The 144,179-nt window shown below is 38.6% G+C and overlaps 1 protein-coding gene and 1 pseudogene across 2 annotated transcripts; one reads left to right on the plus strand and one right to left on the minus strand.

Moving 5' to 3' along the window:
• Positions 1 to 62,292: 62,292 nt before the first annotated feature.
• On the minus strand, positions 62,293 to 110,844 carry Trhr (thyrotropin releasing hormone receptor). Of its 2 annotated transcripts, XM_060389484.1 has the most exons (4): positions 110,587 to 110,844; positions 109,179 to 110,051; positions 68,591 to 68,977; positions 62,293 to 64,530 (listed from the first exon to the last, which is right to left on the minus strand). In XM_060389484.1, exons 2-4 carry the CDS (start codon positions 109,965 to 109,967, stop codon positions 64,525 to 64,527), a joined length of 1,182 nt encoding a protein of 393 aa, XP_060245467.1. In that variant the 5' UTR covers positions 109,968 to 110,051; positions 110,587 to 110,844; the 3' UTR covers positions 62,293 to 64,524. The 2 variants fall into 2 exon arrangements, with proteins under 2 accessions (XP_060245467.1, XP_060245466.1); XM_060389483.1 differs by lacking the exon at positions 62,293 to 64,530 and having other exon boundaries at positions 68,576 to 68,977.
• On the plus strand, positions 74,308 to 74,714 carry LOC110566826 (histone H3.3A-like; annotated as a pseudogene).
• Positions 110,845 to 144,179: the final 33,335 nt, after the last annotated feature.

The raw sequence follows: 144,179 nt of genomic DNA on the forward strand, positions 1-144,179 counted from the left end.
TTACCTCCCCCCACCCCCAAGGGAGGTACAGCCTTGCCAGGCCACAGAGGAGGACATTGCAGCCAGTACTGAAGATACCTGATCAGCTAGGGTTAGATGGAAGGGGAGGAAGACCTCCCCTAGCAGTGGAGTTGGAAAGGGACAGGGAGATGAGAGAGGGAGGGTGGGATTGGGAGGGATGAGGGAGGGTGCTACAGCTGGGATACAAAGTAAATAACCTGTGATTAATATTAAAAAAAATAAAAATTAAAGAAAAAAAACCTCTTCAGCAAAATTCAACTAGCATGCTCGTGGTACCCAAGGATTATCAGAAGTAAACCTTGGATCTCAGCAGCTTCATGCCCATTCACTTATAGTTTTATTTTTCTACAAGATACAACAGTTAAATAAAGACTTTGGGTTTCCTTTGTGCTCTTTTTCTCCAATGGTTAAAGGCAAAATGTCTCTAAACTGTTGGTCATACCCTCTGCGCTGAGATTCTGAGCATTTCTGTTGTTTGTTTATGGTCCTTTTCAGAAGTCTCATCACTTCGGTATCAGTGTCTTGAATTCTTCACTCAATTATTTTACTTATTTTTGATATCTGCTATGGGAGTTCTTCAAAGACTGGTAAGATCATATACTGTTGGTATTGCATTATTTACTAAGCTGTCCTGTAAGGCCTTTTTCATTGCTCTCAAAATTACATTTTAAGGATTTTTTTAAAAAGTAAAAAAGCTCATCATTCCTTGGTCCTGGTACTCCACAGAATTTATAGTTCTGCAGAGGGCAGAGAGAGGTCTCAAAGCACATAGCAATGTCAATTTGTTGATCATGTGCTTTATTTTCTAAGTCTGTTCTAGTATAAATCTTTACCCACTTCTCGTATCCGACAGGGCCCATGCTCTTCCACACATATCTGAGAGCTGTGGTATCATCGCCCATCCTCCAGCAGACCCAGTACAAGTACTTTGCTAATGATTAAACAAAGACATCCAAGCATGCTGTTCATGACTACAGTCACAGAAACCCAGAGCCTGAAGTAGACAGGAGGAATGCTGTGAGTCTGACATCAAGGAGAGTCACTACTAAGAGTTGGCTTAGTAGTGAAAAGCACTGGTTGTTCTTCCAAAAGATCTGAGTTCAGTTCCCAGCACCCATATCACAGCTTACACAGTTTTGATAACTCCAATCTCAAGGGGGTTGACACCCTTTTTTTATTTCCATGGGCATTGGGCATGCATGAGGCTTACAGGCACACATGTAGACATAACACCAACACACATAAAATAAACAAAATAAAAGAAAGATATAGAGATACAGAGAGGTAGAAGTTAGATCAGCATTTATTAAGATCACGACACTTCTTCCATTAATCTATGTATGTGTTGACTATTCTTGGTTGTCAACTGACTACATCTGGAATTAACTAAAATCCAAAAATGGAGGGCACACCTGTGAAGGATATTTGCTGAATTTGAAGTAGGTAGATCCACTTTACCTACTTCAATAATCTGGAGCTTTGAGCTAGGATGCTTTTAATACAAATCTCGAGGAGGGAAGACACACCTTTAATCAGGGCCACACAGTTTGCTGGAAGGACATGGAATATAAGGACATGGAAAAAGGAAGTTTTGCTCTTTGCCTCACTAGCTGGTCCATTCCCTGGCATTAGAGTCTACTTCTTCAGGATTCCATCATATACTGAAGATCCGCTGAGAGAACCAGCGCTGTGGAGTGAGCAACTGCTGTGGAAGGAGTGAAAAATCTTGGCTTTTTCATTCACAGCCAGTCATTGCTGGACTATCAGGACAGCAGCCTGTACATCATTCTAATATATGTCCTTTCTATAATATAGAACGAGCTTCATTCTATAAGTTCTGTTATTCGAGAGCACACTGACTAATGCAATGAGATTCTGATTGAATATACATACTTACCACTTGGGAAAGATGCAGATGTTTCAGCATCAACCCATGTAGGTTGGAATCATAGAATAAAATGGATTTTATTCTGGTGATAAGTAGATAAGAATAGAATTCATTTAATTATTTGAATATTTTTTGGGTGATACGCCAAGCATTTCAAAGTCAGCTTTAATGATCTATTAGCTAACCTCTTCTATTAGGTCAATCATCATTTGGTTGAGAGCCAAAATTGAAAATAAATTCACTTGCAAAGATTTCCTAGTCATTACTGGAGTCATTTATTGTCTCAGATGCAGGGAGTTGTACCAAAAATACCTTCTAGGGGCCCTTCAAGCTACTATTAATTATTTCTGTTATTTTTGCACTTACAATCATATAGTTTTAATGCAGTGCACTTAGGAAGAATAAGACTTGAACCAGGAATAATTTTAAAATAACTTCGCTAGGACAGCTTTATAAAATGATGCATCTCCTCTTTTCTATATGTTTTAAATATATTTTGTCAAAACTTGGTGCTTTAGGCCTTTCATTAAAGGAACAGAAAATCTGCTTCCCCCAAACTGTTCCTTCCTTAGCAGCTATCAGTTGACAATAGCCCCTTAGCTAGAGGTGGGGTCCCTCCCCCATCCATGCTGAAACTTGTATTGGCTTGAATGTGTGTAGGTTTTGTGCACAGAACCACATCTGTTATGAATTGATGTGTGAATCATCCTTGTGATGTCCAGGAGTCTGAATTTCACAGCTCTCAGCCCAGGGCTCAGGCTCTTACATTCTTTCTGCCTACTCTTCCACAATGTTCCCAAAAACTTTCATTCAGGGAGATTGATGTCACTAACCCATCTACGGCTGACCTTTCAAGGTCACTTATTCTCAGCACAATGACAAGTAATCAATCTCTTCTGTACAGTTTGGTTTATATTTTCATATAAATTTACCATGGAGTTAAAACACATCTTCCTAGGCAGCTCAATAATTAGTTTTTGTCTGAAAAAAGTTTATAATAATTAAAATGAAAAATAGACTATCAAGGAAGGCTGTCATTCCTTTCCCCTAAAAGGTATTGAATAATTGCTAAGAGGGAGTTTACATTTATGAGTGAAAGTTCACTGAGAAACAACAAATCAGGACCAAAGAAAAGCCTACAAACAGAAAAGGAGGGTAAGGCAGAAGAAAGGAGGAGTACACATGAGATGGAAAGGGTCATTAGATTTCTATTTGGACTTTATTCATTTGTACATTCATTTTAACAGATGCTAATAAAGTACTTTTGATGTGGCAGATCCTGTGTTCAGTGTTGGAATACAATGATGTGAGCAAAACTGACAATCTTTTCCTTAAATATCTTAGCATTTAAGGAAGAACAAAAGCATTAAAATAAATATATTTTAATACTACTGTGTATAGAAAGAACTCAATGTCATCATTTCTGTCTTCACAAGTGGTATTGCCACAGGACATGGTGCTATGCTCAAATCTAGAAAGCAAGATCGATCTGGACAGTCATGCTGAGATCTGCTTACTTGGTGGAGACTGGAAATATGTCAGCATAAATCATAATGCATTGCAAATCTCCAAGGAGTCCCTTAAGGGCAGAAAGAAACCTAAGGAATCAAGCTCTACTACAGTGCATAAAACAGCCTCGTTAAAGAAAAAAAATGGAGAAAAAAATGATGAACTAAGTAAAATTGCAGATGAGTGTAAAACAATGAGCTAAAGGCCAAAAAAAAAAAAATGTACACATAAGCACTGCATTGTACTCTAGTTGATAAAGTGTGAGTCAGTGATTTGGTGTCCCTATCCAAGCATACTGTGATCAAATAATTTAGTATGGAAGATGAATGGAGATAGCCAGATTTTTCACTGTTTGAGTCAGAGGTTAATGAGCATTTGGAGAATGTATCTAGAATGAATAAATTAAGGTGTGATGTTTTAGTACAAACTCATGTTCAGTACAGCATAAATGACTACCTTTATATCTCTATATGCTAATATGTATGTATATATAATATTGATATATTCTATATAATATATAATAAATAGATCATAATGAATTATATATAAATTATGTGTAAAATAAAAAATACAATGTATCATATAATACTGATATATTCTATAATCTATATAATATGTAATAAATACATCATAATATAATATAATATATCATATGATATATAACTATTAGGTATATTAATACATTATATTATATCAGTTTTTCTCATACCATTGTATTCAAACATTAAGAACAGTTTTGTTCCATCAAAGGTAGTTTATAAACATCAGTTAAAATAAGTGGACAAATGAATTATACACACACACACACACACACACACACACACATATATATGTACATAGTTTTTTTCCTTTTTACACAGAGGACATAGAAATAAGACATCAATATATCTAGCATCCAGAGATTTTAAAATTTCTTTTTCTTTTTTTTTTTTTTTTTCAATGCAGTTTATTCAGGAACATTGAACAATCCTCGGACCCCGGGGAAAGCCAGCCCACAGCTTAAATAGCCTCTGGGTAGCCAACCCAGGCGTGCCACGGGGGCAATGCAGATAGGTCCACATACATGGAAGCAAGCCAGATCCTTGGCCTTAGCCAAATGTGGAGTTGTTCGTGACAGAGAGCACTCACCATCGGGAAGGTGGAAGGCAGAAACCAGCTCCATCTTTAAGGCATAGCATTCCGCAGCTCTCTACAGTTCCCCCTTTTTGTTTTAGATGCATCAGGCAAGAGTAGAGGTCTGATCTCTGATATTAGAAATAAATTGGGACTTTGTACAGATGTTCATTTAGGTGTCATCCACCCAAAGAGCATCAGACCCGTCCAATACCTTTTTCTCAGAGGCGGGACCTGGGGCATCAACCCGCATGCAATCAGACATGCTCTTCTCTGGGTCCAAAGTGGCTGACCCTGAGTGCAGTGCTTAGCCTCGCATCCTGAGCGTATCATTTTAGCTTTTTATGGTATCCAACCATGCTTGGGGAGAATGTCCTGCTTCAATGGCTGTAAAGGCCTGAATGATCATGGCTGCATCACACTGTTGTGAGACTCTAATCTTGCATATATACCACAGGCAAACCAAGGAGACCAACACCAGAAGGCCTGCTAACACTCCCATGCCCGCCCATTCCTTCAGATGATTCATGGCTGCAGCAATCCATGTTGATAATCCTGTGGCTAGTCCTGCGTCCACTCCGGTAGAATTTACTGTGACAATAGCCACTCTCAGCTGCTCCATTGTAGTATCGAATTCTCCAGTCCAATTACCTAAAATATAGCTCGACAATTGTTTAGACAGATCAATTGGCATGGAGCACGTCTCGCCCCTGGGGGCAATGGTCTCCTAAACCTACTCAGACCTCGGACACCACCACTGCTAGTTCTAGAACTGACGCAGGATGTTCCAACGAGGGGTTAAGGCTTCTCATAATATTTCCTATAAGCCCACACCTGTTTGTCTATATCCCCCATTTTTATTTATTATTAGCCAGATAGAGCCAAGTAATTGTGGTAATGATACTTGCTTTTTTGCCCAATGCTGGAATGCTAGTAAAGTTAGGTATGCCCTGGTTACTCGCATGCCTCACTGGGTGCCTATGCCCATTGATGCCCCTCACGCTATGACTCTCTTCAGACAGAAAAGGGATCTTGGAACTACAGCCACCATTGTTACTACCATCTCATTGACGGCTGTTGGAGCTACCACCAGGGCATTAGCCATGAGTCATACTGGGCAGACTGCTCAGACCCTGAATAATCATTTAGCCAATGTAGCTCATGCCTTAGTTGTACATAAAGGAATTAATGCTCAACTAAAAGGAAGCTTGATGGTGTTCAATCAGAGGATTGACCTCTTGCAGGAGCAAATTGATACCCTATGGCAAATCGCTCAACCTGGCTGTCAATGAAAGTATGCTGGACTTTGTGTCACTAGCATACAACATGAGAATTTTTCCTGCGCTGCAAATCTGTCTAAACAATTGTCGAGATTTTAAAATTTCAATGACAAGGCCCACTTTGCTTTCCTCGGACATGCCTGAGACATCTTGTATGGACAGAAATAATGAAGTGTTTAAAATAAAACAAGCCCCTTCTCAACAAGCAATGTTGAGGGTAATTTTTAGGAGTTAGAGAGGCCTATGAAAGAGCTATTGAAAGAAAGGTTAGGTTAAAACAAGCTCAGCAATGACATAAAAGATTTTATTATACCTTCTGATGGTACTGACAGGATAATGAGATAAAGGATCATATCATGGGACCTGGTCATATTCAGGCATAAGTAAGTCAGAAAGCATAAATAGCAGAGGTAATCTATACATCTTTACAATCTCTCTGTTGCAGATATAAGCATGTTTTTGTTTTTCTTCCAGGTGTGGGATGTGGAACTGATTCAGATGGTCCACAGCAGCAGACTCTGCCTCATGTGGGCTCTGAGAGGAGCTCTTTGCCAGCTGCAGATAATTTAAATCTGAAAACTCTGGAAAGATAATAAATGCTAGAGCCTACAGAGTGAGGAGAAAGAATAAGGCTGCTGTTTCTTCCCTCCTTTGTCTCCTGTTGCTGTTGTTGCAGTGAGACAAGAATCTGCAGATTTCCTAAACAAGGATTGGACTGGCTCCAAGGAACACAACAACCCTAACTAGCAGGAAGCAGCTAATAGAACTGTGTCTCCTCTCCCACTAACCTTTTTCTCTCCTACCTGGTGTAGGGGTGTTGGAAGGGATTAGGTTGGAGTAGGGAGAAAAAGATAAGAGAAATACAAATAAAAGGGTTTTTTAAGAAGTACGCCAACATCTCTCCCCTGTGAACTACCATGTCATGATGGATCCACAATCTCCTACAACAGCACTGTCATTCCCAGCTATAAGGGAAGGTTGTGATGTCCTGTAAGATAAGGAGTTTAGAGAGGATTGATTACCTCATAATAGAGTATGTAAATTGAGGACTCTAGAAAAAGTAACTAACAATTGACGAAAGAAAATATGAAGGAAAAGAACATTTCAAGCAAGGAAAACTGTGTATGTAAAAACCTACTAGATAGAAAGAAACTGAGGGAGGAAGAAGGGAATCCAGTTTGAAAGGAAGAGATGTGGCTGTGAGATGGAGTGGGCTGAAGAGGCACACTTAAAGGAGATCAGGGAGAATCTGGCCTTTATGTCAAATATTCTCGGTCATTTGTCCCTGAGCAGTGAAAGTCATTCTGAAGTTTTAGCTAAGGAGCTAATGTCATCTTTAGTGAAGAACTTTGGATAAAGTCTAGAATGTAAATTAAAGAAGGCAAATGTGAATATGTGGGCCATAGTAGTGAAGAGGTAACAGTCATGGTTCAGGTCAGAGATGATGGGGTTTATCCCAGAAAGAGAGAGTGCTTGAGAGAGGGGATTCAAATAGTGTCCTGGTTCCATTCAACTGTTGTCTAAACATGAGTAAGCCACAGACATTTCTTGTTCCATTAAATCTCTTCTTTCGGATGATATTCAGGGAAGAATCCACTTAGTATTCACCTCTTAAAAACATTAGTTGTCTTACAGATTAGCAGTGTTTGTGGGTTGTTTAAAAACATTATCACTTATGGCATAAAATTGAAGTGATTTTCCTACTTAGAACATTCTGTGCTCCACTGATCGTCACATTTTAAAAAACGATTTTAGCACTGAGAATCAAAAAACAGATCTTAAAACAGGACAATGAGGGAAGGTTAAATGAGTTGACATAATTTACCTTACATGCACAAATGTTAAGTGAAGATTTGATGGCTGATCTTCAGGGAAAGCTAAAGTCATAGGAAATGGTGCAAGCAATTATTTCTGTCTTTTCAAGGTTCCTTTAATGCTAAAAAATGGCTTAAGTCTCTAGGAAGAAGGTACAAAATATGAATAAACAGCATCATGTACAAAAGTCTTCTGCCTAAGTCTCCAAAACTACATCAGACAATAGTTTACCTTGTGCCTGCCTTTTTTTTTTTTTTTTCATAAGGGCAGGTGGTGGCTCAGAAGGCTCCTGGTGGTCTTAGTCAACCCTTTCATATCTTGAGAGAAATCTTGAGAGGATTTGTGTCTACAGATTCTTGGTGACAGCTGCCTTCGTTTTGTTTCTTAATTCTTACCTTAATGGATGAAGAGCTCCTCCTCTAAAGCTATCTCCAGACTTTAGAAGGCCCAGCTTTCTGGATGTGAAGGGAGTAACAACCAGGCTCCCAAACTACTTGCAAATCTTTTTTTATGAACTGCCCTTAAAATCTAGATTCAAGGCAGAAAGATAAAACTTCCTCCTTTGTGCTTGGTGGTGAAATTCAGTTTGCCAGCTTAGAGCTCAGACTCCTCAACTATGTCCCTCCTCCCATTCCACCCTCTTGTGTTCTTGTTGAACATCTGAGGTTGGGGGAAGTTATAGTATATGTGACCCCAAGAAATGACCTAGGAAGGGATTCTATGGTTGCTTTCTGGCATTGGTTGACTGCCCGCATGGTTGTCCTGTCAGATCTGGTATGTCTGCTGATGTACCTCCCTCTACCTTGAGTCATCTGTGTACCCCAGACTGCATTGCTGTCATTTCTACCCCAGCTTTCTTCTGGTGCAGTGCTGGTTTTTATGATGCTCTTGGATATCAGTGTCTAAATGTCTAACTTTGTAGATGCTTTGCCATGTGGCTGGAGATCTTGAGACTTGAGGCAAATGTATCAGCTCGCTTTCTCCCTACCACTCCCTGTTTTTCCATGTTATGGTGTTGTGTGGTTCAGGGACTTTTCTTCCAGGGCTATGAAGTCTTTTTGAACTTTTTGAGTAGAAGGAATGTTTGTCTGCCCAGTACCTGCTAAGTAACCTGCTGCTGAGAACAGAATTAATTACAGGAGGGCTGGTGAGATAGTCCAGTGTGTAAAGATGCTTGGTATCAAGTCTCATGACCTGAGTTTGAAACCCAGGACCTCCACAGGTTGCAAGGAAAGAGTTGCTTCCATTGAGTTGTCATCTTCCCTCCATTGTGCCCTTCCTCTTCCCTTGTGCTCTGTGGCACATGCAAATTTTCATCAACAAATTTGATTAATTGACTGACTGATTGCTTGATTGATTGACTTAAAGATTGAGTCTAGGAATGTAGTGGAGGCTGAGTACTTCAAATTCATCCATTATTTTTTGATCTTTTTGAGCTCTTGCCATATTCTCCCCCCTCCACATGCATACATACTCACACACAGTCTGAAAACTTTCTTGCTGTAAGTGGATGTGTTTTTGCAGTCACACATTCTTTTCTACAGTTGGTGCTGTTTCTTTATGCTACTTTATTTTGGTTTCTTAGACTTCTGCCTCCCTTCTTCACCCCATTACCTTCCAGCATGCCAACAGCAGGTAGATGGAACAGAAGGTTAGAGGGAAAAGGGGGTTCAGGTCTCTTTAGACCTGCTTCTTGCTGTGTGGGGTCATCAGGCTCCTTGGGGAAAGTTCAGTCTTTGTAGCCATGACATCTCCAACTTTTCATCCAACTGCAACAACAGCAACCATGAGCAGAATTCCTCTTCTTCTTCTTCTTCTTCTTCTTCTTCTTCTTCTTCTTCTTCTTCTTCTTCTTCTTCTTCTTCTTCTTCTTCTTCTTCTTCTTCCCCTGTCCCTCTCTGGGTGCTGGCATTTATACCCTCTCAGAGTCTCTAGAATTAAACTATCTGCAGCTGGCAAAGATCATGCCCCTACTAGTGTATAAGACAATCATAGTTCATGGCTGTGGGCAAACTGAAGCAGCCTCATATCCCAGACCTGGGGTTAAAACAAAAACACCATCACAGAACATAACATTTTCTTTTTTTTTTTCTTTTTTAAACTTTTATTAATTACACTTTATTCACTTTGTATCCCCCATAAAACCATCCCTCTTCCCCTCTTAATCTCACTTTCCTTCCCCCTTCTCCATGCATACCCTTCCCCAAGTCTACTGGTAGGGGATGTCCCCCTCTATCAGATCTCATCAGGAGTGGCTGCATTGTAAACCAAAATTCTCACTATCCTCTACTACATGTTTTGAAATTTTCAAACTTTTCTCTCTATCAGTGAACCCAAACCACTTACAACTCACCAGAATATTCTCAAACAAAAACCAGGCAAACACAAACTATTATATCTTTCAAATGCCTGGCTACTGCTGTCAAGAGTATGTGGAAATTAAACCTCAATTTTGACATTTATTTCCTCATTAATTTGCTTTGTGTTTACTTTTCTAGGCATGGAAAACTCAGGTATACTTTTGATTTTGTTTTCAGTAATGATATTGAAATGTAACATATACACAGAAGAACACAGAAAGAAAAAATAAAGGGTACTTGCAGTATTTGGTTATAAAGATCAATGAGCCAATATCCTCACCAGGAAACAGAACACTACCAGTACCTCAGGAACTCAGGAGTTGTTTCCCTCCCAGATTTCACTTTACTTTGAAAGAAACTATTCTTTCAAAATGAATGGAGACTTACATAAATGAAAGCGTAGAGAATACATTATTTGTGTCTGGATTGCTTAGTGCAATTTTGCAACTGTGAGAATTATACCCATTGTTTTTGTACCAGCAGTTTGTTCATTTCCAACATGGGTTATTGCAGGTAATACTAAACTCATTCTTCTAAATTTGGTTTGATATTCAGTATATGCATGTCCACTGACGGGGTAAACTTTTAGGGCAAAAACCCAACATTTTAATTGTTTCATTAATATTTTTATATTTATGACTTTAAAAGATTTCTGCTGTATGTCTTGCCTTTCTTTAATATCTTCTCCATACTGTCCAGGATGTTGTTTCCAAAAATCCTACCTAATCCTGTCACTTTTATTCAAAAACCATTTCAACTGTGTCACATCGCTTTGGGAATGAATTACAAACTACTTCCATGGTCCACAGAGCCTTCTGTAACTTGGCATCGGCTTATTTCATCTTTCACGTTTTGTTTAAGCCAAACCTGTTCACTTACGACAAGGCTCCCTCACAAACCACTTCCTCTATCATAAGCACAGTTTTCTGTCATTTTGTGCTCTTCTCTCTTTGTATGTCTCATCATCATTTTACCTGACTATTTCCATCTGACTCTTCCAGTCAAAGTTTCTCATTGCTGAAATAACACAGAAATAGGAATCATGAGCTTGAGAGCATATTGAAAATAAGGGCATTCAAGTGAAATGTGGGAAAAATAATTTAAGCATATTAGGATACATGGTGGAACCTGTAAGGGTCAAAGGGATGCCTTAGGATATTATTTTCCCAATAGGCACCATTTCCATCATGGATTGGATTGTGTGTGTGTGTGTGTGTCTGTGATTTTTAGTGAAGTATGTGCTATAGATTTAAATTTTCAGGTTTTTCTTCTAATAATAAACAACACATCAAAGAAAAGAATCTTCCCACAGAAAAGGCCAATGGGTAGTTCATTATTGTATTTGCACAGAGACTGAAAGTGGCCTGTCTTCCTAGAGATTTATTTCGGAGACTTTTTTTCCTCTTTTAAGGGTAAATCATAGGAAGACCTATTGTTAATTCCTCCCTTTCCCACTTTCTCATACACGCACTGCTGACCTTTTTAATCAGGGCAGGCATTCTTTCTGTGTTTTGCTCATATTCTCCTCCATACCATAGGTTCCATAAAAATGATGTCTATACATTTTACCTATGATTGTGCACCGAGGCTAGCACCTAGCTTGTGATATTTTTTTAAAGATTTATTTTTATTTTTATTAATTACACTTTATTCACTTTGTATCCCCCCATAAGCCCCTCCCTCCTCTCCTCCCGGTCCCACCCTCCTTTCCCCTTCTTCATGCATGCCCCTCCCCAAGTCCATTGATAAGGGAGGTCCTCCTCTCCTTCTTTCTGATCCTAGTCTATCAGATCACATCAGGAGTGGCTGCATTGTCTTCCTCTGTGGCCTGGTAAGGCTGCTCTCCCCTCGTGATCAAAGAGCAGGCCAATCAGATTATGTCAGAGGCAGTAAAGAGCAACAGTGTTTGCGAATTGCTGGGCTGCTCAACTCTATCAGTTCCCATAAACAGCTGTCATTTGTTTATTGTCTGTAAGCAGGCACACTGCTCTCAGAGTTTGCTGAAGAAAGCTGAGATGTAGTTAAGACTGATTAATGATTTTTATTTAGCATAGGAGAAAGAAAAAGATTCATGGGTTTCTTGTACAAATCTTATCATAATAATTAAATTTCATGTTTTTATCAAATATAAGGCATAATATATGTCTTTGCCCTTTGCAGAGATGTTTTATTTGTTGCCAGGCACATTTCTGCTGATTCATTTTTCCTGTTTCATTGCTCCCTTCTTTCTGTCAGTTACTCAGAGTTGTACTTGTTTATTACAATTTGTTCATTTTATTTATTTTATACATTGGTTTCTATCCACATCTGCTTATTGTTTGTAGTCTTTATATTAAAAATGTATTTTGTTCATTAGTTTTTGCCACTCACAGAGAGAATTTAAAAAAGATTGAAGCCACAGAGGAAGACAATGCAGCCAGTCCTAATGAGACCTGACAGGGCGGGATTGGGAGGAGATGAGGGAGGGATACAAAATGAATAAATTGTAATAAATAATAATAATTAAAATAAAAAACAAGAAACTACGTTTCTTGTTACCATAACAATTAGAAGTTTACTGTCAACATTGTCCTACATGGCTGAACTCCAGTTACCTAGGAGGTTGTCTGATAATTTATAGATAATATATAAAAATTAAGGTCTACTAACACTGATAAGATTATTGAGCTTGGAAGTTTTAAAAAATTGCCAAAACAGTGCAAATAAGAAGGAATGTATCTACTCACCCATGTTTCAAACACTACCTCACTGAAATGCAATTCTTAGAATCAATGACATCTAAATTAATGCGAGAACTCGTATTTTCCCCAAGCTAAATCACTATTTATCAACAGAATATGGTACTTTGTATTTCCGTTTGACACATTTTGATTGAGATTTTCCGTTGCTTTCTGCAGCTATGGATGGATAGCGCCGATCTTTCCCTGCATCATGCTTTGGATTCCAATTAGTGCCACGTCTCTACTAGCTGCTAAATTCAGTCATATTTATGATCTAATTAGATTCTCCCCAAATAGGAATTCTTAATTTATTTAATCAGTCTTCCTCTAGTCTTAGCACACTGTCTAGTTTTCAATAGCAGAAACTAAAGGAACGTGTAATTTTGATTATAAGTGCAATATATACACTGAAATTATATGAAAATAATGTGCTCATTTAGATGCTTTAGCATAAACTATTAATTTTGTATAATTATCATGATAAAAGTATTCAAATTAAATTATTTTATAGAGAACACCCAGGTCTTTGATGCTGCTTTTTGGATTCTCAGGTGGTGACACCAAATAGTTTGAGAAATAGAACAACAGTGATTCCCAAATTCTGACCCCTGACTAAAAACACGCGTATCACTGGAGAACATAGAAATACATCTTGAGCTATGGGGATGGCTCAGTGGTAGACCATTTATAAACCATGAGTGAGGTCCTGCTCTCTCTTCTACACTTTAACAAAAAGAGAGTTGGTTGATTGAACCAAAAACTTCAAAAACAGAGCTTAGCTTTAGTTTCAGTTTTCTCCATGATCCAAGTATATCTCGAGACAATTCCTTGGACTATAAAGAAAGTTACTTTCTTTAGCTGTGTTTTTAGGATATGCCTATGACTTAGTGTTTATATTATCAATCATTAAAAGACTCTTTTAAAAACTATAAACCGTTTAACACTGCAAAGTTCTTATAAACCATGCTTTAAGGAAGTTACGTGGAAGGTCAGAATCAGGCTATTCAAACACTGGAATGTGAGAGCCATGACTGGTCCCTACACGTTACCTGTGAAGATCGGTTGAGCCGTGAGAAAGTGTGTGTAAGAGTGAAGATAGTGTGTCCTCAAGAAAACATGTGAAAAGTAAGGATCAGGGGTTAATGATCAGTATTCATGAACAAAGCAAGCCTGAATTCTGAACCAGGTGGAGACAATAAGTTTTTGCTTTTCTGTTGCCATGGAAACTTATTTATGTGGGCTAGATCAGGCCTGTGATTGTGAGAGGACAAATTGCTACTATTCTTTAAATTTCAGTGTCCTGATAATTATGGTTTAGAGTGTTATATGAGGGCTATTTTCTGACATTGTATTAGAGAAAATATCAGCATCTAAAGACTGTAGCCATCTGGTTCTCAACTAATCATTCAGGGGTCAGAAAAAGTTTAACTTTTCTATGGATGTTTGTCTGACCCTATAAGGATGCAGAAAAGATTTCTCCTGTTGCTGCAGAGCATCCAGGATTATTATACATTTTTCATCACCTACTATAACATAAGGGCCTGCTAGTTCATGTCTTCTCTAGTATGTTATAAATTCATGAGGTACTGCTTTGGGAAAGCCCAAAATGCCTTATAAGATTTTCTAGAAAGGTCCACAGGACCCTTTATGTAGATGTCTAATACTTACTGTGACTATATGGTAAATTACATACACAGATCAGAAGATTCTACAAGACTCCGTGTTGTCCATCATGTTCTTTCCAGTCCACAAAGAGACACAAAACAAATTCTTCTCCATAAATACAAATGCTACTTGGTTCAAGCAATGTTTCTGCATAGACAAGCCCATTGGAGAGAATGCCTACAGCTATTGATGGTAGCTGGTCAAAGTCCATTCTCTACATAGAAAGTGACAAAATTCCACCTTTCAGATGGAAGGCAGACACACAGCATAAACTGTAGCTGTAGATTAGCCACACTCTACTTTATTAGTTAAAAGTTTGCTGATAATAACAAAAGAGCCAAATTTGCATATGACAGGCAAGGCTAACTTTTCAAGCAGATCCTTCTAAGAATTGCAGTGTTGGGACAAGGACCATAAGAGTGGGTGGCCCTATTATCCCCAGTGATTCTCAAGAAACTTGAGACTCAAAAAATCACCAGGAAGTAATTGGTAAGTGGATTTCCTAGGGTATGATGGCTATTCTTGGTTGTCATCTTGACTATTTCTGGAATTAAGTACAACCCAGAAATTGAGGGCACACCTGTGATCTGCATCTTGAGGTGGGAAGACACATGCTTTTGATCTGGATCTTGAAGTGGCATGGCACTTGCCTCGAAGCCAGGTCTTGAGGTACTCCTTTAATCTGGGTCATACCTTTTGCTTGAAGCCTATATAAGGACAATAGAGGAAGAAAGAGTTCCTTTTTTCTTTGCATGTTTGCACTTGCTTTGCCAGCACATCCACCGGAACCTACTTCTTCAGGATTCCAGCTTATACAGAAGACCAGATGAGACACCCAGTCTGGTGGAACTGAGCAACTATTAAATTCTTGGACTTTGCATTCACAGCTGGCCATTATCGGATTAATTGGACTTCAGACTGTAAGTTATTCTAATAAATTCCATTTACACACCATATCACACACACATACACACATCACATACCTGTATATATGTGTATATATTCATTCTATAAGTTCTGTGACTCTAGAGAACCATGACTAATAAGGCAAACCTGGAAGACCAGTACCAAAAAACAGTACTATCCTAAAGTCTTTAGCTTGGTCATGTCTGTGCATGCATGAACATGCACGTGTGTGTGCGCACACGCACACACACACACACACACACCTCAAAAACCTAAAAAAAAAAATAGTAGTTACTGAGAGACACAAAGCTCTGCAAATGTGTTATTTGTTTGAAGGCTCAGGTTCCTGACTCACTGAAACTCTCATATGTGAATGTCAGAAACCTAATAGTTGCTTCAAGCCTCAGAGTTTCCTTTAGTTTTGCCCTAGTTGGGATAGATGCACAAAAACTAGAGTGCAAGTCAATCTCTTCCAACACATTTTTATTAAAGACAGCAAATTGCTTTCTCTTTCCTTTTCCACCACAACCACCTTTTCCTAGTAGTGTACTCTTCAGTCATATATTTCACACAGGCATGACCCAGACACCAAGTCCAGTGGTCACCTTCTCCTGGGAGAAAAGAAGTCTTTGTACTCACAGCTAAGCACTAGGGAAGCCAGAAATGCAGGGTTGTCTCTCAAAGAAAGACGTATAAGCTGTTTTCTGCCCAGGAAGCTGGTAACAGAGGTGGTTTATAGCCTAGCTGACATCTTCACTATCTAGATGACCTACCATCATCTGGTGGTGGTCCTTGGCTGGAGAATCAGTCTCAGAAAAGACCCCTGTGCTTCACATGGAATAACAATGATTATTCCATGGTAACACCCTAAAGGGCCTCCTTTAGGCCCTTAAGATGACACATGTGTCCTTTCTATAGAACCCAACTCCCCTTGAGAGAGTTTCAAGGTTAGTATGCTCATTGTGCACATGGGATTGTACTATGCCAGAATTTTTTTTTTCAAATTACGCTGCACTTAAATATGCCTAAAACAAACTGTTCTATGTCAGTCTCTAAAAGTTTGACCAAATATCAGCTACTGAGTTGTGTTGAACCGATTTCCTTCTTGCCTCATGTGGATCAACACTTTTCTGGCTGTGGTGTTTGCAGAGACTCCAACAACCTTCCTCTTCCCCATGGGACACATAATCCCTTTGCATCCAGTAAATACAACAGGTTTTACTTATATGTTTGTATCCACCATGAGCTAAAGCTATCTTCATTCACCAGAGAAATTACAGCAGCAATAGTTTCCTTTCTATTGCCATCTTTGCATCACTTTAATATGAGAAATATGCTGTCAGTGCCAGCGACAAATGACTTATAGCACATAGTGTAGTGTAGACACTTGAAAAATTCATTTATAAATATGCTGTATTTCAGTGGTGTGTGTGTGCATGTGAAATTAAAAAAGAAAACTAAGCACCAATATTTGCCTCCACTAATCTTTCTTACATTAGTTATAAGACAGTGAGACATCCAAAGAGCTGAGCTATCCTTACTTGGAGAACAGCCAACATACTCTGTATTATAGAATTTATTTATTTATTTATCTATCTATCTATCCATCTATCTCTCTATTTATTACAATTTATTTACTTGTATCCCCACTGTAGTCCCCTCCCTTGTCTCTTCCCAGTCCCATCCACCCTCCCTCTTCTCCCCCTATACACCTTCCCTAGTCCACTGATAGGGGAGGACCACCTCTTCTTATTAGGGAACCCACACAGAACCTGAGCAGCTTATGGGCTTCCTCTGTGTAGGGGTTTTAGGTCCTATCTATGCATGGTCCTCTTACTAGGGAACCCACACAGAACCTGAGCAGCTTATGAGTTTCCTCTTTATAGGGGTTTTAGTTCCTATTCATGCATGGTCCTTGGTTGGAGTATTAGTCTCTGCAGGCCCTCTGGGCCCAGGTTATTTGGCTCTGTTGATCTCCTTGTGGAGTTCCTATCCCCTCGAGGTGTTTTTATCTCTCCGTTCTTCCATAAGATTTCCAGAACTCTGCCCAAAGTTTGGCTATGAGTCTCAGCATCTCCTTTGGTGGATAGAGTCTTTCAGAGTCTCCCTGTGGAAGGCTCCTGTCCCATTCCCTGCCTTCTCCTACTTCTGATGTCTCTCCTGTTTGCCCTTTTGAATGAGATTTCAGCCTCTTCTCTAGGGTCTTCCTTGTTGTTTAGCCTCTTTAGGATTATAAATTTTATTATGTTTATACTATATTGTATGTCTAATATCCACTCTTAAATGAGTATATACCATATGTGTTTTTCTGCTTCTGGGTTACCTCACTCAGGGTGATCTTTCCTAGTTCCAACTATTTGCCTGAAAAAGTCAAGATTTTCTTGTTTTTTAAATTGCTGAGTAGTATTCCTTTGTATAAATGTACCACAATTTCTGTATCCATTCCTACATTGAGGGACATCTAAGATCTTCTGGCGATATCTCCATCCCTGATCTCAAGCAGTACTATAGAGTAACAATAACATAAATGGCATGGTACTGGCATAGAAACAGACTGGCAGATCAATGGAATCAAACTGAAGACCAGAAGTGAACCTATGGACACTTGATTTTTTATAAAGAAGCCAAAACCAGATAGCATCTTCAACAAATGATTGATCTAACTGGATGTCTACATGTGGAAAAATGTAAATAGACCCATATCTGTCACTCTGCACAGAAGTAAAGTCCAAGTGGATCAAAGACCTCAACATAAAACCAGACACACTAAATCATTTTAATTACTTTATTTTAATTAATTACAGCTTATTCACTTTGTATCACCCCTGTACCTCCTTCCTCTCCCACGAATCCAATCCTCTCTCCCTCTTTCCCACCTGTGCCCCTCTCCCAGTCCACTGATAAGGGAGGTCTTCCTTTCCTTCCCTATGATCCTAGTCTATCAGGTCTCATTAGGAGTGGCTGCATTGTCTTCCTCTGTGGCCTGGTAAGGCTGCTTCCCCCGACCCCTTCAGGGGGAGGTGATCAAAAACAGTCTTTTTCCCCATTACTATGGAACCCACTTGGACACTGAACTGCCATGGGCTACCTTTGTGTAGGAGTTCCAGGCCATCTCCATGAGTGGTCCTTGGCTGGAGAATCAGTCTCAGAAAAGACCCCTGTGCTTCAAATGGAATAACAAGAAACCCAGAATTGTTAAAACAATCCTCTACAATAAAAGATCTTCTGAGGGTATCTTCATACCTGATCTCAAGCTGTACTATAGAGCAACAGTAATAAAAACTGCATGGTACTGGCATAGAAACAGAATGGTGGATCAATGGAATTGTATACAAGACAGACCCAGAAATAAACCCACAAACCTATGGATACTTAATTTTTAACAAAGAATCCAAACCCATACAAAGGAAAAAAGATAGCATCTTCAACAAATGGTGCTGGTCTAACTGGATGTCTACATGTAGAAAAATGCAAATATATCCATACTTATCACCTTGCACAAAACTTAAGTCTAAGTGGATCAAAGACCTCAATATAAAACGAGACACACTAAACCTGTAAGAAGAAAAAGTGGGGAACAGCCTAGAACTCATTGGCACAGGAGACAACTTCCTGAACAAAACACCAATAACACAGGCTCTAAGAGCAACAATCAATAAATGGGACCTCATGAAACTGAAAAGCTTCTGTAAAGCAAAGGACACTGTCGTCAGAACAAAATGACAGCCTACAGATTGGGAAAGGATCTTCACCAACCCTATATCTGACAGAGGGCTAATATCCAGTATATATAAAGAACTCAAGAAGTTAAACAGCAACAAATCAAGTAATCCAATTAAAAAATGTGGTACAGAGCTAAACAGAGAATTCTCAATAGAAAAATATTGAATGGCAGAGAAACACTTAAAGAAATGTTCAACATCCTTAGTCATCAAGGAAATGCAAATCAAAACGACTCTGAGATTTTACCTTACACCCATGAATGGCTAAGATAAAAAACTCAAGTGAACACATGCTGGAGAGGACGTGGAGAAAGGGGAACCCACCTCCACTGCTGGTGGGAATGTAAACTTGTACAACAACTTTGGAAATCAATCTGATGCTTTTTCAAACACTAAATCTTTTAGGAGAAAAAAATGGTGAAGAACCTTGACCTCATTGACACAGGAGAAAACTTCCTGAACAGAACACCAACAGCACGGGCTCTAAGAGCAACAATTAATAAATGGGACCTCATGAAACTGAAAAGCTTCTGTAAAGCAAAGTGCACTCTCAACAGAACAAAATGACAGCCAACAGAGACTAGGAAAAGAACTTCACCAATTCTACATGTGACAGAGGGCTAATATTCAGAATATATAAAGAACTGAAGAAGCTAAACACCAAAAAACCTAAGTAATCCAAATTAAAAATGGGGCTGGGATCAGATGTAAGGAAAGAAGACCTCCTTTATCAGTGGAATGGGGGAGGGCCATGGAGGAGAACAGGGAGGAAAAGTGGGAATTGGGAGAGGCTGAGGGATAGGACTTCAGCTAGACTACAAAGTGAATAAATTGTAATTAAAAAAAAAATTTAAAGAGAAAAAATGGAGAACTGAGCTAAACAAATTCTCAGTAAAGGAATATCAAATGGCAGAGAAACACTTAAAGAAATGCTCAATATCTTTAGTCATCAGGGAGATGCAAATCAAAACGGCCCTGAGATTTTACCTGACACCCATCAGAATGGCCAAGATCAAAAACTCAAGTGAACACATGCTGGAGAGGATGTGGAGAAAGGGGAACCCTCCTCCACTGCTGGTGGGATTGTAAACTTGTACAACCACTTTGGAAATCAATCTGGTGCTTTCTCAGAAAATTAGGAATAGTGCTTCCCCAAGATCCAGCAATACCACTCCGAGGAATAAATTCAAAATATGCTCAACTATATAACAAGGACATTTGCTCAACCATGTTTGTAGCAGCTTTATTTGTAATAGCCAGAAGCTGGAAACAACCCAGATGCCCCTCAACTGAAGAATGGATACAGAAATTGTGATACATCTACATAACAGAATATTACTCAGCAATAAAAAAAGGAAATCATGAAATTTGCAGGTAAATGGTGGGAACCGGAAAAGATCATCTGAGTGAGGTATCCCAGAATCAGAGAGACACACAGGGTATATACTCACTCATAAGTGGATATTAGACATATAATGTAGGATAAACCTACTAAAATCTGTACACCTAAGGAAACTAATTAAGGGGGAGGACTCTGGCTAAAATGCTCCATCCCCATTCAGAAAGGCAAAGAGGATGGTCATCAGAAGAAGGAGAAAACAGGGAACAGGAGAGGAGCCTGCCACAGAGGGCCTGTGAAAGGCTCTACCCTACAGGGTATCAAAGCAGATGCTGAGACGTATGGGCAACCTTTGGGCAGAGTGCAGGGAACCTTATGAAAGAAGTGGGAAACAGGAAGACCTCCATTGCTTTTTGGGATTGTAAACTTGTACAACCACTTTGGAAATCAATTTGGTGCTTTCTCAGAAAATTAGGAATAGTGCTACCTCAAGATACAGTTATACCACTCCTGGGCATATATCTAAAAGATGCTCAACCATACAACAAGGACATTTGTTCAACTATGTTCACCAGAGTCTGTATTATAGAAGTTAACTAGTCAGTTATGGAAAGAAGAACAAAAGGTACATTAAGAACGGCATGTGCAAGTTTGCTCTCCTGCCAGCAATGAAGGAGCATTCCCCTTTCTCCACCAGCAATGGAGGATCGCTCCTCTTTCTCCATTATATATTGACTGCAAAATAAGGAGTGATTTAGAACTCACAAAGGCACATAAGTGAACATTAGTGAAATGCCCAATGTGATACACAACATGGTTACAGAAACCAGTTCTTAAAAGTAGAGTAAAGAATAAAGTCTTTGAAGCCTTCTTGTATTTCAGAAGACTGAATGAGTCTCATAAGTAGCTCTGTTGGAAAAATATTCATTTTTGTTTACATTTGTTACCACTTCAAACCTTGAAACCTGGGTATATGCCAGAAGCTATGTCAAAAAGAATAGGTACAGAAATGACTTGAACTTGGTCTCCATACTTCTGAAGTGTGTGGTCCAGAATGAGAGGCTTTCATGTAACCACTGACTCCAAGATGGTAAGATAACTAGAATGAGACACAATATTATCACAACACAGCCAGATGCAGGAAGTGTGAAAGAAAGAAATATTATTTTTTCTTTCTCTCTCTATTTCTCTCTATGTTTGTTTCTCTATCTTTCTCTTTCTGTGTGTGTTTGTCTCTCTCTCTGTCTTTATGTATATATGTAAGAAGCTCTAAGTACTGAACTATTAACAAGTTTATTTAAGCAAAATAGTGCTACACTGATGTCTCCCAGTACTACAGTAAATGTACCAATGTATTGATTTCTGGGTCAACCGTTAGTTCATTCCCAGAATTTTCCCTTCTTTTTTAGAGTAGATATATCAAGACACTGAATGAAGCTATTCTGATTTGAGGCAACTCTTTGCAGTCTATAAGCACTATCAACTTCAGAGAGTAGTTTGATGTGGAAAAGATGAATAAGATTTAACTTTGGGGGTGATGAGTATCTTTCTGATATTTACCAGTGAAATTTCATCCAAGGTGCATTCCTAGCTACCTAACAACACCCACATCCACACACACACAAATTATTTCTACAATATGTGTCATATTATAGCAAAATAAAGTTAGAAACCAGACAAAGAAAACATCCAGATGTATCAAAAAATAGATGAAATCATTAACATTTGACTGAAATGTTTCATTCATGTTGTCCTGTCTCCATTCATGTTTTCCTGTTTGCAGCAGGCCTGGAACTTGAGATGTTTTCTCAAGATGTTGTGTACACGGTAGTAATTATACGTGGAGGATTTAGGATCTGTGAATCCTAGAATTCAGTCAGGGCCACTGACTTCTCAGGAACACAGTACTGAACCTAGAAAAGCCCGTTTTATTTATCGTGGGGGGAGGGTCTGAAAAACAGAGAAGTTGAAAATTTTTCTTCACAAAGATATTAATTACCTAGGTGCTTTTTAAGTAACTTGATGCATGCAAACATGAGGAAATGCTACCCAAGCTTCAGGAGTGAGATTATACAATATTGGGAGGAGAAACACTTCTGTTATGAGTTTATAAGTACAGGAGAAACAATGCATGTTCTGTCACTTTGCAACTCATTAGGTTGCATGCATTTGCAATGCCATGGACATGACGTTATGACTGGCTTTGGGCTCAGATCTTAGGAAATGAATTCTCCTTATTCAGTAATATGAGGCTTGAAATAATATTTATTTTAGATGATTCTTGGGTGAATTAAATGATTTGATACACATTACGACCAGCCAGACACATATGTGTTCCACAAATGGGTACTTTTGTGAACATTTCGATTCCTATAGAGAAACTCTTTATTTAATTGACTATTAAGATTATCTTTTGATGATTTAAAATACTCTTGTCACAGGAACAACAAGGAGTTTATTAAAAGGTTATGCGTAGCTGTTCTTCAAATTGTAGATGTATAGAGGAGATTTAGTTAAAAGAAGAAATCTAGAGCCTTGACACAAGAAATACCATGGCATAAAGGAAAATTGTGAATAATTTACACTTCCTGCCAACCTGTCAAATTTTTGGAGATTTTTCCAAAACACCATCTGACCTGGTTTCTCAGATCCTCCTCTTTAAAAGAAGGCACAGCTAATTGGGAGAAAACCTATCCTCACGCCTCGGGTTCTGAGAACATCAAAATACGCCATCTGTCTCTGTCACTGCTCGCCATCACCGCCAACAGAATATCAGCACCATCAACTAGAGTACTTGCACTTGTATCTTACTCATTATTTTTTTCGGCTTATTCTGATGTCCCTTATTTGTACTAAAAAAAAAATAATAATAACAATGTTGAAATAGTTCACTTTGTTCAGACCTTTGAACACTGTCACATTGGAACTGATAGTTTTTAATCCTAAGAAGAGGATAAGAATAAAAGAAAATATAGATATTGCTTTAAGGACTGTTTATGCTTAAAATTTGCAGTTTCAAATTTTAATTTTCTATTTCTCTCCACAGAGAAATTACCTACTAGCATTTTGCTAATACCACAGGGAAAGAAATTAGGAATGACTTTTAGTCAAGAATTACAAAGATCTGTATAAACACAAATTTAATTAGAATTTAACAAGAGAGCCCAAAGCAGAAATTTTCTGCCTGACACCTGGTTGACACATCTGCTTGGCATGGTCCTTCTCAGACTGGCAGTATTTCAGGATGACTTGAGAAGTTCAAATAAAATCACCCAGAGTCCTTAGCCCCACTCATAAGCCATCAAACTTCATCTGTGAAGACAGGATCTGAGAGTTTTTAAAAAGCTATCTTTCAGGTTGGTTCTAATACATATGAGAGATGAAAAATATGGCACTCACAATAGAAATGATAGGGATTCACATAATACCCTCAGGTCTATATGCTTAAAAGGTTTAAGAATTATTATGTGGTGGGAGGATTTTCTTTTCTGGTCTAATTTACTGGGTGTTCTGTAGGCCTCTTGTATTCTTATAAGCCTCCCCTTTAAGTTGGAGAAATTTTCTTCAATGATTTTGTTGAAAATATTTTCTGGTCCTTGGAGGAGGGAATCGTCTTTTTCCTCTATTCCTATTATTCTTAGGTTTTGTCTTTTTACGTTGTCTTGGATTTCTTGGATGGTTTGTGGCAGGAATTTTTTAGAATTATTATTTTCTTTGACAGATACATCGATTTCTTCCATTGTATCTTCCACACCTGAGATTCTTTCTTCCATCTCTTGTAGTCTGTTGGTTATGCTTACCTCTGTAGTTCCTGTTTTCTTTCCTAGGTTCTCCCTCTCCATGATTTCCTCCATTTGTGTTTTCTTTAATTCGTCCAATTCTATCTTCAGATCTTGAACTGTTTTGTTGATTTCCTTCACCTGTCTGACTGTATTTTCCTTCAATTCCTTCAGCTGTTTGTTTGAACATTCCTCTGTTCCTTTTATTTCTTTCAGTGATTTAATCATTTCTTCTCTGAATGCCACAGACTGTTTGGCTGCATCTTCCTGTATTTCTTTATGGATGATTATAATCTGTTTTATTATATCTTCCCCTAATTCTTTACACATTTTATTTGCCTCCATTAACCTCTTCATAAGCATAAATGTAAGGTTATCTTCTTGAATTTCACTTATGTTAGTTATCCAGGGCTACTTGCCCCTGGATAACTGGGTTCTGGGGATGCCATGTTGCTTTGCCTTTTGTTGGTTGTGCTTTTTCACTGGCCTCTACCCATCTCTCTGTCTCAGGTGTTGTCTGTTAATTTCTGGTGCCTGCTGGGTCCTGGGTGAGGAGAATCCACTTGGCAGGGTTCTGAAGTTCTACTCTGCTTTTTGGGTATGGTCAACTGAATGGTGACACTTCTCAGGAATTGTCACAGTTTACTTCAGGCATATGGACCTGTGCAGTAACCGTGGTGTTCAGGAAGGCTCTCCTATCATCAGGAGAAGTCCTGGAGATGGCTGCCCTGCTACTGGGTTTCTTGCTCTGAATTTAGTGAGTAGCAGCTGTTGCTCTTAAGGTGTAATTGTTGGGTATAGCCCTCTTGAAGAACCGGGGATTCCCACAGTTTTGTCAGTTTAACTAGGGATAACTGGTTGATTCTTGGAGCAGTATCTGAGGGCTTCTGTAATGGCTCTCTGGCTTTTGTAGGTCTGAGGGTGCAGCTGTGTGCCTCAGTGCCCTAGTGGTATTCAATAATGGCAGAGAGCACAGCGCTCATGCCTGCAGTAGAAGGCTAGAGCCTAGAGTCTGCGTGGATACAGAAAGTCTTTTGGAGGTAAGTGTCCTGAGCTTTGGACCTGATGATTCCCCCGCTGTGAGGTTTCCTCCTTACAGGGACACCCAGTCTTTGCTTTGGGGACAGCAGTTCTGTTTGTGATGACCAGTAGAACCAGCAGGCACAGACTTTCATGGTTCTGCCTTTCTTCCTTTCTGGGGATTGGATGCCTGGGCATCTGGTGAAACTGGGTAATTTTTCTGGAGACCTTTTCAGGGTGGTGGTATCAGCTAAGTGCTATGATATCAGACCAGCTCTTCCCCTCCCTGTGGGTTTGCACCTGACAGAGAAACTCAGTCTCTGGTGCCCTGGGGTCCACAATTCTATCTGGGGCAGCGAGTCAGGCACACAGGCAGGACTCTGTGCTCTGGGCTGGCTCCTGGGAGCCCTCAGAACCCTGAGTCTTTTCCAGGGAATGTCTGCATGACCTAAGGCAGGTCCCAATCATATCCTGCGACGTGGGGTTATCTCTCACCTGGAAATATCAGTCTCTGATGTTGTGGTGCCCACAGTTCAGTCTGGGACGGTGATCAGAGCACACTGGCATGTGTCTCTGGGCTGGCGACCAAGCGCCTGGTGGAACCGGGATCTCTTCAGCGGTTTAGCTGGGTGAGTTAAAGCTGATTGAATCCCCCACCATGGGGTATCCTCTCACCTGGGAAACACAATCACTTGTGTTTTAGAGCCGCTAGTTCTGACTGCTGGTTACTGTGCCAATCCTGCTGTGCTGCTGGTCAGAAGGAGAGTTGTCCTGCACTGCCATCTGGAGAGGTTGTGGAGAGAGGGGAACCCTCCTCCACTGCTGGTGGGAATGTAAACTTGTACAACCACTCTGGAAATCAATCTGGTGCTTTCTCAGACAACTAGGAATAGCGCTTCCTCAAGATCCAGCTATACCACTACTAGGCGTATACCCAAAGCAGTCTCAAGTACACAATAAGGACATTTGCTCAACCATGTTTGTAGCAGCCTTATTTGTAATAGCCAGAAGCTGGAAATAGCCCAGATGTCCCTCAGTGGAGGAATGGATGCACAAATTGTGTTATATCTACACAATGGAATATTACTCAGCAATAAAAAAAAACAAGGAAATCATGAAATTTGCAGGTAAATGGTGGGATCTGGAAAAGATCATCCTGAGTGAGCTATCCCAGAAGCAGAAAGATACACATGGTATATACTCACTCATATAGACATATAATATAGGATAAACCTACTAAAATCTGTATACCTAAAGAAACTAATGAAGAGGGAGAACTCTGGCTAAAATGCTCAATTCCTATACAGAAAGGCAAAGAGGATGGACATCAGAAGGAGAAAAGAGGGAACAAGTCAGGAGCCTGACACAGAGGACCTCTGAAAGGCTCTGCCCTGCAGACTATCAAGGCAGATGCTAAGACTTATGGGCAACCTTTGGGCAGAGTGCAGGGAATCTCATGAAAGAAGGGGGGAAACAGTAAGATCTGGAGAGGACAGGAACTCCATAAGGAGAGCAACAGAACCAAAAAAATCTGAGCACAGGGGTCTTTCCTGAGACTGATACTCCAATCAAGGACTATGCCTGAAGATAACCTAAGACCCCTGCACAGATGTAGCCCATGTCAGTTCAGTATCCAAGTAGGTTCCATTACAATAGGAACAGGGACTGTCTCTGACATGAACTGATTGGCCTGCTCTTTAATTACCTCCCCCTGAGGGGGAAGCAGCATTACCAGGCCACAGAAGAAGACAATTCAGTCACTCCTGATGAGACCTAATTAACTAGGATCGGAAGGAAAGAAAAGAAGGCCTTCCCTATCAGTGGACCTGGGGAGGGGCATGCATGCAGAGGGGGGAGGAAGGGAGGGATTGGGACAGGAGGAGGGAGGGATCCACAGGGGGGATACAAAGTAAATAAACTGTAATTAATAAAGAATTAAAAAAATTTAAAGCATAATAAAAAGGTTTAAGGAAACACAACTGTTATACAGGATGGTTTTAGTTATTCTGTTTTTTTTTTTTTTTAATTCCATATGAAGCTAAGAATTGTTTTTTCATGGTTTATAAAGAATTGTGTTGGTATTTTGATTGGAATTGCATCGAATATGTAGATTAATTTTGGTAAGATGGTCATTTTTACTATAAACTTCTGGAGGTATCTCCATCTCTGATCTCAAGCTGTACTATAGAGCAGCAGTAATAAAAATGGCATGGTACTGGCATCAAAACAGACCGGAGGATCAATGGAATTGAATCAAAGACAGAAATAAACCCACACACCCAAGGACACCTGATTTTTGACAAAGAATCCAAGATCATGCAATAGAAAAAAGACAGCATCTTCAACAAATGGTGCTGGTCTAACTGGATATCTCCTTGTAGAAAAATGCAAATAAATCCATATTTATCACCCTGCACAAAAGTAAAGTATTTTACTGATTATTTTTGCATCAATGTTCATATGCGAGATTGGTCTCAAGTTCTTTCTTTGTTGGGTCTTCATGAAGTTCAGGTTTCAAGGTGACTGTGTCCTCATAGAATAAGGTTGGGAATGTTCCTTCTGTTTATATTTTGTGGAATAGTTTGAAGACTATTGTTGTTAGCTCTTCTTTGAAGGTCTGGTAGAATTCTGTGCTGAAACCATCTGGCCCTGGGCTTTTTTTGGATGGGAGACTTTTGATGACAGCTTCTGTACTTCTTAGGGGATATGGGATTATTTAATTTATTTACCTGATATTGATTCAGCTTTGGTAAATGGAATTGATCAAGATAATTTTCCATTTCACTTAGCTTTTCAAATTTTGTTGAGTATAGGCTTTTGAAGTAGGACCTAATGATTGTTTGGATTTCCACAGTGTCTGTTGTTATGCCTCCCTTTTAATTTTGTTGATTTGAGTAGTGTCTTTCTGCCTTTTAATTAGTTTGGCCAAGGGTTTTTTTTTTTTTATTTTGCTGTTTTCCCCCAAAGAACCAACTCTTGGTTTTATTGATTCTTTGAATTGTTTTCTTGACTTCTAATTTATTGGGAAAAAAAGATGAGAGTCACATGAGAGCAAGAGAGAAAAAGAGAGGTCTTATTTGGCACATGACTATACTTACAGTGTTTAGACTGGGGACTCTTAAATCTAAAATGACGTCAAGTAAAGTTTTAGGCCATGTTAGAATATCACTGAAATGACACTCCTTGGCAGAGATATTGCTCCACAACACTGGGAACAGCTGTCCAGCATTTATGTTTGAATATATCCATGGTAGCAGGTAAGCCACAGCTGGGCAGAGACTCATTTTCTCCCATATTTTCCCCGAGCACCCAAAGTAACACAGGGCTCTCACCTCTGCTCAATAGGTGTTTGTTGAGTGAATATGCAAAATTGTATGCAGAATATGCAAAATTTCCATGATTCTCAACCCAATCTTTTTTATCACAATTTTTAAATTTCTTTTTTATTTAATTATTTTTTCAACCCAATCTTTAACTCAAAATTCAACCTTGATATCACCCTTTTCTTCATGTTACATCAAATTATATAAATTCATGTGTAATCTGTCCCATTTTTGCTGATGAAATCTGTCTAGTTCTGTGGCATTTACTGTGGGTTTAAATTTTTACTTTCCTGATTATTATAATTGTCACTGACCAGATCTCCCTATAAGAATTTAGTTTGGTTCTAAACCATTCTTTCAGACTGCAACAAGAATGTAGGTTATTTTAGGGTGTATCTGATAATATCTTAAAAGGAAACTTGTTAAAGATTTCCAGTTGTATTCAGGGTAAAATATAAAATTATTAAGGAGGCTGACATATACTGACTGACTGGGCCCTGATTTCTTCTTCTTGCTAAAGTCTAGCCTCCAGGTATGCTGACTAAACTCTTTCTTAACTCTGAAACAAAAGGGTGAGAGAGATTCCTGTTACTGGAAGAAAAACTTTGATCTTTCTTCCCCATTCATGTGGCTGTCCCCCACCATTCTCCCTCCTCCACCTTCAAGACTGGATTCTGTGCCTTGTTGACATATTTTCTGCAAACACACGGATCAGTTTTTATCTGATTTGGAGATAAAGGCAGTGTCTATAAAGTTCACTACAGTATTGCCAGCACCAAATACAAACCCTGGCACACGGATGGATGGAGTGACTGTTTCTTGTATTAAACCCTGGCACACGGATGGATGGAGTGACTGTTTCTATTAAACCCTGGCACACGGATGGATGGAGTGACTGTTTCTTGTATTAAACCTTGTTTAGGTTTAATACACAGGTTATACGGCACCATCTAGACCATGTTGCGTGGCTCAGCTTTGAACATCTGTCACATAAATACTATATCTCACAACTATTAGGGTTTTTTTTTTTTTTAATGGAAACGTATTTTCCTGGGATTTAATACTTCACATGACATTTTGGACATACTTAGAAAATGTGAACTGCATACCACATACATCATCACTGAAATATTTTCAGATACAATCTTGCTCATTTATGGCAAAAAGCCCAGATGGCGGCATGAATGAGAGTTTCGACAAGGAGGAAAAATTAAAATAATTCTATTTGTGTCAGTATAGACAATTTCTGACTAACTAGTAGAAATTAAGAAATTATTACCAGTTTTACCAAACTTCCCTTTTTGTGTATTTCATTTGTTATTAAGAGACACATATTGATAATATGAATATAAACATGATAGGTACAGATCAACACATATGAGATACATACATACTAACAATTCTACAGTTAAATGAAGGTATGTGGTAGTAACAAGAACCTGAGTTTAAGCATTTAGACACATTTATTTATAGTTTGATGTAGTTTTATTTATAGTTTGACCTGGCTAAATATGTAAACTTGGCTGAGTCATAGTCTCTGAATTGCTCATTTATTTACTTGTAGCTCAAGAATAACTATACTCAAGTTTTTAGAGTGAGCCAAATTCTGTATGTAGAACTTGGCCTACACAAAACACAAAATTGTAACAATAGTGTCTGATATTGTTACTATTATGAGTATTTAAATATATTCCAGTCATCTTTCATGTAATTGAATTGTTGTTGAACAGTAGTTGATCCTAAGCTCCAATACATCCCTTGAACTATCTATTCACCTACTCATTGACTTTGACTTGCCTTAATACCAAATTGCAACAAGTTTAAGATTTTAAGAAGATAAATATGAATAAATGAATTCCAAAATTTTTAACCATAAGAACTTCTGGTATGAAAATAACAAAGATTATGCACTTTTGAAAAAGAACACTGTTTCAATGTTGGGAGCTTAATGGTGTGAGCTTTCCTGTTTCCATATAATCCATACCACACTAAAACTTGTTTTCAGGTGATCCAACAGAAGTCTTGTGAACTCTGTACTACAAGATAAATGCTTAGAACTGACACACACATATAATACGCATATATATGTATTATAATATATGTGCATAATAATAATGGACCATTCCAGAAAAAAAAAACACACATGAGAAGTTTTCACATAAAGCATAATACTGGTGAGCGAGCAGAAACTACAGATATCCTGCCTCAAACAAGGTGGAAGGGGACAGATGCCCGGGTTGCTCTTTAACCTCCACAGGCACATTGTAGCAAGCATACTTAGACATGAATGCACACACACATACACTATATAAATATATATTATAAATACTTACATACACACATACATATACACAGAAATAAATTATGCACATATCCAAACACATTCAATTGCATACATCAAGTGTTTACCAAACTATTTTTTGTAAGTCATTCTTCAACAGGATTGCTTAAAAAGGATTCTTACCAATTTGAAAAAAAAATTTTAGATTTTCTGAAGTTAGCAAGAGATCAAGGGGCTTGACATCCCAAAGGCTTTCTCTAAGTTTCAAGTAATGAATCATTTACAAGGAACATCTGTTGCATCCAGAAGTGAACTATTGGGAGCTGAAAACACTCTTTGCAAAACAGAAAGTCTAAACCCATGTCACAGACAGTTTTACAAATAGTTTCCAAGATTAAAATAAAAAACAGAATTAGAATCAGTTTTCAAGACTACCAACCACGTTTCATGGCAATGTGCCAACTGTACTGTTTTGTTCAATAATGAAATCTGATCTTCAGAGAGTCAATCAAAATGGAATTTCGAGTCCTATTTTACTTTGATTACAAGGCACTCTAACTCTTCTCTAAACTTGGTGCATGCATTTTTTTTTTCTGTACATTAGTTTCACTGAAAATTAAAAGTCCCTCCCCCAATGACTCTTGCCTCCAATCCCAGCCTGGGGTCACATGATGACGTGAGGGCATCATCACGTGACAGAAAGGTAGGAAGCCTGCAATCAGGCTTAATTTGAATCTTATGTCTGCTGCAGAGGAGCTGTAGGAGTTCATATAACTTAGATGATTAACTTCTATTCAGCAGCATGGACTTGCCTAATATATCACACCAGGACTGTCACATCTATCTCGCACAACTCCTGTACTGAATATTTGACATTCTCATCATCCCTTCTGTCTTTATAAACTCTATGTCAACTATAATGAAATCTTCTGATAACTCTGGAAGACAGGAAAAAGGCAGAAAGCATCATCAGTGGGAAGCATTATTGCAGTGGCCCTTTGATCACCCAGATGGGTTGTGCCAAATTAATGGCTCTATTATAGCTTAGAAAACAAACATCCTCAGGGTAGGATGTTCAGATGCTGAGACTCATAGCCAAACTTTGGGCAAGTGCAGGGAATCTTATGAAAGAAGGGGGAAATAGAAGGACCTTAGGGGACAGGAGTTCCACAAGGAAAGCAACAGAACCAAAAAATTCTGAGTCCAGGGGTCTTTTCTGAGACTGATACTCCAATCAAAGACCATGCATAGAGTTAACTTAGAACCCCTGCACAGACGTAGCCCATGGCAGCTCAGTGTCTAAGTGGGTTCTCTAGTAATGGGAACAGGGACTGTCTCTGGCATGAACTCAGTGGCTGGCTCTTTGATCACTTCCCCCTGAGTGGGGAACAGCCTTGCTAGGCCACCAAGGAAGACAATACAGCCAGTCCTGATGAGACCTGATAGGTTACGATCAAAGGGAAGGGGTGGAGGTTCTCCCCTATCAGTTGACTGGGAGAGGTGCATGGGAGGAGATAAGGGAGGGCAGGTGGGATTGGGAGGGGCCGAGGGAGGGGGATACAGCAGGGATACAAAGTGAATAAACTATAAATAACAAAAATATAAATAAATTTTAAAAAATTAGAAAAGAAAACAAACATCCTTTTAGCATTTTGTTTAGCTTTCAATTGTTCTTAACAATTAAATATTTAAACAGTACTATGACAGATATCTGTTGACTGACTCGTATGTGTGTGTGTGTGTTCACATATGTATGTATGTGGAGCCAAAGGCTGATGTCAAACAACTTTGTCAATTGTTCCACATCTTACTTGTTGAGATAGAGTCTCTCACTGAACCTGGTCTCACTGATTTACCTGTGATGGCTGGCCAGCAAGTCCCAAGCAGCTACCTTTCTTTACCACCCCAGTGCTGGGGTTACAGGTGTGTATAGCTGTGCCTGGCTTTTAAGTGTCTTCCAAGGATATGAACCTAAGTCCTCATAATTTCACACCAAACACTTTACTGACTTTACTACCTCTGTAGGCACTATGTATGCCTTACTTAGATTTTATTCCTTCTTTTAGAAATAAGTAGGTCAGAGTCACTCGATAGTTTTGAACAATGTTTGCTATTCGTTACTTTGTGTATGTAACCTTCTTCCTCCAGCTCCCTAAAAAATTATTCATTTATGTACACCGAGTATGATTTATATCTAATTACTTTATGGTATGGTAACAATTATATAAATCATTTTAATTAGGTTAGCTTTAACTTTTCTTTTGAGCACAACTCAAACTTTTTGCATTTTCAGTAATAATAATTAGCTGTTCCTGTAAGGTATCTGTTGGTGTGGTTTCAATCACAGTAGCAGAAGCAGTGAACCATCCTGATAGAAACAAGAAAGGACTTTATTATGCTGCATCCCAATTGTGCAATTATCATCTGCAAGAAGATTTGATTCACTGGCTCTGATTTAAACTCCAGAAGCCCAGAATGTTTGTCTTTCTGTTCTACTCTTTAGAGTGTCCTAAGGTCTTGTTCATTATTGCCATTAGATGGCTGCATGCAGCAGCAACTGAAGCAACATGGTTCTTGTGCACATCAAGACTGTGAGAGAGAAACGACTGAGTAGAGGCCTTTCCTAGTAGTATGACGAAGGATCGAAACACAGGCGCCCATTCCTGTCTCACAACAGTTGCAGGGGGTGCCATGTGCTTAGGATTTCTGTGTGCCAGTTACCACCACTGATACTTGGGAATACATCAATCTCCTCTTAATCTAGGAGAAGCTGTGTAGGGATTGGCACCCAGAAAAACACAAGATTTGGGTGAAGGAAGGAAAAAAAGGATGAATGTTAAGTAACTAAAAGTGCCTGGCTTAATAATCATGCAGAGAGATTAATTTTATTTTTTTTTCTGTATCATTATTAGTTATTAGAGTTTGTTCATTTTGTATCCTGGCTTTACACCCTACCTCCTCCCCTTCCCCATGGCTCTCCCCTAGTCCACTTAAAATTTAAATCACAATACCAGTTCCTCAGAAAGATAATCTCTCAGGATCCAGACAGTCCTGATGAGACCTGACAGATTATTTTTCTGAGGAACTGGTATTGTGATTTGAATTCTGAATTGGCCTCAGAGGCCTATTTTTAAATGGCAGGTCCGCAGGGTGAAGTTCAATTTTGAAGAGCGTAGAAACTTAGGAATGTGGGGCCTGACTGGCAGGAGACATGGAGTCAATCTTGGACAGTTTTACTTATCCCTGCTTCTGGCCTTTGGACATATGATCAAGCGGTGTCTAGACCTGTTTCCAGCAATGTGGTTGGAAGCTACTCCTCTTGCCATGCCATTCCTGTCATGATGGACTGAAATATGTCTGAAATCATGTGACAAAATATCTTTTGTGTCCTTTAAGTGGTTTCTAACAAGTACTTTGGTCATGGTGACACAAATGTTCCTAATGGCTTAGGAGGACAATGGACCAGTAATTATCACACAGTGCTTCCCATGTATAAGATTGGGCAGGAATACTTTACATAGGTATACATTTTGAACAATTTAGAATTGAAACTTTCTAAATACCTAAACTATTTCTGTCATTGGTAATCAAGTAGTGTTCAAATGAAAATGATCATATAGATAATGAAATTGATTCCAATAGCAATGGGCCAAATGGTACATGCTTGAAAAATTCAAAATACTCACTTATACTCCCTCTAAAATTTCATTCACTAAGATTTCATTCATTAAAATGACTTTCATTCCACGTGAGCTATCACAATGTGGCTTTTAGTTATCTCATGAATATCAGTTATTTTTTACTCTATTCTGTCATCACCCCTCAGACACATTGCACATGTCTGAACCCTCTAGATTCATTCAGTCCACATTGTAGGTTTCACTCACGCATCTCTCAGTGCTGGCAGCCTCTAGCACTAAAAGCCAAATTTCATTTGAAAGATTAAACAGCTTTCATATAAGTAAACCCAAGCTATGTTCCCTGAAGAATTGAAAAAATGATTTGTTCAAGCTAAAATCCATTTCTTCAAATGGAAGAATTGATGTCATCCAATTAAATCCTGTTGGTCTCTAGAAGCCAGATTTTTATCAAACTTTGTGATATAGGACAATGACTTGAGTTTGTAAATCCTTTAGATGGCAGTTGCCTCTGTGCTTTACTTTGGATTAATTTAGTTATCTTATATTATGCGTTCTTCAATTCATAAATCCATAGACATTGGAGCCAGTAGGTAAATTCATATGAAAGCTCATTGGTTAAGTAATAATTTTCAGTCACATGCAATGTTCCAGCTAGGGTGCTAGGTCAAGGCCACCCTTTTCTCAGTTTTGAATTGATACATAATCAATGAAATCCATTTTGACACAGAAATCTGTAAAGTTCAGTGTACAGGCTCAGTGGTAAATTCTATCTGAGGATGTCAGGGTGGCCTTTACAGAGAAACTAACATGCAAGCAAGGATTTTGAAATTGATAAAATCTCAAGACAGAATTGAGCTGAAAATTCATTTTCAAGAAGAGAGTCTCATGATCAAGGCAAAAGAAAAAAAAAGAATGCTGAAAAAGTATGATAATGCCCACTAATGTCAATGGACAGAAAATTATTATTATGGTTTCTGGAAAAGAATTAAAGAAAGTGTCAGACACATCATATTGAAATGTGTAGGTAGAAGGATTGAAATGTGAGAGATATGAGGGTGAATCCTTATTCTACCACTAACTATATGGAACTGTCTTCACCTATAAAATATACATGTTAATTTGCCACAAAGTGTGTCTTGACGTGACCCCTAACTATAATGTGGCTTGATCACCAATATGACCCTCTGAATCCCAACTGTGGCTCCTAAGAAGGTCTTTGGTGGGACCAGACCAGTCTTCCTGCCAGTTCTTATGCAAGTCATTGGTACACAAGTCTGTATCAACCCATAACTGTAGTACTAGTACTCTGCAGAGGTAAGGGCTGAAACATTTTTGGAAGTGTTGATGAGTAAAAAATTAAAATAGGAAAGGCAATATTTGGTTGCCTTCCAGATAGACTTGGCAGAAAATAGATATGAAGAACATATCTATTAGTTTAGCTGAGAAACTTTAAATAGACTCTGGAGTTGATTGTTGCTATAGTATGCATCAATATTAAACTGTCATTATTTGAGACAATATCTATATTTGGGTAATCCATGATGACAAACATTTATTCCTCCTTTGGTTATCTCTTCCACTTTTCCCAGTTGCAGTCACCTAGAGTCACTATTAAGTAGAAAAGTTTAAAAATGGTTACTTTTATAATTGCCCTGTGATATTATTAACTATTGTTTTTAGTCTCTTTCTGTGACTAATTTATAAATTCAACTTTATCAAAGGTATTTACCTACTAAAAAAAAAACATAACACATACAAAATGTGATATCATTCCATTGGCAGTTGTCCTAGTTAGTGTTGACTGCCAACTTGGCACAGCCTAGAATCATCTGAAAGGAAGTCTCCATTAAATGATTGTCTGGCTGCAATGTCCTCCTCTGTGGCCTAGCTAGGCTGCTCCTCCCACAGGGGCTGGGGAGTCAAAGAGCTGGCCATAGAGTTCACGGCAGAGCAAGTCCCTTTTCACTTTACTAGGAAGCCACTTGGATACTGAGTTTCCATGGGCTACATCTGAGCAGGGATTCTATCCATACATGGTCCCTGGTTGGAGAATCAGTCTCAGACAAGCCCCTGTGCCCAGATATATCTGGTCCTTCTGGAGCTCCTGTTCTCTCCAGATCTTACTAACTCTTTCTTCTTTCAAATGATTCCCTGAACTCTGCCCAAAGTTGGGCTATGAGTCTCAGCATCTGCTTTGATACACTGCCATGTAGAGTCTTTCAGAGGCCCTCTGTGGTAGGCTCCTATCCTGCTTCTCATTTTCTCCTACTTCCACTGTCCATCCTATTTGTCTTTCTAAGTAAGGATTGATCTTCTTACCCTGGGTCCTACTTCTTGTGAGACCTGATAAGCTAGGAACAGATGGAAGGGGAGGAGGACCTCCCCTATAAGTGGACTTAGAGAGAGGCAAGGAGGAGATGAGAGAGGGAGGGTGGGAATGGGGGAATGATGGAAGGAGCAACAGCTCGGACACAAAGTAAATAAACTGTAATTAATATGAACAAATAAAAAAATTATATCAAAAAAAGATTGTAACTTACTATTTTTATTCTCTCTCCAAAAAAAAAGATATTGTTTGGATCAGGTTGGTCTGTGGGCATGCTTATGAGGTATGGTTTAAAAAAATTATTATTGTTATTATTAATTCAATTCATTCACTTTGTATCCTGCTCTAGCTCCCTCCCTCATTTCCTCCTGGTCTCACCCTCCCTGCCTCTTCCCCCCATCATGCCTCTTCCCCTAATAGGGAAGGATCTCCTCTCCTACTATCTAACCCTAGCCCATCAGGCCTTATCAGGACTATCTGGATCCTCTTTTTCTGTGGCTTAGTAAGGCCATCTCTCTAGGGGGGAAGTGATTAAAGAGCAGCAACCTAGTCCATGCCAGAGACAGCCCCTACTCCCCATGGAGAATGAGATGCCCATGTTCTACATCTGAGCAGGGAGTCCACATTCTCTCCATGCATGGTTCTTGGTTGATTCTTCAGCCTCTGCTGTTCCCTATCGTCCAGCTCTGTTGGTCTCCTTGTAGTGCTCCTGTCCACTCCAGGTTTTTCTATCTCCTCCTTCTCCCATAAGAATCTCTGCACTGGGGGGAGAGGGGGCAAGATGGCTACCAGCATGCACAGTTTCTGAGTCGAGGAAGAGCTGAACACCTGAGTTGATGAGTGGAAGGACTTCTGAAGCCAGGAAAATGATGGTGGGGCTTTCTAAACAACAGGGAACATCGCACAAGGTGAAAACTTTGGACTAGGGTCACCTGTGGACTCGTTTGCAGAAGGAGAGAAATGATCCTTTGATCTCCCGGCACTCCCCTTTCTCAGACCTCCCTCCTCCTTGGCATAGCCAGCTCACCGAGATTCTCAGCTTAGAGCTCACTGCCTGGGGTCTGCAGTGGCTGAGGCAGAGCTCCTAGCCTCTTAGCGGCAACTTCCAGTTGTACCTGTCTTGGAGTACCAGATCTGTAGCACCATACTCCCAGGGTCCCAGGTCTGCTAGTTGCCATACTGGCTCTGTAGGGTCTTTTAGCCACTGACTGAATAGCCTGCCCAAACCATCAGTGACAGGTAATATGCTATATACCAACCAAAGCCCAGCAGACCCGCCATACAAGGTAGGCACACCAGGAGCTGGGGCTCCCAGGCCTGGAGAGCAAAATGGAGGGCCCCCAGGACTTCCCAGAAGTCAGCTGGACCAGCATCCCAGTCTCCAGCTGTAGCTGGACTTCCTAACCTGGCAGCTGCAGTAGTACTGAGCTGGCAGAGCATGTCAGTCCTCCTGCATAAGACTAAGCAGGGCCAAACCAGAGAGTAGAGAGCCCAGATACCCCGATCCTTGCCTATGTGACCTGCTTGAGAGTGAGTGCGCCCTTGAGTGTCTGTAGAGCCCCAGATCCAGGGTCCTTCTAAACTCTGTTTCCCACATACCCACTGTGGGAAACAGAGGGTCACGGGGGACATTGAAGCCCCTACTCTGCCAGTCCAACTGAGACGTTAAGGCGGATAACACCGGAAATTGTGCTGCGACTATCAATAGCTCCTGCTACATATACAGTGCACGCACTAGTAACCACCTAGAAGCCTGCAAGGCAGAGCCCCTCCCACATACTCAAGGGTTCAACATTCTCTATCGCTCTGTCCCTCGAGACACACTTCCATGCACACTTACACAAACACACACACGCATACACACCTGCATTTGCCCTTGTGCGCACACCTACTTTCCTCCAAAACAGACCATATAGTTGGTCACAAAGTAAGCCTCAACAGATACGAGAAGATTGAAATAATCCCCTGTATTCTATCTGACCACCATGGACTAAAGCTGGACCGCAACAACAATGGAATTAGAAAAAAGCCTACAAGCATATGGAAACTGAACAACTTGCTGCTCAATGACAGCTGGGTTAAGGAAGAAATGAAGAAAGAAATTGAAGACTTCCTAGAATTCAATGAAAATGAAGGTAAAACATACCCTAATTTATGGGACACAATGAAAGCAGTGCTCAAAGGAAAATTTATAGCACTAAGTGTCTTTAAGAAGAAATTTGTGACACATCATACAAGCAACTTAATGGCCCAACTGAAAGCCCTAGGAAAAAAAAAAAAAAAAAGAAGGAAATACACCCAAGAGGAGCAGACAGCTGGAAATATTCAAACTCAGGGCTGAAATCAATCAATTAGAAACAAATAAAACTATCCAAAGAATCAATGAAACCAAGAGCTGGTTCTTTGAGAAAATCAACAAGATAGACAAACCTTTAGCCAAACTAACTAAAAGGCAGAGAGAAACTAGCCAAATCAGCAAAATCAGAAATGAAAAGGGGGACATAACTACAGACACTGAGGAAATCCAAACAATCATTAGGTCTTACTACAAAAGCCTATATGCCACAAAATTCGAAAATCTAAAAGAAATGGACAATTTTCTTGATAGTTTCCATCTACCAAAATTAAGTCAAGATCAGGTAGAAAGATTGAATAGTCCTATATTCCCCAAGGAAATAGAAGTAGTCATCAACAGTCTCCCTTCTCAAAAAAGCCCTGGGCCAGATGGATTTAGTGCAGAATTCTACCAGACCTTCAAAAAAGTGCTAACTCCAATTCTCTCCAAACTATTCCACAAATTAGAAACAGAAATATCATTACCAAACACATGCTATGACACCTTCATACCTGCACCACACAAAGACCCAACAAAAAAGACTTCAGACCTATCTCTCTTATGAACATTGATGCAAAAATACTCAATAAAATACTTGCAAATCAAATCTAAGAACACATCAAAGATATCATCCACCATGGCCAAGTAGGCTTCATCCCAGGCATTCAAGGGTGGTTCAACATACGGAAATCCATCCATGTAATCTACCACATAAACAAACTGAAGGAGAAAAAGCACATGATCATCTCCTTAGATGCCGAAAAAGCATTTGACAAAGTCCAACACCCATTCATGTTTAAAGTCTTGGAGAGAGCAGGGATACAAGGCACATATCTAAACATAGTAAGGCAAGGGGGCTGGAGAGATGGCTCAGAGGTTAAGAGCACTGCTTGCTCTTCCAGAGGTCTTGAGTTCAAATCCCAGCAACCACATGGTGGCTTACAGCCATCTATAATGAAATCTGGTGCCTCTTCTGGCATTCAGGTGTACATGCAGACAGAACACTGTACACATAATAAAAATAAATAAATATGTTTAAAAAAAACATAGTAAGGCAATATACAGCAAGCCTATAGCCAACATCAAACCCAATGGAGAGAAACTTAAATCAACCCCACTGAAATCAGGGACAAGGCAAGGCTGCCCACTGTCTCCATATCTCTTCAACATACTACTTGAAGTCCTAGCTAAAGCAATAAGACAACTAAAGGAGGTCAAGGGGATATAAATCATAAAGGAAGAGTTCAAAGTGTCCCTATTGGCAGATGATATGATAGTATACATGAGTGACCCCAAAAATTAAACCAGAGACCTCCTTCAGCTGATAATCACCTTCAGCAAAGTGGCTGGATACAAAATCAACCCAAAAAAATCAGAAGCCCTCCTATATACCAAAGACAAAAGGGCTGAGAAAGAAATCAGGGAAACAACACCCTGATGGCCATTCTACAGATTCAACACAATTCCCATCAAAATAACAACTCAATTCTTTACAGACCTTGAAAGAAAGAGTCTCAGCTTCATATGGAGAAACAAAAAAATCCAGAATCTTCAAAACGAACCTGTACAACAACAAATCATCTGGAGGTATCTCCATCCCTGATCTCAAGCTGTACTACAGAGTAAAAGTAATAAAAACGGATCAAAGTAATAAAAACGGATCAATGGAACCAAACAGAAGACCCAGAAATAAACCCACACATCTATGAATACTCAATTTTTGACAAAGAAGCCAAAACCTTTCAATGGATAAAAGACAACATCTTCAACAAATGGTGCTGGTCAACTGGATGTCTACATGCAGAAAAAATGAAAATAGACCCATATTTATCACCCTGCTCAAAATTAAAGTTCAAGTCAATCAAAGACCTCAACATAAACTCTAAATCGGTTAGAAGAAAAAGTGGGGAAGAGCCTAGAACTCATTGGCACAGAAGACAATTTCCTGAACAGAACACCAACAGCACAAGCTCTAAGAGCAACAATCAGTAAATGGGACCTCATGAAACTGAAAAGCTTCTGTAAAGCAAAAGACACTGTTGTCAGAACAAAACGACAACCTAAAGACTGGGAAAGGATCTTCACCAACCCTATATCTGACAGAGGGCTGATATCCAGAATATATAAATAACTAAAGAAGTTAAAAAGCAGTAAATCAAGCAATCCAATTAAAAAATGGGATAAGGAGCTAAACAGAGAATTCTCTGTAGATTAATATAGAATGTCAGAGAAACACTTAGAGATGTTCATCATCCTTAGCCATCAGAGAGATGCAAATCAAAATGACCCTGAGATTTACCTTAAACCCATCAAAATGGCTAAAATAAAAAACTCAAATGACAAGACATGCTGGAGAGGTTGTGAAGAAAGGGGAACCCTCCTCTGTTACTGGTGGGAATGTAAACTGGTACAACCACTTTGGAAATCAATCTGGTGCTTTCTCAGACAATTAGGAATAGTGCTTCCTCAGGTCCCAGCTATCCCACTCCTAGGCATATACCCAAAATTTGCTCAAGTACACAACAGGGACATTTGCTCAACCATGTTTGTAGCAGCTTTATTTGTAATATCCAGAACCTGGAAACAACCCAGATGTCCACCAATAGAGGAATGGATACAGAAATTGTGGTATTTTTACACAATGGAATACTACTTAGCAATCAAAAACAAGAAAGTCATGAAATTTGCAGCCAAATGGTGGGATCTAGAAAAGATCATTCTGAATGAGGTATCCCAGGAGAAAGACACACATGGTATATATTCACTTATATAGACCTATAATATATGATAAACATAAGGAAATCTACACACCTAAAGAAGATAAACAAGAAAGAGGACCCGGGGTAAATGATAAATCCTCACTTAGAAAGACAAATGGGATGGACATTGGATGTAGGAGAAAACAAGTAACAGGACAGGAGCCTACTGCAGAGGGGCTCTGAAAGACTCTACCTAGCAGTGTATCAAAGCAGATACTAAGAATCATAACCAAACCTTCAGCAGAGAGCAGAGAATCATATGAAAGAAGGGGGAGTTAGTATGATGTGGAGAGGATAGGAGCTCCACAAGGGACAAATATATCTGGGCACAGGGGTCTTTTCTGAGACTGATACTCCACCAAGGACCATACATGAATATAACCTAGAACCTCTGCTAGGATGAAGCCCGTGGTAGCTCAGTAACCAAGTGAGTTTCCCTAGTAAGGGAAACAAGGACTATTTCTGATCTGAACTCAATGCAGGCTCTTTGACCTCTCCACCCCCCAAGGGAGAAGCAGTCCTGCTAGGCCATGGAGGAGGACTTTGCAGCCAGTACTTTGCTACCAGTTCTGAAGATACCTGATAAAACAGGGTCAGATGAAAGGGAAGGAGGTCCTCCCTAATCAGTGGACTTGGAAAGGGGCAGGAAGGAGATGAGGGGGTGAGGGTGGGATTGAGAGGGAATGAGGGCGCGGGATACAGCTGGGACACAGAGTTAATAAAATGTAACTAATAATGAAAACAAAGAATTAAAAAAAAAAGAATCTCTGCATCTGCCTAAAGTTTGGTTATGAGTCTCAGCATCTGCTTCAATACGCTGCTGGGTAGAGTCTTTCAGAATCCCTCTGTGGTAGGCTCCTGTCTGTTCTCCTACTTCTGATGTCTACCCTATTTGCCCTTCTGAATGAGAATTAAGCAAGTTCTCCAGGATCTTGCTTGTTTTTAGTTTCTTTAGGAGTATAGATTAGGTATAGTGTTATCTCAAGATCCATGAACACCACTCCAGGGTATGTATCTGAAAGATGTTAAACCATACAGCAAGAACATTTGCTTAACTATTTTCCTAGCAGCTTTATTTATAACAGCCAGAATCTAGAAACAACCAAGATGTTCTCAACTGAGGAATGGATACAGAAATCATGATACATCTACACAATGGAATACTACTCAGCACACCAAATATTCACCTTGAAAAATATACATACAATTAACATTACACAGATTGAGAAGGTTATATTTAGAAATGTATGTGTGTGTATATATATATGTATATGTATATATATTTATGCATGTGTGCGTGCATATGTGTTTGTGGTGTGTGTGTGTGTGTGTGTGTGTGTGTGTGTGTGTGTGCCTGAAAAATTTGAAAGAGAGCAAGTAAGGGTATATGAGAGGTTTTGGAGGGGGAAAAAGGAAGAGAGAAATGATGTAATTGTATTATAATTTCAAAAATAGAAAAAATAAAGAAAGAAATAGAATACAAACAAAATACAACGAACAAAAAACGTCTTTTCTGCCACAGCAGCACATAGCATGAGGCCAGTAACTTACTGAATGAATATTTTAGAGCAAGCTAGGGTTGCAAGTCACACTTTACAAAGCTTACAAAGAACGCTTGGTTTGTTATGCCTATAATTCCGAGTACCTGGCTTTAGAACTCTGTAATAAACAATTCATTGTGCATTGTGCTGATATATTTCGTTTAAGTATGACTTGGCCTGCTTCTTTAGTCCTTTGAATTTCACCTCCAAGTAAATTTGAAGATCAAAACAAAGCTGGAATAATAGACTTTAAATTTTTGTTGAAATTACTATTTTCTTGAACAATTTATCATTTAATTTTTTCTTTTATTTTTTTGCAATCACAATATATTTGCATAATTTCCTCTGTCCTTTTCCTCTTTCCAGACCCTACATTATACCTTTCAGTTATTTTAATATTTAAAGATAAGCAGCTTAGAAATTCATTCTTATATTAAATATAAATGAAACCATCCAGAACATAGTAAATACACATGAAATTATCACTAATGTAGCAATTTCACACATACCCTAAAGATAACCATTAGCAACAACTTAATATGTGTTTTTACATTATCTTCTATATATTTAGCAAAGGGAGAATGAAATACATAGTTTGAGTTCATGGCCTTAAAGAATTTGTACTAATTGGTTAGTTCTGTAACTTGAATTTTTTTTTTCACCTAAGATAAATTTGTCAATTCTTGTAGATGTTCTTCATGCTAGCCTAGGGATCAATAATTAAGAGTTCCTCTGCCTAGGGATCAATAGATCAGAGTCCCTGTGGCAAGGTGTGTATATCACTCAAGCTGGAGAATGCCACTCAGTAGCACATTGTTTACTCTCTATACATGCCATGAGTAAGTTACTTATGTTGTTAGTCATCATCAGTGATGTTGTCCAAAGAATCTCTTATCCCAGGCAGGTTTTCAATAGCATAATTTTAAAGAGGGTTTATGCACATGTCCCAGGAATCCCATGAAATACCTGCTTTACAAGGTGAATTTCTGAGTCAGACTTCTGTGCACTTTAAAGTTTCTTATGTGCTAATCTGACCTCCCCAAACTCTGTGCACATTCAAAGACCTACTAGCAATACATGAGAGTGTGCATTTTTTGTTTTCAACTATTGTAACCATTATTATTTTTAAGCTTTCTTAACTGTGTGTTTAAAAATCACATTTTAAAACTGAGTTTCCTTACTACTAACAATCCGGTCCCACTCTCCCCTCTCTTTACATGGATTCTTTGATTTTGTAATTTGCTCTTTCATGTTCTTTGTCTATTTTGACAATTTCTGGAATTTTACTGATTTAATTCTCTATGGAAACTCTTTAGATACTTATCTTCAGTATATTTATAAAACTGTTTTTGCCCATTTAGCTATTTATTTTTAACATGCTTTATGGTGTGTTTCATTTGCAAAATTAATTAATTTTTCATGTATAAAACATATATAATATGTGTGTATTATTATTTCTATTTCCTTTGCATTTTTCTTTTGCCAAATATTTTAAGCATGTTCCTCTACATGTAGAACTTAGAATACAAATATCAATTTCCATGAAAACTCCTGCTGTAATTTTAATTGAGAATAAATTAAGTTATGAATTGGTTTGGGAAATTTTACAACACTGAATCGCTCCAATCAGAAATATGATAAGATTTTCCTTTGTTCTATCTTTTGGCAAATAGTATCGTTTACTTCAGACAAAAAAACAAAACAAAACAAAACACCAAAAAATCAAACAAAAAACCATGAGAGTGTAGCTGAGTGGCAGAGAAGGTGCTCAATATAAACAAAGTTCAGGGTTCAATCTGTGGCAACAAAGGAGGGCTGATAAAAGTTAAACTTTTGGAGGATAGATCTAAGGTCTCACTGCGTACATCTGGCTGTCATGTAATTGTAGTGTAGAGCACGCTGGCTGAAACTCAACGAAAGCTGTCCGTCTCAGCCTTCAAGTGCTGGGATTAAAGACGATTAAAAGCTTGCACTACCATGCCTGACCAAACATTTTTGTTTTCTAAGAAATGTGTGTTCTAAGAAAGATTTCATTGTTGCTCTAAATTAAGTTTTGTTTTGTTTTCACATTAGCTTCTTCAATTGGTGAGTACAGCTGTGAAGAGAATTTGTATGCTGGCAGCACTTAGATCATTGAATTTTGCCTCTAAATCCTAGCAAGTATATCTTGTGTTATCTGTTATTTTTCCCCTTAGGGGATGATTATAATCTTTAAAATTTTTGTGTATGTATGTAAGTATGTATATATGTATGTATGTATTATGTAATCTCTGCATGGCTTCCAGGGATCAAACTCAAATCATCAGCCAGTTCAGTGTTCTTTTATCCCCTGAACCATATCACTTGTGGCTTTTCTAATCTCATCATCCTCAAATAAATCAAACTCATGTCTTTTGAATTTTGTCTTCTTAGAGACTCTTGATGTGTGTTCCTGTTATGGTTGTTTATTTACTCTTCAGTAAATAGTATTAAGATATTAGCAACAGCTTAAATAATCTCATATGCTATACTTACTTTGTATGACCTCACTAAATTAGCTCTCCAGGTGATAATTACATGATCAGTAAGTGTCTAATCAAACACAAAGGAACAAAAGTCTAGAGCCAAATGGAGAATGGGTAATTTCTCTATTTTTAAAATTTGTAATTTTTTTTTATTAATTACAGTTTATTCACAATTCCACCTATGCCCCTCCCCAAGTGCACCGATAGGAGAAGTCCTCCTCCCCTTCCATCTGACTTTAGCCTATCAGGTCTCATCAGGATTAGCTGCATTGTCTTCCTCTGTGGCGTGGCAAGGCTATTTCTCTCTCAGGGGGAGGTGATAAAAGAGCCAGCCAGTCAGTTCATGTCAGAGACAGTCCCTGTTCCCATTACTAGGGAACCCACTTGGAAACTGAGGTGCAATGTGCTACATCTATAATTTCTCAACAAGAAAAAGAAAATTCCTTTTAAATAATATCCTGAGTTCATAGTTTTATATCAGTTTTCTTTTATTGCACTGGCTAGTTTTATGCAACTTGACATAAGCTAGAGTCACCAAAGAGGAGGGAACCTCAGTTTAGAAAAAGACTCCATAAAATCCAGCTGCAAGGCATTTTGCTAATTAGGGATCAATGAGGATGGGAACAGCCAATTGTAGGTGGTGCCACACTGGGCTAATGGTCCTAGGCTCTATAAGAAAGCTGCCTGAGCAACCGTGGGGAACAAGGTGGTATGCCTTGATGTCTTTGGCCATGACATCAGCTCCTGCCCCAGATCCTCTCTTGCATGAGCTCCTGTCCTCATTGATTTGATGATGAACTGTTCTATGGAACTGTGAGCAAAATAAAGCCTTTACATCCCAAGTTGCTTCTGACTGTGATGTTTCATCACAGCAATAGTAACCCTAACCAAGACAATTATTCATAAAGAAAAACATTTGTGTCCTTTTCAATAACACCCTTTGGACAGAAGTACGGATGTCCACAGTAATCATTTTTATGAGACTTCATTTCACTTCATTGCAATGAGATGATAGATGTTTGTCTTTCATTCTTTTCCATTCTACGATTCTATTTCTGGCTTTATCTAGAATTCCAAGTTTACTTTCCAACTGTTTATTAAGTATGTTATAAACAATGAAATGTCTTTTCAATTGTTTCCAAATGACAGAAAATAAGAAAAAAAAATCTGTTTTTAGAAAAAGAAAAGGCACAAAGAGCTGCCAATCGACTTGCCAAATGCTACTTCTTTCATTTACAATAAGCACATATAAATCTGTAGGGCTTTTCACTCTCTATGTGACATATACATGCTCTAACAATGGAAGACACACGGATAAGCTGTTGTTCCAGAAAGCTGAGTAGCTCAGCAATGTATGTTCCTGTTGTATGGTACGAAGATTCAGGGCTACAGGTATTAAAAGGTCAAACTAGAAAGAAGCATCATTTATCTTCGCATTATTTTACTGTCTTCCCCTAATTGTTTCTCCTCAATGTTCCATCTCTTTATTAGTCATTCAAAGGCTTCTTTACCACAGACACCCACCTAAGTTAGTTCTTCAGGTCCACCTTTGCTTCTCCCTCTGAATAAATAAAAATAGCAATTTCCTTAGGTTGATAAGCTGAAGTGTAAAGATCAGCTCTGCTCTTGAATATTTAGTCCGTACTTCCCAGCAAGAGTTTAACAAATGTTCACAAACCTAATATTCTAGATTCTATCTTCTTTTTAATAAATGGGAGTTACTCCTTGGACCATAGAGTCAAACCCTCTAGTTATAGTTTATTCTATGAGGATTAATCCTAACAGGATTCAACAACACCTCAGCACAAAGAGGTAAAACTTTAATATAGGCTATTAAAATGTGAAAATAATTAAAGGATCTCATTGATGTCCTTTAACTAACACAATAAAGGGAACTACATGCTTTTCCTTATAATATACCGCATGCTAAATTCAGCCATTAGTATTTTGTTCGTATCATGTAAAGCTGCCATTGTTTTGAAGGTATCCCTCTCTGGACTGGCATACTTCAACACCTATAAGCTTGTACACATGGAGCTTTTTATATGTATGTATTATATAATGTGCGTATTATATTTAGTAGACTAGCATGACAAAATTAAAGAGGAAAAGTGGGAGAGAGGGAGATGAGAAGAAAGGGGAAGAAAAAGAGAACTTGGTGGTATATACCTTTGTCCTACCCCTAAAAAGGCAGAGGCAGAAATACCAGAGCTTAAAGGGTAACCCTGGTTATACCCTGGATAATGCCAGCCTCAAATAAAATAGATAAAAACAAAAAATATGAGCCTGGATAATGTGGACATAAATTTTTAAAAATTGTTTGTTTAAATTTAAAGTTGCTTTATTAAGATATGGGTGACAGACAAAATCTATAGGTATTTAACAACTATTTTCAAGTAACAAATAACGATATATTTGCATTAAAAAGAATTCAGAAAGAAATAAAAGACAAGGAATGATGATGCCAGTAACTCCATTTGCCAGGTCTCAAGTTCCAGGTTAGCTCAGACTATAGATTAAAAAACCAATATCAAAGGGGACTGTGTATCAGTTCATATGAAAAAATATAATTGGCGTTATCTTATATGGGGAGTATATTCATCCAGAAGCTATAAGTTGCCAAATAAAATGCCTGGTGCTGAGTATGGGCTAGCTGTCCTAAAAGTTGTTGCTCCCAGGTGTCCTAGAGACAGCTCAAATAACACAGGCCACTGCCATTGCTCTTCGTTGCCCATCAGAACTTGATGGTAAGATCTTATTTAGAGAGACCACAAATATTGCTCACATAAATATTGTTACTGACCAGAAAGCTTCCTACCTGATGTACTAGAAGGTGCTATGTAGGCTACCGGAGGGGAAAGAAGGACATCAAGAAGGTCATAGTCTTACTAGCAATAAATGACTGTTGAGGCAAGATATGCTAATGAGTGCAATAGTGGCATAAGTGCTATGAGACAACCAACTACTTCCTGGTTGTATTTGAAGCTCGTTTTTCAAGAGGAAATTCATGCCTTTACTGAAAATCTGTTAATGGTTTGGGAGCTCACTGGGCCTAGGGGTTGTGCCTGTTACTATTATTTTGCCAAATGGACCCAGTATCAAGCTGCCCTCTGAACTTATAGTTCTCTACCAATAGAATAGTGCAGCTCTTAGACCTCACCAGAAAAGTTACATCATGCGGCATACAGTGACTTACTCAGAAACTCACAACTGGTCAAAGTATAGAGATACATATAGAGAACACTTGGCTGTGGAATGCTTAGCCTCAAGTGCAACATGTGTATCACACCTCCACCCAAGGCTCAGGGACTACTGTAGAGGAAGAGGCATAAAGATGGTACGAGCCAGAGGTGAGGGAGGACTGTCTTCTGGACTGGATAGGACTGGTGCACTTATTAACTGACTGCCGCTGTGATCATATGCAGAAACCCTGCACCAAATCAGACACACTAACATTCTAGCATGGAATGGAAAGTGTGGTTCAGGAGTTCTAAACCCTAACTGAGGAAGTGTGACAGTTCATGGCTCCACATCCTGAGTATATTAACAACACAAACTTGAGTGCATGGGTTATTAAAAGAAAAGGAGGACATGAAGTAAGGGAGGGGGTATGCATGTAGGTGCAGATCTGGGCGAAGTTAAGGTGAATAAAATTTAAAATAAGTTGTAAAAATTAGCAAAAATTAATAAAAATATTTTTTTAATTTGAAAACTTAAACACATTTTTTCCCCCAGAGTAAATTTCTTTCTTGTGCCCCACTGTATTTTTTGCTCATAAAATCTGATTACAGTAAATCCCAAAAGCTTCCTTGTGGTATCCTTAAATTCTCATTTCAGGCAATGGTGTAGAGCTTGCATTGCTCTGTATCTCAGTTGTGCTGGAGTCCAGAAAACTTCTGAGATCATGATATAGTTACATCACAAAAAGTTTAGTGTTGTAACCAAAGTATGTATCTTCCTACACTGGAACAGTTAAAGGGCTTCTCTAGCAATTCTTTCCTTATTGACGATACAGGGTTTAAATTTTATGTACAGTATCACACACACAAACACACATTTACATTCAGTCATTTATCTTTTATATTGCATAAGACTATTATGAAACTACTATTATAGTTTTTGTAACCAGACTGTGATATTAGATCTATACATATGTTATAGTCACTTTTCTAACTTGAACTTTTTAGTTCTTTATATGTTTCTAGTGGTATCTTAAAAGACCTTCTCAAGCTGACATACTGTACTCATGAGACACTGAGACTACTGTGAAAGGGATTTGGCCACTGGTTTGAAATGTGTCACTGAGTCTCACAGAGAATGTGTGAACTAGAACCAGAAGGCTCTTCCTTTTCAGTGCACACGATGTCCAAGCAATAGGCTATTTTCTTCTTTTACTGTTCATTTTGCTCCTGGTATGTTGGCTTCTATTTGCCTCCTAAGTCCTAAGTCTAGTTCTTAGTATCTAGTGTTTCCTCATTGCTTTGTCAAAGACACCCCCTGGGGAAGGTCTTGCATCATCTCTGATGAGTAGACTCTTCTGAGAACCATAATTAGTGCCTCTTTGCGTTTTTCATCATGGCTTCAGAACCTGCATTCGACAACTGTCCAGCTCTTCGGTAAAGCATGGACAGGTGAGAACAAAAGCATCTTACAGTGATAGGAGAGTAGATCCTGGGCAGGCTGAAGAGCTGTGTTTCCCTAAGGAAGTTGACAGCTTAGGGAAATGCGTTTTGGCAACATAGTTTGCACACTTCCCAAGCCATCTCCGGCTATGATATTCTGCCAAATTTTCTCTCTTGATCCTGGATAATGTTTAAGCAACTGCATCTGAGCTGCATGTATTGATATCTTCTATTTTGCAAACAGCCAGGCCCCTGTCTTTACTGAGAAACACTGGCACGTGACCCCACTTCTCCTGCTAAGTCACCTTGAATCTTCTGAAGAACTTGGTGCCTTTCCTTCATCTGCCTGCTAAGCATTGAAGAGACCACATCACTAGGTCATTTATTCACTCATCAGTATTCACAGGAAACCATAAAAATAATTTTCTTAATTACAGTACTTGCTGCTGCTGTGCGTCTCCCGATTTCTGTGCATGATTTTGTCTGTGTAGCAGGCACTCTGCGTGAATTCAACACCTCTAATTGATGAGGAACTTTCCCTAGGAGAGGTGATAGGCAAAAGGGAAATCAGCTTCTAGGATTCCATTTAAAGAATGCTTATTTGCCTCTGCTCTTACTGGGTTTGGGGAATCGCACTGAGCAGTGCATTGTGATTTATCTGTACAAATGGAGGTGCTTCTTTGAGGCACTGCTTATTTGCTAATAAAAATGCAGGAGAAGTTCTAGTTCTCACTGTTCCCTATGCCCCTGTGAAAGGACAGAAAGGGTTATCTGATGGTTTTTAAAGCATGAAGAGAGCAATGTCACAGCCTTTCAAGGTGCAATTTAATTTTATGAACCTATCAGCTTGTGACTGAGGAAGTAGAGTGTGAACTCCATCTCCTCCCTCCAAGTGCACTGACAAAGTTCAGCAGTTTTAGGTTTCTTGGGCAGAATGCTGCATAATCTCAGTCCAGTCTCTAAGACTTGGAAAGAGGAGCTGAAAAGCAGGATAAATTTGACTGAATTTATTGCCTTTAAAATAATAGCAACTCCAGGAGCCTGATACAGAGGACCTCTGAAAGGCTCTGCCCTGCAGACTTTCAATGCAGATGCTGAGACTTATGGGCAACTTTTGGGCAGAGTGCAGGGAATCTTATGAAAGAAGTGGGAAACAGTAAGATCTGGAGAGGACAGGAACTCCACAAGGAGAGCAACAGAACCAAAAATTCTGAGCACAGGGGTCTTCCCAGAGACTCATACTCCAACCAAGTACCAGTCATGGAGATATCCTAGAACGCCTGCACAGATGTAGTCCCTGACAGTTTAGTGTCTAAGTGGGTTACATAGTAATGGGAAGAGGGACTGCCTCTGACATAAACTGATTGGCCTGCTCTTTGATCACCTCCCCCTGAGGGGAGAGCAGCCTTACCAGGCCACAGGAGAAGTCAATGCATCCACTCCTGATGAGACCTAATTAACTAGGATCAGAAGGAAGGAAAATAAGACCTCCCCTATCAGTGGACTTGGGGAGGGGCATACGTGCAGAGGGAGGAGAAAGGGAGGGATTGAGATGGGAGGAGGGAGGAAACCACAGGGGTTACAAAGTGAATAAAGTATAATTAATAAAGAATTGAAAAAATAGTAGCAACTAAATGTACCAGAATTCCACCTTACCACTGTCTAATGTCAGTTGCTTGCAATATGTGCATTTTTTCCCCTTTCCGGTCATTTATAGACTGAAGATAATCAAATATGTATCATTCTTGTTTCTTCCTCCTTACACCAAACCCCACAGACTAGCTGACACCATTGGTGATGAAAAGGAAGTTTGAAGCCTTTACTGATGATGTCTAAGGTTGTATTAGTGCTTCTTTTATGAGCTAGGTTGTACCCACATTAAAATAAATAGGGGTCTTGTTAGGTTTTCTTTATCTTAAGCTTTATTCATTCAACTCCCCACAGAAAATAAATAAAATAATTCATTCATTTACTCAACTTTTAAATATCTATTGTCAATACAACAGTAAATCAGTAAATTTTTTCATGAATTCCTTCCTTCTTTCTTTGCTCTTTCTCCCCCTCTTTCCTCTTCTCTTGTTTCTTCTTCTTTCTTTTCCTCCTTCTCCCCTCTCTTTTTTTTTCCTTGGTTTTAAGAATAGATATTTTGGAGTATTGGATTCTGCAGGGCCCCCTGGACCTAGGTTTTTTTTTTTTTTTTTTTTTTTTTTGGCTCTCCTTGTGGAGTTGGTCTCCTTGTGGAGTTCCTGTTCCCACCAGGTCTTTCTATCTCCCTCTTCTTTCATGAGGTTTCCAGCACTTTGCCCAAAGTTTGGCTATGAGTCTCAGTATCTCCTTTGATACCCTGATGGGTAGAGTCTTTCAGAGGTCTCCAGTGGAAGGCTCCTGTCCTATTCCTTGTCTTCTTCTACTTCTGATATCTATCTCGTTTGCTCTTCTGAGTGAGGTTTCAGTCTCTTCCCTAGGGTTCTCCTTGTTGTTTAGCTTCTTTAGGACTATAGATTTTAGTATGTCTATTCTATTTTATGTCTAATATCCACTCTTAAGTGAGTATATACCATGTGTGTTTTTCTGCTTCTGGGTTACCTCACTCAGGATGCTCTTTTCTAGTTCCCACCATTTGCCTGCAAATTTCATGATTTCCTTGTTTTTAATTGCTGAGTTGTGTAAATTGTGTAATTGTGTAAATGTACCACAGTTTTTATATCTATTTCTCTGTTGAGGAACATCTAATATGTTTACAGATTCTGGCTGCCAAGGACCATGCATGCATGAGAGAACCTAAACCCCCTGCACAGAAGAAGCCCATAGGTGGCTCAGTTTCCAAATGAGTTTCCTAGTAAGAGGGGCAGGGGCTGTCTCTGACATGAACTCAGTGGCCTCCTCTTTGATCACCTCCCCCTGGGGGGGTGCAGCCTTTCCAAGCCATAGAGGAAGATGATGCAGCCAGCCTTGATGAAACAAAAATGCTAGGGTCAGATAGAAGGGAAGAAGATCCTCCCCTATCAGGGGACTTGGGAAAGGGCACATGGGGAGAAGAGGGAAGGAGGGTGGGACTGGGAGGAGAAGAAGAAGGGGCCCATAGCTGGGATACAAAATGAATAAATTATAATAAAGAAATAAAAATAAATATATATTTAAAAAAGAATAAATATTTTATTTTGACATGTACAGATCTATTTCTACACAAATATTGCTAATGAAGCTCAAAATTCCATGTCAAAATAAACTCAGTTGGTTTTAATATCTGCTGTAATTTTTAAAATTCTAAAATTTTTGTTATGTTTATTTTTTTGGGACTCTCATACATGAGTACACTGTATATCATTTCTACTATCCCCTTTGACTTCTCCCATTCCCAATACTCTTGAATTTCTTGAAGGACTTCTTATTCTGTAAGTATTATTGTTATATTACGGACAAATACAAACACACACACACACATGCACACCATGCACAAAACCAACCGAATTTAATAACTGTTGATTTTAGGGCTCACCATTTAAGATTGAGGAACATTAAGTGGCTTTTGTTTTTGCTTAATCCTGATGACTGAAGTCAGGATCCTCTGAATGACCTCCCTTTACATTTAAAAGCCTAACTAATCTGAGCAAGCAGGCCTTAAATGTGTAATCCTCTTGTTGCAGCTTCCTGAGTAGCTGAGGTTACAGGCCTGATCCTCCCTCCACCCCAGCTTGTAATTTTCACTGCTGTCATTTATTAGACCTGTTATACCCAGTTCGTGAGCCCCCAAAAGATCTCCAGGAATCCACTCCGCTGCAAAACACATGAGGGTCTTTTTATTGAAAATTACAAGCTGCAGCTTGGGCTACACAGCCCCACTGCCAAAGCAGTGGGAGCTGAGCGCCCCGCGCCCAGGTTAGTGGGGTGATTTATAGATTCTGGTCCATCCCAGCATGCCCAAGGCAGGGGCAATTCCTGCCTTGCAAGCATCTATTGGTCAAAATGCTACATTTTGAATTGATTGGCTATAGGAAGGTCCCCAGACCATAATGACCTGGTGTCCCTCCCTAGAGGGATGGGCCAGTTTCCTAACAACTGTTATCTCTAGTAGGTGGGGAAAGAATGCAATAAGGTGGTCCTTCCCCTCAGGGCATCACCAGACTTCTCCACTCACATAGCTCAGGCCTCAATAGTTGCTAATTTTTAATCTTTTTGGTCTCTCAGACCAATCTGCTTTTCGGATAGTTCAGGGCCTTCTGTTACTTACATTCATAGGTTGGCTTTTGTCAAAAGAAAAAAAAATACATAATACAGGTGAGAATTAAATGACAGAGAATTAGAAAAGATGGAAGAGAATGGGTCCAGCCTAGATTCCATCTTCTAACAAGAGAGCGATTGTTGGTGGAAACAGAGCCCGCTTGCTTTCACAGGTATCATTGTTCCACACAGTATGTAAAATAGTGTTATTTACAGCTGCAGGTATTTGAGGGGTTTCCAGGTATTTGTGTCCCTGAACAAAGAATCAAACACTCAGAGGGACACTCAGTTACAGCAGAAACAGAATTTTCCAGGAAACGCTTTTCTTCTAGGCAGCAGAGCAGAGCAAAGAGCAAAGTTAGGAACTCAGCAATATTATAGAGAGGATGGAGACGTTCAGAGCATACAAGGCGGGCATTTTGGAGTCCTTTGTATGGTAAAGGCTTTCTCGCACACGTTGTTTGTTTCGTGTAGTGTGTAATGTCACAAGCTACTTTCTGATTTCCCAGAGTGCCACTGCACCTGCCCTGAAGCCTAGGGTCTCCAGCTTTACTCTTTGCCAGGAGGCTTTTCTCATATACCAGTCTCCTGCCTCAGTATATACGAACAAGCCCACGACACAGATAGAAAGTAGTAGGAGGTCTAGGATACATAGAAAAGAGCAATGCTTGCACTTCCTTTTGGCAATAGGGAACTTTACATTTTTGAGGTCAGAAAAGATTCCTCGATCAAAATTGAACCTAACTGTTTGGGGAAGGAACCAGAAGCCAGGAGACTGGAAAGTGCTCTTACTGGTCAATTTTGCATGAGTGTTTTATGCTGTGGTATTTTTAAAAGTACATGCTAATAATGCCTATTATTTGTCTTATAATTAATTTGGCAGTATATCTAACCCAATATCACAATCAATAAAAGACACAGACACAGGTTAGATTTTAGATTTACCTCATTTCACCTTGGGCTGGGCAGAGAACTGCACCTACACTATTTCAATATCTCCCATCCCCATCCCTTGTCATCTGCTTTAACCATTTCTATCTGAACAATTTTCCATCTATAAGCCCCACATTCTTGCTCATATTCTTCATCCTGGTTGTTCCTTTCTACGCCATTCTTGTAGTGGAAAGGAGGACCATGTGATTCTTTTCCATCCCATGGCAATTCCTTTCTCCTCCACCATTTTCCTCCTTCCCACCATCTGCTCTCAGTCAGAACCTGAGAACCTTAGCTCTGAGCACCTCCCTTTTACCCTACCTGGGTGTAGGAAGTTTTATTTAGCCAATCAAGAGGCAAGGTCACATAAACATCATTTTGGGGTACCTTGAGGGATTGTTCACAGAACAGTAAGAATCACGGGAGGGACGAGATAATTAACAATTTATACACAGCATCAGGCCATGCCACTACAGTTTTATTTCTAGGGCATGGAAGGAACAGATAAAGTGCATTGGCTAGGAAGGTTATTGGCTTACTGGTGACAGTGTCCATGAATAGTAATGTGACTTATTTAGTATTTACAGGCTGGTGAAAGTCAAAGGATACGAAATTTCAATTGCTGCTAGCTCAGACAATTCAAATGCATAATTTGGGCCTTAGGCTTCGTTCACTTGGAAAGAGAAGCATTGCTCCTTTTTCCTGAGGAACCTATGAGTTAATATCAAATTACTGACAAATAAGACCTTATTTGTTTTATTTCTACTATTTCATATTTGCACCTGACTATTCTAAAATCTAATGAGAAAAAGTTCCTCTTTCTTTTAGAATGTTTCAGAAACGAAAGCCTCCAAAAAATGTGTTCCCCTAGGGGTGTAAAAAAATGAAAATCCTACTTCTTGGGCGGGACAGTGCTCTGAATAAATTGGTTTATTTAAAGAGGGGTGATAATGGATGATGAAGAGTGTTGGAAAAGTAACAGATACAAGGTTGAGGAGCCTGCTAGAAAATGAAGTAGTAGTAATGCCAGCAGGAGGAAGTCTGCCAAGAGTAACTCTACACACATTAAAAGGAAGCATTTAAACACACAGTGCAGATCCTCAATTGTTTGCTGTTTGTCTGTGTGGCACGTTTTAACTCAATCTGAAGAAGAAAGATCTTAAATAATAAATTGTTTTCCATTATTTATCAAGTCTTTAAAATAAACATTCTTGTCTTGACTTGGAATTTCATAAGTTGAATGTTGGGCATGAGAATGGGTTTAGGGTGCTTGGGTGTGAAATTTAAGGCTGACAAGATTGAGACACTAGCCACTCGCCACCACGTGTAGACAAAGCACACGAACCAGGAAAAAAAGTAATTTGCTAATCTCAATTCAGTCCATTGTTCTAAGCAAAGATAATGTTCACTCTTATAAAGATAATGTTCCATCTCAAAAATAATAAATGCTGTTTTGTCAGGAAGAGAATCATCTGATAGCTGTACTTGTGTGAGTGGGTTTATTAAGTATATGGCAGCAAAATAAAAGAATAAACAGAGACTAACAGAAAGAAACATCAGATAGATAACAAAATGTCATCAAATAAAGAACTTCACATCCATCAGAGATTACTGGAGTAGCCCAATTTACAGAGAGGAAAGGCTAGCATTAGCAAGCCAAACATTCATCGGATATCAGCCAGGGAAGCCCAGATGAAACAGCCATGCTGGAGTTCCTAGTTGAGAGGTCCAAATAGAACACAGCAATCTCTCCACAGATGAGATCCCACATTCTTCTTCCCACTGTAGGCATTTTTATATTACAAGGTTAACAATAGTACTCTCGTTGGAATACTTTGAACTATTATTATGAACATAATTTTTACTCAAGCTGTTTTTCAAAGGTTTTATTTATTTTTATTTGTCTGTATACATGTCTGTTGTATATTTACATGTGTAGTTTCCAAGGAGGTGTCTGATCCCCTGGAACTAGAATTACTGCTAGTTGTGAGCTGCCATGTGGGTGCTGGGCCTCGAACCTTTTCTTTTGAAAAGCAGCTAGTGCTCTTACCTGCCGAGTCATTTCTCTAGCTTCCTCTTGTGCTGTTTTGTTGTTCTTCAGGGTGGCAGCCAATTTGCAGACAAGGGGTGTTGCAGGACGCTTGAAACAAACATTCTAGAGTATGGGATAGGAGAACCCCACTTACTCTCAACATCTGCTTTCAACAAGCTTAATAAACACATGACAGTTTGCCAATATAATGTACATTACAAAGCCATTACCTCACAAGGCTGGATTTTCCCTCTGCTACCAAAGCTAAATTATTCTTCATGTCATCTTTCTTCTCAGGGCTTGCTTCCTGCAGGTGGCAGTGTTGATATGGCACCTCAGTCTTTCAGTCTTCATTACATTACTCTGTTTGACTATAGAATGCCAATCATAAGACAAAGCAGTATTGCTTTCTATAATACTTCCAATCTTATCTCTGAGACAGGCTGGAGACCTATGACAAAGTAGACTTCTGGGAGGCAAGGGGGGTGACCAGCTGAGACCCCTACTGGGGGGGGATATGTAGACTGAAGAGGCCACACTCTAACCAGGAGGACTCATAGTAGAGGAAGGAGAACACCAACCCACCCACAAGAACTTTGACCCAAAATTTACTCTGCCTACAAGATGTGCAGGGATAAAGATAGAGCAGAGATTGAGAATTATCCAACCAATGCCTCGGCACACCATGGGATAGAGCCAAACCCTGACACTATTAAGGACACTCTGCTAGCTTGCCTAGCAGAGCTGTCCTCTGAGAGGAGCTGCCCAGCAAGGGATGGAAACAGATGCTGAGACTCTCAGACAAACATTGGGCAGAGGGCAGGGAGGCTTGTGGAAGAGTGAGAGGAAGGATGGAAGGACTCGGAGGAAGCAGGAGCTCTATAAGAGGACCAACATAACTTTTAACCTGGGTCCAGGTTGCAGAGAGGGTAGCTTGCAGAAAGTGAAAAGCCAACCAAGGACTGGACCTAGGCCCCTAGGATGAATAGGGGATGGACAGCTTTGTCTTCATGTGGATTCTCTAGTAATGGAAATGGTGGTTGTCTCTGTCAAGGACTCTCTTGCATGCTTTGTGATCACTTTCCCCTAGCTGGGCTGCCTTGCCAGGCCACCTTGGTAAAGGATACGTTGTGCTGGGATGGGTAGGTGGTGGAGAGGTTCTCCTATTCGGAGGGGGAGGAAAATGGGGATTTGGGGAATAGAGAAAGATAGTGGGACAAGGAGGAGAGCAGAGAAGAGGCTATGATTGGGATGTAAAGTGAATAAAAAATGAATAAATAAATAAACTTCTGAAAACGTATGTAACTGATATAAAAAAACAAGTATAGTAATTCATAGTAACCATCTTCATTGGCATCTCATGTCAGCAAATATAGGAAGAACTAAGAGCTATAGCTCACAGGTGATCAATAGGCCAGAAAGCTCAGCAACTCCTTCCTGAGTGGTAGCTTACCATTTGTCTATAGAAAAATTCTTCTTCCTTTTTTTTTTTTACAGCTTTACATTAAGGAGAACATGTTTGGCATTCTAAGTGAAGATGCCGATACTTTCAGTCATCTCAATTATTTTGGGTGGCGAATGGGATTCATTCTAGAGAAAATGATTGATTGTGAGTTGTGAGTAACGTGAAAGGCTAATACTGAATGCTAAAACCCTTCCTCTTATTCAGTAAATCCAAGATGGAATACATGATTTGGAAGCATTTTCACTGATTCTTGTTTCTAAAATAATTCTTATTTTTCTTGCCTTCATCTACCCCATTAGGGTTAACATTTCTAGATATTCCTGTACAACTCTGTTCAATGATAAGAAACAGGATTTAAATACTGTGTTTGTTGCTATTGCCAAATCTTTTTGTTTTATTTTGTTTTGTTCAGTAGTGAAAGCTAGTGTTCCATAAAACTTAAATTGCCACAATTAATAAATTAATAATGTAAGGTCTGGAGGATGAGGAAAAATTAAAACATCTCTTTTTAATTATCAGTGAGGAATTTCATAAGAATAAAATGGCAAAATGAGAGTCTTTATACACTCATTTTAGGTAATTTCCAGCTTCCAATAACATGAAAATTTCCAAGGGCATCTAAAGGACATAGCATGTATGTTGACTGATGAGTATGAAGGGAAAAACTATATTCCTTTTATTTCATTTTATTTTATACTTCTGAAAATTCTGTGAGAGAGAGGGAATATTTTTATTTTGGACTTTTTTTTTTCTGGCTTATGCAGCTACATAAGAAAATATAGAGTCAACTGACTGAAGTGCAGTCCATTCACAGAGATCCTGCCCTGTAGCACTTAAATTGTGTTGGACAGTTAGGAACAGCTAGTGATTTTAAAAGAAGGTTTGCATAATTTTGTCATTTGGCTAATGTTTAAAAAAATGTTTATCTTGATGCTAAAACCATTTTGTAACACAGAGGGGAACATTCCAGACAGCACCAAATGGACACCATTGCTAATATCTCTGCTTGCTTGTCTTTTAGCAAGCATATCTTTGGATAATTTTAGATGTGCAAAGTAGTTTCAATTATTACCATTATTCCAAACCAGAAATAATTTAAGTAAAATAATGTTATTGTTGTTGTTATTATTATCATGCTTTATGTTTTCAAGAAAATTTCTTAGGTAGTGAGGCAGAGCCCAAATAAATATCTCATTTGAGTGAAAGTTGATTGCTTTCAGAGTGTTACCTAATTCTTGACATTCCACTGAAAAAACATACATACTGTGGCCAGGTACCTTAAGACTTCTTTTAAATAAAATTTAATCCATCTAGTTCACCCATAAACTATGTTTTTCTGATTCCATTTTAGATGAAGATTACAGTCTCTGAGAACTAAATATTCATAGGCTACATTAGAGTAGTGAAGAGATCAAATTTTGTTTTAAATTTAAAACAAAATTATTATAAGATTGATGGTTGATGGTGCCATAAAGCATATCATGAAAGGAAGATTTGTTGCAGATGGTTCATGGAGGTTCTTCAGAAAGAAGAGGTGAAGGACTTTGGGCAGTCAGAAAAGAGAGAGAGTGTTTGGGGCTGTTTCCAATATGGACATTGGACGCTCAGCCATGCAAAGACACCTCAGAAACATTTTACCAGAGGTGAGTGCTTTTTACCACTGTATTTCATATGCACTATTTGATTGCTTTCCCCAGGTGTCTTCACTTCCTTGAAATTCTTGATTATCTGTAATCATTCCATAGCTATGACTAAAGTGTTGGGTAAAGAGGCTGTCCCTTCACTTTTCAGGACAGTGAAGAACTGCAGTGTGTGTGGACCTGTCTACCATAGCTGTGATGAAATCACTGAATCATAATGCTGTTAGGAATAAGGCACCACGAGATGCTGCCACCACTGGTATTTACAGATTCTCAACAGCATAATAAATGTCACCTTTTACAACTGATGTGTCAGCAGAAAGGGCATTTTGAGAAAAAGGATGGGAAAGCCAAATAACTTTCATGTCAGAGGACATATAATTAAATTGTGAAGCTTAGTTATTTTAAGGTTACTGTGAATAAGTAAATGCTGTTTGAAATTGAGTAGTCCTAAGGTCTCGGTTTCTGTGGGGAAGCTGAACTATAGTTGGGATGTGTCATATGCAATGTTTCATTTTCATTAAAACTTCTTTAAAAAATAAATCCATTAATTCTCATCCACTACCAAGGATTCTTGAAAGGTCCACTATTTCCCAGCTGCTGAGCAAATTGCTTCACTTGGCTAAACTTGGTGAGTAAAAATGTGTTTTCATCACTTTTTGTTGTCATTTTCAGGAAGTCTAAAAAAAGGTCATTTGGGAAAATCTCATGAAGTTAATTATCTTAGAGAACTGAAAACTTATAGAAAACAAGCTGTGATGTGTCACAATATAAGAACAATATTATTTGTATGGTATTAGTGGTTGATAATCATGAGGTATTTAAATGAATCTTTTCTTGCCCTTTGAAAATTATAATGCTTCAAGTACACACACACACACACACACACACACACACACACACACACATTAAATCTCTGTGTTTGGTTTGAAAGAATGTGGTCATGTTAACAAACCTGAGATTTACTTAAGCATGAAATTGATTTTATATGCCAAAATATGTTTATCTGTTTGCTAGCGGCAAGGCCTAGGCTGTGGGAAAATTTGTTTCACCGGTTACAGCCACATTTCAGATTATTTGTAATTGAAAGAGTATCATGATTTTCTGTTTTACACACAAATATTTGAGTATACTTTGCTATTGCTGAAAATTTGACAATTAAGTAAATTTGAAGCAATCACTCCAAACGGTTTCCCAAATTTTAACTACTTGTTAATAACTGTGATTTTGCCTCATCTAATATTAACATTAAATGGACTCATTAATGTCAGTGTAATCATGGATAACATGACAAGTTGGTCATTTTTGTACACATTACATTTCTTATTAAAATTAAAAGTATCTATTTGCATATTACTTGTAATTATCTGAAAAAGCTCAATAGTACATATCAGATAAAAATATATCAAAATAAAATGTTTGGAGCAAAAGGCATAGAATCAATCTATACCAAAATAGGATAAGTTCAAAAAAGAAAAAAGGAAAAGGAAAAAAAAAAAAGAAAAAAGAAAAAAACCCCAAAGGATCTGGGTCTTTCAGTTTGATACTTTATTGCTCATATATACACTTACAGAAACAGTTTCTCACTATAGAAAGAACATATAATACTGTGCTTTCTTAAAGCAGACTCTTTTTTCCACATGGACATAATGGTTAATTTCCAGTTGATGAGATAAGTCAGCATGCAGTACTCTACAACTGGTAAAGGAAACCAGAACATTTAGAGACATGTTATAAGAAACCAAAACATTCGACAGCGTGACGTAAGCAACATGCAAATCAGCGGGCCCAGCGAGTTAGAAGCTATTCGCTGCTTTTCAGTTTCACATTTAATATGGATGCTTAGTTCATGAAGGGCTTATGAGCTAGTTTGATCCATGTTTAGCATAACTGGATAACTTCATGCCTATTGAGGACCTCTGAATCATATATACATACATAAATATTTCTCCATATGATGACAATATAATATAGAAAAAATATTCACGTATACAATATAATTTTTACTTGGAAAATTATGACTTTAAGAATACTTTCAGAATTATAACACTTAGGAGACAAATAGTATACTATCTTTTCTGTAGATAATAAATAATTGACAAAATATACAATAGCTTACTTATATACATATCTACCTCCTGTGTTGGAGAGAACATTTTCTCACCAAATATAAGCATGGGGAAGTACTTTAACCTTTCTTTCCTTTCCTTCCTACCAGCTGTCTGCCTTAACTAATCCCTGATGAATCATAATGCACTGAACACATATTCTTAACAGCTAGAGCTGTTTCTTTTTATCCCACACTTACTCATTACTTCGCTCATATCGATTGTCTTTTCTTAACTATCTAAACAAAGTCTACTCTTAACAAAAACCCAAGCTTCTCTACCAAGTTGTTCCAATGACTCTAGGACTTCCTGATTCTTTTCCCATGGGGAATTCTAATGTTTGTAGTCCGAAATAATGTAAATTGTCTTTCTACCATGCACTCTGCACACTTTCTTCACATTTCAGTGATAATATGTTGTCATTCTCTGAACATACATACAGTATAATAATCTTGATCATGATAAAATTAAGTGAGAGATGTGAGTGCTGTTGAAGTTTGCACTCCCAATATATACACAAGGGACAGTTGTGAGAGTCATATGACACAAAATAGTATACCCTAATGAGCCAAGAGAATGGTTTAAGTCAATAAAAACAAACTACAAACAAGCTATGTAATTGTAAAGATAAATCTATGAGAAAATCAGGCATCATTTGAAGGATATATGTAGAAGCTCAGAATAAAGTGGTTTTCAGAGTGTGTTCAGAGAAATACAACAAATGACAATTTCTTAAGACAGAGACAAACAAAGCACATATTAGGATAAACTCTTCAGTAATTTTTATGTATACCAAAACAGGAGTGGTAATACTTATGGCTAGGAATTTAGTGTTTGATTCCTTATTGTACTGTTTCGGTATCAGGATGTTATTACTGACTTCTGAATGAAGACTTTTGGTCAGTTGGTACCATCTTATTCTGAGTTATACTGTATTCTTTTTTTTTTTTTTTCTGGAAAGGTTTCACCTTTTTTTAAAGCCAGTCCAAGATGTTATTGAGGAAGTTCATATGTGCTCCTGTTTGTCATGACCATACATGCACAAGAACTGGGTCTATTCTTCTGTAAGGAAGGAAAGAGTCACTTATAGGCTTTCAGGAATGCTTGCTAACACTACTGGTTATCCCATTAGCATAACTTAGCATCAATTTCACTATCCTTCACATTTCCATCATTCCAGCTGAAAGCCTATGGCTTACAGTCATGATGTGACTAATATATTTTATTCGCCACTAAATTCTTTTCTTGACCACATCCAGATTTGATAGTTTTGGACAATGTACTGTCTTAACTGGTATTACCTATTCCAGCCTTTTCCACTTTTCTAGATATAATTCTTAAAATATCACTTAATCACATTCTACCTGGTTAGCATGAATTTGCTTGGTATAAAAGAACGCTATTTACATCTTGTTTAATCTGACAGCATTGAATACATCCATGATCACTCTTGTCAAAGAGGATTATTTGGGTATTGAATTAAGAATGATATAGATAAACTTGTCAGTCGTGTAGTCCATTTGTTGCTGAAAATCTTAATAGTGAACTGTTTCCCAATGTGCAACTTTCTTGGGTGACATCAGCTGCTGAATGACTTGAGATCATAGTTATGAAATAAACATACAAGGAAAGCATTGCAGGGTCTGATGACCTTCGTTATTTCTGTGGTAAGTAAAAACAAGAGTTAAATTAGTTATTTTAAATCATAGTTCATTAAAATAAAATAAACTATATAAATAATCCCTATATCAAGTCATCTTAGGCATTTTCAGGTAGACTATTAAAAACTCCTTTACACTGTATTTCTTATGACTCTAATTTGTATTCTCAACATTGCCTAAGAATTGCAAGTTGAGGTTATATTATGTAGGTCTGCTTTTTTTTTTTTTTTTAATTTGGTTGTGAGTTTCGTAAAAATAGAAAGACTCTTATTTCTCTCACAAAAATGTTAGCAATGATTTTACATATATTTAATGTTGTGTTTCTGGTTTCTGACTGAAGCTTGTGAAATGTCAAGCCTCTACTTTATTGTCTGAGAAAAAAGCTATATTAAACAACTCAATTCTATACCATTCCTACTATATATATATCATGACAAATCTAAATAGAAATTTTAGAAGCAACAGATCAGTTTTCTATTATTTAATAGAGATTTTTATAAAAATTAAAATTTGTGTAATATTTTTCCATACATAATACATTCAAGAGAACATTTGTACATTCTCTTAAGATACTTGAGGTCCACGTTTACTCTTTGGGGAAGTTAGTGGAGTTCTGCAACTCTGAGCAAAGCGATGCTTGTGCACAGATGAGCATTTGAGAGGAGGGGAAGAGAGACAATATCATTAATAGAAGTTTCTCAAGGCTTCATGGTGCGTGCTAGTAGAACACGCAATGATTGCTCTGTCCAGTGTTTGCTTGGGTTATACTTATTCTTTACCAGCTGAGGAAATCCAAAATGCGTTGCTGCAGTCTCATGTTTGTGCCCTGCTGGCCAAAGGTTGATCAAACATTTGGAATGTGTCTCTTCAACTTGGGGCAGACTTGAGTGTTTTCTCACTTACATACATTTTTATTTATTTATTTATTTTTATCTATCTATTTATTTATTTACTTTGAATACAACATTACAGTATTTCCAGGATTTGAATGAAATTAAAACAACATTGAATATGTTACTTGTAAAATGTATAGAATTAATGGTTAATAATTAAAATTATTTTCCACTTAAAAGTTAATTTTTCCGTCTTATAATTTTTACCAATTTAAAGTCCTTTGGAATGGCAGCGCTAGGGGTTTACTTTTCGAAGAAGTGAGCAGAACTGTGTAGCCCTTGCTTTCCTAAGGCATGTACCCTGAATAAAGCAACTCCACTCTCCACTTAAAACCTAGTTTGATTTTCCTACAGCATCTTTTACATGGATTTACCAAGCACTTAGCACAAACTAACAATCACTTTTTGTAGATTTTCAAGGTGTGTGCATAGTTCTGTGCATTTCATGTACTTCAAAATGCTTAGAGAATTTGACTTTTTCTATTTATCTTCAGGATGTAGAATAGTTGTGATCTACGTCAAACTTTAAAAGTGCAATAATCCTATCAGGGAAGAAACCCGAAGGGGAGATCTATCTTGGCTTGTGTTATTCATTCACCTTTGCCCACTTTCCTCAGGTGTGTAGCCTCACTCAAAGTCCCTTAGCAATTAATAGAATTGGAAGTGATATAACAGCTCTAGGAGGCTTATTAAGGGAGTCTCTTAATAAGATTGCTTCACTACACCAGCAAATTTTAATTTAGTCTTTTATTTTCCATTTGATGATATATGGTTTTGATTATCAATGGAGATATTTATGAGTTGATGTAGCAGGATACTGAATACTTCAGAAATTTATATACCCTTTGTGTAAATCCAGCTATCTGTTTGACTTTACACAGGAACATTTGATTTTATAATGTCATTTCCTTTTTTAAAAAAGTTGAAACAATATGAATTGTATTCTTCTCAATTTTTCATGTGGTCAAAAAGCAAGACTAGCAAATAACTTTTCAAAAATTAAAAGGGGAAAACTGAGCCTCTGCATGAAACTTACAAAGGTCAAGAAAGTGCATTTTGTCTTGTATATTATGTAAAACATGCTGTGTTCAATATCTGATATTGTCATTCTTGTGTGCATGCATGTGATCATGTGTGTGCTCCTATGACTACCGGATACCAAGAATTTAACTGTCAACTTTACAAAAGAAACTTGTTTTCTTTCTTTAGTGGTCACACTGTTTAGGAAAACACCATGATATTTGTCAAGACATGGTAGTGGAGAGAATGGTGCTTAAGTATCCATCAGTATGTCCAGGACACAGCTGATGTTCAATGATATTATTCCCTTTCCTTAATGTAAGAGGTCTAATATATATCCTTAATGTAAGAGGTCTAATATATGTCCAGGACACAGCTGATGTTCAATGATATTATTCCCTTTCCTTAATGTAAGAGGTCTAATATATGCTAATTGTCTTTGTACATATATTTATGCACCTATGGGTATGTGTTTGTTTGTACCTAAACACCTACTTAATGTGATTTGAGGTTGGATCATACTAGTGCCCTATCTATATTACTCCAATAATAATAATTAACGCAGAATGAAAAATTAAATTAAAATAGATTGCTTAGTGTAATGGAGAAAGACTTCTGGTACTTTCTGCAAATAATTTGTTACATTGTTTTGCTGATATGGTAGCAGAAATAAGAAATGTCTTCCTGGAGTAAATGAAGAAAAATTTCATAGCATACCTAGAATGGGTCCAGTTTGACTGGAAATCCATGAAGTCAATATATTCTTTATTAAAAGGATGTGAAGGGTTAATTATCATTATCAATTAAGTTTCAAAGAAAATCCATGAACTAAAGATAGAGGCTAGAGTGTATCAGTTTTACAGGGCATTTAAAATATGACTTTTGACCAACTATTAAAAATTAATGACCATGAAACTATCACCAAGGCCAATTTATATTCTTTAATATCTGATTGGCTATATCCCAGTAGGTGAGATATTTGAAGAGGATTAAAGTAAGACCTGTAAGCCTCTTGGGTAGATGCATATTCATACCTGTCTAATAATAACTGGAACACTAGGTCAAAGTTCAAACTGTAAAGATGAGAGAGCGATAATAGGATGAAATCAGTTTCAAACTAGTCAGCAGATTTGTGGTGCTTTGATTTAGAATCTGTAAGCAAAATATCCTGAAGTAAAACAAATTTGGAAAATGACAAGGGGGAGCAATGAAAGACAATTGCAGGCAAGTTAAAGTCCAGTATGGACTGGAGCACCTTTACCTTGAGGCAAAATAGCCAGAATTTCACTGATTTCAAAAAACAACTAAATCCCACAAACTATTTCAGACTTGTTTGGTTTGGTTGGAAGATTTACTTGACTCGGCTCAGTAGTTTATGTACAAGGATGTTCAAAGGGAATTTTAACCTTAAAGGTTTTGAGGAAAAGGTGAAACTATGTTTTAAATACTCAGCCTGGTACTTGCTATACATCTGAATATTCATTATATGTTAACTGGTATCTTCACAGCTATTTAAAATGGATACATCTTTACACCAACCACTATTTAGGAAGCCTGAAGAGTTGATAAAATTTAGCTTTGCTTCAAAATCAAATCCACATATCTCTATAATCTGGGGGCATTTTGAGTTTCTAATTTGTGTTGGTTTTTTTTTTTATGTAGTTCAGATATTCATGAAATAGCACTGTATTTTGTTAAATGAAATATTAAATCATTTAAAAATTGCATGTTGTCAAGTTACCAAATGTATAGATATTTGGAGTGTGTGTGTTTGAAGTCACATTTAATAAGGTTGTGGTGAGGTATTTAAACTGATATCTAGATTTTATGGAGACATCCTCACTCCAGTAAAGAGAGTGATTTCCCACATTAAATGAAAGCAAGCAGCCTTTTAGTTTCCACCGTTTATCCCCTTCAGAGTTAGAGCCTATTTTTGTGATTCTAGTTTCAATGGAAGGAAAGTGAAAGAAACACTGTCATGGGTTAAAGTATGCAGGGCCAAGATTCCTAAGAGCAAAGCCAGGCTTGCCTGCTATGTCTCCAGTGTAAATATTGGCTGTTTTCTCTCTCATGGATAATAGCACAGACTCAACATAGACTGTGATTCATTTTCTTTTCATTCATGAATCATCTCTAGCTAAAGGTTACCTCAGAAGCCAAGCAGGTGTCATCAAATGACACTTTCGTGGTTGACACATAAGTGTCTGTGACAGTGATGTCATCCAGCTCTGTGCTGAACCGATCTGACTCCTTGATGACGCTGTAATTTAGGGCCACACTGTAGTTAGCAGGTTTCTCTGTGGGCTTTTGCTTGCAATTGCAGAGTTTTCTGAAGGCTGCACGGAATTTCTGAGACATAAGGTTGTAAATCACTGGATTGATGGCACTGTTGAGATAAATGCAAATTCTGCAAAAGAGCAAGAACCAATTTTCCTGGAAAGGGCTGGAGAGAAATGAGTTCACAACCACAAGAGTCCTGTAGGGCATCCATAAAAGAGCAAACAGAATTACAACCACTGCCAGCATCTTGGTGACCTATGGAGAAACAGAGAGAAATGCAGTCCAAACACCAATAGAAACAAAGCAAGATTAACCTGACTGCCCCCTTTCCCACCCCAGGTCTCTCTTTCCCAGATGTAGTCTAAGACTGACTTTCAGTCATGCTGTTTATTTAGAAGTTGAACCCAGAAATCAGGATTGGGGGAGTAGAGGAGAATATGACACACACAGAAGGAACAAAATCAGACTTTGATTGAGATGGCTTTTGCTTGGGCAACTGGACTTAAATTCTGTATTTCAGAATTATCTGTCCCAAAGGACATCTGCCTGCTGCTATTTGTTGAAGGATGCATTTAAGGATTCAAAAACCTATGTATTTCCAGGACTTCCTATGGTAGGAACTACTGGGACCTTTACCAGAACTTCACTGATGAAAGCGTACTGACAAAGAGTACCTGGAGTGGAAAGCAGGTGAGAGCCACCCACTTCAGTAGCTGGAGTCAGTCCAGCTAAAGCACTTAACTCAGGCCCCCAAGGGTGTCTGTGGAAAGCGTTAGGAGACATCGTTCAAATTTCATCTTAGCTGTAGGATATTACTCTAGCCTTTTGCACAGACCATCTGTAAAATGGGTACCTTCCAGTGTCAAATATGGTGGCATAATTGTGTGAAAAAGATACAGCAAAACTGCAGATGCTGTGCAGTCTATTCTACACGAGAGACCATAGTAATGTTGCACTTTGTTTTTTATCACAGCTGCAATAGTTAAAACCCTTCAGAGTGAGTGTTGAATCTGCCACTGCTCAGATTAAAGAACTGAGGCACCGCTGCTGCTCAGAGTGTTGGTGGAAGCTGCCAAACCTTAGCTCAGCACTGGAACTCCCGTCAGCCTGAATATAAACATTTTACTCTTGCCACAACTTGGCTTTCCTTTAGTTTAAAAGAAGGGAGGTGCAGAGAAAAAAAAAAATCTATCCAGAGCTGAACTATTCTGAAGTACACAAAAGGCACCAGAGGTAGGAAAATGGTTAACAAGTGGTCAATATCTAAGCTCATCCAGGAGGAAGGGTAGCAAAGGCATCATTTAGCAGACTCTTCTTACCTTGGTGCTCAGTGAGATATGGCATCGCTATCTTTGGACTTACAGTAAGGTCATCTGGCTTTCATTCTACAAGTGGTTTTAAGACCTTAATCAATTTATTATTCCATTTGGACATCTGCAGAACTGCCTGGTTGTGTTTTTTTTTTTTTTTACTTCACATAGTTATCAAGGAACTAAAATCATGAGTGGAATGGGATTTAGAAATGCTAAACCACTGTGAAATTTTAACATCTCATTAAGGGAGTTATAAAGAGCTCATTGTAGCTGTGCTATCGTGGTGCATGCCTTTAATCCTAGAACTCTGGAATCAGAGGCAGGCAGATTTCTGTGAGTTCCAGGCCAGCCTGCTCTTCAGAGTGAGTTTCAGAACAGCCAAAGCTATTACCAGAGAAACACTGTCTCTGAAAACCAAGAGAGAAAAAGAGAGAGATTATAGCATTCCAACAACATGATGAATGTATATAATTTAGCAGAGATTATCCTTTATACAGAGATAATAATTAATTAATTTTCTTTAAATGCAAAATTTAAAGTTAACAAGTTTTTGGTCTCTCATTGTATTTGAGACAATTCGACTTCCTTGGCCCACACTTTGTAGAGGTCCTGAGAGTGAACAGTACCCCTCTTTCAGTGTTAAGGTGAAGTGAGTTGGAAAGAGTGGTCCTGTTGAGTTTTGGTGTTTGACAAACTGGATGAAGTGACTAGAATATAGTAGACAAGTTCCAGCTGTCGGCTGTTTAACAGAAGGAGAAACAGCTTGTCCCTAGCAAGCGATGGGAAGCGTTTCAAAAGCCATTGTTTGAGGACAAAGACATGTCACACTCCATGGGCATGTTTGGGCTCTGTTTTTAGGACAGAAAGAGAGACACATTGCCAAAGGAGTTACAGCTGCAGGTAGAGTCAAGCTCTGAAAATGCCAACTCTGTGGAGGCATTTTAGTCAACATGGAAACAGGCAGATTCTGAGTATATTAATGATGAGCAAAGGAAATTATAAAAACCAGGATTAGAACACAGCATTTAAAGAGAGACAATGCTAGCAGAGACAATGGAAATGAGCAGGTAGGCCCTAGATTTGACAGGTCTCTGTCATCCATCAGGGATCCTCTCCTTTGTGTTACGTAGGTCAGAGACCCATGATAGTACTTTAATCTCTTTCCACCTTATTTCTTTGGAACAAGATCTCACAATGAACTTGGACCTCATTGATTGGATAGATTGACTGGCCAATCAAAGCCAGAAATCCACCTGCCTCTGTTTCCATAGCACTGGAAGCAGACCGACCGCAGTATCTGGCTTTTTTGATAAGCTGGAATGTGAATCTATGCCTGTAGGGTCGCACAGCAAATACTTTAGTAACCAAACCATCTCTTTAGTCCTTTTACTCTTTACTGTATTTAAATACATGAAAGAAGAATTAAATAGTCCACATGAGAAATTTCGAATTCATGTTTTAAAACACATTCTTAAAGTGCTTGGGTAAAAATTTTATCCAGAAACTTTCTATCGTGTGAATTTAATATGTTCTACCTGAACATTAGCATTACAGCTACAATTATAGTTTCTGGAGGAAATAATCTTACAGCATGTGTGTGTGTGTGTTTCCTTTGAAAAATAAGGCTAAATGAGGTATTCTGTCCTTTAGAAATTTCTGTTATTATAGTACATCAAGCAATTAACTAACATTTGCATGTCACTTTCTTTTTGTTTTTGTAATGCTGATTATTTAAAATTGCAAAGACAGTGCAAAGAGTTGCTACATACTCCACACAAATGTGTCTCTATTGCTCACCCTTTACCTTTGTGTGCTCACTCATCATGGCTAATGAATCAATGTTGACTTATTGAACTTTTATTAATTGACTCCCCATGTGTTTTCTTTCTTGTTCTAATATTCTATCTAGTGTATCATATTACATTTAATTAATTGCATTTACTTAAGTGCCTCTGGCTGTGAGGTTTTCTTGCCTTTCCTTTTACATGCAGCCATGAGAGTTTTGAGGAGTATATAACATATGTTATTACAAAAAAATCCCTAACTTGAGTTTGAGTGATGGTCTTCTTTTTTTTTCTTTTTCCAATTTTTAAATATTAGTTACAGTTTGTTAACTTTGTATCCATGCTGTATCCTGTTCCCTCTTTCCCTCCCAATCCCACCCTTCCTCCCTCATCTCCTCCCTGCCCCTTTCCAAGTCCATGGATTGGGGAGGACCTCCTCCCCTTTCATCTGACCCTGTTTTATTAGGTATCTTCAGAACTTGCTGCCAAGTCCTCCTCTGTGGCCTAGCAGGACTGCTCCTCCTGGGGGAGGGGAGGAGGTCAAAGAGCCTGCCATTGAGTTCCTGCCAGAAACAGTCCCTGTTCTCCTTATTAGGGTACCCACTTGGATACTGAGCTACCATGGGCTACATCTGAGCAGAGGTTCTAGGTTATAGCCATACACTGTCCTTGGTGGAGTGTCAGTCTCAGAAAAGACCCCTGTGCCCAGATATATTTTGTCCCTTGTGGAGCTCCTATCCTTTCCACATCATACAATCTCCCCCTACTTTCCTACAATTCCCTGCAATCTGCCGAAGATTTGGTTATGAGTCTTAGTATCTGCTTTGATATATTGCTAGGTAGATGCTCTCAGGGGCCCTCTGCGGTAGGCTCCTGTCCTGTTACTTGTTTTCTCCTATGTCCAATGTCCATCCCATTTGTCTTTCTAAGTGAGGATTTATCATCTTACCCCGGGTCCTCTTTCTTGTTTATCTTCTCTAGGTGGATAGATTACATTATGTTTATCATATCTTACAGGACTATATGAGTGAGTATATACCATGTGCGTCTTCTTACTCCTTCTGGGATAGCTCACTCAGAATGATCTTTTCTAGATCCCACCATTTGCCTGAAAATTTCATGATTTCCTCATTTTTAATTGCTGAGTAGTATTCCATTGTGTAAAAGTACCACAATTTCTGTGTCCATTCCTCCACTGAAGGACATCTGGGTTGTTTCCAGGTTTGGATTTTAACCACATTTAAGATGTCAACATAAAGCACATGCACACACACACACACACACACACACACACACTGTCAATTTAAACAAAAAAAATAAATTAAACTTCAGAATCTAAGAGTATTCTTGGAGTCGTTAATTACTGAGGGCTTTGGAGTTAACAAAATTCTTTCATGTTCCTAGAGCATCTGCTCTAGTACCCACTGAGATCTGTGGAAGAAGTGTTAGTGTTTCCATTTTGTTGATCAGGAAATGGGAAGCAATCTCATAGAAGCTGAGAAAAGGAACTACCACCTGCAGACTACAGAGTGGCCATTGAACCAACACCCTTGATTCCAGTTCTTATTTTCTTTCCAGGCAATGATACATTTAATCTATTTATTGAGCTAAGACATGTTCTTGCTATTGCTATTGCTATTGTTTGTGAATTATCTGGAGAGGATGATACTGTTGTCAGACATCACTAGTAACCTTGGAATCTACCTTCCCTACCATGTCTTTTGGCCCCACATTAGAATCTTGCCTTTAGAGTCCTGATTAAGGAAAATAAAGTTGTCACAAAGCAGACAGGAGTCCTTCACATCAATCTACTTCCCAGGGAAATAAGCAAACAAGAGAATTGAATTGCAAAAATAATCACATAAAGTAATGGAAACTCACATTTCTTAGGATACAACCCAATTAATTGCAAATCATTTATTAGGTTCTGGTTTCATGGGACCTGGGGACATTTTAATTAATTGTCAGAAATCAGCTTATTAGTCTGCCTGGGAAGTCATAAGAGTTTGATTCATACCTCTGTTCCCTAGGATATTTAGTTGGTATTCTTGTACTGATTCAGAAAAATATCTGAACTTTGGTCCTGCAAATGATTCACCAAAACAAAACAAAACAAAACAAAACAAACAACAACAACAAAAACTTGTGTGTAGTGCACCTGCAATTCTAGAAGGCAGGGAGGCACAGGCAGGCATATCACTGTGAGTTCATGGTGTCCAGAGCAAGTCCAGGACAGCCAAGGCTACACAGAAACCCTGTCTTGAAAAAGGAAAAATAATTCTGTGTGTGGTCATGGTACTTTCTGCTCTCAGGACACAAACAACCACGACATTGCCTTTTGCACTGATGAGTGACTGCAATAAAAGAAATAGGTGGGGGTGTGGGGGTGTTGAGAGCCATCGCCTCAACGCCTCCGCTCTCTGAAGCCAGCTCTCTTGCCAAGCTCCAGCTAAAGGAGCAGGGGGCTAAGTAAGGAGGTGCCCTTACCATGGCTCGTACAAAGACTGCCGGCAAATCAACTGGTGGTAAAGCACCCAGGAAACAACTGGCTACAAAAGCCGCTCGCAAGAGTGCGCCCTCTACAGGAGGGGTGAGGACACCTCATCCTCCCAGGCCCGGGACTGCAGCACTCCTTGAAATCAGAAGCTGTCAGAAGTCCACTGAACTTCTCATTCGCAAGCTCCCCTTCCAGGGTCTGGTGCGAGAAACTGCTCAGGATTTAAAAAAAGATCTGCGCTTCCAGAGTGCAGCTATTGGTGCTTTGCAGGAGGCAAGTGAGGCCTACCCGGCTGGCCTTTTGAAGATACCAACCTGTGTGCTATCCGTGCCAAACGTGTAACTATTATGCCAAAAGATACCCAGCTAGCACGTCGCATACGCGGAGAACGTGCCTAAGAGTCCACTGTGAGGGGAAACGTTTCATTCTCAAAAAAAAAAAAAAAAAAAAATTTCCCCTCTTCTTCCTGTTATCAGTACTTCTGAATGTTAGGTATTTTTTCAATGGGGTCAAAAGGTACCTAAGCATATGATTGTGAGTGGAAAAATAGGGGACAGAAATCAGGTATTGGCAGTTTTTCCATTTTCATTTGTGTGTGAATTTTTAATATAAATGCAAGACGTAAAGCATTAACACAAGCAAAGTGTTTCAGTGAACACATTTCAACAGTTCAACTTTATAATGATTATAAATAAACCTGTTAAAATTTTATGGACAATGCCAGCATTTGGATTAAAAAAAAATTAGTAAATTTCTTATCGATGGCACAACTGAATGGTGTTTGTAGTATTTTTATCATACAGTAGATGCCATCCATTCACTGTACTTTTCTAACTAAGTTGTCCTACATGCAAGTACATGTTTTTAATGTTGTCTGGCTTCTGTGCTGTTCCTGTAAGTTTGCTATTAAAATACATTATATATATATATATATATATATATGTGTGTGTGTGTGTGTGTGTGTGTGTGTGTGTGTGTGTGTGTGTGAAATATGTGGGACTGGAAGATAGGTTTTTCAAGTTTGTGTTTGGCTCCCAGGAAATCATACCAGCCACATCTGGATTTAGACATTCTACTTCATTTTCAAGTATGGGAAAGCTCTGTTAATGCTAAAAGCATGAAGTATAGACGTGTCGTTAAACTTCTATTGGTAACTATTTGCCTTTTTGTTTAACGAGTGGTTTTCCAGGCATCATAGCAGGAAATCTTAGTTTATGAGCAGTTTCTTTACCAATTTTGGTTTCCTATAGTATAAAATCACTGTTTTTGGCCTCTGAAGAAACTCAAATCAAGAGGACACTTAGGCAGCATATCTGTGGCGGAAAAGGGCAGGAGGAGTTCTTAGTACAGAAGCCGGACACGTAGCAAGTGTTCAATGCATCATTGTATTATAGGTAAATGCTTATTCTTACCAAATACAGGTGACATAAGGGTCCTTTAAACCAGCAAAATGCTGTCATTCTTGCATTTTTTTTTTTTAATGGCAGGAAGACTCTCAGAACACTCCATTCTGGAAACAATTATTGGTTAATGAATACAAAACAGCCGTTAGTATTCTGGTGCCATCCTTTAAAGGGCAGCAATACATTCTGCGTCTGGACTCCACCCGTGTTCTCTTGCTCTCTGAATATTAACAAAGTGTCTGAAACTGGATATATTTTTCTCTTAGTCCTCAGCAAAATGATCAATGACCTTTTGCATTTTGTTATATTAATTGAGTGAGTTGAAGGATAAACTGACTTGGTAATTAGATAAATCTGAATGCAGCCAAGCTTCTGTGCTGATTGGAGGCTCTGGGGTTTTCTTCTTGCAAAGAGATCTGCTTTGTTTTGACATATGTCTGGATACTCAGTTTCGAAAAGCTTACAATCAGCGTCGGGCATGGCCATAGTGTGAGGTCATTACTGAGGTTTAAAAGTTGAATGATGAGACTGGAAAGGGCCTTGGAATCAGCTCAAGATCAGTTAAAGTACAGCTAGAGCAGAGTCGTGGCTCATGGGGGAGAAACTGTGCTGTCAGACTTTGCACTCTACATCATTTATGGATCTCTTGACAGGAAGCCATGCAGAAATGAAAATCCATGTGTTTCTTGACTCCTCCTGTCACCCTGTATTGATTGCTCTATTCCAAATCATCATATTGGCAAGAAGTAGACAGAGTAAATTCTGAGTATTACTTTGACTAATGTCCATAAAAGAATTTATAGAGATTCATAATTGAAATTTTAAAATTGTATTTGATAGTATGTTCTCTTTCAAGATAGGGCTTGAGGGAAAGGGCATACTGGTAGATGATTTTAAAATCATAGGATTACGAGAGTGGTAAACACAACAAAAAAAGGTTGTTTTTTTTTTTCTCCTCTACAGTTCTAGAAGGGTTTGAGGAAAAAGTTTTTCAAAAGATGAGAACAGATGTCAAGTCTCAGGAGGTCCACAGGTATCCTAGGGCCGCAAGATGATAGCAGAGTTAAAGTCCCATGCAGATGTATTTCTATGCAGCACACAGTGTGACTTTTTTGCTGTAACACCAGCAGTTTCCCAGGAAAATATCTAACTATAACCCAATGCAAAAATGAGAGCCCTCCTATGAGAAATGGACAGAGCTTCACACGGAAGTCTGATACAGGATGAATGTGAGGCAAAAACGCATGAAGAGAATGATGACAGGACTTTGAGATATGTGAAACTGAGGTCCAATGCTAACTTACATCAAACCTCAGTATGCAAGAAAGATGAGTACCTGTTGTATAGGGAATGTACAACAGTTTCTTAACCCGTCTTTGTATAAAATGACATCACAAGATAGATGTTGAGAATATCCTACTATAGTAATAGGAATTAACAGATTAAAAGGAAGAACATAATTACAATATGTAACCTAATATGTGATGATCCATGGAACATGTTTGTGCATTTTCTTTGTATCAGCCCTGCCTCATTTGCATTGTGGAGAACATAATATTTTGTAGAAAAATATGTTAATTATTGAAGGCTACCATGAAAAGACATGCATATTTGACACTGCAATCTTTTTCTTTTTACTAAATACCTTAAATTTTGAAAGAAAATATTTTTCTGATGTTTTCAAATCAATAAACAAACAAACAAAAAGTTTGGGCTTAAAGCTGGAATTGGTGAAGGCTGTATGTAAGAAGAAAACCAGCATGAAATGAATTATTTCTTAACAGGGCCACATGCCTGAAGTACATAACAAAGCTATTTCTATTTTCACTGTGATACTTAATCCTGTTGGGACATGCTTTTAAATGTTTTTTATTTCAGGGTTCTTTTGTTTCAAGTGTAAGCAAGTGTTTTCTAGGTAACATCTGTCCTTAGGTTTGATGCCAGACTTTTCATGATGCTAACAACTATTGTCATATGGCAGTTTCAGGATTGATTATTTAGTTTTAACTGGTGCTATAGGATGAAAGGCTGGCTCTTCTATTGCTTGGATGCTTATTTTTTTGTTCACAGGAGGTAGATATTTGGAAACATGCTGGGAAAGAAAAATCTCTGCTGGCAGCATTGAGATTCAAATTACAATAACATCTGAATTTAGAAAAATAAAATGTCATTCTGATTTTATTTTTTATGAGCCATGCTTCAGAAGCACTGAGTTTTACCTGCTGTGCTTTTGGGTTGCTATTGAGTCTTTCCATATATCTGTCGATCTTCTGGGTAAGATACCAGGAAACTGCTAAGTGTAGGGAAAGGCTGCCTCGTTCATCTGACTTCAGTTTTCTTAGTTTTGCTCTTTAGGGCATGGTTACTGATTCTGGACATTTTTCTGCTTGGAACCAGGTTTACAGATTCTAAACGGTCAGTCATCTTGACTGGACAACTGGGTTTTGGCTGCTAGCTGTTAACACTTCTCTGCAAATAATAATTCTTTGTGATGGTGATATTTTCCCAACTTCATCTCTTTCCTGTGCTTTCCTGGTTATACATTAGAGTTCAGCAAGGGGTAAATTGTAGGCCAAAAATGATGCCAGTAATCTGTTGTCATTTACTCACGCAGTCAGAGCCGGGAAACCAGTCTTAAACTGTAAAGTCTGAATGACAGAGAGGAAAGATGGGGTGACTTATAAGGAGAAGTAAAGCTCAAAGTTGCTAAGAGTTTTGTGGGTCAAAAGTGGTCATTTACTTTTTTTTTCCTTCTAAAACTCTTTGGCAACATCCTTTATCAAAGGACCAGCAATTCTCTGGAAGCATCCAGTTCCAACTGTATCCGTGTTTCACTCAGGGCAGACAGTCTGTACCTTGGTGGGACCTGTCATGGGCTACAGAGTTATTTTTTTGCTGGCCTGGAAGAATTTAGACAAACTGGAGCTGCTACGTTTCGCACCTTCAACGAATCACAAATTCAAGTGCTTTTCATGATTTCAGTTTTTCTTATTTTTATTTTTAATTTTTAATAAGATTGCACATAGCCTAGGCTGGCCTTTAACTTTCCATCCTCTTGCCTTTACTTCCCAAGTGATGAGATGACTGACATGCACTATCACACCTGGTCCATTTTACCTCTTTAATGTTCTACACACATTATCCAAAAATCAAGACTTGATTATTAGTTTAAGTTACCACTAATGTTATTCAGAGCTCTTTGGAGTTTTGATCTCTCCACTTATATGTGTAATTTTATGGGTGGTGATTAATCATAAGGAAGATATAAAATCCCAAAGTAAGGGACATTTATATTCACTGTCCTGTCATGGAATCAGCCTCCTTGGTAAGGGATGACTCTTTATCATCATATTGACTCAATTATACTGATAAGGCTTTGTTGCATTTGTCTTATTATCTATTTTACTAGAAACTTTTTTTTTTTTTTAGTTTCTACTAGGCAAAGCAGTGCTTTTAAGGCCTAGATATATGGTCTAGGCTTTTGGCACAGATTTGTACACAACAAAGTCCTCTTTGGATGATATGGTCTAGGTTGCTTTGTGAACTATGTAGTAACTAAATGGAGAAGGTATTGTAGAAAGAGTGGGTTCTATTTCTAGTTCTACCTATATTGGAATGACAGGGAACAAGCCATTTTATTCTTTGGAAAGAATCTTCAGTACTCTTCTGGGAAATCCAAAGAAGTATTGAATACCAACAAACCAAACATGGCGGCACACACTTGTATACCCAGAAACCTGGAAGTAGAGGTAGGAGGATCAGAAGTTCCAGGCCAGCCTCTAGTACATAAAAAGCCCCTGTCTCAAAAACCAATAAACAAATAAGGATAAATAAACTAATGTATGCAAAGAAACATTATGAATAACATGTTCAATAAATAACAGCTAAATTTACATTATTTAGAGCGGTAAGATTTTTCACTATAGGAGAGGCATGGAAGAATTAACCAAATAACAACTCTTTGAAAGTTGCAATATTTAATATTTCTTAAATAAGGCACTGGGTTCTTTGATGAATTATTTAAGCTTTAGAGTATTTATGAGGCATCTCTTTTCTTCATTTTATGGATTAAAGGAGATCCAAAAAAGTTAACATTTCTGGAGAGGAAGGTGAGACTAACTCTTGCCCAAGTTGTACTCTCGCCTGTTTCACTGCTTTACTCCTAGTTTTTCTGATAGCAATGACCCATATCCATCGTCTTCTTGTATTTGCTTGCCCATTTATTGCTTATTGCTGTTTTCCCTTTCCCCTGCCCCCAGAATGACGAATTCTCACCATATCCTGCTTGCATGAAGTAAGCTGAAGACTGCTTGAAACAGGTAGAGTAATGAGTGGGGGAAAGAGTTTACAGCTGCTGAGTTTGGCCTTGCTGCCTCCATGGAATTCCAGGAGATGGTCCATACTTCTGGCCTCAGTCACACACATCACTACTATGGTGTGTCTCTTTTCTTCTCTGGGGTGTAAAATTCTGCCTGCAGGAGTAACATTTTGGCCATATTTTTAGCTCTACCTTAAACAAGTATTGGCATAAAAATGCTTGAAATTAAAAGTTAAAATTAAAAAAAAAAAAGGGGAAAGGTTTCTTCTAAAAAAGAGAGGTGATAGCTAAGATGATTTATATTGATCTCCCAAAAGCTTATTGAGTGACAGTTTGTTAATCTGTGAAAATGAAGAATTATTGAGTGTGTTGTTATAAAGAATTTAGGAAAAGTAAACAATCAAGGGGAGTCTAACTTAATGCAATCCATGCTTAGATCATTTTCAATAATAAATGTTGATTGATGCTATATTACTACAAGCTAAAGTGAGATGGGATTTGTCACCAAATGTTACAAAGGTCATACTGACAGCTGTTCTTGCTTTATCTATCTGTCTGCTGTCGATATCCATTAGGTGTGGCTTCTCTGTTAATCAAAACTTGCAGAGAGCTGTTTCTTTAAGTGCCACTCTCCACTGACATATAGATGATAACTTTGTCTTCTAGCATTTATTGATGTAGGATTCTCTCCTACAGTGAGCAATGCATCTTCTTTAGGGGGATTCAGAATTAAGTTTAAGGAAATGATGTACATGTTAATGGCACTAAACCATTTTCAAACTACCACTGTGCTTTATAGATAATTTTTGCAAACTTTCCTTCAAATAATTTCTGGGTCTGTGATATGAATTAATCATTGCATATTTTGGGGAGCTTGCAGAGACTGATACACTCACCAAGGACTGTGCCTGGGGTGGTCCTAGGCCCTTGCTGATAAGCAGCTCAGGACCCACTATATGGCGAGCACTGGGTGTTGCAGGCATGGGCTCTGTTGCCTGCTCCTCAGTCTGTTCTAAGAAAAAGAGAAGGAATTTGCAGGTAAATAGACGAATCTCAAAAAGATCATCCTGATTGAGGAAACCCAGAAAGACAAGCATGGTATATGCTCACTTACAAGTGGATATTAGCATGTAATATAGTATTACCATATTATAATCCACAGAACTAAAGAAGTTAAGTATAAGGAGGACCCTAGAGAGGATACTTAATTCTCATTTAGAAGAGCAAGTAGAATAAACACCAGAAGCTGTTAAAGAGAGGGAACAGGACCAGAGTCTTCTAGAGATGTCCTCTGAAAAATTTTACTCACCAGGGGATCAAAGCAGATACTGAGACTCACAGCCAATCTTTGGGCAGAGCACAGGGAGTCTCATGGAAGACTGAGGGATAGAAGGACCTAGATGGAACAGGTGTTCCACAGGAAGACTAACAGAGCTAAAAATTCTGTGCTGAGAGGGTCTTGCAGAGACTGATGCACCAAGCAAAGACCATGCATGGAGAGGACTTAGAGTCCCTGCTCAGATGTAGCCCATGAGCACCCCAGTCTCCATGTGGATTTCCTAGTAAGGTGCACAGGCACTGTATCTGACATGGACTCTGTTGCATGCTCCTTGTTCATTTTCCTTGTCAGGCCACAGAGGAAGAGGATCCAGCCAGCCCTGATGAGACATGATAGGTTGGAGTCAGGTGGTAGGGGGTAGGACCCCCCCCTTTCTGAGGACTAGGAGAAAGCAATGGGGAGTATGAGAGAGGGAGAATGGGACTGGGAGGAGACGAGGGAGGGGAGTGCAATTGGGATGTAAAGTGAATCAATTAAAAATATAATAAATAAATAAATAAATGCAGATTTTTATCTCTGGAACAGAAGGTTAGACTTTAATTGATTTTCCAGCAATTTCTAAATGTTGTCATGGCAACACTGTGCTTTTTAACAAACATGGAATTTACTTTTCTAGAAGAAGAAGAAACCCAAGAATAAGTAGACCAGCAGCTGTGTAGAAACAAGACACATTACCTACTGATGAGGGCGGGGGCCGGGGTGTGAGACATCCTGATTCTGAGCTTGCCAGGAACTCAGCTTTCCCACCAGCTCTCCTAATTTGCCAGCAGAAAAGCCTCACCTAGTCCACAGCAGCCATTCTGGGTTAGCATCCTGGCCAGAGCACTTAGTAGTTTTAGACCCATATCATTAGTATCTCTAGTTTTCTTCTTTCTTCTCAGTAAAGTGGTGACAGGAATTTTATCTCTTTTCTAAGGGGATTGTGTCAGGAAGAGCAATGAGAACAGTGCTCATGTCAGTCTTTGGAATAGAATAAATACTGGAAAGGTTACAAGAAATTTTTAGAAAACACATTACTGTGCTTCAGGCTCTGTTGAGAAAAATTTCACATACACTGGTTTATTTTATTTCTATAGTAGCACATATGAAAGTACTTCCATATGATTGCTTCCATTTAAAAAATAAGGGAACTCAGGCTCCACTTATGAGTGATAAAACCAGCATCGAAGCCAGCCAGAATAGGATCATGTTTCATCTCTGCTAAAAGGGTAACTTCTGCTCCACAGGTTGGGAGAGTGTCATCCTTTCTTTCAGAAAAGCTAACACAACATTCGGGTTAAAGGATCATTTATTACAACTCCTCTTAGCCATCATTCTACCTCACGGTCCCTATTCCAGCATTAGGGAGTGTTTCAGCTCTTAATTAGAACATAAGGCGTTTTTCTTTTAGAATTAATGTTAATAAAGTTTACAAAATAAAACTGTATTACTAATGCCACACTTCTTTGCTTCAAAGGCAAATGATCTCTGTAGGTCAACCTGTTGTCTTAATGTTGCAGCAGAAAAACAAAACAAAACAAACAAACAAACAAAAAAAAAACAAAAAAACTTGGTTGAGTTTCAAGCATTGTTTTTTTTTTTCATGTCTGCATAAAGAATCAAAATTTTAGGATACTTTACAAAAACTGTTCTTTTAATCAAATCTTCTATGTCATCTTTTTCTCAATCTCCTTATATTGACAGTTTTTCTTTAAAATTACATCTTGGTATAGTATTTGTGTTTACTTTTTAATTTTTCTATTCCTTTTCCTAATAGAATGTGAGGCTTTTGGGATGAAACTTCATTGCTAGTTTCCCAATTTTGAAATTAGTTGCTAAAATATTTAAGAGGATATTCAACCTTTTTTTTGTAGAATGACAAAATTAAGCTGTCATATATATAAGGAAAAGTTTCATCTTCTTGGACAAATACAGCTGAGTCTGTTTTTGTCTCATTCAATACAGTATTAACATGGAAAAGACTGTGAGACTGTAGATTAAAGGCTGTGATTGCATACTAAAATTAGATTTCTTGCTCTTATCATGTTCTCTTTCTGAGAACCTTAGAATTGTTAAGCCTCAAATTCTTTAGTTAAGGATCTATTCTTTAGCAGCGATAGGGGTAAATGAGATGGCATGCGAAGCTCACTCGCACCATGTGTGGCACACAGTGAGGGCCTGTCAGTATCCCCCACCATAAAGGTTAACACCTGGCTGATGCTAGTGAAGTGGAATGCAAATGACAGCTCTGCAAAGGACACTGTCAGAAAGGCCAGACAAAGAGTGTGTCGTGGTGACCTAGTGAAGGAACACTAAGCTGGAATGTTTTAACAATGGATCTGAAACTGGGATGAAGAGGTTTGGGGACGGTTTTAAGGAAAAACAACAATATTGGAAAGCTCTTCGAGAGTCTCCACACTCTAGGAGAGCCTATCAAGTTGCCCCATCTTTAGAATTTGAATCAGCTACTAGAGGGACAGCTCTCTGCTTCAACCGTTTTGGTGTAGAATAAATGTTGAAAGCAAACACATTGTAAGATATATTATATTCATCTTTATGATGACTGTAAACATGTCCAACACTATACGACTGGCTAGCTAGTACATGAGAAATTCACTCTTCACTCCACAGGCTTGGGTGTATTTCCCACAGTGATAATATGTAACCATTTACCAGGCTGTTTTACTCCTCAGTGCTGACATTTAATTTCTGTTTAGGGAACCTGTCTTTGTGAATTTTATGTTTCCTGGTCATTATTCTTTAGGGTGCTTTTATTACAAACTATGCATATTTCTGAAAGTATAAATTTCTCATTGTTACAAAATACCTTGATCCTGTACTTTTAATTTAAAAGAACATGGTTAGGTCAGTTTAAGTGAGTAAAAAGATGGCCTTACTGAATAAATAGGATCTTAATGGTAAAAGCTTACCTGTTTTAGATAGCAGAATTATTTGATAACAGATATTTACAAATTCCTATTTCTTTTCTAAAGGTTTTTAAGACATTCTCAATGATCACTAAGATTCATTTGAGGTAAGTTAATGCTGTCATAGCCCAGAAGTTCGTATAAGTAACTTCTGAAGCATAAAAGAAAACGCTTTTCTAGTCCTTGAGTAATAATTACTTAAAATATTATTTTAAAATCATGAGTGATTTTTATGTTTATAATATGTATATACAGAGATATTTTTCCAATTGAAAATATGATTATGATGGGGAAAACAAGCCTAGTGCAGTTCAATACCAACTCAGGCATTAGTCTGAGGAAGTGGCTGCAGAGGAGGAACAGGCGGCAATAGAGGCAGCTGGAAAGACGTGGAGGATCACTATGCTTTCCCACCCTTCTGATCTGGGGCCTGCCCTGGATTTTCAGTGACTGACGCAAAATTTGGAGTGTTCCCCTCAGGAATAAGGAGACGTCCTGTGGTACTGAAGTGTGAGAGTGAAGTGCTGAGAACGACTTCTGGCTTATTTCTCTAGCTCAGTGCTTGTTTTGAGGTAAACTCACAGGCAATGATTGTGTGTGAACAAGGAGTGAAGCACTCTTGAAGCCCGACTCACTTTATTAAGAGCATTTACGTATCACAGTGCCGCACACCATTGAGATGAAGTCAGCAGCAAAGTCAAGAACAGTGGGCTTTTATCCCAAATCTAATTTCTTCTAAGTGGGTTTCCTGAATTCTTCAGGGACAAAGTGGAAAGAGCCAAGACATCTAAGGTAAAGAGAGAGCCTGACATGTCCTCTGGAGAAAGGAGAGACTCTATAGATTAAGAGGTATGGGGGAGAAGTGATCACGGGGCAGCTGAGGGGATGAACTAGCCAGCCTACCAAGGAAGAGGGTCTAGCCAGTCCTGATGAGGTCTGATAGGCTAGGGTCAGACAGAAGGGGAGGAGGACTTCCTCTATCAGTGGACTAGAGGAGAGGGATAAGGAAGGGAGGGAGCTACAACCAGGATACAGGCTACAAAGTGAATAAATTGTTTAAAAATAATAATAAATAAAAACGAGGCATAGGGGAGAAATTTCTCCCTGTGAGATTTTTTTTTTTTTAAGTTAGAGAGGCATCTAGCATCTGGCTTATATTGATTTGGAATTAGGGCTTCAAATGGAATATTTTAGCCAATAAAGAGAGCCGGTCCCTGTGGTAATGCACCCATCCGACTCAGCCTGGCCCTCTGCTTTAAGGCCCTGTCATGTGAAACTGTACTAATTGTGATGTATCCCTACTACAACAGAAAAGATATTAAAAGCCTCAAGGATAGTACCAGCTTAGCTTGTGGGGAACAAACTGGTTCATCCAAATACGATTTGGTGGTAATGAGTCCAGGATAGACCCATTGGAACATGAGCATTTACAAGCCAATAATAAATTCAGGTGTCCAGTAATTTATGATCTTACTAGCTCAGTTATTTTTAATCATGAATGAGATGTAACTCTGTTATCACCCTACTCACTATTTTTCTCCCCTGTTTTCTTCAATGGACGTGTATCTTGTATATTATTATTTGTACATGTACAAATAATTCCTTTTTTTCTATTGGCTCTTTCTCATCACGATTCAAAAGGCTTGGATTCTTCTTTCTTCAAAAGAAGCAAAGCCAAATAAGCCCAACAAAAATGCTTCTCCTCAGTTCTCCATGTCACCTGTTTTTTTCATCATCAGGCTTGTCTATGGCTACCCCTTCAAGCTCTTTCTCCAAATGTGACTTATTATCTCCTGGAAGTTTCCCTCTGTGCTTAATGGAGTCTTCACTTCCCAACATTTGAATATTTCCCAGTGCTTTTTGTTTTGTTTTGTTTTGTTTGTTTGTTTTTGTTTTGCAGTTTTCTATGGATTACTATTGAGACAGTCTCCTCTTGGTTTTTCTGCTTACGCTCAGGGTTTTTTTTCTTCTCTTTTCACAATTGCTTTATCTCTGGAGCTCTGGCTACTCGAAGCTTTCTTTCCTATACCACAGCATTTTCTCCAGAGATTGTCTGTGCTCCTGTGCTGTCATCAAGAGGTACACACTGCTTGACCAGGACTCTGTATTTACATCATAACTGTTTCTTCTGAGCCTTAAATCTATATTACTGACTGTGCCTTTGTTGACTCTGAATACCTAATATGCAAGGCAGGTTTATCCCATTGATAGCTGTTGTCCCCTGTTTACTATCTCATTATTGTAAAGTACACTCCCAGTGAAGAATAGTGCTAACTAATGGTTTATTGTTTCCATGTTCCAGGTACTATAGCAAGTGCTTAATTTTTTTTAATAATTACACTTTATTCATTTTGTATCCCCCCACAAGTCCCTCCCTCCTCCCCTGCCGATCCCACCCTCCCTCCCCTTTCTGCATGTATGCCACTCCCCAAGTCCACTGACAGGGGAGGTTCTCCTCTCCTTTCTGATCTTAGTCTAACAGTTCTCACCAAAAGTGGCTGCTTTGTCCTCTTCTGTGGCCTGGTAAGGCTGCTCTCCTCAGGGGGAGGTGATCAAAGAGCAGGCCAATCAGATTATGTCAGAGGCAGTCCCTCTTCCCATTACTATGTAACCCACTTGGACACTGAACTGCCATGGGCTACATCTGTGCAGGGGTTCTAGGTTATCTCCATGAATAGTCCTTGGTTGGAGTATGAGTCTCTGGGAAATTCCCTGTGTTCAAATTTTCTTGTTCTGTTGCTCTTCTTGTGGAGTTCCAGTCCTCTCCAGATCTTACTATTTCCCACTTCTTACATAAAATTCCATGCACTCTGCCCAACAGTTGGCCATCAGGCTCAGCATCTGCTTTGATAGTCTGCATGGCACAGGCTTTCAGAGGCCCTCTGTGGTAGGTTCCTAGTTTGTTTCCTGTTTTCTTCTTCCGGCTTTCAGAAGGCCTCTGTAGAAGGTTCCTAGGTTGTTTCCTGTTTTCTTCTTCTTCTTATGTCCATCCTCTTTGTCTTTCAGGATGGGGATTGACCGCTTTAGTTAGGGTCCTCTCTCTTGCATAGTTTCTTTAGATGTACAGATTTTAGTGGGTTTGTCCTATGTTGTATGTCTATATGAGTGAGTATATACCATGTGTGTCTTTTTGCTTCTGGGACAACTCACTCAGGATGATCCTTTACAGATCCAACCATTTACCTGCAAATATCATGATTTCCTTATTTTTCTTTGCTGAGTAATATTCCATTGTATAGATGTACCACAATTTCTGCATCCATTCTTCAGTTGAGGGGCAACTGGGTTGTTTCCAGCTTCTGGCTATTACAAAAAAAGCTGCTACAAACATGGTTGAGCAAATGTCCTTTTTGTGTACTTGAGCATCTTTTGGATATATGCCTAGGAGTGGTATGGCTGGATCTCAGGAAAGCGCTATTCCTAGTTGTCTGAGAAAGCGCCAGATTGTTTCCAGAGTGGTTGTACAAGTTTACATTCCCACCAGTAGTGGAGAAGGGTTCCCCTTTCTCCACAACCTCTCCAGCATGTGGTGTCACTTGAGTTTTTGATCTTGGCCATTCTCATGGGTGTAAGGTGAAATCTCAGGGTTGTTTTGATTTGCATTTCCCTAATGGCTAGTGAGGTTGAACATTTTTTTAAGTGCTTCTCTTCCATTCGATATTCCTCTACAGAGAATTCTCTGTTTAGCTCTGTTCCCCATTTTTTAAGTGGATTACTTGGTTTGCTGCTTTTCAGCTTCTTTAGTTCTTTATATATACTGGATATGAGTCCTCTGTCAGATAAAAGGTTGGTGAAGATTCTTTCCCAATCTGTAGGCAGTCGCTTTGTTTTGATGACAGTGTCCTTTGCTTTGCAGAAGCTTTTCAGTTTCATGAGGTCCCATTTATTGATTGTTGCTCTTAGAGCCTGTGCTGTTGGTGTTCTGTTCAGGAAGTTTTCTCCTGTACCAATGAGTTCTAGGGTATTCCCCACTTTTTTTTCTATCCGATTTAATGTGTCTGGTTTTATGTTGAGATTTTTGATCCACTTGGACTTCAGTTTTGTGCAGGGTGATAAGTATGGATCTATTTTCATTTTTCTACATGTAGACATCCAGTTGGACCAGCACCATTTGTTGAAGATGCTATCTTTTTTCCATTGTATGGTTTTGGCATCTTTGTCAAAGATCAGGTGTCCATAAATGTGTGGGTTTATTTCTGGGTCCTCTGTTTGGTTCCACTGATCCACCATTCTGTTTCTATGCCTGTACCATGCAGTTTTTAAAACTGTTGCTCTATAGTACAACTTAAGATCAGGGATGGAGATACCTCCAGAAGATCTTTTATTGTAGAGGATTGTCTTAACAATTCTGAGTTTCTTGTTATTCCATATGAAGTTGAGAATTTTTCTTTCCAGGTCTGTAAAGAACTGTGTTGGTAATTTGATGGGAATTGCATTGAATCTGTAGATTGCTTTTGGTAAGATGGCCATTTTTACTATGTTAATCTTGCCAAGCCATGAGCATGGGAGATCTTTCCATCTTCTGATATCTTCTTCTAATTCTTTCTTCAGAGACTTGAATTTTTTTTCATACAAGTTTTTGACTTCCTTGGTTAGGGTTACTCTGAGGTGCCTTATATCATTTGTGGCTATTGTGAAGGGTGTTTTTTCCCTAATTTCTTTCTCAGCCCTTTGGTCTTTTGTATACAGCAGGGATACTGATTTTTTTTTGAGTTAATTTTGTATCCGGCCACTTTGCTGAAGGTGTTTATCAGCTGTAGGAGTTCCCTGGTAGAGTTTTGGGGGTCACTCACGTATACTATCATATCATCTGCAAATAGCGATAATTTGACTTCTTCCTTTCCTACTTGTATCCCCTTGATCTCCTTCAGTTGTCTTATTGCTCTAGCCAGGACTTCCAGAACTATGTCGAAGAGATATGGAGAGAGTGGGCAGCCTTGTCTTGTCCCTGATTTCAGTGGGCTTGCTTTTAATATCTCTCCATTCAGTTTGATGTTGGCTATAGGCTTGCTGTATATCACCTTTATTATGTTTAGATATGTGCCTTGTATCCCTGATCTCTCCAATACTTTAAACATGAATGGATTTTGGATTTTGTCAAATGCTTTTTCAGCATCTAGGGAGATTATCATGTGGTTTTTTTCTTTCAGTTTGTTAATATGGTGGATCACATTGATGGATTTCCGTATATTGAACCACCCCTGCATACCTGGGATGAAGCCTACTTGGTCATGGTGGATGATATCTTTGATGTGTTCTTGTATTCGGTTTGCGAGTATTTTGTTGAGTATTTTTGCATCAATGTTCATAAGGGAGATTGGCCTAAAATTCTCTTTCTTTGTTGGGTCTTCATGAGGTTTAAGTACCAAGGTGACTGTGGCTTCATAAAATGAGTTTGGTAATATTCCTTCTGTTTCTATTTTGTGGAATAGTTTGAAGAGAATTGGTGTTAGCTCTTCTTTGAAGGTCTGGTAGAATTTTGTGCTGAAGCGATTTAGTCCTGGGCTCCTTTTGGTTGGGAGACTTTTGATGACCGCTTCTATTTCTTTGGGGGATATAGGACTATTTAATTGATCTACCTGGTCCTGATTCAGCTTTTGGTAAGTCAAATCGATCAAGAAAATTGTCCATTTCGTTTAGATTTTTAAATTTTGTGGCACATAGACTTTTGAAGTAAGTCCTAATAATTGCTTGGATTTCCTCAATGTCTGTAGTTATGTCCCCCTTTTTTCATTTGTGATTTTGTTTATGTGGATGGTGTCTCGCTGCCTTTTAGTTAGCTTGACTAAGGGTTTGTCTATCTTGTTGATTTTCTCAAAGAACCAGCTCTTGGTTTCATTGATTCTTTGAATTGTTTTATTTGTTTCCAATTGATTGATTTCAGCCCTGAGTTTGATTATTTCCAGCCGTCTACTCCTTTTTGGTGTGTCTGCTTCTTCTTTTTCTAGGGTTTTTAAGTGAGCCATTAAGTTGCTTGAATGCGCTGTCTCGAATTTCTTCTTGAAGGCACTTATTGCTATGAACTTTCCTCTTAGCACCGCCTTCATTGTGTCCCACAAGTTTTGGTATGTTGTGTCTTCATTTTCATTGAGTTCTAGGAAGATTTTAATTTCTTTCTTTATTTCTTCCCTGACCCAGCTGTCTTTTAGTAGCAAGTTGTTCAGTTTCCATATATGTGTAGGCTTTTTGCTATTTCTGTTGTTATTGAGGTCCAGCTTTATTTCATGGTGATCAGACAGGATACAAGGGATTATTTCAATCTTCTTGTATCTGTTGAGGCTTGCTTTGTGACCAACTATGTGGTCTATTTTGGAGAAGGTTCCATGAGGTGCTGAGAAGAAGGTAAACTCTTTTGTGTTTGGGTGTAAGGTTCTGTAAATGTCTGTTAGGTCCATTTGATTCATGACCTCTGTTAGAGATATTGTTTCTTTGTTTAATTTCTGTTTGGTTGACCTTTCCTTTGTTGAGAGTGGGTTGTTGAAGTCTCCCACTATTAGTGTGTGGGGATCTACGTGTGGTTTAAGTTTTATTAATGTTTCTTTCACAAATGTGGGTGCCCTTGTATTTGGGGCATAGATGTTCAGGATTGTGATGTCTTCTTGGTGGAATTTTCCCTTGATGAGTATGAAGTGTCCTTCTCCATCTTAATTTTGGTTGAAAGTCTATTTTATCAGATATTAGAATGGCTACTCCTGCTTGCTTCTTGCATCCATTTGCTTGGAAAGCCGTCTTCCATCCCTTTACCCTCAGGTAATGTCTATCTTTGTGACTTAGGTGTGTTTCTTGTATACAACAGATTGCTGGGTTTTGTTTACGCATCCATTCTGTTAGTCTGTGTCTTTTTATTGGAGAATTAAGTCCATTAATATTGAGAGAGATTAATGACCAGTGGCTGTTAGTTGCTTTGAATTTGATGTTGGCTGTGGTCATACGGTTGTGTGCTTGGTTGCTTTTTGTTTTACTGTAGTGGGGTTATTTATTTCCTGTGTTTTCTTGGATGTAGCTAGTTTTCTTGGGTTGTATTTTCCCTTCTAGTGTCTTCTGTAATGCTGGATTTGTTTGTAGGTATTGTTGAAATTTGTTTTTGTTATTGAATATCTTGTTTTCTCCATCTATGAGGACTGAGAGTTTTGCAGGGTATAGTAGCCTGGGCTGACATCTGTGTTCTCTTAGGGTCTGCATGATATCTGTCCAGGCCCTCTGGCTTTCATAGTCTCTGTTGAAAAGTCAGGTGTGATTCTAATGGGTTTGCCATTATATGTTACTTGGCCTTTTTCTCTTGCAGCTTTTAGTATTTTTTCTTTGTTCTGTATACTTACTGTTTTGATTATTATGTGGCGGGAGGATTTTCTTTTCTGGTCTAATTTATTGGGTGTTCTATAGGCCTCTTGTATTCTTATTGGCCTCTCCTTCTAGTTGAAGAAATTTTCTTCAATGATTTTGTTGAAAACATTTTCTGGGCCTTGGAGAAGGGAGTCTTCTTTTTCCTCTATTCCTATTATTCTTAGGTTTTGTCTTTTTATGTTGTCTTGGATTTCTTGCACGGTCTGTGTCAGAAATTTTTTGCATTTAACATTCTCTTTGACAGATACAACGATTTCTTCCATTGTATCTTCCACACCTGAGATTCTTTCTTCCATTTCTTGTAGCCTATTGGTTATGCTAACCTCTGTAGTTCCTGCTTTCTTCCCTAAGTTTTCTCTCCACCATTTCTTCCATTTGTGTTTTTTTTTTTTAATTTTTCCAATTCTATAGTCATGTCTTGAGCTATTTTGTTGGTTTCCTTCACCTGTCTGACTGTATTTTCATGTTTTTTCATCAATTCCTTCAGCTGTTTGTTTGAACAATCCTCTGTTTCTTTTATTTCATTCAGTGATTTAAGCATTTCCTCTCTAAAGGCCACAAACTGTTTGGCTGCAGCTTCCTCTATTTCTTTTTGTATTTTGTTTCCTCTGTTATCTTCTTCATGAGCATAGATGTTAGGTCATTTCCTTGAATTTCAATTATGCTGGGGTGTCCAGGGCTATTTGCCCCTGGATAACTGGGTTCTGGAGATGCCATGTTACTCTGGCTTTTGTTGGTTGAACTTTTACACTGTCCTCTCCCCATTGGGCTATCTCAGTTGTTTAAATTTAGTTTCTGGTTGTTCCTGGGCTCTTGTAGTGGAGAGAATCCCTTTGGCAGGAAGATGGTTTTTCCTGAAGGAAGCCTTCTCAGCTTTTTGGTATAGTCACTGGATGTCCAGTGTTTTTCAGGAGTTGCTACAGCTCACCTCAGGCATAGAGACCTGGGTGGTAACTGTGGTCCTAATTAGTCAAGAGGGCTCTCCTCTCACTGGGAGAAGTCCTGGAGACAGCTGCCCTCCTTCTGGGTTTCTTGCTGTAAATTTAGTGATCAGCTGCTGTAACCTGTGTGTCCCATGGTTTGGTCGGTTTTGTTAGGGATAACTGGTTGCCCCTTGGAGCAGTATCTGGGGGTTGATCTCAGGGTTCCCGGTATCTTTTGCACTGGGGTGCGCAGCTCATCTGTACTGGTGAGCTGGGCATGCAGCTGCTCAGATGACCCAAGCAGCCCGGTTTCTTCCTTCCCTGTGGGTCCCTCTCCGGACAGGGATTTCCCAGTCTCTTTTACACTGGGGTGTGCAGCTTGTCTGTACTGGTGAGCTGGTGAACTGAGCTCTCTACACCGTGGGAGCTCAGTTGTGATGGCGGCAGGTACCCGTGGTCTGCGAGACCTTCCAGGGAAAGACTGGGTGACCTGTGATCAGACTCACAACTTTGCTTCCCTGTGGGGTTTTCCTGCGACTGGGACTCCCAGTCTCAGGCACCCTTGTGCCCTCCGATCAGCCTGGGAAAGTGCTCGGGACACACAGGCTTGCGGCTCCAGCCCGGAGACCCAAAGCCCGCATTACCCAGGATTTCTTCTGGGTTCTGGGTGGGCAGCTGAGAGTGGACCCGACCGATTCCCACGCTGTGGGAGCCTCCCCTCACCTGGGAAACACAATTGCTGTAGTTTTAGGGCCCAGAGTTCAGTCTCCTGGTCCCTGCATGGAGAGTGCAGTCCCTCTTCTCAGTCACAGTGCTCTCCTGGTGCCGCCATCTTGGCTCCCCAATTTTTTTTTTTTTTACTAAATTTAATTACTTTTGAACAAAGGCATTACGATTATCATCTCTTGGACAAAATGTACAAACTGAGGCTGAAGAGTGTAAATTAAGTGGATCACATAACATTGGAGGAGCCAACCTCGGCTCTGACACAGTGTTATAATATTCTACAATTCTTGCACACAAATGCCATACCATTTTCTTTCCCAATAGTCCAAGTATTACCTTTGAACTTTTTCTTTCATTTTCTACCAATCTATTCACACTATTCCATTAATTCTATTCCAAATGGACTGATGTCCTTCCATCCTCACTTCCACTTATCTCATTTGAGTACCTCTTTGTGTGATGACTCACATTGCTACAGATATCTCCTAACTAATGTCTTTGACACTGGCTTTTAATTATTTTCCTATATTGAAGATAGGATGATATTAACAGATCTTGCTGCATCATCTTTTTTTTTTTTTTTTTTTGCCTTGCAATCTGTTGGTGATTTTTCCTAGCCTTTATATCTTGTCCAGCCCCTTCAATATGCTAAATTGAGGGATCTCTCCCCATCCCTTTATTCTTCACTGATCTAAAGGAGCCACTGGTAGTTCCCTGACAGGGTTATTCTTTGAGGAATTCTTGTATATAGTCTCCTTTGCCGAAACCTTTATTTTTTCCATTCTGTCCACAAATGTCTACTCACTAAAAAGGCTTAACTTAAGAGTCCTAGTTTCCACACATATCCTTGGTTGCCTACCTCTTCCCAGCCGCTAAAACTTGAGGCTTACTGTCATAACTCATTGTTTTGTGAATTTAGTTATTACAGTGCTTGGAATAAGAACAGCCCCCATAGGCTCATTTGTTTACATGCTTAGTCATCAGGAAGTGATAATGCTTGGGAGGGATTAGTAACTGTGGTCTGGTTAGAGAAAGTGTGTCACTAGAGGTGGGCTGTGACCTTTCAAAAGATCAAGACAGGCCTATGACTCTTCTTTCTGCTTGTAGATTCAGATATAGGACTCTTAGCTTTTCCTCCAGCATCATGTCTACCCGTACGCTGCTATGCCCTCTGTCATGATGAAAATGGACTAATTCTCTGAAACTGTAAGCAAGCTCCAATTAAATGCTTCCTTTTATAAGAGCCGCCTTGGTCATGGTGTTCTTTCACAGCAACAGAACACTGACCAATGTAGTTATTTTACTTATTTTTATGATTAAATTGCAAACTTCTTGTGAGCAGAAAAGTTGCCTCATTCAGATTTGCATCATGGTGCCTAACAAAGTGCCTGGCATAGTAGTTTTATCACCACCACCACCATCATCATCATTAAATCACATGTGAGCAAGTTCACCTGTCCAGGATTTGTATTTCTGCTCTTTATTTCTCATGTTTACTCCCTCACAAAACAATGTGTATGAGACTTAATACCTTAAATAAATGATGCTTAATCCAGAATAGGCCTTCACTTCACACTGCAGTTGGTTTAAATCTGGTTTGATTGCTCTTAACACTGAGAGATATCTAATTGATTCTTAAAGAAATTCCTGGAGATTCATCCTGGTACTTTATGACCTCTAGTTAAATATTTCTCCTATACTTTTATTGTTCTTCTAAGCCTATTTTCATCTTTCTTGATAAAATACAAAATGATAGGGGAGGTCCTCCTCCCCTCCCATCTGACCCTAGATTATCAGGTTTCTTCAGGACTGGCTGCAATGTCCTCTTCTGTGGCCTCGCAAAGCTGCTCCTGCCTCAGGGGTGGGAGGAGGTCAAAGAGCCAGCCATCAAGTTCATGTCAGAAATAGTCCTGGACTTGGAAAGGGGCAGGGAGGGAGTGTGGGATTGGGAGGGAACGAGGGAGTGGGCTACAGCAGGGATACAAAGTTAATAAACTGTAACTAATATTAAAAAAATAAAAATTTTATAAAAATATAAAATATATCAGGGCATTGTTTTTTCCTACCCTGTCTGCTATCTGTATTTGCAAAGTATAAGCAATCCAAGCTGAAAGTCATCAGAGTAAGTGTGATGGGTATCAGCCCTGCTTATTGTTGAGCCCCTTTTGTCACCTCACTTTATAATTTTCAGAACTTCATGGGTACTCAGCGCTACCTCCCCTTAGGGTTCACAGTCTCATGATGACACCACAGATCTCACTGTGTCAGTTATTTTCCAAGCTAAGCACACTGCCTGCATAAGCACACTGACCTCTCCTATATTCATAAATCTCAACATACCGTGATAGTAACTTGGGATTCCAATATACAACAAATAAAAATATTGGATAATATCAAGCTAAAGAGTAAATGGCTTTGCATTTTAAAATATCTAGAAATACTCTGAGTTAAATTGGAAGAGGAAACTTAGAGGCAGGGAGATTGCTTTGTGAGCCTCTGCAAGTTTGATGAGACTAGCCACCTCACACCTATGGTACATAGAGAAAAACTTCACAGCAGAATTAAGGCAACTGCGATAGAAAGGAGAGTTTGAGAAATTGAAAGTTGGTGCATTTCAGAGTAAAGAGTGACTTCAGGAGAAGAGGCAGTTTTGAAAAAAATATATATAGAGAGAGATAAATCTATATCTATAGATTAGTATCATTACAGTCTTGAAAATATTGCCAGAGATCACTGTAGGCATATTTAGAAAGGAACTCTAAGAGTAAGGTGGCCACGATTTGTAGAATAGTGCTTTTTTTCAGCATTATTCAATGCATCATGTTTTCTGGACTTACTGTTCCAACCTCACTCTCTGTGTCTTCTTGATTTAGTTCACATGTTTCTATAAAATGAACATTTGGACCATATGTTAGCATTCTTCAGAAGGAGCGTTCTTCATTGTGGGCTCTCCTCTATTCCTGTATTAATAATAACAATTTCACACCCATTCTGTCCTTTATTTGAAATTAACTTTTCTTCTTTCATTCTTTAAACCAGTTTTCTCAAGCCTCCACATGGCTTCCATACTTCCAGCTCCAAGAAATTCATTCAACTTCTAACAAATTAATCACTGAATTTTGCCCTTGCCCTTATATTTTGGAGTATTATGCCCAAACCCTTACTTTATTACTAGAGATGTGATCTAGGGCAGGTGACTAAACATTTCTAGTCAATACTCATCATGATTGTTGTGGAGATTTACTGAGCTAATATGTTTGTTCAAAGCACAAAATGTGTATAAAACCCATAATATGAAGTCCATGAATGTTTCGCTTCTGTTGTGCATATGTCTTAGAGGTGTACTTGGTGTGCCTCTCTTTGAGAATATAAAAGGAGCTCAAGAATACTGTGCTGATTTTAGTATTCTTTATATTCTGTTCCGTATGTAGGCTACAGCATAGAAATATCACTCTATAGTTTTGATATCTTATGAATGAGTAAATAAGTGATATTTAAAAGAATAAGTGTCTGCGTTAGACACCACAGCCTAGCAAATAAAACCCCCAGCATCTGGCATGGGTTTTCTCTTTTTGAGTTGTTGGCCAATGAGATCTTAAAGACCCACAAACAGTACAGCCCATATTCTTGTTTATTCTACAGATAATGACAGCAAGAGCCTATTGCTGAAGACACCACACACTTGAGCAGAATGCAAAAACCAAATTGGTAATGACCTGGAAGATTTTAAAAATTGCTCTTCTTTCATCAAAGTCTCTGCATAACATAGATGCTTGCTGTACACAAAGACCAGAAGAAAACCTCAGATACCCTGAAATAGAGTTACAGATTGTGTTGAGCCACCGTGTGGATTCTGGGAATTGAATTTGGGTTCCTCTGGTAGAGCAACCATTGATTTTAAATACTGAAGCAACTCTCCAACACCTTGACCTGGAATCTTTTTTTATTTTTATTAATTACAGTTTATTCACTTTGTATCCCCCCATAAGTCCCTCCCTCCTCCCGTCCTGATCCCACCCTCCCTCCCCCTTCTTCACACATGTCGCTTTCCCAAGTCCACTGATAGGGGAGGTCCTCCTTTCCTTTCTTCTAATCTTAGTCTATCAGATCTCATCAGGAGTGGCTGCATTGTCATCTTCTGTGGCCTGGTAAGGCTGCTCTCCCCTCAAAGGGGAGGTGATCAAAGAGCAGGCTAATCAGATTATGTTAGAGGCAGTCCCTCTTCCCATTACTATGTAACCCACTTGGACACTGAACTGCCATGGACTACATCTGTGCAGGCGTTCTAGGTTATCTGCATGCATGGTACTTGGTTGGAGTATGAGTCTCTGGGAAGACCCCTGTGTTCAAATTTTCTGGTTATGTTGTTCTCCTTATGGGGTTCCTGTCCTCTCCAGATCTTACTATTTCCCACTTCTTACATAAGATTACATGCACTCTGCCTAACAATTGGCCATAAGTCTCAGTGTCTGCTTTGATAGTCTGCAGGGCAGAGCCTTTCAGAGGCCCTCTGTGGCAGGTTTCTAGGTTGTTTCCTATTTTCTTCTTCTTCTGATGTCCATCCTCTTTGCCTTTCGGGATGGGGATTGAGCATTTTAGTCAGGATCCTCTCTCCTGATTAGTTTCTTTAGATGTACAGATTTTAGTAGGTTTATCCTATATTATATGTCTATATGAGTGAGTATATACACGTGTGTATCTTGACCTGAAATCTAAATCTCTATTGGATAGCTTTCATAGTACTAGAAGGTTCTATGCATATTAATAAAGAATAAAAGTAATCATGAATCTTACCCAGATGTAAACCCTGGGAGCTTCAATTATTAATAGCCTGGAAAGCCAGGACCACTGTCCCAACAGCAACATAAAAATCTTGGGAGTAACCAACCACTTTCCAATTGGATTTTAGGCCCACCCCACAAGAGGAAACTTATTCCTGGCACTTTGTCAGCACCAAGAACCTGTTGCTGAACAGATCACAGGTTCTATGAAAGAGTCTACTACTATTATTCTAAAAAATAATTAACTCCTACTGACTTATTGTCATGCACATATATAATGCAATTCTCAAGCCTCATTGGAGAAAATTCTTTCTGCAGTAGATGATGATTAGCACAGAAACTCATAACTGGTCAAGGTGCAGAGGAAAAGGGATTTCAGGGTGATCAGCCCTAACTGGGACATCTATGGCTCAAGGACCATTGTAGAAGAGGGAACAGAAAGATTTTAAGAGCCAAAAGTGTTGGATGACTATGAGAAATCTGTTTTCTGGATACAGCAGGGAAGTTTCACATAAGAACTCACAGAGGTCCTGACATATAAGCTCAAGGCAAACAAAACCCCAGCATGGAGGAGGGCATGTAGTCTCATCTCTAGTTGAGGAGCTACAGGAAATTGATAACTGCTAGTTGTGGTAGTTTGAGTACACTCCAGTGAATGGCTGCACATCCAAGAGTATATGGGCAGCACAAATGGTACCTAATGGGGTTAAACAAACAAACAAAAAGGATGAAAAGACACAAAGTCGGTAGATAGGGAATGAGGTCAATCTGAAAGGAGTTGGGGTGGTGGTGAATGTGATCATAATACACTGAATAAACTTCTTCAAGAAGTAATAAAAATACATAATTTAGATGTAGTGGCAGTTTTTCAGGACTTGTGATACAGTAGGCATTAATTCAGGGCAACCTAATGAATGACTTCTGTTAATAGCCTAGTCTATGCATGGATAGACTGATGTGTCAAGAAATACAATAAATTGGGCTGTCTTGATAACTCAGTGGGTAAAGGAGCTTGTCAGCCTGACTACTTGGATCCAGTCCCTAGGACATGAATGATCAAAGGAGTGAGCCAACTCATACAAATTTTTCTCTGACCAACACGCACGTGTGCACTCATAAAGGTCATAAAAATTAACTTAACAAAATTATAAAGATAGTAACACAATTTGTACTGTGCTTTCTGGCCATAGAGCGCATGCTGCCCTGCCACCAAGTATATTTCTGGTGTACAGAATCCTTTTATTTACTCGTAGCTTAAGCTGACATCCTGAATGCAACATATTGAAGTGTAAAAGTTAAGAGGGATGTACAGGGAAAGGTACAGAATCACGTCAGTGAGAAGTTACAAGACATAAAGAAAGGTGTGTGTGTGTGTGTGTGTGTGTGTGTGTGTATGTGTGTGTGTGTTGATATATTTAGATCTGTAAAGAAATAAATGCAGATAAAAAATGCTTTTCTACGTGCATTCTCTGCTATGTGTAACAATAAAGCTGCATTCCAGCTAAGATTTTCTTATCCTTGCCCATGAAATTTCGTTATTAAATTCTACTGATTTTAGTTTTACGTGTTTTCACCTGCAGTCCTTCCTACTCACCTCAACCATTGCTTCTTACCTCAATTCTTACATCCTTCTTGATGGATTGCAATAACCTCATTTCTGGCTTCTTCATTCTTCCTGGATAGATCACATAATTTTAAGAACCAAGTTCTAAATGCCAAGTCCCATTTCCTATAGTCATTACTAGGAAGGGCTGTAGTTGTTCCCCAGCTTTATGACCAAGTTTAGATGCCTTCAGATGGCAGAAACATCTGCTAGTGTCTTATTCTAGGCACCTTGGTTACACAGATGACTTCTGCTCCCATGAAAGAGCTTTGTGTTGGCTTGACAGGTACTTGCTTATTTTTAAGAACAGGAGTATGACTTACCACATCTAAGGCTTACAATCCAGGCTTAAGTGACATAATCACCCCTTTTTAGTTGCCTCTTCTGTACACTATAGACCTTAACCTCCTGCCTCTCCCTTGTTATTAGTGTCAATCTTTTATATCTTACAGTAAGTTCTATACAACAGTGACTGTTATTGCTTCTCTACAATGGTGCCTGGCATGAAATTGGTGCTCAATAAATGGTTGCTGAATTAAACCAGCAAAGCCAGAAAACATGATGAGGTTTTTCAAAGCCAGTCAGAGGAGACAGGAAATATTTTTTATAGGACATGATGTGTGCAAAGTATTTTAGGAAAATTAGTCGCACAGGGACATTCACCTGGATCTATTACTGTCTTTTTACTGGTGCTCAGATTGTTTATTTTCCCTTGGTTGCCATTGCTTTACTCTTTGTCCTTTCTGTTAAAGTAGCTCCTTCATTTAGCAGAGGATTTTTAAAGCCTCTGGAGGAAAAGGCAACTGGATTTTGTATTACCAAGTGAATTATTGTCTGAGTATTCAGTGTTTCTGAGTTAACCTTGTCAGAATTGTAGAAAAAAAATCTTCCTCAAAAGGTCTTACCTACTAACTTAATCACCATCTGGTGATTATTTCCACTTGTATTATTTTGAAATTTAAAGAAGGATTTAATAGGAGAGATGCAAATTTTACTTATAATTAGAGAGGGGTATGGCACACACAGGCAGTATTTTCTCATGGGGCAGAATAAAGTGTTGTCATGACTGAGAGCTGAACCAGCATAATCACATATTTTTATACTTTTATTTATATTGTATGTGAAAAGTGATGATTTTGAGGTATAAGCACTCAAATATGCTGGTAAACATTTCACACTTATTCAAGTAAAGAAGAAGGATGTTATCATTACATTTATTGATTTCTATAGTGAAGTCACAGTAAACAAGTTGAATTTTAAGCAATGTTGTGACGATACTGGATGCAGGGGTGGGAATGACAATCTGCTCTTGCAAAGCTTGTGCTCTCAGGCTGCAGTACCCCACTGTGTCCTTATACTTGGGAAACCTACCACATTCTACATTTAGTTATGAGCATAGTACATGGTGCAAGGGCTTGCCATTAAGGGTATTTGAAGGTATAGAAGACATATACATTAATAATTCTGAATGGCAGTAATTACTAAATAAAAAATATTTGCAAAATACTGTAATAACATAGGAAAAAATGCTTATATGTGTACTACTAGCTAGGGAATCCGCTGTGTAATTCTGCCTGAGAATTTTAGGAAGGACCTTACAGGATGCATGAGAGATTAATTTGAGATTTGAAAGACAATTGGAAAACTGCCAGATGAAGGATGTTCTGGCTGAGAACAGAGAATACTCAGAGACCTGAAAAGAATTCATGGCTGCTGGAGCATAAAGAGTAAGTTGAGAGAGCCATGGGAGATGAAGCTGAAAGTATGGGTAGGTGCCAGGATTTTATTTGTTATGCCAGGTAGTTTAAATGTTAAGCTTCAGGGAACCCTAAAAGCTATATTTGATAATGTAGCTCTACATGATATAGATTATTTAGTCAGCAATGTGCAGAGTGGTTGGTGGAGTGGAATGGAGGTTAGAGACACTAGTGAGGTGTGTATTGACACAGAACAGTGAGTGGCGATGAGCCTGAACAGTGGCAGTGTAGGGGGAGAAGTGGGTCAGCTGTGAGAGTTAGCCATAGAGACATCCGATCTTCACCACTGCATAGATTTAGGTTAAAGGGTAATAGAAGTAAAATATGCTTAGACAGACTCCTGGATTTCTACCTTGGAAACATAAAATAGGGAAGAAAGAGGAATGGGTTTGTAAAGGGGGAGAGAGAGGTTAATCAGACTTTTTGAATCTGATGTAAATCTATGCTGTCCAAAAAGTAATCATCAATATGAATCAGGAGATGGCTTTTCTACAGCTATACACTAAAGGCCTGTAAGTGAGGGCTTTAAGCATGAGAATAGAAGAACGTTTGTGGAAAGAACAGAGGAGATCTGCAGGAGTGGCTATGGTGAGGACCAGGGAAGGAGGTCAGAGCGTCACCAGATCTTCCTTGTTCATCGCCCATGCCAATGATTCCAAACAATTCTCCCTGAATGTGCCCTGTCTCCACCTACTATTTCTTCCTTTCAACCATCTTCTTTCTGTTTCAGCTTGTCCCCTTACTGCTGCCTTCTCTGCAGATGTTGCACAAAATGCCAGGTACTCTACTGTTATTTTATTACATAATAGATATAAGGTCAATCTGTCTTGTAAATACTTCTATTCTTAGTGCAAATCTTGCTCCTCAGAGAAGCTTCTTGCAGTGGATAGACGTTAACACAGAGATTCACAACTACTCAAAGTGCAGTTAACTAGTGACTAAGGGCTGGTTAGCCCCCAAATGGCATGGCCATTTCATTTTATTCTTCCAAGGCTCAGAGAACATCAAAGAAGAAAGATTGTTAAGAGCCAGAGTTGTTGGAGAGCTGGTTTGAAACTCTCTTCTGGGCATATTAGGATCATCACACTCATGAATCCACAGCAGCTGTGGCTGCCTATCTAAAACCTGCACAAAATTAAATATTTCAGCATGGATACTGGAGGGGTTAAATGACCTCAACCCCTAGGTGAAAACTGTTGGTGATGGCCAATGGGAGATACAGAGTCAGTTTTCTTCAGGGGTGCCAACTCTTCTACATTGCCCATAGTCCAGTGGATGGCCCTGTACCTGTGTGTGTACATGCAGCAGCAGCCAGACTCTGACTTATAAAGAAAATAAAATGAAAAGGGCATACCCAGCAGTGCTTCAGAACAGATGCTGAGACTCACAGTCAAATATTGGTCTATAAATAGGGAGTGCTGGATAATAGCGGGTTGGTTGTGGGTGAAGAGAATGGAACCATAAGTGACAGGAACTCCATAAGAGAAACAGCAGCCAACTAACCAGGGCCCAGAGTGGCTTGCTGAGACTGAAGCATCAATTAAGGACCATGCATGAACTGTACCTGGGCCCTCTACTAAGACGTAGCAGATGGGCAGCTTAGACTTCAGTTGGGTCCTCTAGTAAGGGAAGTGAGGACTTCATTGGACACAGCTTTTAGATCACTTACCCCTGGCAGGACTGCCTCGACAGGCCACAGGGGAAGAGGACATGTTTAGTTCTGATGCAACTTGATGAGCTGGGGTAGATGGGAAAGGGAGCACCCCTTTTCTGAGAAAAAGTGAAGGGGGGAGGGAGATTGAAATTTTTAATCATAGTAAGATAATGGCATTTGTTTTTTTTTTCTTTTCATATATATTACATCTCAACCATAATTTTCCCTCATATTAAAAATCCAACAAGACTAAGAATTTGTTATAGAATAGTCTATATCTTCCTGAAAATATATCACAAGGAACTGTATAGATGAGTATGATTCTTAAGAATAGCCAATTTTAAGATTATTTTTTTGCTATATCAGCCAAATGGAGAATTCTCAGTGGAACAAGTTTTTTTTATTTTTTGCAGACATATAAGAATATGTACTTAATGATAAAATCTTGGCTCAAAGCTGCAAATCTAAAATTACAAACAAACAGGGTGTACTCATCTAGGTTGAAGGACAGAAAGCACACAGCTGTAGAGGTTGTGATTTAGAGCATTTATGGGAAATGTCTTTGAAACACTAAATGAATCATGAAATGGGAAGATAATTTTTTTTGTTTGTTTATTTGAGACATAATTTCTCTATGTAGCCTTAGCTGTCCTGGAACTCACTCTCATGACCAGGCTGGTCTCGAACTCACAGATCCATCTGCCTCTGCCTACCCAGTACTGGGATTAAAATCATGTACCACCACCTCCAGGGGGGAAGTTATTCTTTAAAAGTAAAATCAAAGCGACACACTTAGCTATATGCGTGTTAAGTAAAAACTACTTTTTTTTTTTTTTTGCAAATTAAAGATTTTTTTTATATTAGTATGAACATAGTTGAGTCCATATGATTAAAAGAAATAAAACAATTAAACAGGAAAGCCTATGTAACAGCCCCAGAAAACTTGGGAAAAGTTTAATAAAAGCTCAGTGCTGGAAAGCTCAATACTCATTGCATTGTAAAGCCATTCGTTCGTTAAATTCCTGGGTGGGAGGGGGAGGGCTACATTATGCTGAACTGGATATTGAAGTAGGGGGAGGGGGGCTTGTTCTCTAAAATGTGCATGCAGTTGCCAGCTGAATGAGTCATGAAACTTAAGAACCTTCTTTGTGTTCCCAACAACGAGGGCATTCCACTGTTAGGCCTCTGCACTCCTTCCTCTGTTTTTGTTTGTTTATTTATTTTAAATAGAGTCCCTGAACTTCCAACCTACCACTCCATGGGCTCGCCATGAACTTGTCTTCCTGCCACACCTTTCAAATGCAGATATTGTAGGGTTGCATTGCCACACTGGACTTTTGTGTGTGTGTGTGTGTGTGTGCTTTGTTCAAGGTTGTTTCTTTCTTTAAAACACACACACACACACACACACACACACGCCATTTTTGAGGTTGTAATTATGTACTTTTCTCCCTTCTCTTTCCTCCTTCCAATCTCTTCCATGTATCCTTACCTTGCTGTCTTTCGAATGTCTGGCCTCCTTTTCTTTAATTGTTGTTGTTGTCTGAGTATTCCTAAACATATAAATACAATCTGCCTTAGTCTGTATGATGTTACTTACATGACGTCAGGCCTGTCATTTGGTATTAGAGAACTAACTATTGTATTCTTTTCTGGAGAAGACTATTTTTCCTGCTTTCAACATCCCTTAATTGCCTGTAGTTCTTTGTTTGGAGTTGAGGCCTTGTGCCCTCCCACCTTCCATGTTACCATGGCTTGTGGTTTCTTTAAAGAGAAAATACTGGGCTAGAAAGGGACTCCGTTATTAGAGTGCACTGCAAAAATATGAAAACCAGAGTTCAGATCTCCTGCACTCGTGTGTAGTGTTGCTTGTGTTATAACGACAACACTGTAAGTGCTAGGACAGCGACCCCTGGATGCTCATTGGCCAGCTAGTCTAGACAAAAAAGGCTGTGCTTCCTTAGGGACACCACCTGTCTAAAGACTAAGACAAAGAGCATCTGAAGAAGATATCCTTTGTCTATCTTTGGCCTTTGCACATACATTCATGTACACATTTATATGCCACTACACACACATACATACACACATGAAAACACAAGCATGTACATATTTATTTACATTCACACACAAGCATGAACCTTCCATGTTACCATGCCTATAACTTCTCATGTCTTCCTTGTGGTTTCTTTAAAGAGAATACAGTGGGCTAGAAATATGACTCAGTTGGTAATGAGTGTACCACCACACACATACACACACATGTTTATATATTTACATACCACCACACACATCTACAGTTTTATATATCAATTCACATATGCACATATTTATATACTACTACACACACACACTCAGAAAGTGGTGGGTAACATTAGAGAAAGACTAGGGGAAGGCAGGAGGAGAAGAGAGGAGATGCCTCTATTTCCTTGAGCACCCCGAATGTCTATGGCTGGTTCAGAGTGGATTAGGAAGGGACAAGGAGGATTCCTGAGAAGCAGCTCACAGGTGGGGGGGGAGACAGCAAATATGAATTTTCTCTGATGTATCTCATTTAATTTCAGCAATGACTGTACAAGTGAATTGTTATACCCATTTTATTGATAAGAAAACGGGCTTAGAAAAATTGGTTAACCTGTGATTAGTTTTATGTTTTGTGTTCTCTTTGAGGATATTACTTTTAATATTTTGGGAGTAAAAGTGAGAAGCAAGCATAAATAGTATAGTGGGTATACTAACTTAAGCTAATCTAATTAAAGTAAAAGGAAAGAAATATAAGAACCTGACGGTGGTGGCCTTCAAAAGAGAGAGTCCTTGTTTCCTTGTTCTTAACTCCCCATGTGTCCCACATGACACTGTTACTTTTATAGCATGGTAATTACCACCATCATCATCGATAGCATGTGTTACTTTAGAAAGGGAAGCTGTCTTTGTTTTGTTTCTTGGGCTTTCAACTTTTTTTTTCTAATAAAGCAAAGATGTTTTAAGAACTTTATAGAAGGAACAGCTGGTATTTCAGAGACTGGATTAATCAAGCAAACCTATAATAAAACATGGACAGACTCCCTGGAAATTTTTCTTAGGATGGGGTCGCACGATTTTTCTTCTCCCTATACAGTAAGACAAGAGAAATTGCTAAGTGGAGTGTCTGAAAACAAAATCAGAAACACAGCCTCTAAAATGTCCTGCATATCTCTGCAGTCTATGGAAAGTAAATATTTGAATGGAACGTGTTCCTTGATAATACAGAGTTTTACCAAAAAGAGATTCTGTGTGTCCAGACATATTAAAGTTCAGTAAATTATGCAGGAGTGCACCGTCAGTGATAGAGAGAGATGGCTTCTCTCCACAGTGCTGAGCAGAGGAACTGCGTGTACTACGCTGAGGGATCACAGAGCTGAAATGTAGCACATAACAGCATTTAAATCCTTCCCAGAGTCACACCACCCCCTATAAAACAAAGATGATTCAATCAGCCAGCCCCTCTAGCCACTTCTAGCCACAGCGTGGAGTAAAGTTGAATTGAATTTATATCATTTCAGGTGATTGAGATAATCAAATCTTTGAATAATTGAAAGAAAAAGTTTCTGATCTAGAGTTTTTACACTGGAGATACAAGTAAAAAGTGAACAAAAACCAAAAACATCATATTTGTCTTTCACAGAAAAATAATCTTTCCTTTTATTTTATTTAGAAATGTAATGCTGGAAAATGTACATTTGATTTTAGTAACTTGGGTAGAAGGACCTGGCCCAGATAAGATATGTATTTATTAAAATGTAAATTAAACTTGCCCAAAAGAAAAAAAAATCAGAGAGAAATATTAAACTAAAAGCCCTTGGGTTATAAGACCTGAAGATTTGAACCCAGTGAGTGCTTAAGAGGGTTTTTAAAAAATCGAAAAAGCCAGAACACAGGTCACTAACGTTGGAACAAACGAGCCCACTCACAGCTGTGATCCCATTCACTGGGGCTGACGCTGCCCAGCCAAATGTGAGGCTGCTGCCACACTGAATGGTTCTTTCCTCATCGTGTGCATCACACACATTCACATGGCTTTAAATGCTGCCTCTAGAGCAGTGGTTCTCAACGCTTGGGGCACAATTGCTTTGGGACCAAAAGTCTCCTTCACAGGGGTCCTCTAAGATCATTGGAAAACAAAGATATTTACATTATGATTAATAACACGAGCAAAATCACAGTTACAATGTTATGGTGGGGTCCCCATAAAATAAGAATACACGTAAGAAAGTGTATTAAAAGGCACAGAATTAGGAAGGGTGAGAACCTCTACTCCAGAGGATCTTATTTATGCTTGTATGACCAGCAACTAACTTTCTGCCCCCTTCCCCTGTTTCTGAACCTTCAAATCTTCCTCATCCAGAGCTGAGTTTCTCGTGCCTAAACACTGTACATTGCTCTTACATGCTCATCACTGATAGTCTTTGGAAAGACTGTGAACATGTAACATAATTAGCCATCTAAAGCACAGTATTAATGCAGAGAGGTGCTAACAGCTATAACTGATAGAAAGGACATTAGGCCAGACAAACAAGCTTTAAAAAATTATAACAAGAATATAAATGGGAACATAAGGAACACATCTTCTAACTGACCTGCCTACCTTGCTGCTGCTATTAACTCATGTTTGGTCCCTAATAAGATGTACATAGTCTTTTTTTGTCTTATCGTATTTGTTAGTATTTGTCTTGGCAGATGGCCAGTGTATCTTTCTCCATTTTTATAAATCAAGCTTTGGGTAATGACCAGCTACACCTTATATTATGTAGCAGTGCTGTGTACAGAAGCAAAGACTTGGTAGTAGTCACTCATGTGCTCCCTTCTGTCTTCATAATAAATTCCTTGTAAATCAAGTGTCTCATATCATTTAAAATGCTGCATACATTCTCTTTACTTGCAGATCATTCACTGTTGCAAGCATGTTCACTTTTGTAAGTTTGTTCTCCTGTGTGCATGTAAACATGTGTGTATATTTATCCAATCACAATTCATAACATATTAGGTAACATAGAGTTTAAGAAACTATAGTATGTTTGACCTACATATATGCCTCTAAAAGCATACTCAGTTTTCTACCTACACAAATAGAATTAGCTGTTTTCCTTGCACAAAAAGATAAAAGAAAACTCAAGTTATTTGAAAGAAACAAAATTGTTGATTACATGATTTCTCTTTTCGTTATGAGAATAAATATTCACTTTGTATTCATTACATTCAATAGAGAAGGAGAAAGAACTGAGAGCTAGGCTCATAAGTATCCCAGGACAGTTGTATAGACACAAACAGATGAGTATCTGTCATAGAGCCTCCCATTTTTACATTATCTTATAAAGAAGATGCTTTAATCACTAATAAGACCTTCATTCCACTGTAGCCACATGTACAATAGGCTATCTGGAGGCATAAAAGAGTTCCAGTTTCTAAGCTAGAAAGCCTACATTAAAATTGCTTATAACTGATTCATCTTGATGTTGGCCATTCTTTTGAAATCCTTTTTTTTCCCCCTGAGGAAAATGTATTCCCAGCTTTTGCATGCTAAGACAACTTGGAAAGAGCTAGGGAAAAGGATTAGAGGATCACCTCTCATCAAGATCACCTGAAAAAGGCAAATTACCTGTCTTTTGTGGGAATTGGTTGTGTGTAACTACATATTGTAAGAGAAGTTTCATTATTTTGACTCACTGATTTATTCTCAAATTCTCTTGGTAAGTGTGTAGTACAGTTCCTGAAAGGTAATTCTTCGTCATGCAATAGAACTTTCCCCATGAGTTTTCTGAATGTTTGGATAGTATTTTGAGGGAGGTGCAAGTGTTTTAAATCCGGATTTCTGGAGTTCTTTCTACAGTTCCCAATATCTTAATAGGGAATTCTTTCCTGCTAAAGTGCTATCCAATCCCTCCATTTATTTTTAGATCTTCAGTTGATCCAGAGGTGTGTTTAAAATGCAAAGCAGAAGCTTATACTGTGAAACATTTGCATGATTGTATTTTGGTTTTGCCACTAGCTAAGTAGGACAAAGTTGATCCTATTTCACAAAAACTCTATTTCACATCTCCTCCCTTGACTTGGAAGTTTAGCTTTGCTTACCTGCTTCCTAGAAGATACAGTGCTGTTGAAACATCTGTTAGCGGCATTTAAATTCAAATTCTTGTTCTGTTGGGTCGAGTCACTTTTCCACATTTTAGAGTTTTCTTTGGGGTCTGAGGGAATGGGGTTTAAGAAGAGGATTCTGGCTATAAATCCATAAAGCACAGTGGCCAGGATCATTGGCACAACATAAAAGACACCAAAGTCCATTAGGTAAATGGGTGAGTAGTAATTCCTGGAGATCTTGTAGCCACAGGATACCACAATAGCATCTTTGTAGGTGCTAATATTGAGATCCAGAAGGAAAAACCAGAGCATACAGTAAATGGATGTGAAGGTCCAGACAAAGATAATGATTTTTTTGGCTCTTGAAAATGTGCAGAGAAACTGGGCTTTGATGGGGTGACAGATTGCTATGTACCTCTCAATGGTGAAGGCTGTTATTGAACACGAGGATGCATTAATTCCCAAGTACTGCAGATAAGTAATGCAGAGGCACCCTGCATAGCCATAGACCCAGGAACCGTAGATGCTGTCCGTTATGTTGGGGAGGCCGGCAGCTACCAGGACCATGAGATCTGCCACAGCCAAACTCACCAGGTAGCAGTTTGTAGGGGTTCTCATGTGCTTGGTTCGCATGACCACCAGGACTACCATGATGTTGCCCACAATGCCCAGTCCACAGATAATGAGCACAAGTAAGATGGTGACCACCTGGTACTCGAGGGCCACTGCTGCTTTTGGCTGAAGCTCGGTTTGGTTCAGTTCACTCAGTGTTTCATTCTCCATCTTCAGTGGCTGGAAGTTTCTCTGACAGAGACACTCTTTAAAACATCTCTCCTGCCTTCACCCTTCTTGCAGTAGTATTTTCCCCTGTGAAGAGTCACACACGTGTTCACTCACAATGCCACCATTTTTGATCAAGCCACACTCACAGGCAACTCATTTCCTCTATTTACACCACTGAGCTTCTCCAATGTACTTCTGAACACTTTTTTTTTTCAGTCCCAAGCAAAATGAAGTAATTGTTTTGCCCACATCACATTAAAAGGGGCAAGTTAAATCTCTCTTCACAAGGAAAAAAAATCTTAAGAAAAAAGAAGCAGAGAAGGCTCCTGTTTTAAAACTGGGTCCAGTTGGAAAAACAATAACAACAAATAAAAAATTCCAAACTTAAAAAAAATGCAAGCTACAAAAATAAATACAAAGAAACCTCTCACATGCTCCTGAAAAGTACAATGAAGAAGAAAAAGATAGCAGTGAAAAAAGAGAAAAGGTGCAATGGCCAAACCTAGTAGGAATTTAGCTATTGCCTCTGGCTCTTAAGAGTGAAAAATGGCAAGCCTTTGCGCCTAACTTCCCCATGCTCCAAGTCCCCGCGCTAATAGAAGACAGTTTCTGCTCTTACCTTTTCACTCTGTCGCGCTGCCTGCCTCTCTGGGTAAATGAAGTGGTAATAGGTCCAAGTTTCCAATCCTGCAGAAAAACCTTGTATAGTCTGTCTGGCAGGCAGATCACTTCGTAGAGGCTCTGTCTTCACAGCGGCAGTTTCTCTGAACCCTCACATCCCTTTTCAACTCATGACAGACCATACAGCCGCAGAAACAGAAGCAGCAGCAGGCACAGCGGAGAGGCTGTCAAATCATAGATCGTCCCTTAATGAGAGCTCTCTCTCTCTCTCTCTCTCTCTCTCTCTCTCTCTCTCTCTCTCTCACACACACACACACACACACACACTACATTCACAAGTGGCAGTCAGTCCTGACTGATTCCTAATCTTCTGTTGAAGAATTTACTTTTAAACATGCGGCTGGTACAGTGTTCAGTGCTGAAGGCTGATCACAGGTAAAAGAGCTAGAGGCAGCTGATCTTGCAGGTGATAATGATCCAAGTTCTGCAGAAACTCCTGAGCTGCTCTGAAATATATTTCTACTTTTTGCATGACAGGATTTTAGGAGGTAGCAAAACCTTTTGGGCCAAAGCTCTGAAGCTTACAATAGCTCTCTGCAGTGAAATCAGCTCCTCTTCTGCTGTGGAAAACCTTGGACTGTTTCTCCAGTAAACCAGGGAAACTGGCTCCCTCCTTTCATATTATGCGAAGGAAAAATGAGTTAAAATGGATTGTAAACCATTTCAGCTGTGATCTTCTGAGGCTCATATAAAAGTCTTATTTTTGAAAAAATGACTTGAAGACACAGAGTAGTGGTGCATACTTGCTGTCCAGCAGTCAGAAGTTAGGAGGTCTGTGAGTTTGAAGCTAGTTTGGGCTATGTATCAAGACCTTGCCTGGTGGGTAAACAAACAAACAGAAACAAGTAAATAAGATTAGCAAACAATAATTCAGCCTAATGCCAGCCAGCTGTGGAAAGCTGTGAAGCTTGGAGGTCATCTGCTTGCTCAGGTGCTGCTTTGCCCCTTACATTGTCCCCTGAAATGCCAGCTACCCAACTACCCAGGGAAGCTTTATAGCAATATGTTTCTAAGAGGGAGAATTATCTAGGGAAACTCTAGCCTAGAGTCACTGCATTACCAAGTGCTTGAGAGGAAATTTGTTACGGAATCAGTGTCATTTTTAGAGAAGCACACGCCAGCTTGATTTTCAGTTCTCTGAAGCCACCAGTGGCAAGTCTCTGTAACAGGGCTCTTCCCTGGACAGCCAGCTGAATGCACTCCCAGCTAGTGTTTGTGTGCTTTTGTCTGACCAGAGTACAATGAAAAAGAGCCTTTGCTGGACTCCCAGTATGTGGCACCAGTTCTCTGCTTTACAAGATCAGATCCTGGTCAGAAGGGGAGTCTATTTTAAGTAGACAGGACCACGAGGGCATCAGAACTGTGCCCCAAGCCAGGTAACCCTGAGACTGAGACGAAACTCCTGGTCACAGTGAACTACCTCTGCCTTCTGACTCACGGAGGGATGCCTTAGTACCTATTTATTTTCCCAAATCAGCAGTTGGTAGAAATCAATGTTTCAAACGCCACATCCAGGCTTCATGTGTGTACTGTTTGGCTTGAGCAAGACCGTCTCAAGTATGATTTAAAATAGTTAGATTAATTTTACCTTTAAAATTTAGAGAATGCATATTAAAATCAAAATTTTTATTTCTCATAAAAATTCAAAGGGTCTGGTGTTGACGGGCTTCCAGTCCTGCATGGAAGTTAGCTGAGGACAACTGGTGACCTTGGGTAAAAGGTTACCAGGGCCTTGATATAGGATATGACCTCCATTTTCAACATTCCACAGTCTTCCATCTATCTGTCACATGAGTTGTTTTTTCTGTGATCGTTCATTTATGACTTCTACCAGTATTTGGGTTTTGGTCCCTGAATTACTCCCCAGTTCTGAGAGACTCAAGGAGAAACCAGGCAAGCATATATTCTTTCATCCTGGATAGATTTTTCCTGAATCTTAGTTTGTTTCTTCAACTGGTTTAAAATAGACAGACCCTTTCTCCTGCCCTACAGGACAGAGATTACCCGGAACGGGTTCTTTCCTGCCTGTTAATCAGGATGAAAATACTTTCTATGAGGGGGCATTGTCTTCGTACTCTATCCTGACTTCACTTCTTCAAGTTGAAATCCTGGATCAGAAAGCCAACCTTCCCTTCTTCTCCTCAGGCCCTTAACCAGTCTGCAGATCTCAAAGGTGGTGAGCTTTGCAGACTGTCTATATATCTTTACTATAAAGTGAGCACTCACAGGCAAGGTGTTAGCTCTCTCAGATCCACTTCCACACCAGTTTTTTCTATTGGCATTCTTTAACATCTGAATTCTGAATAAATGCTCAGCACCTCTGTTTCTTCTGCTAACATGTGATTGCTGAATCCCTATCATGTGCTGGGTGGTTGGTAAGTAAGCAATACATTTTACCTCCCAATTGTTCTTCCTTATTGGGAGAAGTAGACTTAGGAACAGTTCTGTGAGATGTACACTCAAAATGGGCATTTGGATTATGAAACAAAGGCACTTGTGGGCAGGGGACCCAAGATGATCTCTGACAAAGAAGGCAACATCTGAGAACATTCATGCAGAAAAGCATTGTTCCCTTAAAAGAGGGGACAAGAGAGACAGTGTGAATGATGATAATGAGCTTTACAAGGCTGTGGAACATGGCAAGGATCTCATTGGGGAAGGAAAGATTTCACTACCTCCTTGACCTGGAGAAGTTGAGCTATGATGAGAGAGGCATTGGTGACTGCCAGCTAGGATGTTTAATGAGGGTTGTTCCCAGGATGTGACTCACAATATTCTTGAGACCTCTTTATCCTTTCAATTTTTCTTTCCATTCTGGAAAAAGGTTCTTTGAACACCTGACTTTCCCCCCCCCCCCAAACTTGTCAGATCATTATGTCTCTACATGTTTTTAACCAACTTCATGCTCCTTATAACATATTTTTTAATTAAACATGATTTTATAAAGTAAGTTTTTGTTTATGAATCTTATTTAGTTAATATATTTTTACTTGCAGTAAATAACACAAAAATTAGGTAAAATGATAGCAAGCTTTATATTTGCATTAAGATTCCTTAATAATAGTACCTTAAATTCTAACCAACTGTGGTCTTTATGTTTTTTTTTTTGTTTGTTTGTTTTTTGTATTCTTTTTACTGGAGAGAAATTGAGGCATTTCCTTGGAAACAGTAGGTAAAGGCACAGTGGTCACAGTACAAAGATGATGGACCTACATACATAAATCGCAAGTCCAAATTCTTTCTGCATTTCTGGCCTCTGCCATTTAGGCAGGGTTTCTCAATTATATACTTCATTCTTCACAAGAAAAATAAGTATCAAAATTCACAGGATACCTTGTAAGATTGTCTCAGTTCCTAGCTTGGACCTGTTCATTTGTTTTCTAATCTTCTCTTTGACTTCCCCTTTGAACTTGAGACAAGAGCGAGCACTTCTTTTGGACCCATCACACTCTCAGTTAGATGACTTGCTTATGGTATTTAGTTTTTCCTTTCCTGGTTGTCACAATAAACTTTCCATTTATATGACCAAAACTTCTTCCCACAGGATATTCATAGCCACATGCTATCAAAACCACAGAAGCAATGCATAAGAGAATTATGTGAATGTCTTGGAGAAGGTTTTTTTTTTAGTGGATAGGTGGTTCTTCACTACTCATCACAATCCATTAATTGTAACTATTTATGTTATCCATATTTGTCATTTTAGGCTATAGGCGGGAATTTGTGATAGTACCTAATTGCCACAGGTAACTTGGCAAGATTCAGAAAAGGTGACAGGCTCAGAAAACCATGGAGAGAGTCTTATGAGGAAGTTGCATGAAATGCAATTTTATAGGCTCTAGCAATAAGAAATATGATATAATCTCTCAAATTAGGATTTGGACACTGTACCATGATTCTGGTTCCTGGATCTGGGATGGGAAGCCTTGAGTTGTGGAGGAAGGATACAAGTCAGTATAACTCCAGGGTGAGTCACTTTCATGGCACAGGAATGGGCTTTGTATTTCCCCTAAGCACGTGGGGGTATCATCACATACCCTGGAGTGAAACAGAAGGCATTTTACAAACCATGTACAAAAAAAAAAAAAAATTGCCAAAGTACATTTTTATTTTGCTGAAATTTGTATATTAGATAGAGAAATTTCTGGGTTTGGGTTAACAAATGAAATTTCTTTATGCACTAGACCAGGAATTTGTGTTTTGCTTAATGGAAAAGACATGTCATCTTGCTTGTTTGGAAATGTAAGAGATAATGTGTGTGTTATCTGAGCTGGGGTCACAAGCAAGCTGCTACTTTTCACATTTATGTGTCTTACATGTTTTTATATTACCTGGAACACGCTTGTGGAGAAATTGGAATATTATATTTAAACACAAAATAGAAATGAACCAATACACACGTAAAGCTCCCCTTCCTTGTGGTATGTACAGTTCTTATCTGGCCAGATGAGCCTCATGTTCGGGAGAGAGTAACACTATTTGAGGTTTCCCTAAAGTGTTACTAGAGGAAATGACCTAACAAAATATTAAAGAATAAATTTTAATCAAACTGTCTAGATTACGAGCTCACATTAAGTTTGATTTATTGCATGTTTTATGAAACAATAAAGTGATTTCCAAAAATGCATGTAGCTTGAGAAAGTTACTATAAGAAACCTAGTGTGATATCTGACTATTTTCATGGATTGCATCAAGTTTTCACTTTGTCTTCTAAAATTTTAAGTCAAATTCCTTTTTTCTTTTTGTATGAAGAGTCGCATAAATCTTTACCACCAAATGGCATTTTTACCCTCATTGAGATCATTAATATAAAACTTGACCTTTGGTTATTCTCTTGGTCTTATATTTTTCTGTACCATTGAACACACATAAACATCTATATATACTGTTTCCCAGAGCTCTTAGAAAATCATAAGGCTCAAACATATGCATATACATTACTAGAAGAAACTTCATTGAAACACAAGTTCTGTAGAAAAAAGGACTATTTCTATGATTTTTAAGCTGCAACAAAGACATAAGCTACATATAGCTATACCACAAGAAAACTTCTGTCATCCTAAACAACTAACTGTTTCTCAACAATTCAGCTGGTCACGGCTCAGCTTTCTATCTCTAGAATATATTTGTCTTACAAAATTTTCACATAAATGTAATTACAGTGTATGCATCTGGTTTCTTTTAATTGGCATAACTTAGATTTATTTAATCAATACTTGTCTGACTCAGTACTTTGGGTTTTTTTTTACTGTATAACATTTCACTGTATAAATATACACTTATATAACAAATTTATTGGTTCACTGATTTTAGAACTCTGTTTTCAACGTAAGTGTTGGAGTAACAAATTTCCTTTTTTTATTTTTTTATTTTTAATTTTTACTTTTTTCTTCACAATTTATTCATTGTATAACCCAATTGAAGCCCCCTCCCTCAACTCACCCCCAGTCCCACCCTCACTCCCTCTTCCCACTATTCCCTTCCCCTAGTTCACTGAAAAGGGGAGTTCTCCACTATTGCCATCTGCATATAGCTTGTTAAGTCTCATCAGGACTGCCTGGATCTTCTTTCTCCATACCCTGGCAGTTTATTTTACTTTCTAGCTTTCTTTTTTGTAATATCTTTGAGACCTTAAGAATGAGCTATTCGATTTCTAGATATTTGTAGATTTTCCAGTCACATTTTTGTTGTCTACTAACTTTAACTCCATACTATGTATGATTTCAATTTTTTTAATGTATTATGATTTATTTTTTATGGCCTACAATCTGCTTTATCTTGATGAAGATTCTCTGAGTTCTGCTCTGCCCTGACAGAGTGTTCTAGAAACATTGATTAGCTCAAAATGGCTGATAGGACTAAGTATTCCACATTTCTATTGATTTTTCTGCCTACTTGTTCTTTCAAATTCTGGCATATGATGTGAAAGTATACAAAGAAAATTGTGTATTCCCTGTTCCTTTGTTGCTACCGTGCTGTGAATGATGTATTTTGAGGCTGTGTTATTTTGTCTCCTTGGTGATGTGGCACTATGGTCTCTATAGTGATGAGCCTTAGCCAAACTACCAAAAAGCTCATTGGATACAGAAAGAGATGTTTTTGTAAGTTTGATATTACTTTGAAGGTGTTAAGGGATGTTTTTTAGCAAAGATAATGATATCAGTTCTATTTTTCACAATTCCCTCATGTTGGCAGAGTAGTAAATAGAAGGCTTATTTGCACACCAGCCACTAGACAGAATGACTGACTAGTTTATGGTACATCATTAACCTAGCACAGCTATGCTGTTAATTAAATTCTAGGTTGATTACCCGAGGAATCGGATAACTTATTTACAGAGTAACTTTGTATTGTGATACACTGCCTTCCCAATGTGCTGCATAGGATTAAGTATTATTTTCAGATAGAAAGGACAGCATGAAGTATTAAAGCCAGATACGTACTTTCCCCCTCAAACTGAAGGATCTAAAAGTCAGCCAAAGATTCAGGTTGTTAACATTAGCTGAATGTTTGGTTTACTAGAGAGTTGCCCTAGCACTGATATGCAGCTACTCATATCATATGGCTTCATGGAAATATTCTCTGAGAGCCCATGGGTGCCTAAAACCTTATCGAAGGTGAATGTGGAGAGTTTGTTGAGAGTGATCAGGATAGGCATTGGCGTTTTATTTGAAGGAGGTGAGCAAAATCTGTCACATTCAGAAATATCACACTTTAGGTAATGAAAAGCCACCATTTTCATATTTTTAAAATTATTATCATCTATTACAATTTATGCAATTTGTATCTGGCTGTGGGCCCCTCCCTCATCTCCTCCCAACCCCACCCTCTGTCCCTCCTCTTCTCATATTCTCTCCTAGTCCACTGATAGGTGAGGTCTTCCTCCCCTTCTATTTAACCCTACCTTATCAGGTCTCATCAGGACTTGGTGCATTTTCTTCCTCTGTGGACAGACAAGGCTGCACCCCCCCAGGGGGAGGTGATCAGAGAGCCAGTCATTGAGTTCATACCAGAGCGAATCTCTGCTCTTCTTACTAGAGACCCCACTTGGAGACTGAGTCTATGGGCTACATTTGAGCATGGGTGTTAGGTCCTCTCCATGCATTGTCCTTGGCTGGGGTATCATTCTCTTCAGTGCCCCCCAGGGCTCACTTTTTATGGCTCTGTTAGTCTCCTTTCAGAGCTCCTGTCCCCTCCAGGTCTTTCTATCTTCCCTTTCTTTCATAAGATTCCATGGATTCTGCCCAAAACTTGTTTATGAGTCTCAGCCTCTGCCTCAATCAGTTGAGTCTTTCAGAGGCCAACTGTGGTTGGCTCCTGTCCTGTTCCTTGTCTTCTCCTGCATCCAACATCTATCCCACTTGTCCTTTTGAATGAGAATTGAGCATATTCCCTAGGGTTTTCCTTGTTGTTTAGGAGTATAGATTTTAGTATGTTTATCCTATATTATATGGCTAATATCCACCTACAGGTGAGTATATACCATGTATGCTTTCTGCTTCTGGTTTACCTCCCTCAAGATGATCTTTTCTAGTTCCCACCGTTTGCCTGCAAATTTCATGATTTCTGTATTTTTAATAGCTGAGTAGTATTCCATTGTATAAATGTACCACAATTTCTGTATCCATTCCTCCATTGAGGAACATCTAGGTTGTTTCCATGTTCTGATTATTACGAACAGAGCCGCTATGAACATGGTTGAGCAAATGTCTTTGTTGTATATTTGAGCATGTTTTAGATATATTGCCTAAGAGTGGTATTTTTCTACATGTAGAAAAATGAAAATAGATCCATATTTATCACTCTGCACAAAATTAAAGTCTAAGTGGATCAAAGACCCAGAAATAAACCCACATGTCTACAGATAACTGATATTTGACAAAGAAGCCAAAACCATACAATGGAAAAAAAGACAGCATCTTCAATTGATGGTGCTGGTCTAAACTGGATCTCTACATGTAGAAAAATGCAAATAGATCCATATTTAAGTGGATCAAAGACCTCAACATAAAAGCAGATATACTAAATATGTTGGAAGAAAAAGTGGGGAAGAGCCTTGACCTCATTGACACAGTAGAACACTTCCTGAACAGAACACCAACAGCACAGGCCCTATGATCAATAATAAATGGGACCTCATGAAACAGAAAAACTTCTGTGAAGGAAAGGACACTGTTGTCAGAACAAAACGACAGACTACAAATTGGGAAAGGATCTTCACCAACTCTTTATTTGACAGAGGACTAATATCCAGAATACATTAGGAACTCAAGAAGTTAAATAGCAACAAAGCAAGTAATCCAATTAAAAAATGCATTACAGAGATAAACAGAATTCTCAATAGAGGAATATCAACTGGCAGAGAAACACTTAAAGAAATGCTCAATGTCCTGAGTCATCAGAGAAAGGCAAATCAAAACAAACCTGAGATTTCACCTTACACCCATCAAAGTGGCTAAAATCAAAACTCAAGTGACAACACATGCTGGAGAGGATGTGGAGAAAGGGGAACTGTTGGGATCAGTAAGCAGGCACTTCTATGGCCAGCTTCAAGGGACCTGATAGGCCAGTTATCAGGCAGTTCTGAAGACACCTAAGCTATCTGCGCATGTCCCTGGGTCACCCTATAAAAGAACGGGGCCCTTCCCTCTCTCTCCTCTCTCTTTCTTCCTTCCTCTTCCTCTCTTTGGCTCTGTCTCTCTGTCTGTCTGTCTGTCTGTCTGTCTCTCTCTATCTCCCTCTCTGTAACCCCCTTCCCTAATAAACCTCCCGCGTGGAACCGATCTCCTGGTGTGATTTGTGGACCCGCGTGTAACCTCCTTTTCTACATTTCCTAACAGGAACCCTCCTCCATTGCTGGTGGGAGTGTAACCTTGTACACTCTTTGGAATTCAATCTGGAGATTTCTAAGAAATTTAGGAATAGTGCTACCTCAAGAATCAAAGCCCACTTTAATTGTGGAAATATTAAAATATTATATAACACAAATAACACTGATACTTCTGATATGTCTTCTACAGTCTCTTCAAATTTCCAGCACACCTGGAAAACGCCTGTGACAAACACTGGCAAAGAAGAAGTGTAGTGAATGAAGCAAGAGACAACATTAATATGATTTCTCACCTGCAGTGTGGAGGCTTGCCTGTCCATCCGTTCACCGTGGTTAACTGCTCATTTATCAAGTGCCAATTTTTTGTCAGGCCCTATGCCAGCCCCTGCAACGATAATAAATATAAATATAGAGAGCACAGAGGAGTCCCTAGCCTGGCATGGGTGACCTAACTTAAATTGCCAATTATAATGCAAAGTGTCAGTTGCTCTCACTGAGGTGCGTGCACATTGTCAAGTGCAGACACAGTTAGAAATGAATGACAGAGAAACTTTCCAAAACCAGGAAGATGCCAACAGAGACACGGGAGGAAAAGAAGAAGGTGATAGAAAGCTAGAGTATAAGAAAGAACCCACACAAAGCAAGTTCTTGGTGAGAACAGTTCAGTCTTTCTCTGAGAGGGTCCATGGTGAACTCACTCCCCAGCCCGGGCAGAGGCTGAATTCTCCAGAGACTGGCCTTGATTACAAAGGCTTGTCCTCTCTGCATGACTCTCGACTTCCATGCTAGTTCACTTAATGACTGCGTGGCAGAAAGTCCTTTAACTTCTTTGTGCCTTGAATTCTTCAAATGCAAAGCAGGATTCTTATGAGTAGTCATCTCTTAAGGTTGTGTTCTTTTTTTAACATTAAGTGAAATGATATGAGTAGAAATTACTAGAACTATACCTGCAAAAATGGGTACTAAGTTTTAGCAGTTGCTAGAATTCAAATAGAAGAAAAAAAAACCTTTTGATTGTGCTAGTCTTAGAGGTTTGGGCTTGTGAAATTCTTCTCAGTTTACTGGTATGTATAGGGTGAACTGCAGGAAGCTGAGTGCTCACTTGTATTATAGAAAACAGAACTCAAGTGTTGTAATATAGATCCTTTTTTGACAAAAACGTTCTTGAGATAAAAGGCCAGGCTATTGATCCTGCAGCCTGAAATTGTATAGTCTGCCCATTCTGAAAGAAAGCATTCATTTTCCCTTGAACTAGCATAAATGGATACATTAAAAAAAATACTTATATTGACTAACAATGGAATAATCATATATTTGTCTGTGAAACCATGTTAAAGTTTCATGAGAATTTTATTTTAGTTGGAGATGACATGATAGTGTCATTTTGTAAGCTTCTAGTTTTGTTTATGTATATAAATAATAACAGAATAGTTAAATTGATCATAACAGTTCTGACAGTTAGAACAGAACAAACATTGTTCTAAGAATTTGATATATGATAATTCACTTAATTCTATAACAACCCCAAGAGATAGATCTTATTACTCACATAAATTTTCAAATGAGAAAACTAAAAGGTTGAAAAATTTCTCAAGGGCAGAGTCGATGCCAAGTTGGAAGTCTGGCTCTAGAAACTAGGAAAGGTATGAGGGTAATGTATGCTGCATTTCTCACTGTGGGTCTGTGGCAAAGCATTTGGTTTAAAGACACTCTTAGGGAGGGAAGATGAAAAGACCCATCACCCCCAGAATTCCTAGGCAGGTGCACCATCTCTTTAGTCAACAGTCTTGGCAAGAACTCCTAGTGTCAGTGTTCAGGCTACTTCTGGGATTTAGCCAAATGATCTAATCAATTTAAGAATGAAAAAGTAATAAAAGTGCATATAAAAGAATAAAACATCAAAGTCTTGAAGGGAGTGCTTTTAGGGACTTCTAGGATGTGCCAACTTTAAAAATTCAGTATCATTCACAAAACATTATTTTAGGCAGTAAATATTATATGCCTCTACATACTCCATGAACTTTAGATAAATAAGACAAAGCCCTCCATGAGCAAGTGATTTATTGTTCTATGGAAGAAATAACTAAATACACATTACAGGTTACAATAAAACCTTGTAAGTGTGATAATGAGAGTATAAGAAATTGTGCAAGCTCTTCAATTACATGCAACAGTGACCACTGTCTGGGCCTGCAGGGTCAGAAAACTCCATGAGTTCATGAATAATCTTACAGCTTGACCTAAGTCTTGAGACTAGACAGAAATGAGATGTATGTCATGTTGAGGAATATGTACAGTAAAGAGGAGGAATGAGGAAGCAGATGATGGCTTGTTCAAGACTCTTTATCAAACATGCTTTCCAATGCTGAGAATGTCATTGGAAATAATTATTTAATTTTTTCTGTCTTTTTTAATATAATTTTTATTACAATTTATTCACTTTGTATCTCAGATGTAGCCCCACCCTCATCCTTTCCCAATCCTGCTCTCCTTTCCTTGCTCATCTCCTCCCCTGCCCCCAGTCCACTGATAGTGAAGTACCTCCTCCCCTTCCATCTGACCCTAGCCTATCAGGTCTCATCAGGACTGTCTTTCATAGACTTTCTCTGTGGCCTTAAAGGCTGCTCCCCACTCAGGGAAAGGTGTTCAAAGAGGCAGCCACTGAGTTCATGTCAGAGGCAGCCCCTGCTCCTCTTATTAGGGAGCCCATTTGGAGAAACAATCCTCTACAATAAAAAAAAAAAAATCTTCTGGAGGAATCTCCATCCCTGATCTCAAGCTTTACTATAGAGCAACAGTAATAAAAACTGCATGGCACTGGCATAGAAACAGGTTGGTGGATCAATGGAATTGAATAGAAGACCCAGAAATAAACCCACCCACTTATGGATACCAGATTTTTTACAAAGATGCCAAAACCATACAATGGAAAAAAGATAGCATCTTCAACAAATGGTGCTGGTCTAACTGGATGTCTACGTGTAGAAAAATGCAAATAGATACATACATATCACCCTGCACAAAAATAAAGTTTTCTATGTCTTAATAGATGAAGAAAGGCTGAACCTTGACAAGGTAGAGTTTTGCTTTCTCTTACACTATGTACAACTGGATGCTATTGAGATAAAAAGGGGAATGTTCCTAATATTTTGCCTATTTTAATAAATCATCTTTGAAATGGCTTACCTAAGGGGCCAGCACACTTCAAAGTCTGAACCATTTTATGTTGACTGATGTACTGTCTTTCAAGAGCAATGCCATGGGCAGCAACTTTAAACTTGCCTCACTTGTGCTTATTTCAACTTGATTATGTCATGTGTTTACCATTTCCTCTGGGTGGAACAAGCCAGGAGAAGATTGTCTTCTCCTAGGCCTAAGTTTCTAGCAGTAGATCACAGTAAGCAACAAAACTGTTGACAATAGTGTGTTTTGTATTGATCCAGTGTCCTTAAAACAAATGGCTCCAAGCTTTAAAAGAACAAGGTAAATAACATGTGGGCACATAGGTTATGGAAACAAAGTACTTGGCTCTTCCCCCCAACCCCAAATCTTTAAGATATTGTGAGATGGCTCAGAGAGTAGAAATGTTTGAGCACAGTCCTGAGATTCTGAGTTTGATACCCCGATTCTCCAAAGTGAGAGGAGAGAATAATAACACCCCCAAATCTTCCTTTGACTTTCATAGTCAACTACCCACTCCCTCTCTGTCTTTGTCTCTCTGTCTTTCTGTCTCTGTCTTTCTGCCTTTCTCTCTCACACGCACATACAAAACAAAATGAAAACGTTAGTGCTCCATAACTTATATGACCATTAGCTATTTCCTTCCATTCTCTGTGCCTTCATTTTTATCATTTGTAAAATGAGGGTTAGAATGAGTGACTTGTTCTGCTTTTAATGTTGGATTTCGGGCTTTGCTGGAGAGTCACAGAAGATCCTTGTGGTTCACAGTCATGCCATAGCATCTCTCCCAGCTCATTATTTTGTGGAAACTGAAGTGAAAGTTGGTTTCCTTCCTTGATAGGCAAAGCTTTATTTTGATCTTGCACTGTGAAGTTGGACCTGCTGTGTGTGTACCTGGGCTTTCATCGCATCTGTAAATCTTCACTGCTCACGTTCACTAGATGCCCATGAGGCTGCTGTTTGTGACCTCTCCTTTGCTGTCTCTGTTGTGCTCCTTCACTTCACTGTGGAAAAGGCCTAACCTCTTGTGTATACAAGGCTTAATGCTACTGGCTTGTGTTTATGAGGACTAAGAGTTATATAAAGAAACAGATAAAAATCATATATTGATGTCAGACCAAGCATGGTACTGTTGAATCTCTGCAAATATACAGATACATCTCTTGAGGGTAGAGTGGTACCTCCTATTTGGAGGTAATGATGATATTCACCACTTGTTTTCAGTTCTTATCTATGCATATTAATCCTGGAAGATATAGAGCAGAGCTCTAAGTCTAAAGATTTATCTTTTATGGTCTTTTTGTTGTAAGTTCAAACCTTTTATCCTTTATCCTTTATCCACTTAATTGTGGTTTAGGAAATGCTGAATCCTGCCCTGGCTGTTGCTATAGTGATTTCCCCAGAGACAAAAGCCAGGCATGAAGTATTCAGGTGTAATTTTTACCAAACTAATGTTTAAATTAAATGTGTCTTTTACTTTAATTATTAAAATGTTTGAAATCTGGCCATCTGGGAGGATGAATCCTTACTTTCCCAATTACTTTGCCTTCTCTTTGCTTGCTTTTTTATGCACATCTGTGTTTATCAGGAATGACAAACCTCAATTGGCTCATTCCTTGCAAAAGATGGCTGGGCCAAAGAGAAGGCAATGGCTGATCAGCCTAAGGATTGTTATTCTTTGAGTAACTCTTCTTGGATAGACACAGTCTAACAAAAGAGAGTTTTCAAATGTGAATTTTTTTCTTTCCTCCTAGAACACTAGCTGAGTGTGTGTGTTTATATGAGTGAGTGTGTGTTGTATACAACTGCATGTGCCCTGTGCACAACTGTGCATGTACATGTGGATCTCAGAAGAAGGTATTGGGTGCCTTTCTCTATCATTCTCTGACTTATTCCTTTGAGAGAGGATCTCTCAATGAATCAGAGGCTACTATGGCAGCAAGAAAGCCACAAGCCTCCTGTCTCTGCTCTTTTCTTGCCATACAAAGTTATAAGTATGTAGTGTCCATACCTGGTATTGTATGTGGGTGCTGGGATTCTAACTTAGTTCCTCATGCCTGCCTTGCAAACACTCTTCCCTGAATCTGTCTTTAGATAGCTTTTACATCAATGTAATTAAACTTGTGGGAAACCAGTTTGTAATTCAGTTTTTATAGAATGTCTTCCCTCATTATTGCTGGTGTTCCGTGTGCATCTCTCTCTCTACTTACATACTTCACCACAGCTAATCTCGTGGTGGCCTGTAACAGATTGCATGCTGTGCCATATTTCAGTTCAGGAGGAAGATGTGACCGTGAAGGAGATGGAAATAGGAGTGTCAGAAGGATGGCTTGGAAGTGTAGATGACTAGATCAATACTTGGGGACAGGAAATTTGTTTTTATTCCTGCGTATGTATCTTTGTGTGTGAATATGTGTGTGCATTTGGGCTCAGAGGAGTCTAGAAAAGAGTATTAGAACCTTGGAGTTACAGGCAGCTATGAGCTGCTTTGTCTGGGTTTTGGAACCAAATCGATGTACTCTGAAAGAGCAACAAAAATACTTAATTAGTAAGCCATGCATATCTACAGGGCAGGGACAGGGGATTGGATTCTCTGCATTTCATCCTCAGCATTTCATGGACAAGGTATTGCATTTTTCCTGTAATTATCTAAGGAAAAAAGGTTAAATCACCTGTTACAGTGACTCAATTCAGCCAATATTGCTCAAAAAAGGTCTTAAACAAAAACAGTACATACAAGAAGAAGTTAGCTGTTTGTCAATAAAACCTTATGCATTAGCAATGACGTTAGAATCCTGTGTGCTTTTCATATTACCTAATATTCTTCTTTTTATTTACCTCCTTATTATTAGTTCGTGGACAATTGAAATAAAAGAGTTTCTGTGGCCAGAAGGCAGTGGTTTACAGATTTGGATAGAATGTTAAGAGAATGGGATTTGGGTTCATAATAGCTCTTTTTCAATCCTGGGTTACTTTTTTCCTACTCGTTTTTCCTTGTGCAGTTAATTTTCATGTCATGGTCCCCTGAGGTGTACAAGGAAGTTGGTAATAATGCAAAACCAAACAATTTTTTTTTGAGAATTAAGTAAGGAAATATTTATTTCTTAGAGTTCTTCACAAGATGTGCTAATTCAGAGGAGCAATTATTGAGTCACAGATGGCCCTCTGTGCACTATGGGAGGTGTGTGACCATTATGACTAATCGAAATAGGAAGGCATGATATATCTGGAAAGAGCTCATGCAGCCTAGGGTAAGGCTATCCTGACCCTCCCTCTCATCTGGGGTCAACAGAGCCCCCCAAGCCTTCCTTTGTCCACTGCCACTGCCCACCTGCTCCTGGCCACCCTCAGTAGACCACCTAAATGAATGATTCTCCAAAGAAATAGCTGCTTCTTCTCTGCATTCTGGCACCTTCTGTCACACAAAATTTAATCATTTTTATTTGCTCTCTACTGCAGTTTCTAAGTGTTGACACGGTGCTTTCAGGACTGGTATCATCATTTTTAGATCTTATGATGGCCATGTTTTATACCTCATAAATCTAGAGAGGCAGAGTTTTTTTTTTTTGCTGAACATTATGCAGCTGTTGGGCAACAGAAAACTGCCCTCTCTGAGTTACCCGTAAAAAACACAGTTGCTTTATTATGATAGTTATATTTTCTGTGATATAACTACTCCCAGTTATTTCTCACTCCCATTCCTTCAGGAGAGCTTAGAAAATTTTTTCATGGGGCAATATAGAAGACAAAGGATAGGCATGTCCTATTTAGAAGAAGTTTGCAAATAACTTAAGATAGTCCTATTGATTGTCTGTTTTCTTTTTGGTATACAGTGGAATTCAAGTTCTCACACAGTTTTTCTGGAACACCAAAACAAAATATTATTTAATTTTCTTTAAAAGAGGATGAAAGTCACAAAAAAGTATGTGATGCTAATTTTTTTTAACATAGTGGTCCCAGATATCAGTTTGTAGAACTTCAAAATGGAGATCACTGCTGGTATTTTTAATTACTTCTTAACAGATGTGGCAGGTGATTTTTGAGATTGGTCATTTTCATAGGTTAAGCCTATGGAAAAAAATTAGATGTGTGTGTGTGTGTGTGTGTGTGTTTTAGGAGTGAAGTTGTAATTAATTAAATTATTCATTCATTCAAAGCCTGAAAGCCTGAGTTCTGAAGTTAGTTCTAACTGTGACCACAGAATTTAGTATCATTGTGACTTTGGTGAGTTACTAGAAGTCTTTTGCTAAGTTATTTTGCTCCTATTTCCTACGTAATATCCTCTGAAGTAAGAAATGGGGACATAATAATTGCTTTTACAACACAGATTTATAAAGAATGAAAATAATAGGAGTTATTATAGTCTGAGAATGGTATGTGGCATGGAACAGGAATTTAATGTTTACTTTTTAATTAACTTTTCATTTGTGTGTCCTCAAAATCCTTAGACCATGCTTTCTCTCTTTTGTAAGATGTAGAATCCTAGGCAAGTTGCTTCCTTTCCTGAGGTATGGTTTCTCATCCATAATGCTTGGATAATAATAGCACTTTTATAGTAGCTCTAATATAAGAAGAAAATGTGAAAATACTTTTAATGTATTTAAATCATACTTTTTAGTAAGTTCTCATTTCCACTGCTGATATCACTACATTTGTTATTTTTCAAGAGTAAGTCGGGCATATTTTGATATTATTTGCACTCACAAACTGGTAAGTCCACAGGTGACTGTGATGAGATGTATACAGTGCTTAACTGAAAATAAGTAACTAGAACCCATATTCTCCCTTAAAGCCTGTATCTTCAGGATGCTTTGAGTTTGTGTGCATTTTGACCCAAATCAGAAGGCAAGCAAGCTTCACTGCAACAGTACACTGAAGGCTCCAGATGAAAAAGGGTACAGTCAGTCATGCATGAATTTGGTCCTCTCTGTCTACTAATTCAGAGCCTTTTACGGTTTGAATATGAAACATCTGAACAGTATCATGTTTTTGAACATTTGGTCCCCAGACAGTGGCACTGTTTTGGGACGTTCTGGCAATTCAGAAGGTGGGTACTGGAGGGTGTCTTTTCCCAGTTCCTGCCTTGTTTCCCTTTCTTTGCTCCCTAGCTTCATGGTATGAGCTGCTTTGCTCTGCCATCCTATCTGTCTCTTGATGACACCATTGGAATCATGAACCAAATGAATTCTTTCTCCTGTAAAATGTTAATGTAGGCATTCTCCCACAGCAATGAGAAAGTAACTAATGCAGATTCTCAGTAACTCCAAAGCACCCATGCTTCTTGTGACGTGAGCTTTATACCACCTAACTGAATAGCTGTTGGGAGAAAATATTCTTTTCATATGTGGCACATGGAAGATATATATAGGTTCTGACATTAAAACCTAGGAATGGAAGAAAGAATAACACTGCCAAATACATAATAAGATTATAAAACCAATCATTTATTGATTTAAGTAAGGCTAGTCACTTGGCCTTATGGAGTATTAAAATTACTAGGCAAAATTTGACATTATGTATAACAAGAATGACTGTTGAGGATGTATGATAGTTTTAGTTCACAGAAAAAGAAGTCATTAAAACTGTCAGAGAGTTACATTTTAAAAATATAATTCTTGCAACAAGTGATGCTGGAGTAATTGGTTAGTCAAACGTAGAACCCAAGCTGCTTAGGGCATAATATGTAAAGGTGCTTTAGATCAAGAAAATACAAGTTACAGTAACAATGAGATGTCACCTATTAGAATCACCTAAATTCATCAAGCCAAGATCAAGTAGTGGGGAGGCTGTGGGGCAGTAAGAATGCTGAAGAAACTCCAAATGATAGACGTACGTTAAGGTGAGCATGTAAGTTCTGGCAAAAGTAAACACACTCATCACAAATTCTCTGTGTTTAAATTATTATTCTAGACACAGCAAAACTATAAAGGCAGTAGAATGATCAGTGATTTCCCAAGGTTGTGGTGTAGGAGGGAGATATGTAGACGAGAAGATTTGATAGCAGTAAAAATATGAATGACACTAGTGTGGTAGACATGTGTCTTCATATCATTGTCTCAAGTCACAGAATGTGCAACCCTGAGTGTAGGCCTCCATGTGAGCAGTCACCTCCAGAAGATGGTGTGTGGGTGTAGTTTTTCAGTTACAATGAATGTACTTCTTTGGGGTGGGAAGGGTGCCAACAAAAGGGAAGCCATAGAAGTGTGTGCCCGAGTCATGCAGGAAGCCCTTTACCTTCTTCTTAATTTTTCTGCAAAACCAAAATTTTATAAAAAATTTATTTTTAACAGATACTGAAACTGTTATATATATATATATTTGAAGAATATATAATTGGTACATTTGTCAAGTCATCATATAAATACTGTGAGTTACTGAGAGAAATTTCCCACCATGTTTCAGTGAAAACACAAATTTTCTTGTATTATGTGATAAGAATTTTGTGGAAAAACTGTATTAAACAGTTACTCACTAAAGAACACTTTCTACTTGTTTATGAAATGATAAAATTCACAAACACGTCTTTGAAAGGATAGCGCGTATAGCATAGCTCATCCATTTAAGCAAAGAAGTAATTGTTGGGTGCTTTCTGCCTTTTATTTCGCCAGAAGTCTTTTTGGAAAACAATGCATTAGCATTCATACAACACTCATGTAAGTCTGTAGCGTTGCCTCTTACATCCCTGTGGGTATTCGGAAGGTCAAAATATAATGCTGTACCAGGCACAGTCATGTTTTCCCATCTCCTGGAACTAAAGAACTCAGTGATTTTTTTTCTTTGAACTGCCTCCAATGAGTTTATAATAAACATCTTTAAAAAATTTTAAAGGCAACTTTCTCAAAACATCAGATTAACACTTTGAAATAGGAAAAAAAAAGTCACAAATAATGGAAGCAAGGAACAGTGATAGTTGGCATCCATTGCAAATATGTACTCCTCAGTCTTTCATCTTGGATTTGAGAGGATTTTGTTTGTGCATTAATAAAGCCTTCCCCTCTGTGCGATTCAAGCTTTGATATAATTTACTTTCAGATAATGCTTGTAAGGTGCTTGTAGCCAGGAAGAAGGGCTACACATATGGCACTGGTAGGGAGGTACCGCCGGACAGCAAATGAATTGTTTCAAGAGGAAAGGAAATAGCAATGATCAGGGTCAGGTGTGCAAACATTTTGCCTGTAGGTATGATTTGGAAAGTGCTTAAGCAGATCATCAAAAAAAGACTATACCACTTCTAGGCATATATCCAAAAGATGCTCAAGTATACAACAAGAACATTTACTCAACCATGTCAGCTTTATTTGTAATGGTCAGAAGCTGGAAACAACCAAGATGTCCCTCAGCTGAGGAATGGATACAGAAATTGTGGTACATTTACACAATGGAATACTATTCAGCAATTAAAAACAAGGAAATCACGAAATTTGCAGGCAAATGATGGAAACTAGAAAAGATCAATCTGAGTGAGGTATCCCAGAAGCAGAGAGACACACATGGTATATACTTATTTATAAGTGGATATTAGTCATATAATATAGGATAATCATACTAAAATCTGTACACCTGAGGAAGCTAATCAAGAAGGAGGATTCTGGGTAAGATACTCAATCTTCATTCAGAAAGGCAAATGAGAGAGACATCGGAAGAGGGAAAAAACAGGCAACTGGACAGGAGCCTCTCACAGAGGGCCTCTGAAAGACTCCACCCAGCAGGGTATCAAAGCATATGCTGAGATGCATAGCCAAACTTTGGGCAGAATGCAGGAAATCTTATGAAAGAAGGGGGATATAGAAAGACCTGGAGGGAACAGGAGCTCCACAAGGAGAGTGACAGAACCAAAATATCTGGGCACAGGGCTCTTTTCTAAGACTGATACCCCATCCAAGGACCATGCATTGAGATCACCTAGAACCCTTGCACAGATGTAGCCTATGGCAGCTCAGTCTCCAAGTGGGTTCTCTAGTAAGGGGAAACAGGGACTGTGTCTGACATGAACTCAGTAGCTGGCTCTTTGGTCACCTCCCCCTGAGGAGGGAGCAGCCTTACCAGTCCACAGAGGATGACAAAGAAGCCAGTCCTGATGAGACCTGATAGACTATGGTTAGACAGAAGTGGAGGAGGATCTCCCTTATCATTGGACTGGGGGAGGAACATAGGAGAAGAAGAGGGGTGGGGAGGGGGCTACAGGCAGGATACAAACTGTAACTAATAAAAAAAATGAAAAAAAAAGTGAATTGGAAAAATACATATGAAATTTTGCTTCCTGTGAGTATTTGTTTTTTGAGATGAAGTTTTAGTACATAGCCCTGGATGGCATAGAACTCTCTATGTAGAATAGGCTGGTCATGACCTCAGATATACACCTTCTTCTACATCCCAACTGTTGGAATTAAAGGAATATGCTTTATTTAATCACTCATAGATTCATATGAAGTTTTTCACATTGAGATATACATTGGACTAAAAAAAAAAAGCACACTGTTGGTCATTACTTTGTATCTTTACCTATCCAGGAATATATATTCATGTATCCATGCCCAAACCCCAAGCAATGTACCAACATTTGTACAGTTCGTGAAGAATTTCTTTGAGAGACTCATTTAGAGCTGACAGGCAGACATGGTTGCTTTCCATTCAGAGCTCTTAATCATGGAGCCAAAGAATCCATGTATCACTGAAATCAGATGCCAGTCCTGTTCTGTTTTGCATGATGGTTTACAAATAACTACGCAGTTCCTAATGTAGAATAAAGATTGATTAAATGATAAATTCAGTTCAGCAAATAATTTCATGACTTGAACATCTTTAAAACTACCCAATAACTAATTTTTTTGGCTAATTTATTGCATCATACTAAAGTGGACCAGACAAGATGGCATGGCTCCATGTATAATGGATTACTGAAAAATAGCAGTTACAGACAACAAGAGGATAGGTTTTAGATCACATAATCCTGGTGGGAATCTAAAAGAAGAACTAGAGACTGCCCTTTGATTTCTCAGTTATTTTTAATTTGTCATTGAAACTGAAATGGTGACTTAGAAACACACTGTGTTCAGCTCTTTCTTTATGTTATTGAAAGTTTATACTTTTAAAGGATTTAAAGCATTAATTATAAAGGTCATTTACTATTTTAAAAGCAAGTACTTGGGTATTCATATTTAACTTCGTTGCTTATAAATATTTTGGGAGAAAACATTAGACCCCCTCATGTTCAGGCTTATGATTCTCTAATATCACTTTCCTCCTTTAGCTATTCCCAGGGCCTTATCGCCTATATGCTACCTGAAGCAAAAGCCCAAACTGAGAACCCATTTTAGGTGGGAAAACTCAGGTAAACAAGATAGGAAATTCAGCTGTTTACCCAGAGCTGAAGCTGGCCCTACCAGAGCTCTGGCTCCTCATGCTTTGGGTATCCCCAATGCCAACAAAATAGACTCTCCTTTGCATGTACAGATGATGCATACCTTTGTAATGTATTGAAGTAGACCTCATCCCATGCATAGTAATCCATATGGCCAAATGACAAACTAATTTTGACAAGTTAAAGTTTCAGTAATGCTAGAGGGAGATGTTGATCAAAGGAAAGCTAGGGCTTTCCATTCCATTGTTTGTGAAAGTTCTGTTTTATCTGAAATACCATTCTCAATAATGAATACAAAATTAGGTTGTTTTAACAGCATGATAAAAGTGGATGGATATTTATCTTTAAAGTACAGTTATAAAAGAATGCCAAGTAGCTCAGGCTCACAGGCCAATATGATGCAGAACTGTGGCCTCTGTACATTACACCTTACTTCTTTTTGTTCTATCAACCCATAGAATGCATATCAAGTTTGTCTTCCTAGTCACTTTCCATCTCCCAAGTGGAATAACACCTTCCAATGAGCCCCTGCATGTTTGAAACCTATACTACTCATAACCTCTTCAAGTCTTGATTGTGTCTTGTGGATGGCAAGATGCCAGCCTGCACTTCTGAATAGGTCTTGAGTTGCTATAGTTGTAACTCCTGACTGATGGGCATCTGGGGCCCATTGTACTCTCATAAGCATTCTGCACAGTTTTACAACCATTATCCTTTCATGTCTTTGCCCACAAAATTTGTAATTCTCTGTTACGGACAAAGTTTTAGTTTAAGAGTCTGAGAATTTTGTAACACAGTGTAAAAGGAGAGCTGTAAAATTATTTGTTGACAGAATCAAATGAAGCCACCTGTCCCAAAATTAACTGGTGGCAAAGCCACTATTATATTTGACAATAATTTCATCTCCAGGAAAGAAAAGCAGTGTTTAATCTTGAGAAGCATGATTTATGTAAAGAGGATTTCTCCCTAGACACATTGGCAGGTGTTGCTATCTGCCTCCTAATATTCATTTTTCCCCTGAGGAGTATGAGCATCTCTGACCTATAACTCCTAGCTTTGGGTAGAAAGTGGAAGTTGCTCTTCCAGACTTTCTGGAAGGCTAAAGTTTGTGTGCAAAGTAGGAAGTCAGATCTTTGGAATTTGTCTCTTCCAAGAAAGCAAAAAAGAGACCTGGAGACCTTGCAGCCATCAGGCATCATAAAAGAGGTTTTAGATGCTGGTGGATCTTGCAAGCAGAAGTCCAGTTCTATGCTGTCCTTGAAAAGAACCATTTCCCATTTTCTCCATTTATGATTATATCATGTTCTGTTTATTATAATAATGTACTCCTTTTGTAGCATATTCTATTAGATTCTATTGCAGAATATCATAAGAATCATTCTTTCTTTTCCTTTCTGTTCTTTTTCTTCTCTGGTTTAATTTTTTTTTTTTTTTTACAGTCAATCTTTACAAGGATTGGCTAGTGATTGAGGAAGGACAGGACATGGCCCCAGGCTTTGAATCTGCTCTGCTTACTTCCATGAAGTCATGACATCATTATTTTTGTCCTTAATAATTAAACATATAATACAAAGGAAGAAGTAAAAAGACCTGAATGCCATATTTAAGACAGTTTTATTGTCACACTGACAAAAACTCAATCCTACTCACTATGTGTCATAATGATTAAGCAATACTTCCACAGTTATTCACACCAGATGGGACATAAGTGAAGCAGAAGAAATCTGAGGAGTAACACCTCAAGTACCTAGGCAAAGCAGCAAGTTACTGACCACTTTCCCCAGCATGGAGAGAGATGACAGGCTGAAGAATTAGTGCTGCAACAAGGTGAAGGTGGGAAGGCAATCACATTGTACTGGGAGGAGCTGAAAATGCCTTGCCAGAATAGTCACCATGGCTACACAGGATGCCTCAGCTTCTTGCCTGAGGGAGATATTTTCAAGTATATTAGCATTATACCAAAGTGTGGAAACCAAATATTTGGCTTTGTAGTGGAGGTGGTATTGATATTCTGGTATATGTTTGAAGAAGACAACCCATAAAAAGGTTAATTATTTGGTTTCAAACAAAATTAATTTGCTCTCATCATTTGAAACCAAAATTGGTTTCAAATGATGAGAGCAAATTAACTCCATTATTCAGAATTACAAGGCACTGGGATACTATCTTTTGACTCCAGTGTGTGCTTGAATGTGAAAAGCCTTAAAATAAATTTTGGGAGAGCTGTTATTGAAGACTGAATGTAGTTGAAATCTGGAAATCTGGTAGAAACACAATTTGTAACTTCATACTAAATTTTAAGACCAGAACAGAGAATAGGTAAAACGTTTTCTACATTAATAGTCGCTCTACATGACCATTACTGCTTTTGATAATCACAAAAGTCCTGCTGTGAAAGACTAGCATTTACCATTTCAATTTTTAAATAGTTGGCTGAATGTATATAGCCAGATACATTATATTAGGTACAAAAATCAGCACATTATGCAAAACCAGTATAATTTTTACTGTGCTTTACTTTCTGATGATTAGGGACATTTTAAAAACAAACTGGAATATATCTATCTGATATTAGTAATACAAGAGGATCAGTCTTCCTAGTTCTTATAGGAACCAAAATTTTCTTGGATGAGGGACTGTCAGTTGTGAAACTTAGAAATCCCTGAGAGTAGGGAGGGTGTAGTATTATTTCTGTAAACCACTTGTATGACTTTAAAACAGAATTAATTGTTGACTTTAAGGACACAGAGATATCAAAATTCATTAAGAGATTAGGCTTCTACTGAGTCTGAATTAATAAATAGATAATATTTATTATTCCTGTTAACAGCTAGAGGAAATAAAGACAGAAATGTGTGAATGCTCTCCTTTCAACCCATTAAAAACTCATGATCGTAAACCCTGGGAGAATGAACAAGCTTTGAGGAGATGGACATTTGTGACCAGTGAGGTTTGAAATATTGTTTAGAGAGAGGTAGGATTTTTTTCCAGTGAGTGTTTAATGAGGTATTAATGAAGCTTAGAATAAAATCACCATTTTGTGAAATTAAATAGAAAGTACAGTGGAATTTCTGTGATTATATAAGTATGGGCTTAGTTGCATCAAATTTACGGTATCTTCAAAGAGCTATCATGAATTGTAAATGTACCTGAACCAGATATTATTATAACTGTTTCATGTTCAAACTTCAGTACAACTATGTGAACAAGATATTGTTCATGTTGGTTTTTCATTGCAGGGACAAATAAACTAGTGGTGGAACCATATGGAAAGCAGTGTGAAGGTTATTCAAAAAGCCAGAAAAATGTTTACCATATCATCCAGATGTATCACTCTTTGGTACACACCAAACTGAGGTCCAAAACCGACTTTAGAGAAATCTGCTAATCCATGTTCATCACCTTTTTACTTACAATAACCAGAAAACAGAAACATCGTAGATGTCCATCTTTTCATTAATAGATAATAAAATGTGGTATATTTATACAATGGAATATTGTTCTGCTATTCATAAAAAATAAACTTGAACTCCATAACTAAGTGGATGGCACTGGTAACAACCATTCTATGTGAGCAGGAAACCCAAACCCAGGCATGCAAACACTGCATGTTTTCTCATTAGTACATGTTATACCTGAAACTTGAGATATTTGTGATTCATGGAGCTCAGGAAATTAATGAGAGGCCATGAGAAGGGACTTTCAAAAGAATAATAGAACAGAAAGGGTTAAAGTGGGGAGGTGGAGGGTACAGGAGGAAGTATGGGGAGGGATGAAAAGCATTAACAAGCACAGGCACAAAATACACACCACACACACACACCCATATGTGGTGAGAGAGAACTAAAATAGTTACTCTATTAATATTTACTAGAAACAAGAGGCTAATGAATGCAAAGCCCAGTGTCAGGAATGTTTCATGTCTTTAGAGGATGTTGAACAACAAGGTCTTATAAGCACTCAAACATTGCAAGCCATTGCCATTGGTCTTTGTTTCCCTCCATAACTGATGGTAAGACTCCATTTCTGAATATGCCACATGCTTGAGCAATAGAACTTGATAAAGTCATTAGTATGGATCTGAAAGTGTCACCTCTCCTGGCTCATCTCATGTGGTAGAAGGTACTATACAAGCTATAAGAGAAGAAAAATAATTATCAATCTTACCTAGCTACGGACCTTCAGACTGCAAAATGACTGGGAATAGATGCCTATTGGTGTACTAATGGCACTGACATCATGGGAGTAGCAAACCACTTCCAGGTTGGACTTAAGTGCCACTCCACGAGCAGTGTACCAAAGCAGATACTGAGACTCATAACCAAACCTTTGGTAGGGTGCAGGGAATCATATGAAAGAAGGGGGAGTTGATAATGCTCCACAAGGACCAAATATATTTGGTCAGGGATCTTTTATGAGACTCTTTCTCCAACCAAGGATCATGTATGGATATAACCTAGAACTCCTGCTCAGATGTAGCCCATGGTAGCTCAGTCTCCAAGTGGGTTCCCTAGCAAAAGGGAACAGGGACTATTTCTGACATGAACTCAATGGCGGACTCTTTGACCTCACCACTCCCTGAGGGAGAAGCAGCCTTGCTAGGCCACAGAGGAGGGCTTTGCAGCCAGTCCTGAAGATACCTGATAAAACAGGGTCTGATGAAAGGGGAGGAGGTCCTCCCTAATCAATAGACTTGGAAAGGGGTAGGGAGGAGAGGAGGGAGGGTGGGATTGGATAGGAATGAGGGAGCGGTATATAGCTATGTTACAAAGTTAATAAACTGTAACTAATGTTAAAAAATAAAAAAAAAATTGAAAAAAAACCTCATACCTGGCACAACTGTTGTGTCAAGAACCTATTGACAGATCAAAGAACCCTACATTATTTGGCTAAATGAACTGATTCCCCTTAAACCAACTTTAAAAGATTTCATTATATGCATAGATCAATACATTCCTCAACCCTCATATAAAAAGCTTCTATTTTCAGTAGAATATAATTAATTCAGGGATTCTTAACTATGCAAGGTGCAGAGAATAAGGAGCTGCAGAATGCTGAGCCCTATAGGAAATCTATTCTGACCCACTTCCCCATCAAGACTCAGAGATCACTATGGAAGAGATGTAAGAAAGAATGTCAGATGTTGAAGTGTTAGATGGCTAAAGGAAAACATGTTTTGGACACAGGTTCACATATGAACTATATGAACGCACACAGATTCACATATGAACTATATGCATGCACAGCAGTTATAGCTTCCTGCATAAATCCTATGCAATTCCATGCCAGACCAAATGCAATGCAGCAGGTGGCAGATGCAAGTTACTGGGAAAGGAAAGGTCAGTTATTTCCAGGAGTGTAGCCCCTGGGAAGTCAGCCACTCTTCAGTGGAACACCACATATACAAAAATATTTTAAGCAGAAAAAATTGGACTTGGACAACAAAAATACTGGGGGTGGTAAATATGATCAAAGTATGTTATATGAAGCTCAAAACTGTCAAAGAACTAATAAAAATAATGTATAAGAGGCCATGAATCTGAACAAGAGTAAAGAAGTTTATATAGGAGGATTTGAAGGGAGGAAAGGAAAGGGAAAAATGTGATTATAATGTAATTTCAAAAATAAAAAAAAATTAAAGAAGGAAACTGATACAAAGACAAAAATGTCTAAAACCAAACAAAATTTATATTTTTTATTATCATTTATTACAATTTATTTAATTTGTTATCCTGGCTGTGGCCCTCTCTCTTGTCTCCTCCCAATCCCACCCTCCCTCCTCTTCTCCCTCTATGCCTCTCTCCTATTCCACTGATAGGGGTGGTCCTCCTCCCCTTCTATTTGACCCTAGCCTATCAGGTCTCAATATGGCTGCTTGCATTGTCTTCCTTGGTGGCTTGGCAAGGCTGCACCCCCAAGGGTGTACAGAGCCCCAGATCAGGGTCCCTCTATGCTAGCAGCCAAACATCCCATTCCTCCCACCCACACCCCTGCTGTGGGCAAAATTTATCAATTCTAATTAACAAATACTGGCCATATAGCGATTCCATAGATTTCCTGTGTCATTTCTTATAAATTCTTAGACTTCTCTATTTACAAAATTTGGAACAAAAGTATATAATTTACAATTGGAACAAAGTTGAAAAAAATGCTTTGCATCTCTGAACTTACCAAGACCATCAACTTGAAAATGCTGTTCCATATGCTTATACTAAAAGCATATAGGAAGTTCCATCCTAGATGTTTACATTTGAAAAAAAAAAAGGTTAGGTTTGTAGGCTTTATTAAAATAGAGTGTTTCTAATGCCGCTTGTGTGACTAAAAACCTCATCAGAATATCTGAATTTCAATGATTTCTGGCTTCTATGATAACCCATACCTCTTCCTGAAAAGTAACAGCCTAGACAGGAAGCCATCAAAGAGAATTCTTAAAAATTGTAATAAGGATGCTGAAATGTAGCTCCCCACATTTAATGGCTCTGGTGGGAGTGGAGGTGGGAACGGGCTCTTTCTTTTAGGGGGTGGCTACAGGAAATCTGACCATGCTTCAGTGAGTTTATGGGCAACACAAATTGAACTCTTCTTCTTTTGTTCTCCTCTTCCTCCTCTTCTTTAGGGAGGCGGTAACAAGGGAGGGGGTGCAGAGCTGGAAGGAATTAGAAGTGAGTATGCTTGGGGTACATGATATGAAATTCTCCTCAAAAAGTTTAATAAAAATATTATGGAAAAAAAAGAAAAATAGAACCAATTGGGTAACGTTCATGATCATGTGTTGCAATAACGCAGAGCTGGAAGAGTTAGTGGTGTAGTGATCAAGAGTTAGAGTTGAAAAGTTAAAAGAAATTGTAACAGATAACTCAGGCTCAAATTAATGCTAGCACTTGAAAATTTCTATTTTCTTTGTTTTTTTATTTTTTAGCTTTTCAAATATATCTGAATAAGGTCATGGAAATCTTAGCAATTGAGAAGAATTAACTGTTAATTCTGTTAATTGATCTAGTATTTTGAAATCAATACTGTCACTCCTATTTATTTATTTATTTTAATTTATTTACTTTGTATCCCAGCTGTAGCTCCCTCCATCTCTTCCCAATCCCACCACCCTCCCTCTTCTCCCCATATACTTTTTCACGAGTCCACTGATAGGGGAGGACCTTCTCCCCTTCTATCTGACCCTAGCCTATCAAGTCTCATCAGGGCTGGCTGCATCATCTTCCTCTGTGTCCTGGCAAGGCTGCATCCCCAGGGGGGAACTGATCAAAGAGCAGGCCACTGAGTTCATGTCAGAGACAATCCCTGTACCCCTTATTAGGAACCCACTTGGAAACTGAGCAGGAGTTCTAGGTCCTCTCCATGCATGGTTCTTGGTTGGATTATCTGTCTCTGCAGGCCATACTGGGTCCAGGTTTTTTGGCTCTGTTGGACTCCTTGTGAAGTTCCTGTCCCCTCCAGGTCTTTCTATCTCCCTCTTTTTCCATAAGGTTTCCTGCACTCTGCTGAAGGTTTGGTTATGAGTATCAGTATACCTTCCATACACTGATGGGTAGAGTCTTTCAGAGGTCCCCTCTGGAAGGCTCCTGTCCTGTTCTTTGTCTTCTCCTACTTCTGATGTCCATCCTGTTTTCCTTTCTGAGTGAGGATTAAGCATCTTCTGTGGGGTCCTCCTGGTTGTTTAGCTTCTTTAGGAGTATAGATTTTAGTATGCTTATCCTGTATTATATGGCTAATATTGAGTTATAAGTGAATATATACTATATGTGTCTTTCTGCTTCTGAGTTACCTCACTCATGATGATCTTTTCTAGTTCCATCCATTTGCCTGCAAATTTCATGATTTCCTTTTTTAAAATAGCTAAGTACATTTAAACATTCCATTGTTTAAATGTACCATGATGTCTGCATCCATTCTTCATTTGAGGAACATGTAGGTTGTTTCCAGGTTCTGGCTAATATGACTAGAGTTTCTATAAACATAACTGAGCAAATGTCCTTTTGTATGGTTTAGCATCTTTCAGATATATGCCAAGAGCAGTATAGGTGGATCTTGATGTCGCACTATTCCTAATTTTCTGAGAAAGTGCCAGATTGATTTCCAAAGTGGTTGTAGAAGTTTATATTCCCACCAGCAATGGAGGAGGGTTCCACTTTCTCCACATCCTTTCCAGCATCCATCATCCCTTAAGTTTTGACCTTACCCGTTCTGATGGGTATAAGGTGGAATCTCAGGGTCATTTTGATTTGCATTTCTTAGATGACTAAGGGCATTGCGCATTTATTTATTGTTTCTCTGCCATTCGATATTACTCTATTGAGAATTCTCTGTTTAGCTCTGTCTCCCATTTCGTTATTGGGGTAAACAGCTTTCTTGCTGTTTAACTTCTTAAGCTCTTTAAATATTCTGGGTATTAGCCCTCTGTCAGATGTAGGATTGGTAAAGATCTTTTTCCCAATCTGTAGGCTGTTGTTTTGTTCTAATGACAGTATCCTTAGCTTTACAGAAGATTTTCAGTTTCAGGAGGTCCCATTTGTTGATTATTGATTTTAGAGCTTATACTGTTGGTGTTCTGTTCAGGAAGTTGTCTCCTGTGCCAATGAGTTCAAGGCTCCTCCCCACTTTTTCTTCTAACAGGTTTACTGTGTCTGGTTTTATGTTGAGGTATTTGATCCACTTAGACTTTAGTTTTGTGCAGGGTGATAAATATGGGTTTATTTGCATTTTTCTACATGTAGATATTCGGTTAGACCAGCACCATTTGTTGAAGATGCTATCTTTTTTCCATTGTATATTTTTGGCATCTTTGCCAAAAATCAGGTGTCCGTAGTGTGTGGGTTTATTTCTGAGTGTTCTATTTAATTCCATTGCTCCAAAATTTTTTTTTCTGCCAGTACCATGCAGTTTTTATTACTGTTGCTCTATAGTACAGCTTGAGGTCAGTGATGGAGATACCTTCAGAAGATCTGTTATTGTACAGGATTGTTTTAGCTATTTTGAGTTTTTTGTCTTTCCATTTGAAATTGAGAATTTTTCTTTCAGGATCTGTAAAGAGTTGTGTTGATACTTGGGTGGAAATTGCATTGAATCTGTAAATTGCTTTTGGAAGGATAGCCATTTTCACTATTTTAATCTTACTGATCCATTAGCATGGGAGATCTTTCCATCTTCTGATATCTTCTTCAGTTTCTTTATTCAGAGATTTGAAATATTTTTTTTCATACAGATCTTTCACTTGTTTTGTTAGAGTCACACCAAGGTACTTTATGTTACTTGTGGCTATTGTGAAGGGTGTTGTTTCCCTAATTTCTTTTTCAGCCCTTTTGTCTTTTGTATACAGGAGGGCTTCAGATTTTTTTTTTAGTTCATTTTGTATTCAGCCACTTTGCTGAAGTTGTTTATCAGCTGAAGGAGTAATACTCTTAAATAGTAAGATGTGAAAGATGGCCGACTCTTGTAAAGGCTTCTAAAAAGCAATTGCTGATAACCATACCTGGTTCAGATTTTTGTCTTTCAGCCTAGCTATTGGATTCTGAGGGCAATGACAAGAAGCTAAATACTGGCTGTCCTGTGGATCTCTCTGTATCTCTGTTCTAATTCTTTCTGATTTTATTCTTGTCCTTTTACATCATCATTAAATAATTGTATTACAGTTGCATATTTCTAATTAAAAGGAAGTATTCAAAATCCAAGGCTGCAGGCACACAAAAGTGTTAATTTTAAGACAGATTAATACTATTTCTCAGTTATAGAATGGTTTTATGAACTTTCCAACTATGACAGCTAGGATTAAGCCACTAAGTTTGGGGAACACATAACTATTGTTTTGTTTTAAGTGATCATGTTTGCTTATATTCAGAAAGATAGGTATGCTTATTGTGTAACTTCATAAATCATAATGACTTAGAGAACGTGGCTAAGTACTTAAAATCTAGACATTAAACAACAAAGTATAGAACTCTTACTCAATTTATGGAAAAGGAAGTGATTTCTTTCCAATTCAAGAGATGAAATCCTTGTGTTCACCACATTTTACTCAGAATCCCATCTCTAGCCTCTGCCTCATATTAATGCCCTTGTTCTCAGCTCTTGCCAGACTGGCTTGTCTGTAATTGCTGTGACTTGTCATACTCCTGACATTTTTTTTTATTGTTTCAATTTTGGTTTGGAACATGTGTTTTCACATGCTGTCATCTGATTGGAACATTCTTTTCCATTAACTGAAAAAAACTTATTCTGGCTAAAACTCTCTTGAGTTTATCATTCAACAATATATTGATTCTTTTGATAGATAGCTTTAGCATTTGTGAAGTGTGGGGTAGGATATTCTACAGTCACAAACATGACACTCATTTGGCCTTTAGGGATTTAGAACTTGGAGAAAATATCTTACCCTTTGCCTTCTTGTGTTCAGTTCTCTCTTTGCTCCTGATAACACAATCCATTAAAATGATAGCTGACATCAAACGTGAAAAAGTAGTCACAGATAATCATCTGTTTACATAGATTTGTAACTAGTCTCTAACTTTGAGCCTCCTCTGTTTTCCTTTAATGGAAACAGAATGGTCTTGCCTTTACAGCCACTGTTTCTAAGGAATGAAGAGTCCTGGGCTTGCGAGCAGAGGAATAAAAAGCTAGTGTGGAATAGAGAAGGATAAAACCCAGATAATCAACTGCTCTCTCAGGTGAACCAGTTTAAGGATGTAAAGACATTCACCTCTCACTTTAACATACCATCATTTCTTTTCCTTTCATCCATGTTCACTCTCAGACTCTACATTTCTGTTATTGTTTGTTTCCTTAGCACTTGAAGCAGAACTTAGCACATGGTAGACACTCAGTAAAAATGCACATTTAACTGGTGAGGGAAACAGAAGCCAATCATGATTGTAGATGCAATAAGTCCCACATTTACGAAGGTACCTTTGACACAGATTGCCATGTGAATATTGTAGTGTGGGTCTCTGCATTATACAATCAACCTTAGAATGGAACTAGTAATATTAGAGTTCTGATAAAGAGTAATTCCTGATAGTATGTTCAATTTCAGACATTAAGAATATCCTAGCTTAAAGCTGCTTGGTACTGGCATAGAAACAGAATGATGGATCAATGGACTCAAACAGAAGATCCAGAAATCAAACAACACACCTACAGATACTTGATTTTTGACAAAGATGCCAAAATCGTACAATGGACAAAAATAGCATCTTCAACAAATGGTGATGGTCTAACTGAATGTCTACATGTAGAAAAATGCAAACAGATCCATATTTATCACCCTGCACAAAACTAAAGTCTAAGTGGATCAAAGACCTCAACATAAAACCAGACAAACTAAACCTGTTAGAGGAAAAAGTGGAAAAAACCATGAACTCACCGGAACATGAAACAACTTCCTAAACAGAATACCAACAGCACAGGCTCTAAGATCAACAATCAATAAATGGGACTTCCTGAAACTGAAAAACTGCTGCAAAGCAAAGGACACTCTCATCAGAACAAAACACTGCCTGCAGACTGAGGAAGGATCTTCACCAATCCTTTATGTGACAGAGGGTTGATATTCAGATATATAAAGAACTTAAGAAGTTAAACAGCAACGAAGAAAGTAATCCAATTAAAAAATGGGGTACAGAGCTAAACAGAGAATTCTCAATAGAGGAATATCAAGCAGCAGAGAAACACTTAAAGAAATGCTCAAATCCACTGTTTCTCCAAACAAGGACCATGTATGGATGCATCCTAGAACCCCTGCTCAGATGTAGCCCTTGGTAGCTCAGTATTCAAGTGGGTACTCTAATAAGGGAAACAGGGACTGTTTCTGACATGAGCTTGATGGTGGGCTCTTTGACCCTCTGCCCCCAAGGAAAAAGCAGCCTTGCTAGGCCACAGAGGAGGATTTTGCAGCCAGTCCGGAAGACACCTGATAGACCACTATCCGATGTAAAGGGAGGAGATTCTCCCTTATCAGTGGACTTGGAAAGGGGCAGGGAGGAGATGAGGGTGAGAGGGTGGGATTGGTAGGGAAAGACGGAGTGGGATACAACAGGGATACAAAGTTAACAAATTGTAATTAATATTAAAAAAATAAAACTTTAAAAAATGCTCAAATCCATAGTCATCAGGGAGATGCAAAGCAAAACGACCCTGAGATTTCACCTTATAC

The sequence above is a fragment of the Meriones unguiculatus genome, chromosome 8, assembly GCF_030254825.1.
Source record: "Meriones unguiculatus strain TT.TT164.6M chromosome 8, Bangor_MerUng_6.1, whole genome shotgun sequence".
NCBI lineage: Eukaryota > Metazoa > Chordata > Mammalia > Rodentia > Muridae > Meriones > Meriones unguiculatus.

Coding starts and splice junctions, on each gene's coding strand:
- Trhr (XM_060389483.1), bottom strand. CDS start 109,967: ATGGAGAATGAAACACTGAGTGAACTGAACCAAACCGAGCTTCAGCCA. Junction 68,978..109,178: donor CTGTATCTTCTAGGAAGCAG/GTAAGCAAAGCT, acceptor GTTTCTCCATAG/GTCACCAAGATGCTGGCAGT.